Raw genomic sequence first — 110,226 nt, 5'->3', positions numbered from 1 at the left:
TGCGCACTTGCTCGAGAGCCACCCCCAGAGAGCAGGGAAGCAATGTGGAGCTGGGACAGTGTGTCATCAAGATAGCTACTGATAGCAGAGCAGACAGAGCTATTTCCAGAATGATTAATACTATTAGCACATGCTGAAGCTTTAGGCTAAACATAAGCTTTAGAGGAATGGATTTTGATGTAAAAAGTGAATAAATGAGACAACTGTCAGAACAATGAGTGGTGAACCAAGTAAAGATTCTTAGTGTAGGAGATGCAAAGCACTGCCTGCTGGCCTGTTTTCACTGAACCTGCTGGTAAAATTCCCCCTGCACTTCAGGCTGGAGAAATAGCTCAGCAATAGCATGTGGCACAGAGGTAACCCAACCAGCAGGCACCAAGGCTGCTCCCACAACTAATTAGCTGCATGGCATTTGAGCAGAGGCACGGCAATGGTTACACCCCAGGATCCAAGGCACCGATCCTCCCCCAGCCCAAACCATGCTCCACTGCTCCTGGAGCCTCTTTGAAGATCTTTGTGCTGCCCTTTACTGTACATACCTTGAGTGCTTGCAAGAGTACCAGTGTGAGGGCTCATCTGTCACTGAATAAAAAGCACGTCTCAAAAGGGCCATCTGACTTATGCTGTCTTCTCATAATCCCCATTCCAGAGGTCTCAAATGCCATAATCGAAAACCTGCTGTTCATCCCCTGCAAGTCAGGTTTAACTTATTGTAAGCAGCTCCCAAAAGGACAGTATTTTGCATAATCAGTTACAGGGGATATGTGTAGCATTTTTCTGGTTTTCTTCTCCTGACACTTTCCTCACAGGAGAGCAAGCAAATAAAATGTAGGCTGGGCAATGTCCTCCTCCCCACTTCCTTTTATTTACCCCAATCATCAAGTCTACTTGTTTTCTTATGGCTATAGCATTGTATGTACAGTTCTTAGTTTCATTTTTGAAAATTTATTCTTATTTTTCTTACATAAGACATCTTGAGAATAGATGTCTTGAATGGATTCACCAAAATCAGGTGAATTTGTTACTTTAGATCCGTGTCCGCAAAGAAGTCACATGCTCAGGGTGCTTCTCTGGAGTAGCTAATTCAGCTTGGGCCCAGCCACATGATCCCCCTTTCGAGTCTTGCCTTATGGCCTCTGAGGAATGTTGCATTGGCTGCGAGGGAATTACTAGGTCTTGGCAAGACATGTTAATATCTTCGCAAAGACTTGTTAGGGACCAAGACTTCAGCCTCCAACTATTTCCTCTGATAAAGCAGAGTATTCACAGCAGTTCATTAGTCTTGAATTGCCAGATTGACTTTGAGAGAAATGAAAGTTCCTCAGAAACCAGAGGGTCTCTGTAAGTAAAGCTGGCTGGTGTTAGCTGGCTGGTGTTGGCTGCCTGCTAGCAGGCTTCAAAACAGAAGCATAGTGTTGGATCCAGTTAGACAAATCAGTGGCTCAGGACACTTTAGTCAAGGGTTGGAAAAATGAGCACCCAGGTAGAAGAAAGGTTATGAATTATGGCCATACCTGCTGTAATGGGATTTGAAAGACCATGTCAGGACATGGAAAATTTTGACATGGGCATGCAAAATTGATGTTTTCTTCTGAAGATCTGCCCATGTTCATACACCAAATTTGTAACAGCAACGGAATTACAGTCTTGTTTTATTACAGCAATTGTTTTGGGTTTTTTTTTTAACACTCAGTGTATCTTTCCATTAACATCCAACATTACACTGATAATCCTTGAAAGCACCAGAGCGTGAGTATCATATCTGCAGCTGGATCTCTCTGCTAGGAAGCTCGTTACACAGCGTGGAAAGAATTTTTGCTATCTCATTTTGAATCATTGATAACAATATCACAAGCGAAGGGAATGTATTGTTCATCCATGAGATGGGAAGGAATCATTCCCACAGTCCCAGCACATTGCTGTCCCAAGCAGCTGCTTGCAAGGCAGAGAGGCAACATCTGAGTTACACATTCTGCAAACCAAGAGCAGTTTTACCTAAGCGTGGGGGGCACAACACAGGTGCAAGGGACAGAAGGTGTATCACAAAACAGGTCCTCCAGTGATACAAAGCACTTGTATCATTGAGCTGAGCTCCAGAGCACAGCACAGAGAACATTAAAGGAACCTGAGAGCTGGCCCCTAGCAGCAGCAGCCAGCTCCAGCAGCTGGAGTGCTCCATCCAGGGAAGGGTATCTATCAGTCAGATGCTCAGAAATCCCAGCTGACTCACAGCCCCATTTCTTGGCTGTGTGCTGGCCTCTTTACACCTCTGGTGTTGGAAAAGGAAGTGGAACAGCCGGTTCTCATGTATACATTCAACAGCTTTGAAAAGCCCCCCCGTTGTAGAAAAACGCAGCAGAGCTGCGAGGTCTGGAGCTGGTTTCCTATCTGAAAGCCAGGCAGGATGCCTGATCTGTAGCTGCAGTTCAGCTTGACAGAGGGCCAACTCCAACACCGCTGTTCTCATCTGCTTCAGTGTCAGCTGAACACTTGTGTGCCATTTTCCCATCCAGCATCATACAAGCCTAAACCAAAGACTAAAGTAGCCCCAGCTTTCTATAGAGTGGTGGCATGAATTACTGTCTTGTTCAATGCCATTTTCTGTCACCCAACAGACACTGGGATCCAAATCAGGGCCCCAGTTCTGCAGCTACTCAGTGACTTGTCCCATTCCAGCCTCCCTTGCTCTAGTTAGACATATGTTTAAAGAACTCACTACAGCCATGCTTAAGCCCTGAGAAAAAATGCATCCCAGCAGAAGGGCAGAGAACCAGCTCAATTAACCACTCACAGTGAGATGTGTTCAAGCCAACTAATGGGTAATCCTGTGTTTATGTACCACAAATACACAAGATAACTCACTGTCCTGCTTGGCAGAAGAGTGTTGTTGCCTCTTGGGGAACAAGCCTTCCTGGTCAAAGATTATCCTTGCAGAATAAATAATCAAACCAAACTAATGCATGTGTATGTGTGTGTGTATATATATATATAGTTCACATGGATTCATATATGTTGCATGCTTGTGTCAGCCCATCTTATGGGGTAGAAACCAAAGGGGAAGTTGTAACTACATGGAAAGAATGGGAATTTTCTGGTGAGCCTCAGCATGGCAGAGACTGTTCTCAGAGGTTGTAAAAGACTTCTGCAGCCTGCTAATTATACACTAGCCAAATCTTATTACAAACAAGTAATAAGTATAGGCACGTTTGTTGGTTTTGCTAATGACATTAATGTCCTTTTTGATGATTTGCAGAGCTCCAGGAGGCCAGAGACTCAATTTGTACTGATGTATCTCATACTCTGGTGAAGTCTAGGAAACTCTGGATGTTTGATAAGTTTTTCACCATCTATCTTTAGACAATCCAAGATCTGTTTTCTGCACAGTAGTTTGAGCTGCTTCATCTGCTGTATAACGCACACATTCAGAACTCTAATTAGATAGTGGATCTGTGTATTATTTTCTGGTTTGTAAGTGATGGTATGTAGAATTACACATTCTTCTTAAAGGGAATTTGTGCTTTTACTTCTCCACAGTTTCCTTATCTCCCTCAGCTGTGACACTGAAGTCTGCTCTGTAGATTCATTTATCTTTCCCCTGTGGAGTCCCAGAGAGTTCAGATATCCCAGTTAAAACCACAGGCTTTGCAATTTAGGGTAAATCATCACAGGGTAAGAGACAGACTTGGAACTGGTTAGTACACATTCTGAAGAATTACCAGGATTTGCTAGGCAAAGAGAAGCAAAGGGTTTTTTTTTTTCTTTTCTCTCTATCCACATACTTCTGTGACTGATTTGTTTTGAGTTTCCAGTGTCTGTTTGCACAGACCTGATCATCGGTCCCACTGCCCTTCTCCACTTCCTGTCTGAGAACAAATGGAGACAGTCAGCAGCAGCAATCTCACATCCTTTTGAATGAAAACCACTGAACACAATTTATCCCACCAGGGAAATCCATGCTTTAAGTATGTGAGTAATCCACTGACTTCATAGGAGTATCTCGGGATGGTTTTTTTCAGCCTGCTCCAATGGCTGCAGTGACAGAAGGACACTGCCCTGAGCACACTCTGGCGTGCTGCAGGCGGGTGCCAGGAGCTCTCTGTAGGCACTGCTGGCCCGGTGCTGCAATTTGGGGAACCCTGCTGTGCTGGGACAGCAAGCCCCAACTTTTGATCCAGCCATTCCTAGCATTACACATCCCTGGGAATACACTCAGAAACTACAGATGAAGTCATTCCCAAGAGTCTGCTTAGGTATTTGGGGCCCTTTACACTGAGAGGAGCTAAAATCTTACACTCTATGAATGGTTTTTAAAGGGAAAGTGGAACTCTTTTTATAGTACATTAGCTGTTTCTTAATCTTGATTTGGTAAATTATTAACTTCTCTACAATTTGTTTATTCTTATTGTTAGATACTGCACTAATACACATTCTTCTATTTTACTTGCCTCCTAAAGAGCTTTGGGAGTGACAGTTACTTATCAAAATCCAAAATAAAACATTATTCATGAATTAATATTGTTTATGCATATTAACAAATCTGAGGCTGATTTCATTGCCATGCTGTCCTTTCAAGCGATCCATCAAATATGAAAAGCAACAGTTGGCCCAAACAGCTCTGAATTTGACTTGATATCTAAACTCCAAAACATTTGTCCAGGAAATTACACCGCACGGCCCTCTGTGGGTCCTGAGATAGCACAAAAAGCACAGCCTGCAAAGATACCTCACCACTGAGGATAGGGGATGACTCTATCTTTGTCCTATGTTCAATTTGTCTTGGGGTAATGAAGAAGAAAGCAGAACTCCAGAGTAGTTCCACAGAACCTTTTTCAGACTCACTGAGTCAACATGCACATCCACCAGCCCATGACCTTAATGCTCCCACACTTCCACGCTCCTCTTCCCCAGGGAAGCCCCCTGGGCTTCCCAGCTGGTGTGTGTCTGGTGACAGCACACCCATGTCAGAGAAGGCACTTGAGGTTCAAGTCACCGTTAATGGGCTGACAAAGAATCCCTACCTTGTTGTTCAACCAACACAAACCTGAGTGTAGATGGTGCTGAGCCAATAAATGTGGGTTTCTTGATGCAAAGGGATATGCTGTGCTCCAAATGCATCATCAGAATCACAGATTAGCAATGTTTTTTTTTAAATGTGCTCTGAACATGAGTTTTTCCTTCCAAAAATAACTTTTATTTTGTTCATATTAGAAGAGCAGGATGTTCTTTCCTGTCCTGAAGGGATAAGGAGGAAATGAGAACTATGGGGGGGGGGGCGGTTCTTATATGGTATGAGCTACTGTTCTTCTGGACTAGTGCTGTGAATCTTGATTTTTTTTCTCCCCAGGCTTAGCATTTTATTCCCCATGGACCTCATTTTGCATTCATTCATGCTGATGTTACTCCAGTGAAGCTCTCTTTGATATCAAAGGCATTCCTCCATGTTTACAACCTCTCTCATCCTAAGGCCACAGACATTAGGAGGGAGGCAACCTACTGAAGACAGTGCATGCTAAATGTCTCAATTCCCTTTTCAAATGAGATAAAGTCAGTTGAGAGACATGAGTGGGGGCAGAAAGGATCCTTTCCTGTACTCTGTGTTCAAGGAAAGAGACAGCAGTTTGGAGGAAATGTGAACGTAATGGACTGTACATTTGTATCCCATTGTACCGAGGTCTGACAGGAAACACTTGGGGTTTGATTCAGGAAAAAGTAAATCGTATCCCTTTATAACACTCTCATAACCCCGGTTATCCTGCAGTATTTGACTACATCCCTGTCTTTAATGTATATATTCTCACAGCTCTCTCCAGAAGACCAGAAGGAAATCTGGTCACTGGGGAGCAGGGGAGGCATGGGAAGAGATTTTGCAATATTTTCCATCCAATGGCCCTCCTGAGTGACAGCAAAAGGCCAGCAGCTCTTCACTTTTAAACCAAAGGGACCCCTGAGCAGCTGCCATTATTGACTGTCACTATAAGCAGTTCTTTACATGAGGAAAGCTGCAAATACCAAACCTTGGGTAATTTCTGAGCAGCCTCTGCCAAGCCCGTGAGAGTTTTTTGTTGCCATTGGCTTTCACTGTAATGTGTAGATGATTGCAGTGAGTTCCCACCACATGTGCAGGGCCAGAGACTCCTCAGCAGGCACTGCAGAATCCCTTGGTTAGAGGTTCACCCTGCAGCAACATGGAAAAGGTTCCAGCTCTCAGCATTTAGCAGCTTTGTTCCTCAGGCAGCCTGCTGGGCTCTGTGGGATCTGTGCTGGTCCCAAGGGAGCCTCCCTCCCGGAGTGACCAGGGTCAGGGAGCTGTTACAGCCCTTTGTCTGTGGGGAACATGCAGTACCACCAGTGTTTGGCATTTTGCTGTACAGCTCACGAAGCTGCAAAGATTGAAAAAGAAACCAACCCCCCACACGTGACCCAGAAGAGATGGATTGAGGACATAATGCCCTTGATTGAAAAGGGAGGCACCCCGGAAACCTTGTGGTATATTTATATTTTTTTTTAACTAGAGCTAAAGTAATTTGGCATGTGTGTCCCCTGAGCTGCTTCCTAAACCACAGCTGCATGAGGAATTATCTAGCTCTTAGCTGAAGTAACTTCTCAAAAAAAACCCAAACATGTAGGTCATGAAAGTGCTAATAAAAAAAAAAAAAGTTGATGAATCTCTGAGCAGTGCTCTGATTATCTCTCTGTGGGGAATGAAGAACTCATTAACATGAGCTCCGTGCCACTCCCTCGTCCTTTCTCTGAGTTTGGCATAAAGCAAGGAAACAAATGTTTGTGGTTTGGCCAAGTTTCTAATGAGTAGCTCAGCTAGGTCCACTGATTAGACACGTGGCTTCATGGAGGGTGAAAAGGCTGCCCTACCATGTAAAGTGGCAAAGAGTGGCAAAGCATTTCTGCCACACTGGGTTCCCAAAAAAGAAACACTTTACTTCTTGTGTGGATTTTTAAAAACGTATTTAGCAAGAAATGTACACGGAGAGGGTTTCCTTGATGTGGCCGACAGAGAGAAACAGTGTGAGGTCCAGAGAGAGTAACAAAGGCGGGTGTGTGTCTGAGGGGTCACTCTCCAAAAATTGTTGTTGCAGCTTGCTGTGTGTTTGGTTTCACTTGTTAAGGGGGGTTTTAATGCTAAGATACAGTCCAACCCCAAGAGAACAGTCCTGCCTATCATGTGTTCTCCCTGCTCTAGATGTTACCTGTCCCACTCCACAGAAGGATGTCTGCACAGCAGCCCCCAGGCGCCACAGGAGCCCACAGGCAGAGGTCTCCATTTGCTGCATCACCTGCAAGAGCTGCAGCACAGAGATCTGCCTAACTAAGAATGGCCCACGCCACTGACTCTCCAAAAGCACCTGGCAGCTGTTTTGAGGGAGGGAACAAAAGCTCCAGAACTAATAGGAGAAGTCTCTTCCATGCAGAAAAGTTTCTCCTTGATCATGCTTGTAATCCATTTATAGCCTGAATCATCAGTACTTGTCAGCTTCATAATCCTTCCAAGACTAAAGTAGAACTCATCTACATGCCCAGGAGAAGAAAACTCACCCTACAATAAACCTGAAAGGCATCTGCTGGGATAAGCAACTGCTGCCTCTGAAATTCAAATATCAGGGTGTGTGATCAATGTCATGCAGCACCTTAGCACTCCTGAGACATCAAGTCTGTCCCCTGCTGCTGCAGACAATGCATTGTATAATTACTTTAATAAACTACAACTCAAAAGCAGTGAGATTTTCCATTCCAAATACCCCCCTTGGAAAAGGCAGTATTTGATTGCTCTAATGGTTAACAAGTCTCTTCTGGTTTCCAGCTTTTTGTGTGTGGCCAGTTCCTATTCAACCACTCATGTGCCAGCACCCTCTCTAGTAAGCAGTTGTCTGGGCCAGAGCTCAGAATTCAAGGCAAATCCCGATCCACCAATTTCATTCCAGTATCACCCTCACTTTCAAAACCACACCTAAAGTTTGTAATTTCTTGGCCTCTTCAGGCTCAAGGTTTATTAAAACATGATACAGCTGTAAATTTTTTTCCAAAAGGAAATAAAAATGAGGGGATGAACATAAATGGAGCAGCCCTATTAATTCCATGAGTGTTAAACTGAATTAATAGGCAAATTGGAGAAAGCCAATTGCTCCAACCTTCACAGCACACTCTGCATGTAGTTATATATTCTTCCTGTGCCCAAGGTAAGTTTTAATTTCCAACAGCCACCAGATAGTTAAAAGTCCTGTATTAAATAACAGATGCTGTGCCACCTCATCCCCTTATTAGTGGCCGGTACCTGCAGGTTCCCGTGGCGCTGGTGTGGTCAGGTGGAGCCTGAGCTGGGAACACATTTGCAAAGTTAAAACGTGTTCTGCACCCTCTCCGTATTCAAATCAGACACCCCATGGCTGGACAGTTTGGTGCCTTGAGCACTTTTTTCGCCAAGGACCTCTCTAGCTCCCAAAGGCCCTTGCTCACTTTTCGGTGATGGTCCTGGAGCTCCTACACTGATGTGGTGGCAGCAGCCGGCCGGGCTGGAGCCTCTCTGGTGACTCCATCAGAAGAGGGTCCTGGCACACAGGGTCTTCATCCTACCCTGCTCCAGCCCTGCTGCTTTCCCCATGACCACAGTCCTCGAGGGGCTCTTTAGAAGCGAGCAGTACCCAGAATTAAAATGTAGCCCCGAACCTACATGGAGTTAATGTGTAATTTTACACCTGTAAGCAGCAGTGCTGATTCAAAGGGACCTCCTAAGACTTTCAAGCATATTTTACAAAGTTTCTACTTGATCCTGCTTGTAATTCACTCCTTGCCTGGATCATGAGGACTTGTTGAACTTGAGGACCTCTGTGTCTTAGAAATGATAAAAAACATAATTAAAATACAGGAGGGGTCTTTTGTTTGTTTGTTTGTTCTGTTTTGTTTTTTTGTTTTGTTTTGGGGTTTTTTTTGCATAAAAAGGAGAACTATCACCCAGTGCTTCTGTGGCTACAAACGTTTGGTCAGAGCCGCTCAGATGTAACAAAACCAGCCCTGAAACCGAGAAACCAAGTAACTTTGGGTGGGGAACCAAGAACAGGGATGATTTCAGCCGCAAAGCGGAACAACTACAGAAAGCCAAGAAAACAAAAAACAGGGAGAAAAAAAAAAAAGAGAGAAAGAAAGGACAGTGTTTGCCAAAATGACTTTAGAATTTTGTGCAGCTTTTTTTAGTCAGGGCTGCTCCCGGCAAAAGAGCTTTCTCCTGAGCAGCACGAGCCATCTGGAGAAGCCGTCTGCCGCCTTTCAGCCCCAACAACTGTTAAAATTTCTCAGAATTTCTCTTCCAACCCAGGGTTTTGTTGTTGTTGTTGTTTGTTTTGGGGGCGTGGGTTCTTTTTTCATTTTTCCCGCATACACCTCCCTGTATCCCCTCGCCGCCCCAGCCGTGCGCTGGCCACCGCGAAGTCCCTCTCCAGCGTCACGGCCCCTCGGGGATCGATGCTCCAGCCCCGCACTGCAGGTACAGCAGGGGCGCGGGGCGGGGGACAACAATGGAGGGCAGCCGGGGCGGAGGACACTGGCGGTGCCGCCGCCCCTCGGCCAAGTTGGAAGCCGTGGAAGGGCGAGGGAAGGCGGCCGTAATTCCAGCTCGGCCGAGGGGCGGCCGGGGAAGGGCAGCGGGCGAGCCCCCGCGCGCTGCCAGATAGTGATCCACGGCGCGCGGGCAGGCGCGGGAGGAGGAGCCCAGGTGTCCCTTCCTGCCACATAGTGCGCCGCCCCTTTCCCCGCCCGCTCCCGCGGTGGTGCTGGCGCTCCCGCCGCCGGGCGCGGGGATGGACTGCAGCACAAAGGCGCGGGCCCGCTGAGGTAACGCTGCCCGGGCTGCGGGCACCGGCAGGGGGACGGCGGGGGAGCGGGGATCTCCCTTCCCGCCGAACGCGGGGCCGTGGCCGCCCCGGAGCCGCGGTCGGGGAAGGGGGGGCGGCGCCGGCCCGAGGCCCCGAGCGCTCCGCGCGTTGCCGCGGCCGCCCCGGGGCTGCGGGGGGAGCGCGGGGCCGCGGCCGGCGGCGGGATGGGGCCGTGCGGGGGCACCGCGGGGCCGAGGGGGAACTTGCCCGCGGGTCTACGCCAGCTCTCCGCCGGGGGAGATGCTGCAGTGCTGTCGTTCTGCCTCGCCGCTGGGCTGAGGAGGAGGACGGGGCTTTAAATAATGCGCCTTCGCTCCGAAACTCCGCTAATCAAATAAAACCTTGGGAGTGCTTGCTGTAACTACGGACTGTCCTTGCTCCGCCGCAAGGCTCCGGACTCCCTACGCGTCTCGGAAAACTTCTTAAAATCTGCATTATTTGGGGGTTTTATAGTGGCGCGCAGCTCCACCTTCGCCGTGGATCGCGGTGCGGAGAGCCCGGGATTGCGCTTCCCGGTGCAGGCTCAGGCATTCCGGTCACGGCAGCGCGGACCCACCGGCGTGACCAGCATCAGCCCAGCGCCGCTGCTGCTGCTGCGGGCTCGCTGTGGCACCCAGCCCCCTGCTCTGTTCGCAGTTTGGAATTATCTCCATTCTGTGCTTGTCTTAGGGAGGAGGAAGTTCAAGATTGCTGCCCTGAACTTTGGGCTCCAGAAATTAGGATTTACGATGGGCCTTTTGGGAGTTTGTTCCTCGGTGTTGGTCAGTTTTCATCTCGCATTAAAAAGCTTATTTAGGAATTCAGAGCGGAGTTATCAGTCAGTGTTCACTGCAGACTTCAGGGCAGGCAGTGTCTGCATGGCTGAACGATGGGATTTTGGCAGGGAAGCCTTGGAGTGGCTCTGTAAGGAGGGTAGAGCATGCCTCAAAAGCAACAACGCGGTCGTGGAGGTGGGTTACCTCTCTTTCTGTCTCAGCATCATGTTACCGGCAGGTTGAGCCTGAATCTGCTGCTTTTCATTCACATGTCCTGGACTCGTGTCTGGAGGGTAGTGATGTGATACCTAGTGGAGAGAAAATGTGTAGGCATGTGCCTCATCTGCGTAGTTCCACTATGTGGAGGAGTTAAGTTTAAAAAAACAAATAGATAAAATCAATGGCAATGAATATCTGGGCCAAAAAATGAATGGCCAAGGGTTATAAAAGCATGAATGTATGGAATTGCTGAATTGTGTGGGAGAAGTTGCTGCTTAAATGAGCTTTGGTACCAAAGGAATGAAGCTGACAAATGTAACCTCAGCCTTTCAAAGAGCGCTTTGGTGTGCCTGGGGCAGCTTCAGGCTGTCTCGCTTACCTTCTGGTCCGGTTGCTGATGGCTGGAGTGAAGCACAGGTGTGGCAGAAGTATGGCTGTGTGTGATCTGCTGGGAAGGGATGGTGGTGGCTTTTGGGGGGAGTGGTGCAAGACAGGGCAGGTTCTGCACGTGTCTGATTTGACAGCAGTTCTGCTGTGAAAGTCTCCCTTTTGCCTCCCTGCCAGGGTTTGCCTTGCACCAGGGAGCTCTGAGGACTGCACACCCGGTCACTGCTGGCTGGAAACCGTGTGTGAACAAATTGTATGAACCTCCTTGGTGGCATCCAGTACTTGCAGGGAAAGAAAGCGTCCACCCAGGGAACAGCATGAGCTCTTTGGCTGTTATTAGACAAGCTCCTCAATGCTGATTTGAGTAAGAAGTGCATATATTTCTCAATGAAACAAAATGATAATTGTGTAACTAATAGAGTATGCTAGTTTTAACTTTAGATGTTGTCATGTTACTGACAACTGTGTTTACTGTTAGTTGTATTATTTCTCAGAAGATATTATTACTTGAGTTTAATTTTTGCTGGAAGAATGTGAAGTCCCAGGCAGGAAGGAGTGGGCTGCTTAGGCGTTGAGTGTTTAATGATAGAGGTTAGTGCACGATGATGATGATGATTAAGCACATCCTTAATTCCTGACCAATAGATGGAGTGCTGCTATTCTTTAGGATATCTGGGGATTTAATGGTCTCTTGGTTAAATCAGTCATTATCCTTGACTCTTGCCTGAGGATTGAGGCAGCTGACATTATATAAGGGAAAGGTGATTTTAGGGTGGTGCTTTCAAGCTGTCATGTACCCCACAATCATCTAACCCAAAGAGAAGGTCCAGGTGATGCCTCTGACACCCCAGGCTTTGCAGTGCTTGCAAGGTGGTTGGACTGGAGTGATCTGGGGGAACGGGGCAGTTTCACTGCCTTGGCCAGCAAGGTGTTCTGCAGCCCTTGTGGTGACCCTTTGCTGGTTATGAAATGAGCTGTTGGACAGGGCTGGCTGAGCCCAGCTGGGCTCAGTGTAGCTGTGCTGGAACGGTCCCTGTTGCATGTGATGTTAGAGGTGACATTGCACGCAGGGGTTGCCTGCTTTTGTTCAGCTCCACTTGTTAGAGGCCAAATGACCTGGCATAACACTCTATTTGCTGTGAAAATCATGAGAAATTAGCATGTAAGAGTGAAAATCGTGAGAAATTAACACATAAGAGATGAGAAATGAAAACTGTTTTAAGAAAGGCCGGCATTAGTTTGTTTCCTTTTGTAAGGGAATGTTTCACGGATCAAGAACTGAACTGAAAGAAAGCAAAAGGCTGCTGGTTCTTCCCTTGTTAAAATCATCGTTGCCACTTAAAACTGCAGCGCTCTCCTTGCTCCGCTGTGGATGGTGCTGGAATGATAATGCTTAAAAAAAAAATAATTTTAACTTAGGAGAATAACTTGCTTCACTTTGAGATGGTGCATAAAATTGCCTTTCTGCTAGCGCTTTTTAAACTGGATATGAATTTTAGTTTCTTAAAAAAATGTCCTGTAACTTTAGCAGCCATAGTAACCTCTGGCTATTATTTCCCCTGTAAATCATTTTTGCATTTTCATACTGCTGCTGCTTCAAAAACCAAGTTGGTCATCATTGTTTTGGTATTGACTTAGAAGAATGCAATCTATATTTTTTAATAGCATTGCTTCCCCTTACATCACAGGCTTTTCTTCAAGCAATGTTTTGAAATGCCTGTTGCCATATGAGAGATGGTGGTGTGGCTTCTGGTAGGATTCTTGGGGGTTAGTTGTCTTTTGTGTAGTGTTTTTCTGGCAGATGAAGATGAATAAAAACTACTTGACCCTTAGGGAACAAGCAGTAACTTACTCATTGTGTGTTAATATTAGTTCTATTTGCCCACAGAGTCTACTCTGCTTCTATACTAACTCTGAGTCACTTGACACGTGGGAAAACACTTTTGTTTCTTTTCTGTATTCAAGATAACACATGTCATTGTACATCATCACAAATGGGATTTTGAGGGATTTCATTTAAAGATATCCTAGCAAGTACATGGCTTTTGTGCAGATAATTTGTGATCCAGATTATTAGTTAAGAGAAACAAATTTTAATTGGTTAGATAAGAAAGTATGTTCAGGTATGGCATGCTCGTAATCTGGGCTGGTGGAAGAGGGATGGCAGTTCAAAACTGTAGAGTAAACTGGAAAATGCTGACTACTGAAAACTTGAAATTTTCTACAGATTCATTGAGAAGCTGGATAGTGGGAGAAGGCTTGAGAGCATCAGACCTCAGTGGGAGGGTGATGGCTCCCGGTGTTTTATTGCCCCTGGATCTTTGCAGTCTGTGAATGTGATGTAGGTATCTGTTTATTTAGGACTCTGGGAGCATATTAAACATAGTTTGTGTCTTATGGTAGTAATGTCAATTCCTACCATAAGACACAAAGGATGCAATCAGCTGTTACAAAGTGCTAATTGGGGAAATATTCTAATAGCCTCATTCATTGTTCTCATCTCTTAAACTGTTGTGGTCTTGGCTAGGAAGAAACTCTTTTCTTGCCTTGTATTGTGTAACGTGTTAAAATCCAAGTGACATCAAAGCAGGAGGCAGTTTTCATGTGAGTCAGCAGCTGAGGTGAAGACCCGTAAATCACAGGCTGGTGTGAGAGCTGGGGCTTGCTTTTGTAGCATTTCACCTTGTGTTTTCTTGACCCACAGCAGCTAACAGCTGGTAAATCCCTTCTCCCTTGTGGCTGGAATCTCCTGAAGTTACTTCTCCAGCTGAAGTACGTGGCAGTTCTGAGCAGCACGGAGTTGACAGCAGTTTACTGCTGTTCCCATTGTTGCTGCGCTGCCCTGAACGAGTACCTGGTGTTACTGGCAGCATTTCAGCCAAGAGCTGAACTCTGCTGTGTTGGCCAAAGAGAATTCATTGAACTGCTTTGAAAGTCTCTGCTTGTTGTCTTCATCTATACCTGTAATAACTGATCTCAAGCTTTTTTTTTTTTTTTTTTTTTAATATTAATGCATATGTACAAGTGTTAAATTATATGGCAATTTCTTTGTTTTGTTTTGTTTGACTTTTTTTTTTTCTTGTAGAAAACAAGTATCCCTCTGCATATCATCCATTGCTATTACACTAAACGCAGCCTAGGTTAGAGGCCAGGTGGACCTGCATATTCTGTTTGCAAATGCACAGTAAATGTCAACCCTGGAAGGACACCTGCATGTGTTCTGATGGTAAATAGAGTGCAAAATAGGAAAGCTTACTTAATGGGTAAAGCTTGCTTAACTATTCAATACTGTCAAAACAAGGAAGGAGAAATATAATTGTAAATATATATTATATTACCCCTCTTCCCTCCTACAAATGTAGACCAGCTTTTCTTTTGGGTTTTTTTTTTTGTTTTTTTTTTTTTGGACAGCTCTAGAAGTCTTGGCAGAATACTGTGGGAGCAGTTTGGTACTGAAGTTGTCTGTGTGATTCAAATAAATAGTTTCTAGAGCTATGTAAATTATAAATCAGCTGGGTTCAGAGAGATTGCTGGTATTAATGTAAGTCATTTCATATAATCCAGTATCCCAGTACTGTCTTAACAATCCATATGATGTTTTAGTCTTTATGGATGTATATACAAAAAAACCTCTGTATTTATAAAGAGCATCACTAAGGCCACAAAGTCAAGTGTTTGAAAGCTGGATAGTGCTTTCCAAAGAAAATATCCTAAATTTAAAAATTAAATTACGGCATTGGAAAGTACACTTAGGAGCCCTGTTGTCAGTAAGAGAGAAGTGTTTTGGCTCAGATGCTTCAGATCTAGCAGACACTTAGCGGAGGCAACCTTCAGCCTAACATGAAAAATTAGGTGAAACTGAAAATAGAATTTTGGGACGTAAACAGTGAACAATACTAGGCAGTGCATCCAGCTCTGTCTAGAACTGAATACAATAACTCAAAAGTACTGACCTCATAAGTACCTTTGTTTTTTCCTGACTCAGATACACAACCATTTTTAGGAGTGTTAATGAATTGTGTAACAATTTCTCCAGGCTCCTGGTCAATGCTAAAACAGGAGTAAAACACAATTTAAGCAAGCTGCCTTTCAATATTTTTTAAATTATTGCTACACACCAGGCAACATACCTTATTTGCTGTGTATTGTAAACCACCAAAACCTAACCTAAAATTTGTTTTTGGAACATACAAACTGTATTTGAAGGTATACCCTGTGGCAAGTCAGATCAAGTGTTCTCGAATGATTGTTTTCAGCTGTATTCACTACAGTTCTTTGAAGGTGCTGAGATTTAGAGTATAAGAACTTGTATATGAAAATAATACCTGGCATTCCTATGCCACATTAGCCCATGTAGCTCTCCTGATACACTATTACTGCAAAAATAAATGAATACCTAGTTCAATATATATTTTTGTTACTGTGTTTAAATTGTGATAGTACCCACAACAAGCCCATCATCCTGTTTCAGATCTTGATTGCAGATGAAGCTTTGCACTAAACACCTGGTTAAGGGATAATTGTCTTCATAGTGTTCACAGTTAATCTGTACAATTTCAATTGCAAATGTCTTTAAGTGCCGAAATATGTCTAAACATATAGGCAAAGGCAAAATGCTTCTGGTAACTCAGATGTTTTTGGAGCCAGCCATCAGGGCAGAAGGCAAAGATGTTCATGGTCTTTAATTCACCCACTAAATAGAAGCTGTTCCCCCCTAGGGCAAACTGTGTATTTTCAGGCCAAAGTCTGTATAACTTTCTTATTCCTAAAGTTACTGAGGTTGTAAAAGCATTTGCGGGTATGTGTTATTTTTTTTTCCCATTCCCATCAGTGGGCATAATGCTGAATACAAATGAGATTTCTTACTGATGTGCTGATTGGAATGGGTTGGCTGTGCAGAGCTGTTTGTCTTTGACACGTAGCTGACTTGGCATTCAAAGGACACGTGCATGTTCTGTGTTAAATGGCTTAAGGACTGGAGTGACACAGTTGGAGAGCTTGGCAGATACCTCTGTGTGTGCATGATTTGGAACAAAAATCTCCATCTTCTAAGACAAACTGTCCAAAGTAGATCGCTCAGTCAAAATTTCATAAATATTTTTATTGCAAAGATTTAATCCTGAGCATCTCAAGAAGAAAAAAGGACTTTTGATGCATGTTTTAATAATGGCTAGTAGAATGTTGTGTAAAACCAAGTATGTCTGTAACCAGCAAAGCCCTCTTTAGGTGTTTGTTTTGTTCCTTATCAACTTGATCAAAATTATGGGTATGGTATGGAGCAGGAAAAAAAATGCAGAAGAATTTGGAAATACATTGAATGTATGGTGTTTCAAAATAAATAAATGAATCCAACACAAAAGCAGAAACCAAACCAAGTGGTCTGGCAGTCAGGTTCCCCCCTCCATTTTTTTACTCTGTTTCAAACTTTGTTTAAATACTTCTGCAGCATGCAGAGAGATTGAATACATCTGTGTAGTGCTAGCATGAGAGAGTCTGTGCTCAAAAACAGGTTAGTTAAAAAAAAAAAATCTTGAAATGAATCCAGGTAGCTTCCTAGTTAAAACATATCAAATAACATAAAGTATGTGAACTCAAGACAACTCAGTTTAACTATATAAAATATTCAAGCTGTAAAGCATCAGGAGGTTTTTTTTATAGGTGCCTGGATAATTTGCCCTGAGGTGGCAGGGGGGCAGATTGGGTTGGTTCCCTTATTACATCAGATGTTTTCCTGTGAGCCAAGAACTCGGGGAGAAACTGAAATACTGCTTCCTCTTTAAAGGGCTGTTGCATATACATTATGCTCTTTGTGTGTGTTTGCTTAAACTTAGATGTTTTTAAAGATCCGTGCCCCTCGTTTTAACATGTCCTAAGACAGCTCCTGGTTAAGGGCTGGATTTCAAAGACTGCTTAGTTCTTCTCAAGCACCACATCATTCAAAATGGAAACTTTTGCTGTCTGGTCAGCAGAAAGTGGTCTTTTTCCTCACCATTCCTAACATGAGTGTTTTATCGCATGTCAGTGCTTCTAATCAAATCAAGTGGCACTTAATGTATTGCCTGGTGGGATCCTGTGTCCTTCAAAGTATCTTAAGCCTGAAAGTCTCCAATTGCCTGAATCAAGGCGCTGTCTCTCAGGCGATGGACCCAAAGTGGCCGATGGAGGCTGTTAAGTGTGGTTATTTCTTCTGTACCAGAGAGGTGTCATCCAGCATGGCTGGTCAACATTTCCATCCAGTCCTTTGGGGAATTCCCCATTCCTATGTGGAATCTTTGCTTAGATGTGGAGATTTCTGTCTGAGGAGAGATTTGGCAAACACACAGAACAGGAGAGAGGAGGCAGGAGCGCTCTGCTCCGCAGGCAGGGCCCCAGGAGCCCAGGCTCGTCCAGTGCTTCCAGTGCCAGCAGCTTCATCTGCCTGGTCCTTTCCTAGAGCTGGAGGAACAGGCAGCCTAGGCCATGTGTATCAGCAGAGCAATGTGTGCATGGGCAACGCTTTCCAAGGACCTCGAGTGCTGTGTGGCACTTGTCACTGAGGTTGGGTCTGTGAACTGTTTCACAGGAACTCACAAGACAGATCATGTATATTGGTCTTATTGCCCCAATACTTGTCTTAGGAGATCCTGTCTCTCCACTGGAAAAATGATCAGTTTCCTTGTTGAAAAGGGTTGAAATTCTCCCCTTTATAGGAAAAATATTTAAAAATTAAAACAAAAAACTCCCACATACATCACTTCCTCTCATATTAATATTAGTTAGTATATTGCCTAAAACTAATGCATGTGCAATGTTGATTAAAAAGAATTGGCTAATGGTGAGAGTAAGAATAAAAGTTTATTTATAGCCTAGGCTAGCCTTTAACAAGAGAAAATAGCTTGAGGTATACCATGTAATACGAGTGTCTGGCTACTATCAAACATGCTGCAAATATATAGTAACAGATATTGTGTGCAGTAAATTTATCTTTGTAGTAGAAACCTGATGTTGTTGCTATTCCCAGGGGCTAAGTTGAATTACATTATTACTGAGGCTGAGCTAACAGAGCTTTGCTTATAGTATACATACAGACAAGGGGTTCTTCACAGAGAGGTGACCTCTGCTGTATTTTGGTTTCAGATTTCACAGGGACCCATTTCAAAGTTTTTAACTTCAGTCCACACCCTGCTGGTAGCTAGCTATAAAACTCTCTTTGAAGTAAGTAAAAAAAAAAAAAAAAAAGTCTGTCCTTTATTACTTTAATAAAATCAGATAAAGGTCATTTGTTTACTCCTTTTGTGATATACACTGCTGCCACTGTTCCTTGTCAACGTAAGTGATACTTGAAAGATGGAACTAAAGCTACAAAATTACTGGTTGCAGTGTGCAAATGCATAGTGTAAGTAATTATCTTTTTAATGGGTCTCTTGTTTATTAGTTAACTTGGAGAATGTGCACAAGCATATATTTGTGCTAGGGAAGCTATTATGGTTGATATGGCATAATGTAGTCTACTGCCTCCAAGGTTATTCCACCCTCTCTCTAAACTTTTTTTGTGTTTCTCTCTCTCTCTCTCCAAAACCAATTTAAAGAACCAAATTAAAGCCCTGTAATCCTATTTAAGAGCCCTGTCGAATAAGAAGTCTGCATGTCACCCCGTTCCAATAAATATAATCACCTCTTAAGTGCAGTTGCTCCTCTCTAGGACAGATTTCCATCTGATTGAAATATGTGGGTTGTACATTACAACCAAGCTAAAGGGGATATCCTGCTCTTCCCTCCTGGTCCTGCCTCATCCTCTCTTCTGTAAGCCCTGCTGAACTTGTGCAATTTGCTGTAAATTGCAGCAGAAAAGCTCCTCTCCCCCTTTGACTGCATTAACTCTCTTTAAGAAGTTGAATTAACTCAAGAGAGGATTGAGTGAACACTAGGCTGTGTACAAGGTGTCAAACACAATGGAGAGAAAGAGGGAAAACGGGGGTAGGAAGATGGGGCACTGTCAGTGCCAGGCTGCAGGTAGACTCCAGCCCCTTAATCCTGGTGTGGTGATGCTCTGCACTGCCTGCAGCACTGGGAGGCAATGAAAACTGGATGTGGAAGGTGTCAGTGAGCCGAATTTTCTGCAAGGGGACTGACTGGTAGGAGAGCAAGAGTGATCAAACCATTGCTCTAGGCTTTGAGATACAATGCAGCAGCCCCCAGATTGTGAGGTTCCCCCTTACTCTCTCAGCGCTCTCAGAATCTGAGGGGGAGCAGTCATGTTTAAAGGCAGATTCTGGGATAAACGCAATATTTTGGCAAAGTGACATAATTTCAAAACTATTTTAATTAAAATAATCTCAGCATGCTTGGCTGTGTGGCTCCCATGTCCCAGCTCTGTGTGGCTGCCAGTGGGTGACAATCCTGTGTGGTGTGCTGGTCTTGGGCACTTGGTGTTGCTTTCCACAGCAGTCTTCCCTTGCCTCCAGAGCCTGCAGTATCCATGCATAGCACAAGATGCACAACTGAATTTTCTATAGTAAAATTCAAAGGTTTGCACTACTGAGTAGTATATACCATTGCTTCTCTTACTTTTTCTTTATTTCATAAGTTATATGTAAGAAGTGGAGGCTAAATACTGCCATAGGAGAACTTTATTACATCAAGTAGGCCACAGTATCTATATGTATAGAACAAATTCTTTCTTTGGTGAGAGGGAAGGGTGGGGCTGCTCTTGGTTCTAGTAATGAACTTCTGCATATGTTTAAAAGATAACTTTATATATAAAGAATTCAGAATTCCATTGAAGAAAATGTATACAAATAAGTTGCTTAGCATATCTCAGCGAGCCACCCAAAATACTAATGCTAGCTTGCAGCCTCTTATGTGCTTTTGACAATGGCATTGCCTCTCTTCTCCTTCCATCCAGGTTCTCATCAGTTAAACAATGTGTAAGAAAACCTAGCATTGCTTTAAACAAACTTGGCAGAAGAATTGTTTTAGAAGTGTAATGCTGAGTTCCTAACAGCAGAAAGCTCTTTGCTGTTGGAGTTGACTGAAATTGTTCCAGTGCATCTCTGTGCAGGTGGTGAGTGATAGAAGCTCTCAGTGTGAATAGCTGTCCTGCAGATAGCACTTTATTGTCTGCAGTGCCAGGTCCTCCCAGCTTTCTCCTGCACCTCTCTTCTCCTTTTTTCTCTTCTTCTAGCTGCAGAGAAGGATTGTCTTCCAAGGTTTGCATTTTCTCTGTTTCATATGATATGCAGGCTTCAGTGTAGAGACTTAAGGAGTCTTATCAAAGTAATACTGGCTCAGTCAGAGTTAAGATGCTTTAGTTAAATAGACTATGGCTGTGTTTAAAAATAACAGCTCTAGCTGTGTCAGCGTGTTGGACGACCTGATACTGACTTCAACAGATAGAGCTTCTGAAAATTACTTTGCCTGTTGCAGTATTGCTCCAGTGTGAACTTGGTTTCTGTTGGTAGCACTTCAGTGTTAGATAAACCAAAACAGAGCCCCCAGATTTTAAAAGTGAGTAGCCAAATGGCTTAAGAGGGAGCTTGTTGTAGTGGGCACCTTTTGAATGCACAGAAGTAGCAGCAGTTTTGCTCTTGTTCACGTTGTCAAAACAGCAGTGCCGGGGTTTGGGTGCAAACACCACCCTCATTTAAGCTCAGTTAGTTTTGTGTTTTCAGCTGTTTGGTAGTAAAAAGGTGGTGTGGGTATCTTCCAGCCCAAGGTCTGTGTGTGACTGCCATGCTTGCACATGTAGCCTGTTGCTTTCTTGTAATAGTATAGTGTGTGGAGGGATTTGTAGTAATTCCTGTGCAATTGTCTCATTTTGCCTCAGCCCTGGTGTCTCTGACTTCTGCTGCCTTTCTGAGGACTCATTTAAAGCATTGATGTTCTTAAATAGTCTGGTTAATAAGAACTTTTTGAAAATACTTTGTGTATCTGATGTTTATTCTGTGTTTTACAGTTCTTGTCATGTGTGGGTTTTCTGTCCTTTTTTTGTTTCTTGGCAAGGAAGACACTATTGCATTCTCGTACCAAGAGGAAGACTATTAAGCCTACTCATAAAAAGAAGATTTATTATCAAATGTAGTTTTTCATTTTGTCCATTGGAATTTTTTTTTTTTTTCAACTCTAACCATACCCAGATTACTGGCTTCATTCATACAGTCGTATCAAGTTTGGATGCTGTCTTTGTTAAATTATGGCTCCTGAGGGTTTTCTTGTTAGAGAGGTTTCTTCAGTCAGGGGAAATGAGCATATAATAAAGAGGATTCAAGGACCGGACACAATGATTCCATATAACTGAAACAAACAATGCCAGATTTGGCTGATGTTGGATTTTCCATCAAACTTTTTTATTGGCATTCATTTTACTTTAAGCAGAGTTTAAAATTGAGGCAGTTTGAGTGCCTGAAGGAACTGAGAGACCAATAGCAGATGATTTGGGCAATACTTTTAATCACTATATCCTATCTTTGTGCATTTATTTTGGATTCTGGCTTACTCAGGAAGTTGCCTTGATTCAAATGCCATTAGAGCAGTAAATCCAACAGGAGACACTGAAAGGACTATCACTAAAGCCAGTGTAACAGACCTGCCTGTGCCTGGGGTTTCTGAAATGCTGATTCCAAGCATTGAGCTCATGCTTAGTGAAAAGCAGTGCTGTTCTCTGGCAGAGCAAGTGCCTGACCTTCATTTCTGTAGCCTCTCACTTGCTGCAACTCCCTTAGCTGTTATTGGTATATTTTGTGTTTTACCACACTTATAAAATGTTATTAACTGTAATGTGCTAAAATAGGGATAAAATAATCACAATGAACTTCAGGTTACAAGCAAAATTGCTGTGAGATTCTATAAATAAATGACTGTCAGCCAGAAATACAGTGTGAAGCAAGAGCGCAGGGTATGCTGGTAGCTTTCTCCCTTTCTCATGCTGAGCACTGCCAGAAGGGGAATGATGCTGAATCTGTTTTTCACTGCCTCTGCTATGCCAGAACATTGGTCTTTCGGGGTAGAGAGTGTGCACTGCTGCAGTTTTCTGCAGATACTTCTCAGTATCTCCTCAAGGAGAGAGGAGGAGAAAAAACCATAATATTAGTTTTGACATTTACAAATTAAGAGAGACTACAGTAAAGCTGAAGTCAAAATTGTAGCTGTTGTTTAAATGTCCTTTTAATTATTTTAGAATGCTTTGGGGTATTTTCCCCCACCCTCATTCTCAAAAAGCTCTGTATCTTTGCGCATTGGATGCAGTAGTTGAATCATACCCAGTACACAAAACTCTTTCCTCTTCCCATCTTTTTCTGCATGTGCTCTTCCATATACCTTATCCAATTCTTTATTCACAGAAATCTAGGAGAAGCTTTCCTAATGCTCTTTCTCTTATTAGGGTTCAATGGCATAACTAAGTTCTGTTCCTGCATCTTTTCTACCTTTAGTGGCTTAGAAGTAAAAATGGTAAAAATGAAAGCCCTTACAGTGGCCTAACATGTAGCACTTCGGAGGATGAAAATTAGATTTGTCATGGAGCAAAAAAATGTGATTTGAGATTAGTATTTGCAGTGCATCAGCCCTGTGCATTATGGTCACATTTATTTGACACAGTGTTTTTAGTCTTTTTATGCAATATGTGGTAAAGGAGGATTCTGCTTGATGAAAGAAAGCAAGCTGACAGAAGGAGTAAAACTACATGTCGCCCCAAGGATAAAATTTTGAAAATATTTCTCTGGATTCCAGCAGTGGGCATTACATAAGAAAGAAAAAAAAGTTTGCCCTGAAGTGCCTAAGTTATTGAAGCATTTGAAAAGTGGGATTTGTCTATCCAGAAATTTATTGAAATGTCTACTTGTGACCAGAGGTGACACGAGTATGGATGCTTTGTAAAGGAACAGGATCTACAAAAACCTTTGGGTTTTGAGGGTTGCAAGGTTGTGTAACTCGGTGTGAAGAACATAAAAGGTTGCAGCAGATATCTTCAAATTATTTATTTACCTTGCAGTTGTGTGAAATTAAGTTTCCTGAGAGGTCTGAGTAACGTTATTTACTGTAAGAGGATCTGATCTTGTAGTTGTTTGTTCTTTGTGGTAAACTGAACTAGTACAAATGATCAAAAGTGTGCAATTGTGCAGCTTTCTAACGAGAGTGCTCTCTTTGGTGTACTTGATAGATCAGCGTTGAGGGGTGGTGGTTGTAAGAGCAGAAAGAACTGTCACCACAGTGAGATGCAGTGCCTTCCTTGATAGCATCTTATGGGGAGGAGTTTGCACTGGACTTGGACCCACAGCTGCTGAGGCACAGCTCTTTCTTTGGCTCAGCCCTTAAGGGAGCAGAAAGGCAGGAGGTATTCACGGCACTGTTTGTGGCCAGCCGAGGCTTTCCCCTTAATCACATTCCTGCTTTGAATTGCTATTTGGAGAGCACTCTAAGGATGCTGGAAGCCTCAAAACAAGGCAAACTCAAGTCTGGCTAATTAAGGTGGCCCAGCAGAGCAGTGAATAGCACACTTAGGTTATTATGCCTGCATACAGATTCTTGGTACAAGGGGCCTGGATCTGTGGGTCTTCTCAGCTCTATGCAGATAACAACTCTCTGTTAATTCTCAGCTCATTATTCAGATTGCTGTTATATTTAAATATTCTGTCTGTATTTTGGCTTAATCTCTGAGAAGACTTGGGCTGTGAGTTTTTTTTTTTCAAACTTCTTAACACAAGCTGTGTAAGTGCTGCAGTATGTTATTTTTCTCCTTTTAAGATATTTTATCCCATACTGATGTGACAGCTGTTCATGTTCACCCATCTTGGCAACAGTTAAACCCTTCATGTTAAGTAGTTGGCAGCTAGTAGATGAATGAAGGTTTTGCCATTGATTCATTAATGTGTCCAGAAACCATCTGTAAGGTTTTGGGTTCTCAAGCAATTCCATTTATTTGTCTTCCCTCTGAAGAAAATAAACAAATACACATACATCCTCATTTGTTTCTCCTACCTCCATCCATAGGTAGGCTTCTCAAACTGGGGTTTCTTTTATGTTTAAAGAAAATGCTTTGCTAGCAAGGCTTCTGTTATAAATAATAGGTAAGTGCACCTACACATCAGGGCTCTCTTTTTAAGTGAGGCTGTAGCAGTTGAAGTTGGGAGGTAATTTTTAAATATGGTGCAGATAGACTGCATGTGGGCACAGCCTCTCACCTGCATCACACCCACCAGCCAAAGGAGCTGGAGACACTTGGGTGAGAGCACAGCTGAGCTTCAGAGCTTGGACACTTCAGCAGCCTCTCTCACTGAAGAATCTTTTCCTCGTGGAGCAGGAACAGGTGCTTTGCTCTCCTCTGGGCTCAGAGCTTTGTTTATCCAGCCTCGCCAGAGCTTCCTCTCTGAACAAGGTGTAACCACACTTTAAATCAATTCCCCCACTAAAGACAGTGTTTATACAGCCATGCATATATATTTAATCCTGTTGAAAATGATTCTCAAAACAGATGTTTAAAACTCTTGTTAAAGGTCGCTTGGGACATTTTAAATAGTTGTGTAAAATTCCAGTTGTCCCATCTTCCTGCCTCCAGAAGCAAGTAGCAATGTACTTGTTGATTAGAAATTGGCTGGTCGTGAGAGGATTTTAACATTTCAGCTCCATTCACATCTTCTGACACAGAATTTCTTAGGTGAAAGTAGGACTTTCCTCTGTTTTGATTTTTATTTTTTAACTTTTTCATCATTTCATATGATCTTTTTAATACCTTGCTTGGAAAAGATAATCTAGATTAATCAAATATATGAGCTTTACCAATAAATGTAGGTGCTCCTAAGTGGTGCAGTCCTCTGGAAGAATTACTTAGTTTTATTTTTTAAAGGTCTGATCAAAAGATAATTTGGGGAAAGGGGTTGCTTTCTTTTCAACTGTTGGTTCTCAGTGATGTCACTGGTAGTTAACTAACCCAGCTTTTCAAGTATTTTCGTTCCTTCAATAAATACATTGCTAAGGGAATAGTCTCAGTAACCACTGAACATTTGGGGGGTTTACTAGTTTGACTTCATATGATCATGGATGTAGAGTGAGAGTAATGATTATATAGAGAGACAATTTTTCTTAAGCATTGGATCCTCTATTCATATGTATATGAACTTGTCTGATCTAATTCAGGAGTGTGTTTGTTAAGAGGACTATTCTTAATTAATTCAATACTTGGATATCAAATATGGTGAAAATCTCTTGGGTTCAAATGTGGAATGATGCAGTCAGTCTTTCTGTACTGTTTCTTTTCTGTTTTGAAAAGAGTTTAAGCTTTATTCTAATTTTCTTGAGGCTCTAGATAGGATTTTATAGATCAACAAGCATGAAACAATGGAGTTCTTATTCAGACTTTACTGATTTTGAATTTAAAACTTTTCTGTTGTTTCTGTTCTTTTTTTGGTTGCTCAGGGTTTTATCAGAATTAAACAACCCTTTATATCCTAAGCAATCCTTTAGTACACCAATTAAATCAATTGCCTTACTGAGAGCTCTCTAGATTTTTAAGAGATTTTAAGGATGATATTATTAATAAAAAACTTTGTTATGTTTCAGTTGACTTTTAATTTCTTTACTTAAAACACTACAAATAATTGCTTAGAGTGTCTACAGTTTCCGCAGTTCTGCAAGCAGAGTTGTAGTATCTACTTTTACACTTTGAAAATCAAATTCCAAGTCAGGCGCAGTGCTAGCTAAGTATTGTTTGTAGCAAGGAAGCTCAGTCTAGACTTAGTTGTAACCTGCATCTTTGCCTTCTCACAGCTGGTATAGCAGTGAGCTGCTACAAAGCAGGGTTTCCTCAGTAGCATGCTCAGGTTTTTTTTATAAGAGTGCTTGAATTTTTTTTTTTTTTTTTTTGTGGATTTGTGAAAGGGGAGGGCATGCAACTTTTTCAGTTCTAGGAAACATTTTCTTTGTGAGTTAGGAGACTTAGAGAAAATATAGAAAATGGGTGAAATTCACATAGAATTTTTCCTTAAATACTGGGTTCAGGATGTAGGCCACATCTGTAATCATGTTTTTGGAAATGAGTCCATATTAAATGGATTCTCTGCCAACAACATCTGGTTGCACTTTATGTACGTGTTTTCTTTCATAGAGAAAGCAAACCATATGACATAACCCCAGTCAGATAAAATGATTGTTTATAATACTTTGTTTATTTATATAGCACCACAAGATGAAATACATCTTCATCTGAAAAACCTTGCAGCAGATTACCAAGGTGAGCAGATGACATCTGTATTTCCAGATGGCTGGTGTGGGGCACTGTGTTGTGTGGTTTATAAGCCCTGCTTAAAGGCATATAAAATTAGTAGCTGAATTCGCTAATTGAATGGGGGCTAATAATTCCAGGTGCCTTCATGGGGAGTGTCCCACATTCTGTAGTGGGACTGTGATGCTGGAAGTGCTCCTGATGCATTGCATGGGGTCAGAAAGAGCATTACTGTGCAGTGACAAACCTTCACAGACACAATGGCTTTTAGGACTGGGAGTAGCCCTCTGGTAGTGGCCACTGCTCTGAGTAAAATTTGAGAGTAGTGATCTGCTTTTATTAAAATGGCCAGCTCTGCAGTTGCTGTGCTGAACATGAATTGTTCAGACTAATTTCAGCAGGCTGATCTTAACTGTGCTCTTAGAAGTGGCTTCTTTGCTTACAAAACAAGCTGTCTGTGGGGCTTGTAGTGGTCCAGCCTGGACTCATCTCTTGGGTTCTGCTTGGAAACAAGACAAAAGATAAGACTTGGAAATACCTTGCAAACATCAGAGGTGTGATATGGAAAAGAGTGTTGGGCTGTGATGCCCTGGGAGCAGGGGGAGCTACACAGTGGGGTTTCAGCTGTTGTAACCCCAAACAGCAGATCTCCTCAGCACATGCCTGCCAAGGTGTTGAAGGGTGTCAGCTGTGTCTTTGTCACATGAAAGTTGAGCCACCTGCGGCTGTAGAAGAAGCTGTAGATGAAGTCGTGTTTAACTGAGCATGGATGGTACTGTACTCCTGAATCTGGGATATTTGAAAGGAGCACTTTCCACGTAGGCCAGCAATTATTTCAGAAATAGCTTCATGTATCAAAAGCTCAATGGGAGCTTTTCTACCCTGCCAGACTTGGTGTGTCAGTGAGGGACGTACTGGGGAGGGAGGCAAATGTCATCTGCTGCAGGGTTTATTTCTTCCCTACAGGCTCCTATCGAATGTGCACAAGGAAAGAGCATTTTGACAATTTGTACCCAGATAAAGTATCTTTGTGCGTTTGATGATCTCGACTGAGGTCCAGGGTGTCTTTCATTTTGCATTTCTTAACTGATTATTCATACACTAAAGCTGCTTAGAATATGCAGTACTCGACAAGTAATAATTTGACTCTTCATTGCACTGATTAACTTTTCTGTTGACAGCATAACTTCTTTTTTTGAGTCAGTCAAAAAAAATGACAGTGGTTTAGAATAGATCTTTTCTTGCATTACCCAAACAAACCAGAAATTTAAATATTGTGGCTATTAGACCTTTTAAAATTAGGCACCCTAATTAACAGAGCTAAACATGACTTAATTACTTAATGTAATTAACAGAATATCTATTACCTTTTTAGTTGCTAAGCTAAAAGGTTTTTACTCAAGTACAAGCTTTTGCTGTGCATGATGACCCTTTAAAGGCTTTTGGGACTCTGTCCAGCTGGCAGCTTGGCATTGCTGAGCAGATGTGGCTGGTCTCTGGAGAGCTGATCTCTGCTGCTTAGCTTTATTAATTCCTGACATTCATATTGATCTGTGGGTCCAAACAAAAGTAAAGAGTCTCAGGTGGAAGTGGCATAATGTGTAGCTTCCTGTTGGCCTTTTCCTGCTATTTTCAGGATATATTTTGGTATTATTAGTCTTAGCAGCTCTTATTTTGTTGAATATGCATGTGCATGTTTTAATGTTTCTTGGCTTCATGTTCTGTTCTTGGTGATTCATAGAGCATCAAAATGCACAGAAATCATGTTCTCAGCACTTTGGAAGACCTCCCCAAATAATTCTGCACACTGGTTGTTCACAGGAAGCAAGTGGGCGTGCTGGAAGAGCATTCAAGTTTCCCAGAAGTGCTCATGATCACTCAGGAACTGCTGTGCAGCTCCCTTCTGAGAAGCATTCTTCACTTCTTCCAATTATTTAATATTTAAAATATTGAGGTTGGGAGGAAGTCCATTTTCCTGTAATAAGGACAGGTGGTGTTGAAAAAGCAGTTGAAAATGTGTGCTGATGGACTGAAGTTTGGCTTTTCCTGAGATGTACTTTATATCCCTAAAAAGCAAACGGTAGTAAGTTTGACAATAAACTAAAATAGCAAGTGACAGATTTTTCTTAGTGTGGGGAGTGTTGTAGTCAGATGTTCTGTGCATGGGAAGTCTTTGTGGGCCAATCAATGTATTGTTATCACAGTAGTAAAATGAAGATTTTTTTTTTTTATGTTTATCAATTTCAAGAGGAAACATGAGGAGTTTATGAATAAGAAGAGTATGACCAGACGCTGGGATGTTGGAGGCACTGATCACAGGCGGTTGCAGACGGGGTTCTCAGGGTCACCGTGGAGCATGCCAGCGGGCTGTGGATTTCCCCCTTCAACCACACTCTGTCACAAATAAACATGGTGATTACTGCAGCAAAGGCTCTGCACTAACACACACTGCTGACCTCATCCCAAGAAGCACACAGCACCAGCCAATTTCTGATATAGCTCGGGAAAAACATTTATTTAAATACTTACTGAAAACAGATGTTTGGGAGTTTTGTTGGGGTATATTAAAGTCTTCTAAAAAAAACGTTATATCCTGAACTGTAATTATAGTAGCTGATAGTTTATACCTTTCCAATCCTTGGTCTCTGGGGCCATGCTTTGATAATTTCTCCAAGGGAGGCACTTGCTGGTCAGAAAGTGCGTTCAGATTGAGACCACCCAATAGTCACTGAGTAGAAGTCAAGGCAATATGTATGTTTTCATTTAGTATAAACATTTTTAATTTAATGACTTCCTGTTTCTAAGGATGAGAATAATCTTACTTAAAAAAGGAGGAGGAGGAATATTAAAACAGGAAACTTGCATGCATGACTGCTGTTTGCTAGCAAGCCTATAGGTGATGCAAACTTAGGGGAAAGCTCATGAGATGTTTTGATAATTGCAACTTGCAATTCCTAAGGTATTTGTCAAGTAGTTATAGTTGTTTTCCTACAAACACACAAACTTGTGCATTTTGCCAACAGAAATGGACCAAGTAACAAGAGTTTGTTGAATGGAACAGCAAATGAGGGGTGAGTTCATGTCAGGAAGACAGAGAGGGGAGAGTACAGACAGTGTTTTAAGTAGTGTCTTAATAAAAGTTACACTGGAAAGGATTTCTGTTTAAGTAGGTAACAAGTCCCTGTTTACATTTTGAAACCTAATCTGGATAGGCAGATTATGCTAAAAGAGCAAAAAGAAAAGCTTAGCGAAAACCTCACAATTAGACTTGAATCATTAAAACATTCAACAAATTCAAACTGAAGGTGTCTCTTCTAGTTTTGTTCACTTTCCTAACTGAATTTGATGTGCAAGTTCTCAGTGTGACTGCCTTGTAGAAGTAGCACATGAAAGTGGCTGGTTTTTTTCCTTGAGTTTAGCAGTTTCAGCAGTGTAAAAAAGTGAGTTGCAGAGATAGGTAAGGGCTTGTGTAAGTTGGCTGAGGTGCACATACTCAGGAAATCTTACAATTCTGTAGTACTGTTTTATTTTACACCTGGACGTGGATTAATTCTGCTGGCCTTCAATGTGTATCTCATGCAATCTTGCATCACCATTTAATGGAGTGTTCTGTTTGATCAGCACAAACTCCCTTCCTTTCTTTAAAGTAACTTTTGTTGAAGGGATCCAGGTGTGTGCAATAAATGCCTTTAGCCTAAGGTGAGGATCTTGTTAGCAATGCAGCTACTGAGAGGTGACTTTAAAAAGTCATGCATTTATTTTCCTGTATTGTTACTTTCATAGATTTTCTTCATACCTTAAAACTAATAAAACTGCAGCATGAAATTTAGAATCTTGTGTTTTATCTGTAAGTGGCAAAAGGTGTTAGAAAGCAAAGCTTGGGTGGGAAGTGAAGACTGCTGCACCATACAGCAGACAGACTTTCCTGTTGCACTTAGACCTTTCAGTCACTGTTAGCCATAGTTGCCACTGAAATTCCTAATTTGAATTTCCAGCCTCAATTTCTTAAGCTGTGAAACTGTCTCATTAAAAGCCTAACCTCCCCTTAATAACATTGTCATGAAATAAGGTTTTACACTTGCTGAAATTTGTCTTAATAGCATGGGCAGTGGTACAAGGAATTTTATAGTACCAGGCAAAGAGGACAGCAGTGGTTTCCACTGCCTCCCTGGCATGTCTAACCTGGGCATTCTCGTCTATTCAGTTTTAGCCCTTCCTTTGGTAGGTCACTTGATTTCTGCATGGTTTTCTTGCTGTGTTAGGAAGAAGTAGGCTGAAATGAAGAAAATCCTACCTCCTAAACATGCCTGGAGTGTGTGCTAGGACTCATTTCCACAGTAGGCATTAGGAGGTTAGTTCCTTGCTCTGGGTATGGCTTTCTTCCACTCTCTTAAGCTGGTTGTGCTCCTCAGCACAGGAGCTTCTGAGTACAGCCACACTTTGTGGATATTTTGGATACAAAACCAATCACACTTTGCTTGAGTGAAAGTAAAGCATTGAACAAGTTTTGTTTTTTTTTTTCTTTTAGTGTTTCTAGCAGAGCAGTAAGAGGCAGTCTCCTTCTGTTTGGAGAAATACAATTCATCTGTCTTTGAATAACTGACAGAGTATGTTTTGTAAGGAAAGGCTTTGAGATTCAGCAGGGAAAAATGTTTCATTATATGTTTTATATATATATATATATATATATATATATATATATATATATATATGAATCCCACTGAATACAGAAGGTAATCTTCAGAAAGCGTGTTCTTGCCAAAGACCAAAGTTACTTGATGTTTCCACGTTGTGTTTACAGCTAAAACCATTGTTCTGATTTGCATTCAGAATGATGCATGTGACAGGCCATTATCTGGATTATTCAGTGTGTGTAATTAGGCATTTTGTTTCTTTTCCTTTCAGAGTATCTGTGCAGATTTTAAAAATTTGAAGTAAAAATTATCTGTGCACTTTGATACATTTGCATAATTAATTTGAGAGGTTGGTCAGAAGGATTTATTTTGAAGCTTTTGTGCCTAAAATAGGTGCCATTGATTTATGGACAGAGATGAGTATTGATGTGTGTTCTGCAGTGGAATAGCATAGTGGAAATAATACCCCAGCCTGTGGTAATGTATTTGGGATTTCAGGGCTGGGCTGTCACCTCTGGCTGTCAGGCAAACAGTTTTACTCCCACTTAACACTGAGGTTTTGAGGTGCATCGATGTTTTCCTTCTGAAAAGGAATGCTGTACAAAAAGAATTCACTGCCCAAACCGACTGCAGCAAACCAAGAGAGTTCCCTTTCAAGTTGAAATTAGCCTTACTCAAACACCTGTATTGAAACTGCTTTAGAAACATTTTATTTTCAATTCACGATCTAGTTTTCACTGAATGTAGAGGGGATCTGGATTTATATTGAAATGTGAATTTAAAGTAATTTAAAAAAGCAAACAACAAACCCTGTGTATACTCAGAGAGAAATTGTGTTGCTGTGTTTTGAGAATGATGGATAACAAGAGTTGTTTTTCCTCTTGCAGACAGGTACACGTGTGCAACCTCTGTTGCTAAGCAGTGAGTTATGTGGCTGGTTGATAGGAGGAATGTTTCATTTCAGAGTGCACCACGTACCTCAGAAGTTTTAAATTCTCCAAGGAATTCTGATTATTTTGGCCTGGAGGATCTCATCAGCTGGAGTTCCCTGGTGTAGCTGCCCTTCTTGCCTGTCTGCATCCTGAGTGCAAACCCTGCACGTAGGGTGCAGCACCAGCCGGGGAGAGCATCCAGAACAGCCCCATGCCACCAGGCTGGAGGGATGCTCTCCAAAGTCCAGTGCTCACCACAGTGGGGAAACCTGCTTGGCATTCATGGTGTAGAAACTTCTCTTGAAAATCAGCACCTTTTATCTGACCCACTTTGAGTTCTTGGACAGAAAAGTTTTCTGCCATACTAGTTAAAGATTTGTTTTTCCTCTGAAAGAGGAACCATGAGATGCAGGCAGTCAGATTTTCTAAAAGTCACAGCAGAGCCTCTGCATGCCTGAAGGAGCAGACTATATTAAGTGCCAGCTGTATTATTTTTAGTGTCTCTTCCTGCACTGCAGTTGAGAGGAGTAGGCTGGCAGTGGCTGTGAGCTGGTGTGCATCCTGCTTACACCTCTGTGCTCTCCTTCAAACAGATGAGTTCCTCACCAGTGAGGCTGCCAGTTAAATTGCTAATTCAGGATGCCAAAGAGCCAATCCCTTAATCGGTTTGGAGTTTTGCTTCATGTGCCTTCTTCAGCTGATGCTGTGTTTGCTACAGAAGCAGCACAAACACAGAAATTTTGTCCCTTGGATTCTGCCCTGTTTCCTTAGAAACTAATTTCATACCATAGCTGCAGACTGAGCATCAAGTCACTTCTTGTTCTCTCTGTTAGAAACAGGTAAAACCAAATTGAGGCAGGCTAAGTGCAAATATATTAGTCCTCACTTCTTGGCAGATTCTTCTCTTCTTTGCAGTGAATATTCTCCTACTGATAATTTTTCAACTTGGATGCTCTAGAGAACAGGATCCATTAGGCTGTGATTGCTATTCCTTTGATTAAAGTTGTGAGGAGTTATCACTGCTGAAAGTAAAACTTGTTTTTAGTAGTTTGCATAAAACGTTCAGCTTGTGTCTCAATAAAAGGAAGTTGAGGGTTGCCTGAATGTTTATTGTCCATGTCTTCAAAAGGAAAAAATATTGCAAAATTTAGGGGAAATTTGAACAGCTTGAAATGGAGGGAGGGAAGTTCTTTTTAGTACAGGTATTGCTCAACTGATAACAGATCTCCTGGGGTTTTGTTTCTGATAAGTAATTTAGCTGTGCTTCCCTAAAGCAGAGATGTTGCATCTTCACAACACTTCAGCTACTTTTAATGACAAACTGCGTTTATTCGCTCTGCTAGTCTTTTGAGTTTTGGAGATAAGGAGGAAAAAATTGGGAAGGGGCAATGTTGAATCATTCTAGAAACTGGCATCCTTAAAAGAAAGCAAACAGAATGTGGTAGTGTTTGGGTGAGTTATTTCAGTAGTTATTTTTTCACGTGGGCATATTCATTACATTTTTAATTCGTTGTTACCTCTCTGTGGTATGCAGAGTACCACACATCTGTAATTGAACTTCTAGTTCTTGGTATTCCAGAAGAGCTGCTGAAGAGACAAGAAGATACTTGATATGATCATTAAAAGTCATTATGCCTCTGAAGGGTCACTTTGTTGAATTAAATTCAGAGGTTCAGCTTGAAAATAAACAACGGTAGGTAGTTCTCTTAAAGCAAACACCCCTCTAGAAAGGTATTTTTCTTCCTATTAAGTGTTTTCTAATTAATGTTACATTGGCATTTTCCCCTTATACAGGCATTACATTAGCTTATTAAACTGAATTAATATTTGAAATTAGTCAGATGTTTGGGTCAGGCATCACGAAGCATTGGGGCTTTTCAATTCCTAGTTAAAAAGCTGAATGTCAAGCATTGCTCATTGCTTTCATTAATTTTCCATGTAACTAAGACACCAATCTGGCTTTCATTTAAAATTGATGCAAATTTCTGGTGCATGTCAAGTGGAGCAGAGTAAATCTGCAAAATAGCTTTTAATGATAAGCTATAGTTATAGACTATCTTTGATCGAAAGAGATAGTGTGGCCTGAAAAATAGGGTTATAAAATACTAAAAGGCAGCCTTCTACTGCAGCGCAGATAAAATAAAAAATAGGTGGGGTTTAAGGACATGTGGTTGAAAGTAAAACCAGTTTGAAGTAGTTTCTTGTGTTCTGCAGTTTGTGCTTTTTCAGCAAGTTTCCTTAGCACACTGGATCAGCAGTGTTGGGGAGGGGTCGCAGCACAGATAGTTTGATGAAAACGCAGTTTAGAAAAAATCGCGTGCTCCTCTGTCCTGGAGGAGCCAAGATGCAGCAGTCATTGCCAGGGGGAGGAATGCCATTAAAATGGATACAAGTTCAAAAGTAAATGTTTGTCTATGTTCCTTTTAAAATTTGTCTCTGATCTTAGTTTGGCAATAGTTCATTTTATTTGCAAAGCTGTCACTTTTACTGTCTAAATAAACACTTTGGTACAATTACTTCTATCCTAATCCATCATTCATGAACTTTCATGCTGTTTGTAAGGGTTTTTGTGAAGATAGGGTGAAAACTGAGGGGAAAAATAGTAATTTCTATTTTAAATTTTTTTTTTAAAGGCAGCACTAGGAAATTATAACCAAAGAAGTTGTATGACATCAGTAGAGCTCATGAGGGAGATTGAGTGGGGTCCCCAGAGAGAACAGTAATTTTTTTTGAAAAAGTAAGAACTTAAAAGATAACTATGGAGACAAGACAGAAAGATAGTAAGGAGATTTTTTTCGTTCATGAGCAAGTTTGACTTTCTTCTTAGTAATGTAAATACAGTCCAGATGGCTGGAAAGTACAAGATGCTCCCAGGGGTTAGGGTGGAGGTTGGCTGAATTAAGCTTTGCAGAAGTCAAAAGTGAACAATTGAGATACAGAGTTTAAAATAATAAAACTATAGTTGATTTTGATCCTTTCTCAGGTTTGGGGGCTGAATTGACTGTTTCATGAACATAATTAAATAAAAGAATATAAAGAGGCAATGTTTCTGGTTCATAATGTCATTATAAAGTAGGACAAATACTGATGAAAACTTATTTTTCTTTCACCAGTAGAGTTGGTCAGTTTGTAAACAAATCATAACCTCAACTTCCAAATACAGCTTGTTCTAATAAATAAGGGGCTTGGTATTTCAGAGAGGAGGAAAAGTGCTTCAAGATCTTTATGAACATTATTAGCTTTGCAGCAATAATTTGATGTCATGGATACAGCTACGGCTTTGTCCATAAGTTAATACTGGAAGAAAATAATATCATACATTTGAAGTTTATGTTGTGAAACATCTTCTGATCATCTGTTGTCAGGCAAAGATTCCTTGTGGTAGTTTTGTCCTACCTTGATGCAACTGGGCTAATTGCCCCACTAATAATCACCATTGGGAGTGCGGGGGAAATCCTCTCCAGCCCCCTCAAACTTCAGCTGCAGGTCTTCACTTTCATTTCCACTGTTCTCTTCCTGTTTCCAGGCACAGTATGAGGGGAGTTTTATCAGTCTCAGAAACAGCTGCAGAATGCCAGTAACCTTGCTGGGGATACTGAGAAGTAATGCTGCAGTAGAATGACATAACACTTCAGCTTCAGAACTGAAAGACAAAAATGTATGTGAGTGGAGGTTAAGAGGTGCTGTGGATTTGATGGCTTGCAAAATAAAACCAAAATAGCATTAAAGGAAAAAGTGAGAATAGAAAGGAATCAGTGTCTGCTCAGGTGACTGAAGCATTAATTTAGCAAGAATTCCTTCTTAGTAAAAACGTCCTGAGTTGACATTTTTAGGACAGATGTGACAAAGGCAGCTTGCAAAAAGAATTGCTGAGAAATTAAACAGAGTAATTGCTAGGTCTTGCTTTTACTTTATAGGAGAAAACATATGTAAAGAGTCCATATGAATCTTGCCTTGCTTTGTATCCTTAGGCAGACCACTACTGTTATACCAGTGTAATAACTGTGAATATTTAAGTGTATTTTTTACATGTTAATCTAGTGCAATTGCAAATACCTGAGCGAGTTGAAAAGTTGGTCTTGTTTCCTTGTGTGGGAAATGGAACTCCAGGGAGCAGAAGTCTTGCTCCATGAAGTGCTCATTCATTTCTTGAAGCATTGAGGCTGTGTAGGGTCTCTTGGGCAGAGTAGGAGGTGGGTGGTCTGTGTACAGCACCAAGACGTTGCTTCCAATTGTGCATTTGAGGTGGTTGGCCAGCACGATGTGTCTGGGCAGTTCTCATGCCAGGAGTTCACATGGCAGTGGAAGAGGCTGAATGAGCTGGTGGTGCTGAAAACAGAATGCAGAAGTAGCATGACAGAATGGACTTGCAATGGGTGGAGGATTTCTTACAACCATTAGTAGTCTTTGTGTTTTGTCAGGAGTGTTTATTGCTAGCAGTGGGATCCTGCAAACCACAAGGAAGGAGTGATTGGAGCAGATGGTTTCTGGTGAGAAACCAAGAGTAGCTTTGAAAATGCTAAATTATACATTAGTAGGTGGGGTCAGAGGACAGTAATGAGACTGCAGTAAAAGCCAATGGGTTGAAGTTGACACTGAGAGATTGGCAGAAAATGTGAGATTTTGTCTCAGGGAGAAGAAAGCAGGAAACCTGTGTTAACAAAAGGTGAGAAAGGAGTCATTCTGGGCCTTCACGTTTCCTTTTGTTTTTAAAAAGGAATGTAAGATATTTTTTCTTTCAGGAGAGATTTAAAATCTGAGAAGTCTGAATACAAGAATATATGTGAAGTGAGACAAAAAAAAAAAAAAAAAAAAAAAAAAAGAACAAACAGGGAAAAAACAGGTCCAGGGGCATTAAATAGCAGCTGAAAAATGCTAGGTGTCTTTTTCTTCATAATTGCCCAAACCTTGGACATAGCTTGAAAATTATTTTGCTTAAATGGATTTGGTGTAGCTTTAACCTATGTTTTTTCATTTTTCATAAGGAAGGCTAAAGGAGCACTGTCTGCCTCCTCTTGACAGGCTTTTTGGAGCTGCAGTTAGCATTTGTGTTTTGTCTGGTTTGACAAACCCATTACCGGAAGAGATGCAGTATATTACAGTATATTAACACACACCTTCCCTCGTGCCAGTCTCAGCAGGGACCTCACCTCATTTGAAGGGAGCAAGGGGAGCAGAAGTATATAATGCAGTATAAACTACTTCCCTAAGGCCAGTTAGAAGGTCTGTTGCAAAACCGTACCCAGCAGTCAGATAAGGGCATTCAGATGGTTTCTGACAGTGTCATTTCCTGTTGCTTAGACTGTATTTATGTGAAAATTTAGTAATTGAGTACTTAAAATACCCCACCTGAAACTAGTTTTATTCTTGCTAAGAAACAGTCATTAGGATAGATACCAGACAGCAACTCCATTCTTTACAACACCAAACTGTTGAGCACAGGGCCTTTGTAAGTGAGGTTTATCAGGAGACAAAGGTAAAATGAAATAGCCAGTATTACTATAAACAATAACCCATAAGGTAAGTGTGAATTAACACCTTTGTTTTCATATGTATTTATTTCAGTCAGAAATCATAATTAAAGGTTTTCTGTTGCTCTTCAATAGCTTTGATTTGTAATATTTTTCTAATATCAGTCTCTGCTTCCTTATCAGCACCAAAGCTTCTAGTGATTGTAGTGCTAATTCAACTTGAGTATGGATGTTACATAAATTTTGCCTAGTAGTTTCTTGCCATTCTGAATATATATCTTGGTGCAGTGACTGTAGGAAAAATTAAAAATGATCCGTGCATTTTAATGAAAACCAGCAAACAATTTCTTGCATCACTTGGTATTACTATGTTCTAATTACGGTGATCGTGGTGTGCTGTTACTACTGCCTTGCTTTACAGTCTGCAGAGTTATGGTAGTGCTCTAGCAACACCAGGGAGATTAAATTGAAAAGTTTTTTGTGCATATTTTTTCCTTAGGATGTTGACAGCAATAAAAATAAAAGATAGTTTTTGAGTTCTGTTCTAAATCTCAGCACACTTTCATGTATCAGCTAAAGGGTTTTGTTATCTAGTTAAGATAAAAACTGAAAAAATAAGTTTTGCTGTACTATTATAATTAAACCAAGCTGTTTCTTTGTATAATTTTTGTTTAGAGCTTCAGAATCAACTAAACAGGAGGGGAGGTTTCACATGTTTGTAACTTCAGAAAAGTTGAATTCTTGAAGACCAGCAGTGTGCTGTGACGAAAGGTCAGCTTTTGAGAATTCAGTGGGCATCCCTTTGAAATAAAAGATCAAGAGATACAGTAATTTAAACAAAGCCCAGCTTGAAAAGTTTAGCTACTGGTTTACTAACGCCTGGTAAATGGTTTTGTATGTGAAAATATTATGGGATGTAATGGCTGTTTTCTCATTGATGATCTCAGACTATGAAAGTGCAGTATTGACATGTTTCATTAATGATGGTGACCTATTCCTCTGAGGAGCCATTGGAACCTGTTTGTTGTCAAAGTCTTGTGGCTCTGTTTGGGACACTAGAGCCATATTCATTCTTCTTTTAGAAAAGCATGGAGTATTTTCCTATGTTCCCTCTTCAACGGGGAATTCCAAAATTTGAAATCCTGTAAGAGTGGTTTCCTTGACTACAAGAGTAATAATCTCTCTGCCATGGATTGTAAACACTTCCACACTAGCAAAGTCTTTTTAAGTCTCTATCTGAAGTTAAGACATTTGTCTGTCTTTTCTACCATCCAAAATTCTTTACTTGTTTGGCAAACTAACTCCATAAAGCTTTGTCTTTCATTGGCTTTGTTTGTTTTGGTTTTTCCTTTTGAAAACAATTTGGTCTCTTTGTAACGCGTTCCAGTTTTGTTCTCCTTTCATGACTTGTTCCTCTTGCTCTCCTTCAGCTTGAATTGAACGAATTAAGTGCAGTTGTAGCTCTGATTAAAATCTTGCCTTAATTGAGTTGCAAATTTGCAATGACATATATTGGTCAGGGTGCTGATGTAGCACCTTTCCCATTCCGAGTGCCTTCCTGAATTCTGACAATACTGTTTTTTCAGTTGCCTATGTTCATTTATCCTATATTTCTCTCTTCACAGCATGAAGTTCAGCACAGAGTGTAAATTGCTTTCTCCATGATAGTGACTTGTTAATTATCTGTCAGGAAAATTAAGTCCCTTTGTAAGTCCTGTCTTGACTTTCCCTTGAGGTGTCTCTGCTACTTGGTCTCCTTGTGCAGTTTCTGGTAGAATGTCAGTTCTGAGAACCATTGCTGTACAGATACACAAACATTTCCAGCTTCCTTTGGAAGGATTCATGGTATCAGTTGACATTGCTCAAATAATGCTAAATGAAGAAGGTGGTGAGGAAATCTATCCATAAGATTTACATGGGATGTCTTCTAAGGTACAAAGGGTATCATTGCTTTTCCTTTCACGAACTCAGCTGAGTACCAGCCCATGTTTTTGTGCCTCACCTGCCTTAATGTCAGGGAATGTGTCTTGTTACTGATATGCTGAGTTATGGTTGGGGATAGGGGTCTGTTTCAGGTTGACAGGGATGCTAACAGTATTTAGGGAAAATTCAATAAATAAGTAGATCGCAGTTTTGTTAATCAAAGGTGCTAAATAATTAGACAGAAATTCTCTCTGTAACCCCTAGGAAATATGTTTTTGTTAAGCTTCTCAGGTGTTGATTTATAGTAAAGATGTCTTCTGGTATGACAGTTCTGTATTCTATTATATCGTCTGTTTTGTATGCTGAGTGCTGAGAATGGAAAAGATGGAAGCATGGTTAGATTGTCAGTTGTTTCCAATGAAGAAATCTCTGTTTGGTGGAACTGTTTGCATTCCTGTGGTCAGCAGTATAAGGAAATACCATGTTATGAAAAATACCCAATTGTTTCCTTAAGGACTCTTAGAGTTGCACAATCTTTTGATGGTTTTGTTTGTTAAAAAAAAAAAAAAAAGAACTTAGTTGCCAGCTCTTCAGTTTGGAACTCAAAATTCTCTTAAATATTTACTAGAGCTTTGCTTTTATAGTCAAGGTTTGGATTCAAACCAGAAGTGTATTTTCCTAACGCACACTGATCAGCCATTATAATATGAGTAGCTGAGGAAGATTATAATTTCATTCCAGGGCATGTTTCTTTGGGATATCCCAACAGTTTCTGGACTATCCATCACTGTGATTACTCATAGTTTCTGAATGCAGCTCTAAAACATTACTTCTCTAAGAGAGGCAGAGGTAGCTCTCAAGTAACCAAGTGGCTTTTGTACTTTAATTCTCAAGATAAATGGTATTTCTGACACACAAATTCTTTTGTCCTACAGGCTGAAGCCCACATTTAGCACTTAATTTGTACTTGCATTTTCAATATCCTGTTAGGATTTGTGTAGTGTGTCTGATTTCTGACATATGCGGTTATTCAGATGTATTGAAAATTTTTTCGAAGCTGTTCTTGTTCAATATCTGTCTAATTGCTGTCATCTCTTGAGTTAAAATCCACCTCTCTTCCTAATTTATTCATCCAAGAATGTATATTGTTGTTGTTTTCCCTGATCTGAGAACTGACTCTGAGTTTGTTCTTTAATGTCTGACTGTTACTCTTTCCCAGATTTTCTTTTTCCCATTCTTGATATGATCTGCATCCTTTGTTATTGATTATATAATTTTATTTTGGGTATGGAGGCATTTAACTGATGAACAAGAGCTGAGAATGGGACCTAAACAATGCAAAGTGCAATGAAGACATTTCTTGATGAGTGCCTGTGTCAAAATTTCTTGCTCATACTCCAGGGGTAGGTAGAATGGGATGAAAGACCCTGGTGGATTAAGCAGAGGGAATTAAGTCATAGCACTAAATGTCAGAGTAGTTTGATAATTGTCACATATTTTTGTTGTTTTAATCATGAGAATTTTGAAGGGAGGGATGAATAGCTATGAAAGTGCATTGAGTGGTAATAGGGAGAAGGGATGTGAAGTAGAAGAGATTGTAACAAAGAGCTTGTGACAAAGGACAGGGAAAAAAATTGCTCAATAGCATATTATGTTTGCAATGTCACAGTTTCTGGCTTTCTCCCACAGTACCTCCTTCTACTGAGAGCCGTAGGATCTCCAGCCTCTGCAGTGCCCAGGGGTGGGGACAGAGCTGAGCAAGCCAATTGCTGTCCTGGCCCTGCTGGGAGGGAGCAGTGCTGTGCCACTCTAGGGAAACTGAAGTGGTGTCAGACATCTCAGATATGGGCACCTCTGTGTTCTGCACACCTGTGCTACTAGACCTGAAGCTGGAAAATTGGAGAGACCATGAAATTTTCCTATCTGAGAGCAGTGCCCTCTGGAAACAGTAGCTGCTAGCCTGGAAGAGAGTCTCTTCTTGCCTGTGAGGGCTATGCTTAAAATAACATATCAGGAGCTTGCGTAAAAATAGTATTCCCTTATCTCTAACAGTGTGAAGTAGATGAAAAATAAACTGTACTCATGCCAAGAATAAACAGTCACGTTAGAGTGTTTAAATTCCTGATGCTGTGGAGTACTCACGCTCTAGCATGGCATTTTGGTGCCAATGAATTTGTTCTTCTTTCCCCAGTCACTGCCATTGTTTGTGTGCTCCGCCAGGGAGCAGTTGGCAGGAGAGCAAAATGAGTAAATATGCCTAAACCCCACAAAGAGCACCTAGGTAGAGAATTTAGGGGAATTTAGTCCCCTAAATCTGTATTCCTGTTAGTCTTGTGGCTGTTTACCTGTATTACACCTATAATACTCTGTATAAGTGCATTGTTCATTCCTAAATATTTGCAAACCTGCTGAGCAAGTCATTGACTTTATATAAATAAATAATTCAGGGAAAATAAGGCAATTTGAGCAAAAACAAGATGCAATAACATCTTATTTTTACTTCTCTTGGAATTTTGTTTTTTGCTTTTGAGTATCTTGTAATGATGGTGTCTTCCAGTAATTTTGTATAATTCTACTTGAATTATTTTTGTGCACATTGGTTTTTTTGGAAGTCAGTTCTTTACTCCTGAAATTCTTAGAGCATGTTGAATAATCCAGCTTTTAGTGCTGATGGGAAATGGGATAACCAGGCTGCTGAAGTGTTGAAGCTGGTGAAGTATTTGTAGTGTGATATGCTGAGAAAACCTAAGCAGTAATGCTTGAGGATACTACAGTGAAGTAATGAAAGAATAAAAAGGAAAAGCTGAGAATGGTTGAAAGAGTCTGTTACAGCCTGATGAATTCAAATGGGGTAACAAGTTGGTGAGAAGTACCAGCCTTGCCTCATGGTAGGCTGAGCTCAGTGTTTTCACAATGCATAAAATGTCTAATTTCATAATGCACAAAATGTCTAATAGATCTATAGATCTTAGAAATTGTAGTATATGTTTTGTATGCATGTATGAAAGGAAGGAGTCTGGCCCCTGTCCCCCAGGAAATAACTGTTTTTTCTTGGTGGAGTGGCTGAGGGAAAAAGGAAGGTGATGGAAATAATTTGTCATGTTAGACTGAAGATAACTTGTGGTCAAAGCCTGTGAAGACAAATGATGATAGCAGTAGACAATTGCTATTTTATTTACTCATTTTACTTTCATGTTAGAAGATGAATGCAGGAGGAAAACCCATTCCTGCTCAGTGGTGGGAAAGGGTCAGAGCAGGGCGGTTGTTTCCATAGAACTCTGGGCACTGGCTGCTGTCAGTGTTCAAAGGGAGGTGTTGTGTTCCTGTGCTGTGCTCCTGTCCCAGCTCAGCAGCTGCTCTGGAGTTCAGCTTCCTCAGGGGCTACAGGAGGAGTTGTGGATTGTGGCTGTTATACTCTACTTTAAAAATGCAGCAGATCGTCTGGATTTTCTGAGTTGTAACCTGAGATTTCCAGCTAGGCACTCTTAAATGAGACTTCCCTTTGAGATTTTGTTATATGAAAAATGCATTATATGACAACAAAATAAAATGTAATTCAATGAAAAATTCTGAAAAGGGGTTCAAGAAGCTAGATGTCATATTGATGCTTTCAGTATACAGTATATTCCAGTAATGTTGAGAAGCCTACCAGGAGTCAGTCATGTCTTTTTTCTGTTTTACAGGTCAACTGTATTACTAGAGAGGAGGAGAGCTGTGGAAAAACTCAAGGTACCTAAAACATTTTACTGCCTGAATTCTTGCTGTGTCCTAGTGTAACAATATTAAGGGGGAAGAGGGAACTGAATCAGTGAACTGCCACTTTTAAAGTGGTTTTATTAAAAACCACAGACAAACAACCCCATCACAATAATCTCATTAATGTTGTGCAAAATACTTCTGTGGGATGAAGTTTTCCCTTAGCTTTGGTGTGTGTACAAGAAGCTGCATAGTACTTGCTGTAAATATAAAATAGAACTGCACAGACATAAGGGTATTGAGGTGTCCTGCAAGTTCCAGCCCCGGTGAGGTGGATTTTCCCTCTTTGTACAGTGGGGTACAGGCAGCAGCTGATGATAAATATCATCAAAGACGAGAGAGTGTGGTGATTGCAGCTTTGACTTTCTTCAGGGCAGTTAACAGCAGCTAACTGCTGCTCCGTGTACAGTTCCTAAAGATGCAAAAGGAGTGGTATGAAGATGGCAGAACCTGACAGCAGCCTGGATTCTACAAGCTGGAACTGGGGATTCTTTTATACATTTTTCAGACATGTCTGTTAATGTCTTACAAGTGTATGTGTGGTATAAATAACATGTGTTGTGGTCTTTATCTTAATAGGAGCAAACACTCTTACAGTGAAATATTTTGGGGATTTGAGTGCCTAATCTCTTATCTGAAGTATTTTTTGTCTAGCACTCTTTTCTGCAGCTCCCCAGGTCTTTATTAAAATAAGACAGTGTTATAACTTGCATTTTCATGTCTGTTATGTAACTAAAAAGACTGTATTAAAATAATCTTGTTACTGGCACTTGGATAGGGTTCTTTTGAAAGATTTTTCTTAGTTGGAGAAAGTTTTTCTCCTTTCTTTGCTGTGAAGTATTATCTGTGAGATGCTACATGTACCTCGCAAATGGAACACTATGAGGCAGAAGCAAGGAAGAAGTCAAAATATTATCACTTCATCAAAATGGAAAGACAATGGCTTTTAGTAATAAAAGCTGATTTTATACTTCTCTGCACTTCAAATTGAGAGGAGCTGAGCTACCTTCTTCCACTAAGAGTGCATCAACTTGTTACTTGTGAGTAGTGATGTAGTGAACTCTGGTCCTTTCTGTCCTGTTGATGCTAAGTTTGCATTGCTTGTAGCTGTGTAGGTTGTTTGTGCCACATATGCAAAAGCAGTTTGCTACAGATGAGAGTAGAGTTTATATGGAATTAATTTCTCAAATTTCTACTATAAATACAGCTTTTAGAAACAAGTTACATTAAGTCTTTGTGATTGATTGAAGAAATAATGGATGTTTTCTTTTTGTTTGAAGAGTGTGAGAATTTAAAAGAAAGGGCAGCACAACTTACGGTCCTGGCAAAAACAAAATATGTTCAGTTCTTGACCTGCTGGTGGTAGTTATGCTTACATTGCAGGTGATACAAAACTACTCATGTCCGTTATTTGGACAGAATTGAAAATACATGAGAGCAAAACTGTCTGCTGTCTGAGAGCAAAACCAACAGTGTTGTTGTCACTGGTGTGTTCATCAATAGTGCCTTTTATTTCAAGAAACTGGGAAATTTCTTGGTCCTTTCACTTTTGCTTTAAGATCAATCAGATCATTGGTTCCACCTTGAAACTGAGGTCTTCTATGATGCTTGGGGTATTTAAAATACAAGATGTTTTCCTGGGATCTTGGGAGACTGCTAGACATGGAGCCCTGGTGTGGCTGCATTCCCTGCAGTGTTGGACTGGCTTCTCCTGCAGGCTCCTGCAGGCTCCTGCAGGTAAGATGAGAAGCTGGCAAAAAAGCATAAAAAGGAATTAATGTGTAGCTGGAAAAAAGATACAAAAGACTCTTAGGCATTTTATCTGGCGTCTCCAGTGCTGAAGGAGAGGTTTCTATCTCTTTGCTCATTTTAGACAAGGGATTTTACTCTTGACTTTTTTTGCCCCTCACTGTGCAGAACCTGTCAAATCCTTTTCCTGACACTTTCTCCCCCGTCAGTCCCTCAAAAAGACTTCAAAAGAGATTTTTCCCAACTGCAAAAGGAACCAGGCATGGCCTTTCTAACTCACCCTACATTTGAAGCATTGATAAGTAACATGTGGCTGGCTCCAAACTGCTAACTTTCCCAGCCATTTAAAAAAACACAGAGTATGATTTTAAAAGAAACTACAGGATTGTTCTCTCTTCTTTGCAGTTGCCTTCGTGTAATATGTCCCAAGAGGTTTGATTCTTTTCTGTCTGAAGCAGTGAGAATTCACTACTGTCTTTCTGATTAACACATATTGAAAAGAAATGTCAATTTTTAAAAACTTTTCCATATGGGAAGGGTTTCTTTATTCATAATCTGTGTCACGCTCTTTAAGTTGTAACTTTCTTTTTCTTTAATGCCTTTGGATCATCACTATTTGGAGGTGCCCTAGCAGAAAGAAAAATATTATTTTTAGAACTTGAGACTGAGTAAGAGGAGCCTGGAATCAAAATCTACTGTCTTGCATAATTGTTTAAACCTGCCACGGAGTTTGGCAAAGGTACAGACTGACAGGTCTTTTCCATGAAATGTGGTTGGGGCTTCATCTTTAAAGACAGGGTATGCCTGAGGACAGCCCTGGTCCTTTTATAAGAGTTAAGCTCACATGAAAGGCAAGGCTGAGGATGAAGAAGAATGTAACCTGGGGAGTTTTGAGTTTATTCAATAACTCCAATCTGATGAATCTCATTATAATGATGGGAGAACATGGTAAAACAGTGGCCTTTTAAAATCCTGCTCTAAGGAACAATCTGAAATTAAACTGTACAAAAATACAGTAAGATGCAAGACTAACATAAATCTGTTTTCCAATCTATCACCTGAATTGATTTTTCTTTTAAAAATAGCGATAAAAGCCCAAGCTCTCCCTGAAATACGGATAGTTTAGCTGTATTACCCATTTAACTTGGTCAAATAAAATTCAACATTGTCTCTTAGCTGTTGGGAAAGCTGCACTCTCTTCATGTTGTCCCACACGGTTTGTGTGAGGAGAGCTCAGATCTTGAACTATTGAAACATTCAAAGGGTTTGTTGGAGCTGTTTTTGAAAACATTTCACAGAACTCTAAGATTCAGCAAGTTGGTAAAGTTGATATTTCTTTTTCAATGTCTCTCTCTCTCTGATATGAAGCATATTTCTAAGCTGCAGGTAGCATTACTCATTTAGACTTTTAAAATCCCCTTAGACATAGTACTGAGGAAGAGGTCAAAGTAGGGCAGAGCAGGACAGTTGCCAAAATATTTTTGCATGTTACCAGTGTAGAGTTGACTAAACCTTTTGTCTGTGCCCTACTGAAGTGTCAGCCTTTAGTGTCCCATTCCTGCCACCCACACACACCCTGTTTTCCAGGATGACTGCAGCAGCTCTGCTGAAGGCCATGTTCCTAACTAGGCTGCTGTAGTGTTAATGGTTTTGAGCCCTGGGCTTTCTAATCCTTGAGAGAGGCTAGATGTGTTTGTGGGACTATTTTAAGCATGCTCTTGAGTGCTTTCCTCCCACCCTGCTCAGTGCATCTTTCAACATTCCCTCTCCATTCTCCAAACAGCCCTCACCCTTCCAGCCCATCAAGGAGGAATTGGGATGAACATTGGCTCAAAATCCCTTTAGGCATGATGTTTCCTAGGGTCAAGCAAGGGAAAGTGTTTAATAAGTGTTTACTCCTGAATGTACAGTATTTCATGCAAACATGGCAAGATTGTGTTCTCTATCTTTTGTCATCTATCAGCCCTGATGGAACCATGTTTAATCATCCTAGAAGCCTGGGGTCCTCTGGTTAAATGTAAATTTATTGTCCCCTCTGAGCCCCATTGTCAGTGAACTTCCTGGTTTTGGTCAGTTTTTTAATTGGTGCTGTTTAAGTTGCCCAGATGTGGCTCTTCAAATGTCAGTGACTGTAGATAGTCCTGTCTGCTTGAATGATGAAACAGAATATGTGACACAAGTGTATTTCTGCCTTAAATGCCTGTTTTCAGTAAAAAGAAGTTGTCTTGCAGTCTGATAACAAAGACAAAATTAAGCACGGATTTGGGCTTATGCACATTTCATACAATTATGTAATCTGATGCTTTTTTCTCTAGAGAATCAATTTAAAGCTTTTTTATTCCTCGTATGAGAAGTTTCAATGCAAAGTCTGAGTCTTTGATTTTATCTCACTAAATATTTGTAGTTGCAGACAGTAATATTTGTTCATGCTGTATCTGCAATCTGTGTTTTTCTTGTTCGGATTGAAAGGTAACCACATTAATTGTGAAGATGATTTGCATTTAATGTCCTGCATTGGTTGGACTTTTCTTTCCTGTTGAGATGAAGAAACTCTCTGGAATTCAGTTCCTGTTTACTTGGCTGTCTCAGCCTTGTCCTGTGTGGATGTGACAATGGTGCTGTATTTCTTCCACTTCTCCAGCTTTCCCTGCTGGTGGTAGTGCTCGTGCTGAACTGAGCTGTTCACTGTGACCAGTTCACCAAAGCACTGGAGCTCTGCCCAGATACTCATAACAAATGAAATAAAATGTGGGATATACACTGTGCAAGTTAAAGTAATCAAAGAGAATTAAAAAAAAAAAATAAATAAAAGGAGATCCTGTTCAACATTTCTATAGTTCTTGCCTTTCTCCTGAAATACTTCCAGAATTGCTGCTATCCATAGCAGTAAGGAAGGCTTATCCAAATTCCTGCAACCTTTTAAATGCGAATAGGGTGCTTGAAGCAAAGATCCCGATTCCTCCTCAGGCATGCTGCTAATCCCTGAGTTTGTACAGAATTCTGTAGCTGTTACTTCTGCTGAGGATTTAGGAAAAAAGCATTCAGGCTTTCCAAGGCAGCACAGCTTCCGAAGGCTTTATTTCACTTATGTTAAAATACTGAATTTTTGGTGCTGCTTTTTTTTTTTTTTTTTCCTTTTGTCTTTTGCTTTTTTTCCTCCATGAGTACCTGGAACATGTTGAAGAGTGTTGGATTGCTTTTTGCTGTTTTCCCTTTCCGAGGTCCCTTTCATGGAAACAGTTTGCTGGCAGCAGATAAGTTTCTGTATCTCATTCCCTGTCAAATTCCTCAGTCCATGTGATAAAAAGTTTCATGGGAGGCAGGAGGAGGAAGAGGATTCATGTGAAGTCTCTGATTGCAGCAGGGAGCAGAGGAGCTTGGTGGGCACCTCCAGAAGGAATTGTAGGGAGTTGCTGGGCATGGGAGAGAAGCAATGGATCTTTGGCATTCACCACACAAAAACCTTTTCCAGTTGACAAAAGGAGATTGTTAAAAGTTAGCAATACAGATTGTTTTATCACATCCTGTTAATTTTAAATTAATGAAGAACAGCTCTGCAAAAAGGAGCGGATGTAGTTCTTCAGTTCCTTGTGACATGGCGATCAGATTTTCAGCTCTTTCTGTATGATGATGGAATTAAAGCTGGAAATGCTATTCAAAATTGCACACTGGTATATTTTAAATGATCAGGCTTATAACTGGAAGAGAACAGATCTACCTTAAAATTAAATATTTTTTTCCAAAAGATAAACTCATTCTATTTTGCTAGCATTATAGCTACTAAAGAAATGGCTTTAAATGTGTCTCTCTACATCTACCACATTGTACCTAATTTTTTTGTAATTGCTCATTGGCTTAGGAATAAATCTGTGCCTGGTGACTTAAAGCTCCTGAATATTTGTAAAGCATAAAAAACCCAATGTATTAGCTCACAGTTGTGTGTTTACTGTGGAGATTGTTGGATTTTATCAGGTTTGGCTTTATTAATCAGCTGAGTAGAGTGAATGAGAAATGTGTTTTTAAACTGGATTTTTTTTCTAAAGTAGTTATAAATCTTGAAACTCCCACTCAATACCAATTTAACTTCAGCAACAGCCTATGGGTTTGTGATTTACCCCCGCTTCACTTATTGAGTTATACTCAGAAATTATAACATCCTTAGCAAATGTCTATATTTAGAAAGTCGGGTTTTTTATTTCCCCTCTGCTGAAGCTGGATTTGTATAACTTCTTGACAGTTCAGTTGTAGTAACATGAAGGCTTTCTCTGTCTGCTAATGACCAATGACTTTTCATGGAAAAGAGTCTGTTAAATGTGGAAGTAAGTTAAAGGCTTGGTTTTGTTGTGTGTCAGGTTAAAACAAATGCAGTCAAGTTCTTTGCAGCTGATGCTCCCTTAATTCTGCTCCTCCTGCTAACTGAGACTTGCCAACACTCAAGTCTCTGCTGGTTATCAGCATAGAGTGCTAGGAACTGTGATTTGTGTTGTGTCATCTTAGGCTGAGGGGAGTCTTGGTTGAAGCGGAATGGGATAAAAACAATCACTAACAAAACATGAAAGTCTGATTTCTTTATGCTCCACATTCAGGAGCAGTTTTACAGTGGTTGACAGTTGCTGCTATTGCCCATATACCAGTAATTGGAGTATTTATCTTCATTTTAAATTCATTTTAATCACATTTTTTTGGACTAACAGTAGAGCAGCTACACAAATTAGTGAGTGAATTGCTGAATGAAATGTGTTTATTCTCCATGGAAATGGACCACTTATACTTCACATAGGCTCTTACTTTAGATTGAGTTAATTCTTCTAATAAACTAAAGCAGTCAATCCCTCAAGTATTGCAATTAAACACATATAAAACAAACCCATCTGCATTCTGTTTGCAGTGTTTAAGTATGTATTCCTTTTAAAAAAAAAAAGTTTTGAAGCATTGTAACACACAATACCAATAGTGGTTATACTACATTGAATGTATTCCTTGATGTTTGGGGCATCAACTTGCTACCATGAAGGTATGGAAGGAAGCAGTTTTGTGTTTCCAAAGCCTGAAAGCCTGTGCATACAAGTCTCAAACTTGCTGAAGGCAGTGACTTCAGAAAGCATCAGCGTTGCTCTCAGTACGTTTGTGTCTGGGATAGCAAAGCCGTTCTTCCCTGGCTCCCAGGAATGTGTTTGTATGATTCAAGTTCAGTGGTGTGAGCTGGGGGACTGAGCAGTACAATTTCCCTGCCAGCCTTCTGCCTTTGCTAGTCATAAAAATGAAAATGCTTGTTATAAGGAAGGTAAAGCCTGCAGGTAGTAAAGTGACTTTTTAAAGAATTAATTAGAAGTTGGATAAAATATATACCCATCTACTGAAGACTTCAAACTTTCTGTTGTTGCTACTTTTTATTTTTAAGAGGCAAGGAGGGGTTTATAGCAGGGTTTAGGAATCTCTTAGCAACAAGGAACCATCTTTCAAAAGCTGAAGTTTTTGCTGAAGAAAATAGAAGGGGAAAAAAAAAACCCTCACAAATTAAATTTTAAAGTATAATAAGTCTGGCCAAAAGATATTCTGAGAAACAATTTACTAAAGATACCAGAGCCAACAATAAATCCTTTAAATTGAATCATTTCAAGTACATCAGGAATGAACATCCTGCCAGACAGACTGGAGAGCTGATAGATGACTGAACTATAGAAGAAATACATGGTGAAGATAGGGCACAGAAAAAAAGTTAAATTATTTTTATCTAAGTTGACTTTCCTGAGAGATTTTAGGGTGGAAACTTCACTTTGTAGGTCATCTTTTGAGACTTGGTCTCAAATTGAAATGTTGGTAAAAAGGATTTTTTAGAACATAGGAAAAAAAAGTAGCAAATTGCCAGGAGTAGATACTATTTACCCAAGAGAGCTTACAGTAACCACTAGTGACAACATTGACCTGGTAACTGTGATCTGTTGCTTAAAATGGCTGCGAGATCAGAGCAGGAAGATAGACAAACACAATTTCAATGTATTAAAAGCATTCCAGGAATAGCCAGGGTACCACAGACCTGCAGGTCTGTACAGGCAAGTTGGTGTGTTTCATTAGGAACAAAGACCACAAAATTGGTAAACACGTGGGCAAATACGTGGGCAAAAACTTATCTCAGGATTTGAGAGAAGTACTCATGTGCATTTCAGATAGATGGCCTTTAACCTTGGGGTGGGACATGCAGTTATTTAGGTCTCATTTTCCTTCTCTTCAGCTTGCAGAGTTGAACTTGCTGTTGGTGTGAAATGCAAAAAAACCTCAATCATTTGCTCTGAAATCATACAACTCTTTGAAAAATGTGCTTAATTAACAGCCAGAAACAGAATACTATACCACATTGTAACTTTGTGATAAATTAGATGGACCTCAATAAATAACTGGATTATAGGAAACAGTGAACTGAAATGAACTGTGTTGCCTCAAGAACACTAAATGACACATATATAATAAAAATCTGTGACTGCTGATGTACATTAATTTAGGTGTGAATGTTTGTTTAATTTTGGTCAGGTTCTGACCACAAGACGTAGGTGAAGTTTACTTTGTGGTACCTGTGGCATTGTGAGTAGATAGACTCCTATGGAATCTGCCAAATCTGAATTTTCTCCTGTCTCTGTATGCGACTGGCACACATCACACTGAACGTTTGTGACTCTTTCTTGCATTACTGATAACATACACTTCTTGGTAAGAAGATACAAAATAAATAAGGTAAAGTGTCATATTGGCATCATACCAGGCTTTAGGAAGAAAATATTGTTTGGACTAAAAGTGGCTTCAAGCTTTTTCACAGCTAGAGCCTCTTTAAGGTACTTAATGATGGTGAAATAGCTTTAAAATGAAACAGATTTTCTAGACCAGCCGAAAGGCCCTCTCCAGCATCTGTCAGCTTTACACCAATTTTGTACCAAAGAATTACAAAGTGACCAAAGTTTACCAGAAAGGTGAGGTTGCTTCCATGGAAATATTTTCTTCCACCAAATCTCTCCCTTAGGCTTTGGGAGTATACACTGTGGATAAAATGATGCTATTCTCTTTCAAGCATAAAACATGAAGTTTGCACCATTGCTATTTTGCACATTGTGTCATATGGAAGAAAACATATGTTTGTAGGTGGGTACTGATAAGCTTGTATGATTTAGAAAAGTATTCAAAAAGCCTCTCATCTTCACCACAGCTTAGTGTTGCGTGTTTGTCATGCATCATGGCAATTCAACCCTGGCTCATCTAACTGTCATATAAGGAGGAGAGCTTAAATCAGCTTTTACAGAATATATTTCAGTGCAGTACATTCAATACTGCAATAAACTCTTTATTGCCATGAATACAGCAAGGTGCTTGTAGTGGGCTGATGGATGCGAGGGGTTTGTTGTTGCCTTTGTTCCACTTTCAGCATGAGCCATTAAAGGATTTCTACTGTAAAGGAATGCTTTGTTTATTTACATGTCATGCTAACACTGAGATGTAGAGACTCTACTACCACATTGATATCAAGAAGTGTGAGTTGTCCAGTGCATTTGATAACTTCTTGGCTCATTTTTCTTTCTTGACAGCAACAGTAAAATACGGAAGACAGTCTTTGAGATGTACATTAGCTTCAAGCACTTACTGAGAATGGGAGAGAAAGCCTTGTCATTACTTTAAAAATAATTTATGGAACTCATTAAACACTATTTCCTATTAAGTTTGTTTGCTTTATAGTAGTCTCCATGGATGAACATTTTTGTAATCAAATAAATTTATATTTTGATTGCAAACCAAATAAAACATATCTGCTACCTTTTCGCTGTTCCTCCTTCCTTCACTTTTCCTCCTGTTCTATTCCCTACATGTTGAGATTTTTTTTTTTTTTTTTTTTTGAGGAATTGGTCATATATTTTTAATTAATGATTGTTATGTTGGCAGCTCTTGCACTTGGTATTCTGAAACCTTGTGACAGTTTCTCACAGCATATTTCAGTCTACACTCACACTGTTGCCAGATCTTGGGATGTGCTTGGCGCTGTGAGGTTCTTGTTTTATACTGTGTTGTATCTCACTGCTGAGAATTAGTCTGTAATATGTGTTGTTGACTTGGGCAATGTAAAAAAACACCCCTGGTTGTGAGATGCATAGAAAAGTGTATTACCTTTTGTGCAGGTGAATTGCAAGAATTTAATGAATTGTTTTTATATCTGTCACTTGGATTTTTCCCCTGGGCTAATAAAATAGTTAAGTGGTCTCTTCTTACATGTTCATTCTGTCTTGCCTGTAGCTTGTTGGTGTTTCAGAGCAGCACGTGCCTTGCATAACTTGAGATCTCTGCAATTTCAGTGCCTGCTTGTAGATTGTGTGCCTCTGTTGGAACAACTCTTAGTTTATGGCACAGTCAATGAAGTCTAGATAATTACTCACTTCATGCCAGAGAGAGCTTAGTTAGACAGTGAATTCAAGTGGTATGTAATTATCTGAAGTTAGGCAGAAAGAATTGCACTCTAGGACCTAATGGTTTCACAAACACAAATGCTGAACATGAAGATGTTAAATGTCAGTATTTAGTAGATAATATAGATGATAAATGAAAACTGTTACTTTAGGACTTAGGAATTTTTCTTTCAAATTGGGAATTTTTAGGCATTGAGCAACTTTGTTCCTGATTCATATCTTGGAGAGAGAAGAACTTAAGTCATCCCAAGTGATTCACAAATTATTTAACTGTGAAGTATAAGCTTCTCTTGCAAGTTCAGATGGTGCTATTTATCCTTAATGTCTTGTAAGCATTTCTAGGCACAATCAAACAACTTCCATATTTCAGAAATTATTCCAGCAAATGTGATATGTGTTCATATTCAGCATGAGTAAAACAATTTGCATGTATTGCAGCTGGATGTGAAAATTAGGGACTTTCTAAACCCCTTTACATTCTCGTTTGGTGTGAAGTTCTTTTCAGTGTATCAAATCTGAGAGGTGTGCACAGCTAAACCTCACTATTCCTCACCTATAAGTCTGGTTTGGGACATAAGTGGTGTGTAGGCTTGGAACCCTCTCTGCATCTGAATTTTAGCCTTAGTGACTAAAATTTATCTCCAGCTTGAAGCATCATGCCTAAATTTAAGTGGTAAATCATTAAGAGCCGAAGAATTGTGGTTTATTTCTGGGATAGATCTTGCATGTGTTTAAGGAATACATAGATCTTGAATAGGTTTGCTTCACAAGAAAGAATTTTGCTCTGGAGAAGTACCAAACAGAAGAGACTAGTCAGTGAAGAGTTGTGTTTAGTTAGCCAGTTGGCATATGTGCACTTGCAAGACTCACTTGAATGATTTCTATTTGTAGTGCTCAGCCGAGTTCTACTGATGCAGTGAGACTTACTGTTACCACTTTTAACATCTATCAGTATTTTTCACGGCCTTCTATCAAAATATTGCTGAAAACTGAGCCTGAGAAACAAATTTGAAATCAATAATTAACACCCATTCTAGTTAGTGTGGCTGGGGGAAGAGGAATTTTCAAGCTACATAATTTTTTAAGGCATCTGCAGCTCTATCACCATTCCCTTCTTTACTGAGATATCTTCCATTTTGAGGTAAGTCTAAAAAAGCCTTAATCCTTCTGGGATTTTTAAAAGATTTCTCCATGTTCTGCTGTTTAAAAATACTTTTGTCTTGTGTTGTCCAATATTTAGAATAAGTAGTATATTAAGAAATAAAGTTATTTGCATTGCTGAACTTTATGTGAAAAGAACTAATGGTCTTGGGAAGGTGGCCTATGTACCTTGGGGGTCTTGGCATTGCTCAGTGTGATGTGATTGACTGTTCACCTCCAGAAACTTTCTGTGAGTGTTTCTAATATGTGAGAAAGACAGGTTTTGCTGTGGCAGACAATAAGCAACATAGGAAATCATCCCCCAGTGGATTTTCCCAATGCTGAGAAGCTAAAAATGAAATTGTGGGAAGAATGATGAGTGCTGTTCTTGCTTTCCAGCAGCAGTGGAACTGTTCATGCAGCAATATAGTGAGATTACATGTAGTCTAAATTGTGCTATGCTTCTGATTTAAAAATGTGCTGCTTCTGTTTACCCTTTATTGAGTCATTGGTTCCAAGAGAGAAAAAAGGGAGGGATGGTATTTTAATCCGTTTGTACAAATTCATATCTTCCAGTCAAACATAGGATTTGGATTTGCTTTTCTTGGGAAGCTGTAAATTACTGAAAGTCCTCTGCTTTTCTATTTTCCAAAGTTTAACACTGCATGCTTGTATCATGGTTTTGGAGATTATACCAACCTTCCAGAAGCATAGCTCTAAACTTTAGAGATCCTTCTTTGAAAAGGTAATATTTAAATATTTTGTCAATCTTGTTTGCTTGAAGGATATTTTTCTACCATTGGTTTTATTACTGTATGGACATATCACAGTTTGATTTCTGCAGAATGTTTTGCTTTCCATGCATTGGGGCACAAGCGTGTAGTTTTAGCAGACTCCGTTTATTCAGCAGAATACACAAGCTGGTACTTAACTGCTTTTTTGTGAAGGGAATAGCCCTGTGATAGTTACTTCTTACCATAGGCACTGGTCTTGAAAATGGTCAAGTGAAAATACTTTTTTATTAGTATTTCATTAGTGTCATTCTTTTGAATACCTGTGCAATTTTGAGAGGATTGATTGCTTCATCCAATGAAAAGGTGACTTTTCATTTGCTGCTACCAAAAATCAAAGGAGCTATTTTTTACTAGTGGTGTTGGAGCTGAAGAAAAAAATGCCAGTAATATATATTAGAAGTGTTTTGCTGTGTGTAGCTTTACCCAGCAAAAAGGAATCAATTTGGAATTTTTATATGGGGACCATCTTAGATTAAGAGAGGAAAAAATATATGTTGTTTTGAGTTTTTAAATGTATTAGAGGAAAAAATTAGCTGTTCATGTAAACTAGTGAGTTTGAGTGGGAAGAAATTTCCAGGGCTCTAACAGGATGAGGTTTGTCGATGGTATGAATAGTATCCCCCTTTTATATACTCTATGCCTCTCCTGAAATCCCAAGGGTGGCATGAGGGGATTTCATTCATAGGAAAGACTCTAAAGGACTGAATTCTGCCTTAAGTTCTGGGGCTTCAGGGCTGCAAGCTTTGGTGAGATTACTTACCAATAAGTAGTAATTTCTCACCAATAAGTCTTACTCTAGAATGGATGGAGCCAAGTCTCTGTAGCGACTTTGCTGGGAAAGCGCGATCCCAAGTGTAAGTAACAGCTTTTGTAAAGTGCCCCCAGATCTACCTATCTGACATCAGCCAACATAAAAACCTCTTGGCAGAGCTGACACAGACATGCAGGTTTCTGAGCTCATCCCACCTTGTCTCTGCCAGTGATGGTTGTGTCCTCCATGCTGAGCCTGGCTTTGCTGGCAGCTCCCCGTCCCCCCTCAGCCTCCCTCTCCCCCAGATAGCTTTATCCTCATAGCACAGATACTCAGTCTGGATTTCATTTCTTCCCTCCAGCTCCGTGTGATCTCGCGCGCATTCCTGACGCGTTACCAGCAGCCCACATCTCTGAAAGTGCCATATCAGCTTTCAGTGGCCAAAGCTCAGAGGGGAAACAGCCCAGTTCCTCCATGCACAAACAGCTGGGCAATTGTGGATGGAATTAATTGCTGATATGCACTGGGCTGTGTTTTTTTTTTCTCTTGTCATTTCCTTTGCAGCTGTGAAAGGCAAGGTTTTAAGGCTTTGAAAACAATGTAGACCTTCTCAGTGGGAGTAATGTAAGAGTACTGAAATGTATGTGTAGATTAGGATTTGCATGTGAAGTAAAACCCCTCCTAAGATGTAACAACCAGCACTGTTGACGTCGATATTCAAATTCCCGGTGCACCTTGCAAAATTAATTTCTGACTTCGGATTTCCAGCTTGAGAAAAAATTCTGGTTGAGGAGATTTCGATTTCTGAAAGCAGTAATCATTGTTTTCTGAACATAGGAGTCTGAAGTTGAACATTGAAAGCAATCTGTTATGAAAATGGTTGTATTCCATGTATACTCTTGGAGCTAATTTATAAAATGGACTGATGCTGCTTTAGCCAAATGTGAAACCATCAAGTTGCTGAAAGTCATGTTCCAGTCCAGCAGTTATGGGAAATTTATCACGGGGTTGGAAAATACATATGTTATCAACAGGGCTGCATGTCTGCCTCGAGGCTTCACCCAGCCCATAACAATCCAAAAACAAACCACCCATCACAAATGAAAAAAATGCTGTCAAAAGTAGATTCTAAGCCCTAATACTGTCAGAAGGGCTTAGATGTAAAATCAGTGGAAAAATGTGTAGTACCTGTTGTTGAAGATAATATTTTGTGAGCTTCCAGTATGAAAGTATAACAGATACTTTTCCCCTTGTTTATTAAACTGTTTTAAATGTACTTTTGTTTTATGGAATTGTTACACCTCCCCTACTAGTAGGCTTCTGCTGCCATGCAGTTTACTCAGGGGAAGATCTCTAAGCTCTTTTGCCAAAATAATTACAACTCTCGTAGGTATTTTACTAATACACAGTATTTGCATACCGTGTATTTATAAATAGTCTCATACCTGGAATGGATTGTTTAAGTAAATGCTTGAAAAAGGTTTTGTTGTTTTAAGATCTGGTCTTAATAACTAAATAAATGAAGTTGTACAAATATGCTGAAAGTGTCCCTACCAGCTTGGATTGTGTTACTCCTTGTACTGTAAGATGAGTATTTCAAAGGTCCCACTGAAAGCAGGGCCATTATTTATGGTAAATACTGTGCAGAGTGAGGAAGGGTTGACAGACCAAGATCTTTAATAAATAAATAAATAGAAATTGCACAACTCTTGAAAGGAGCCAAACTTTCAGTCTCAGCACCCACATCAGCCAGACTCTTGCAGGGACAGCTGCAGAGAGCTGTGGGATTGTACTTCCAGCAAATACAAAGCAGTGCATCCTTACATCCTAGTTTTTTAGCCTTCCATGCAAGGGACTTCCACTGCAACCTTGTCTGTCGCGGCTAACAGCACGCAAGGGGACACTAACCCAAGTCTGCCTCACATGGTATGCAGGAAGTTCAGCTGTAGTAATTTGATTGTAAATCTGAGCCAGAGAGTCAGTAACTTAAATCATAGCTGTTACTTCAAAGAACGAAGGTTGCCTCCTTGAAGGGCTTTTAGTTTTTATAGCTATACAAAAGTTAACTATTACATAAGTTGTATGTTATACATATCCATATAGATGTTCATATCTTATTATAAATATACATGTATCATAGGCACCCTGTTCCATATTTGTCATACTAAGTACTTTTTTGGCAGGTAGCAGAAGTTATGGAAACAATTAAAATTCCTGTGCAATACTGGATTACTTATTTGTTTGGAAGAGTGGGTGGTGTTGTAGGGAGGGGGGAAAGGCAGATCTCTGCTTCAAAACCAAAGAGTAAAAGCATTCTGGAGTGGTTTTGCCAGAAGGTCTCTTTGTCAATTTGTGTTTGGACAGAAAGGTCTGAGTATCAAGAAGAGAGTTCTGGGGTTTGCAGTCTGGTGTATGTTGTTAGTAAATATTTAAGGAATTATAGAACTGCAGTTGTTTTTATGGCCAGTAACCAACTGGTGATCCTTTCAAGGCAATAAACAGTGTATGAGAACAGTGTTCTTAATTGCCCTGGCGTGTAAGAAGTTGTTAAAGGTTAGAGACTGGTTGTTCTCTGCTCTGCCTTCACTTTCATCTAGTGCCTGTCTGACTGCGAGATTAAAAGTGGTAAAAAAATCCATCCAGTTTTAAGGAACTCATATAGCAGCTGGGCAATTTAATTTCATCCAGCAGTGAGTATCTTGATCCAGACTGTCTGCACTGTGTTTTCCTGTGGCTTACATGACAGGTTGGTGGCATGATTTGCTTTGCAAACCTGTAAATGGGTTCATGTTTGTGAATCTTTTAGCTGTGGTTTCTTTCTCCACCCTTTTCTCATGAGTAAACTTGAAAAATATTTAGGACAAGATTTCTCTGGACTTGCTACGTCTGATGGTATCTTTTTCAACTGTGATCTTTGTATATATGTACTTCTGAAACAATTGGGAGGTGTGGTGCAATGTGCTTCCTTGGAGGGAGGCACTGTTAGTAAAGATTACTGATCTGTGAGAAGAGTCAACTACAGAAAATGTTGAAACTAACACTGCCTGGGAGGAGTCTGTGGCTTTGGTTTTTAACTCCGTTTGGGTTTTGTCAGTGACTTGGAGCAGGGAGTTGTTTGGTCAGCTGTGGTGTAACACTGAAAAGATTCTTGTCTTCCTGACAACTACATTTATCAATATAGTAATAAGTTCAGTGTCTTTAAACAACCACCTGACCTGCTACATGAAGAAATTGTATGCAGTTAATAAATACTTTAGATTGTTCTGTATGTGACTGACAAGCCATAGCTGACTAATGAAATACAGGATTTGGCAGTACTAAAGCTCGAGACATCGTTGAGTGAACATTGTGTAAGAGTGGGTTCATTCAATAAAAAATAAAAGGAGCATTTAAAGAGCCTTTTATTTCTGTCATAAAGATGCTTTGTGCTATTGCAGTTGTGTGTTTGACAGAATGGTTGGGGATGGATGCTGCAGATAGTTGTCTCGTAATTTGAGTGTCTTCTATTTGACACCAGCATGATTTTTATCTTCAGTGTTGTGACATGACTGGTGAGTTACAGTTTCTCTGTTTGAGTGGAGTTTCCCACTGCAGTGAGTATCATGTATCCATAAATCACTCTGTTAGCATTCTGCATATTATGGGATGGGTTGGGGTTTGTTGGTTTTTCTATTTTGGTTTTTTTTTTTAGGAAATGAGATATGATTTTGCTTCTGCTTAATCCAAGGAGAGCACCAGACTCAGTAGGACTGGGCTCAGAGTTTTGAGTGTTTGTTGGCAGCTAAAGTGAGCACAGCCACATGGGGCACAGGGCTGATTCCGCTGTGCTGCAGTACCATGGGTCCCTGTACCTTTGAGGTTTTAAGTCTGTGAAATAAAATGAATCAAATATATTTTGGTTTGTGGTTGAATTTGGTTTGGGGTTGTTTTTTTAATTGTTGTTGGTTTTGGGGTTTTTTATGGGTAGGTAATCTTGATATGTTTAAACATATCAAGCTCTAAAACAGCTCATTACTGGTCACACAGTTACAACAATTATTGCACTGTAGTTCCTCATCTCTCTTTACTGTACCAAAGTAGTTCAACTTCTGTGAGTATGTGTGCTAATGGGTTTTTATCATGTGTGTGAGTAGTAGCAGACTAGATATTCTCCCATGTTAGTCATTGAAGTGTGATAGATAATAGAGAAGTCTATTCTCATTATAGCTATAGCAGAATGCATGAGGCAGCCATCATTAATGTATACTGCAATTGTATTGAATTTCTTTGATTACACCAGATTCTTCAATTACCTCAGAATCAGAGACATTCTTACAGTAAAGGCATGACCAACTAGTTTTAAATTTTCTATTAAATTCAATTTCTCAGTATCCAAAAGCATACATGCACCCTGATCAAGGACAAAAAAAAAAAAAAGAGCTAAGTACCCAAGTGTTTTAAAATATATGAACTGACCAATAAGAGGTGAACAAAAATCTTTTAACTTTCAGTAGATTAATCATGCTTTCAACATCTGGAATGAAGGTTTTCCTTAAGCACAGTTTTGAGATACGCAGTATTAATCCCAAAGCTTTGTGAGGGCAAGCAGAGCTTAGCCTAGGGGGCAGATACTAAGTTCTGGCATTAGTTTTTTTTTGCATTGTTTCCACATTCTGGCACTCCACTCCATTTCCTCGCCTCACTGAGCACTGAAAGGGACATAAATTGACATAACTAGATTTTTGTGACTAGGGCAAGGGAAGCAGCCTGAAAGATAAACTTTAACCTGTCATCCTGTCAACAAATTTGCATTGTTAGAAAAGTAAGAATTTATATACCGTGGAGTCAAGAATAGTGTGTAGGGACAATGCATTAAGAAAGTGCATATCTGAAGTTAATTGTTTTTCAGCCTAAAAATAGAATCTTCAGATTCAGAAAATAGAAAAAATTTACGTTTCCATTTTTCTGTCATAGAAAAAACTGAGTACTCTCACTGCCTAAAGCAAGGAAGTCTGAACTATGACAAAAGTTAATGGGAAAGTAATGGAAGAATTTGGCCTGTCCCTGTAGTTTTGAGACTGCTAACTTCTCTTAGCAGTCTGTACTGTGTCTTGAGCATGCTGCAATTCAGTTATGCAACCTTGGGAAGTTTCTCTCTCACTGAATGCACTGTTCCTTTATTAAGACTAATGGGAGTCATGTGTTTGTGTCAGTGGGAAAGCAGACCCTTAAAAATCTTTCTGGTAGATTTGGTGGAAACAGAGCTCACGTTCGTTATTGCTGTTCTGGGCAGTTGGATGTCTCATTAGTGGAATGTTAATGATGTTCAGCGAACTTCATTACTGGACGAGAGGATGTGGTGAAAATAAAAAACTAGTGACTTTTCAATCTTATAATTTCCTGTATTGTTGGATTAATTTCTGCCTGTTGTGTCCTTTCTCCCATCCCCAGTTACTTACACGTTGTATGCCTGGAGTCTGGTGGTTGTGATGCTGGGGGTGCTTCACCCTGCTGTCGGGGCTCTCTGCCCTGAGGTTGTGGCTCCCCTCTCCTGCGAAATTTACAGTAGCAACCATTCAATTTTCAATCCTTCTGCAACCTCAGGCAGGGAGCAGATTATAAATATCCAGCAGGTAGGAGCCAGATTTTAGCCGTGGGACTGTCACTGCAGTATCTTTACTGAGTGCAGAGGGAGCGAACACGGCTTTGCACAGCCCCGCGGGGAAGGTGATGGTGAGACCCACACCATCCCTTCACCGAGCAGATGTTCCTGCACACCCCCACTAACAAAAACAAACCCACCACATCCCGCCGAGCCGCAGGATGGGCTGGCCCCATGTGAGGCCGAGCCCTTGGCTGGCAGTGGGAATTCGCTTACCCTCGGAAAACGCGGCCTTTCGTTTTATCTCGCTGAGGCGACCGCAGGGGAACAATGGGTTATTAGAGCATTGGAACAACACGGGCTTTGAGTGACCCCCGCGTTACTGTGTTCTGCAGGCGAGGCTAAAAGGAGACATTGGCTGCCCTCAGAGTTAATTTGGCAGCTGCTGCCTGGGGGCCTGGGCTGGCAGTGGGTGTGAGGTGAGGGTGGCCATGAGGGAGGACTTCCCCTCAGGGCCGTCTCTGGGAAAGGGAAAGAAGTAAACACAAAAACAGAGATTTGGCAAAGTTGAAAGTGTTCAGTTTGTTTTCTCTTTCTAGTACAAAATCTGTTTTCCTTCATTCTTCAGCTTTTAAGACAAAACCGTTACATTGGTGGTTTTTGCCACCGACAGTAGAAGTGGCTGGAAGTGGCTGAATGGCAGGTGAAGTGTCCCGTCACAAGCAGAAAGGTGCTGACCTCCCCAGTTCTACATGGGATGGCACAGTCAGGCTTTCACATCCCATGCAGGCTCCAAAGACTTTGATCTTAAATGTAGCCTATGGAGATGTCGTCCTCCCTGAGGGTCATCCCTCCTGAAGCTGTGCACATCGATGAGCAATTAGGTAGATTATGCCACTGATATCTCAGAAATTAGAGTCCCAGAATCACAGAACAGATTGAGTTGGAAGGGATACACAAAAATCAAGTCAAGTTTCTTGCAAAGAAACATCCCCCAGAATCACACCATGTGCCTGAGAGCGTTGTCCAAGCACTTCTTGAACTCTGTCAGACTTGGTGCTGTGACCACTGCCCTGGGGAGCTATTCCAGTGCCCAACCACCCTCTTTCTGAAGAAGCTTTTCCTAATGTCTAACTTGCTGTACCAAAAATTTGTTTTTTTCAGGGGAATAAGGATGTAGGGCAATGTTTTAGCCGACAGACAAGGTATGTTCCAGGTATGTACACTGATGGTCTTAAAAAGTGCACTTTTATTGGAAGCGCTCATATTTCAATGCTGGTAAAATACGTAGAGCTCAAGAGTGGACATGAATTTTGAGAAAATCCAGAAGGGGCACAACATTCAGATGTTTGCCAGTAGCAATACTCCTCTTTTGTAAAGCAGAAACCAGTTTTTTAGTTCCTCAGCTTTCACTTACACACCTACCCCTAACAACAAAAAGAAGAAACCACCCCTCTTGATCACACTTCACTGTCTTGGGTAGAATTTTCCTGCCTCCAGGGTTGAAAGAGGAGCCCATCCAGTGAGTTATTTGTAGGTCAGTTAGTCTTTTCATTATGAGAAATAACAAGGTGATGAAACTAGTTTTATTTTCTGGACTGGTGTACCTATTGCATGCTGAAATTTTATGTGTATTTTTTAATGTGTTTCTCTCAAAGCACATAATAATAAAGAATTGTGGCATCCCCTTCCTGGGTAGCTATCTACTCAATATGCAAATGTATTCCCAATGCCCTGAGTAGAAGCCTGCTGGAAGCTTCCCAGTCAGTCCTCACTGAACAGTTCCTGCATTGCATCTGAGAGTCCAGAACCAAAGACTTTGCTGTCAATTTGAAGAAGGCAAAATGGGCTCTCCATGAGGGAGGAAATATTTAATAGTTATGATGTGCACATATTTCTTTTTTTTTTCCCCTTTCTTATCAGTTGGGGAAAAACAAGTGGTGGCAGCAGCTGTACCATGTGAGCAAGTGTGTCATGAGCCTGCTGGGCAAGGCATAGTGAAGGGCATTATTCCACTGGGAGGTTGGCACTGGCCATGGCCCTCCAGAGTTGCCACAAAGGATTTTCTGTTCGACATCTAACGCAACAAGCACATTCATATGTTTGCAGAGGGTTTCCATGGAAACCGTGTAAACTGTGATGCTGGCAGACAGAGGCAAAGGTTATAGTATTGTAGAGGCCCTTTTGTATTCTTTTTAAATGTTCCAGAGCAGCTATATTTCTTAACTGATAGTCTGAGCCTGTGCAGCAATTTGTTCAGATTTTTGGTTTGGTCTTTTGTTTTTCCTCCTTCCCCCACACCACCCTTGTCTTTTTTGTGGTTGTACTGAGGAGATCAGATGAGATGCAAGAATAACAATGAAAATGTGGTGGTGGTTTTTTTGGGTTTTTTTTTGTTTGTTTTTTTTTTTTGTTGTTGTTGTTGTTGTTGTTGTTGTTGTTTTTTCTTTTACGTGGGATCACTTGAGTGTCATTATTTGAATTGACTTACCTTTCTGTTAGTGGTAATGATGCAATTGGAAATGGAAGAAGAGGGCACAAAAAAAATTCAAGCCCTACTAGTACATTTCTCATTTTTGTTGAATGCTTTTATTGCTCAGGTAGAACTAACTCGGGTCATTGCTCATTGGCACTTGGAGAATTTTGAATGCTGGTCTCCTCTCAGAACAATGAACTTATGCTATTTATAGATACTAGTTTCAACACTGGCTAGCCTTTAGTATGCTATGAGGGTTCATGCTGTTTTTAAATTTAACCTAAGAATTTAAATTTCCAAACATACCTATTGTTTTGTTCATGTTTCAGAAGTATTCCCACCATGGGCACAAACACTACTTATTAAGAAGAAAGAAAATTATTGACTCTTCTATATACAAGTTCCCCTTTGATAGTCCATGTTTGCAAAATTATGCTTCTTCATAACTTCAGCTTAATTATCATGGAAGGTTATTTTAAATGACTGAATCTGTGTCTGGGCTTAGCTGCAGGTCAGAGAGAGGTCCAGGTACTGCTTGTTCACCTGCTGCTCTATGAAAATGAGATCTTACCTGATCACACCATGCATGTATTCATTCCTGACACTTAACCTTTGAACCTATTGCTTACTTTAAGCTAAACTTGGTACAAAGGTAAAAACATCATTTGCTTTTGCTTTACAGAAACTGATATCTGATTAAAGGTGTTGATGCTGAGTAGCATCCTCAGTACTTGAAGTACAAGTTGCTCAGTCCATCTGATTATAGAGCACTGACTAAAAGTCCAGGTTAAGTGTAGATAATTAACTGAACTTGATCCCAAGTTAATCTTGCAGAATAAAGGATTATTTAAATTCTCAGTTTTAAAGACTAAAACATACTTTCCTGCAAAAGGGGCAGAAACCTTTTAGGTGTATAAAATATTACAATCTTAAATAGACAAGTATCATTAAGGCATTGTGTTTCTGAACTTGTGAAAGTGCTGTCATAATTACATAAGGCAGCACTTACTTTTTGTGGATACAAGAATGGAACAGCCAACTTGGAGAACTTACTGTTGTGGGAGACAGTTTCTAACAGAGAATGAATAGGTGGAATGTGCTGTTAGCTCAGGATGGCTGCTGATTTACTTTTGGACAGCCAAGTATGCCCACAACCTGCTGCACCATGCCAGGAGTGGCCAGGAAGGGATAGCTTTGTTTGTTTACTTATTTCTCATGTTTTGCTATTTATATATCAGCTATATAATTATTAAAGGCTTCATATCCAGTGCCTCGTGAATGTGACAGTTAGAAATAACTTAAAAAAATAAACTATCCATTTTAGTCTTCTAGAAACCACTGGTCTCCCAGACCAGTATCACACAATTACAAACATGTTGAATATGACATGAAAATGAACACAGGATAGATGTAATGAAAACCTCTCTTCAAGTTTCATCCAGCATAATTGTATAATTGCACTCTCTGAGGGATGGGGGTTGTGTGCCAGGTAGGAGTGTTTCTCATTATGAATTCCACTTTCTTGAGTTTGAAGCCAGAAGTCTCAAGAAAAAGTCTGTTCATATAACACAAAACTTTGCATGCTTTCATCACATCATACTGACTGCTTTGCAGTACAAACTTTGATTAGCTTTGATAATTTATCACAGAGAGAGAACATGTACTGATGAGGCAGGCCAAAATCAAAATTCCTTAGCAATTGCCAGAGAATTAAAAAGAACAAAATTATAAACCTACATCAACCCCCAAATGGTATGTTACATTCTTGTTTCAATGCACGCTGGAAGCATCATTCAGGAATTAAAATAAAAGTAGAAATCCAGCTATCTCCCTGCCCAAAATAATGCAATAAATTAGCAAGTTAGAGGAACACATCTTACAGGAAAAAAAAAATTTAAATACTGCCCAACTCTAAAAGCAGCACCCACTCCTATTCTTCCAGAAACCTTTGAGATCAAACTCCTGAGACCAGATCAGTCCTGCAGATTCCTTTTTTCCTCTTTGGATTAAGAAATGAGCTCCAAAAAAAGGATGTGGTTCCTCCTCATCCCCACTGTGGTTAAGGCAGAGCTCTGGTTGCCCTGCCCTGGGTCAGTGCTGTCCTCCACAGCATTCCAGCACGTCTGTGAGAGCTGTCATGAAGGAGCCCTTGGCAAGCATCTAATCACCTATTATTCAGCACTGTATTAATCAAGTTTTGTGGTATTTTCTGGGCATGTTCTTGCATGGAGATCTTTAATTCTTTGAACAGTGTTCGGTTTTTACAGATGGTTATAAAAAAACCCTCAAAGCACCCAGCACAAAAGTGGGGAAAAAAAAAAAGCTGAAAGACCTAGAAAAGATGTTACTTACCTTTATTCTTCAAGCAAATGTAATCTCTGTAGCCTCAGACATTTTTTTGTATCATTAATAATTTTCTTATGGTATAAGGTGAAATGCTGTTTACCTAGGATCATTTCCATCAGTTATTCAAATACTGAGGAAAGAAAAAGCATCACCAATGCTCAGAACATAATGTCATTTTTCTAAAAATCACTAAATGACTTTTAAATTTGTTGCTTTTAATTCTTATTGTTAGAGTTGAGAGAAGAATTTGCCTCTACATTTTAGGGTCTGAACTTCAGCCTCTGGGAAACATGTCAGATACTTCCACTCAGTATAAACATACACAGGTTTATTTGCAAACAAGCCAATAGCATTTTCAAGCCAGGCTTACTAATGAGCTTTGGAAATTCAAATAAAATTACTCTTAAGCATTCAGTTTTAACTAGAAGACAGATCCATCTAATATATTTGTTGGCTTCAGAATATTCTTGAAATTACAAACAAAAAAAAAAACAGTAGAAGGCAAAATTGAAAGAATTGTTTGGAGAAAGATTTGAGGGAGAGTCTTTAGTGCTGCATGTGACTGATCAAAGGCTGCACGTGCCTTCAAAATTATAACAGAGTCTTTGCAACTGGAATTCTGAGTTAGTGGTGCTGCAGCTCCTTCAAGTCCCTGGTTAGAGGAGAAACCAGGAAGCTTTTCTTCATTCTTCACTTGCATGACAATGCTGTAGTATAAAGTGAATGTCTTCTGAAGCAGTCTGGGGTGAGTAGTTGCTTGTACCACCTTGGCTGCTGGGAAGTTCTGTTCTCAGTACATTGGATCATCTCCTCTTTAGATATGAAATATTCATGCTTCATGCAACTGAGATCAAAAGAGAGGATGGTTTGAATCTCTAGGACAAATGTTCAATGTCAGCTGGTGTTCCATTCTAAGAACAATCACAGATGTGTGCAAGTCCCTATGATTTTGTGTAGCATGCCAGGATACATCCATGCTCTGTAATACCAGAGTAGTTTGCCATGGAGTGTCTTTTATTTTATCCAAGTTTCCAGGGCTTACAAGTGATGATGGAGGAGGAGAATTATGGGATAACAGTACATAATTGCTTGCTTGCACTGGAAAATAATAGTAGCCTAATTATGAAATATTTATGTATTCTGCCTTTGACTTTTAAAATACTGCTCTTACTACTGGGCTTGATGCTGACTCACCCTACCCCTCACTGTTTGTCTTACCAAAGCTTTTGTTAGTAAATCTTCAGCACTTGTTCAGATATGTGCTGGCTGCTGCTCTGGGCACATCTGCTTCTCTGTTCAATGCTGTGGTTAAGTCCAAAGTGACCCTCTGCCATCAGCTGGGCTTGCTTGAAATTCACTGGAATAGTTTTCCATTCCTGAAGGTGTAAATGACCTTTGGCTCTCTAAATTCAATTTCCTTTCCTAATACCATGAGTAAAAGGTGGCAGAGACAAGAAGGAGGTCAAATTCAGGCTAAGTCAATTGAGATTGATGTGCATATTTGTATAGGTTAAACTTTGAATGCATGTGAAACTTTCTGCATATGCTAGTTGGGTAGTTTGTTGGGCGGGTTAATTATTTTCAAGCAAGCTGAAGACAATATTAACCATGTGACTACACACAGAAAAAGTGTTTCTCACTACTGTAAATCCTAGGGATTTCCCTGGGAAGGGATAATTAAAGCAACATGCTGTGAACACAGCTAATAAAGTAGTTGCCTTTTGAACTTTTGAGTAGGTCAGCCAGGTCTTTGTGGCCCTACTCTGCTCTGCTCCACACTTTCCCCTGCTCTCCTCCCCCAGATTATTTTTAACCCTGATGCCTTTGTGTAACCACTGTAGACTCAAGCTTCATGGAGAGATGTGCTTAGCACAATTAGGGAATGGTATTTTCAGAGGTGGGGGAATGAAATACGTGCACTGGGAGGGGCAGGATTGCCTCAAGGCAGCCAGGAAAACATGAAAAATTGTAGCATAAGGTATGTGTAACTTAAATCCTCTGAAGATGATAATTTTGTAAGTATTAGGGATGCAACTATAACCTCCATCAAATTCTGCGTGTTTGTTAACTTCTCCCTTGTTATGTTTTGACAGTCACAAACATTTGTTTGTAAATGGACCAAGGAGGGGGGAAAATGTCTCATATGCTAAAGCAAGACTAATTTTGGTAATGGAGAAAAAAGAAAGTCTTGGAGCCTTGAATGGGGTGAGAAAAGACACTCTCAGCATTATCTGTGAATAGTGATTTACAGTTTTTTTCTCCCTTGTGCCATCTCATGGCTGATATAAGCTGTTAGTCCTATTAACAGAGCTTTCCCTCTACACCTCAATTTGAGCTTGTCTTTTTTAGGTATTTGCTAGAGTAAAGGGATAGCTCTTTTCTCACAATGCCTAAGGTTTTTTCCCTTGTTCATGGCCGGTCAGTGGCAATGTGCCTGCTCTACAGTCAGGCCTGCACTTGGCTGGCATAATTTGTCTCACACTTTCATCAATCCCTAAAATTACTATTTGTAGTAATTATAGTTAAAAACCTTAAGACAACCATAACATTTCCACTAAGCCTCTTCTTCATATGTGAAATCAATATATGTAGTTGTCTTGTTTTATCTAAAATATTTTGAGTTTTAACTGTACCTATCATAAATCAGCTTTTTGAAATGGTCTTGTTTTCTGTTTAATGTGAGAATGATGTATAAGTCAGAAAAAAGGTTAAAATTACTTTTTTGAGAGGCTAGCCAGTTTATTTTGACATGGTCAAGCTGATATTATTGTATTCATGTGACTTATGTTATTGTACTTCATATAAAATTTATGGCAGAGTGATTCAGAGATCCCAAGATCAACTGGGGAGAGTTGTGCAGGGTGTGGTGCATAATATTAATAAAGATACAATTTGTCCTGCAGACTGTATGATCGAAGACCTGGCACAATTTCATCTTTTCCTCAAGTTTCCAGTTACAGTTGTCCTACTGAGATTAGCTGTTGGCCAGGTTTCCCAGTGCTCACTTGTGAGTTATGGAGCGCATTGAGCTGCAATCCCATATGGTCAGTGCATGGTGGTGGTCTTCAATGGGGTCTACTCTGAGCTGTCAGTGGTGCTAAAGGTCAGGATTTGATGTGAAGAGAGAGGAACTCCAGGGGTTTGGGTTATAAAAAGGTTTGGCTTTGTGCTACCATACACAAGATCAGTTGTTGGTGTAAATATTTGTAAAATCCAGCAGTTGCCTCTGTCGATCATCCAGATTGCCCACTGTTGCAGCCTCTGACCCTCCAGCAAACCCAGGAGGCAGCTGCTTTGGCCATGGTGTTTCTCAGCATAATCAAACTGCCATAAATCACCAAGGCTTTTCATGTGCCCTGGGATTGATAAGAGGTTTCCCTGCTCTCCGATGTCACACATTGTAACAGTGACCTAGGAGAGCTCCTGCAGGTTGCTTGGAGTAGTCCTTGTTACTCCAAATGGCTATATCCAGGTTGATGTGAATCAATGGATTTCAAAAAAAGTATTTACATAATAGATTTATTTCTTCTACTCCATAACCTTATGTAGATCTGTATGTAAAGTAGAATTGTTTTCCCCTGCATCTGTGCAGGTCAGGGACAGCCAATAAAAAAGCCACCAGAGGAAGCTGGAGAGTTTGCAAGAGAGGGAGAGGCAGTGTAGCAAAATATGGAAGGCTGTGACTGCAATCAGCTTTTCCAGTTAAGTTTTCTTTTCACAGAGAAGTTCTTATTTTATACTGTGGAGGAACCCAGGTTTCATGTTTTTCAGGTGACACAGGGACATTGTTCAGGCATTGTCTCTGTGTGTGGGCTATGTGTGTGTGCCTACTTTCACAGCTTAATACGGATAAGTGCTACCAGAATGTAATCTTTTAATTTAGCTCTCTGTTGTCTACTAACTCATGAAATATTTTTAGGTGACTTAAGTACAAGTGATTATGTAGATAAGCAGGGGTGAGTCTTTAAAAATAAAGTGCTTTTCATTGTCAACCTTGAATTGTTTCACCAACAAACTCTATATCCCCCCTCTGCTACTTTTCTGTAACTAGTTTGGTTGTGTGGCTGGATTTGTTCTGATTTGCATGTTTTGTGTACAGAACATCATAATCTCAAGATGTTCATATTGTCTGCACAATCTTAACAGTTTTCATGTAAAACAAGAAAACATTTCATGGAGCAGAGCAAGGAAACCATTACACTGCTGGCTGCTCAGGTGTCACACGATGCAGCAATGGCAACGTCCCGGTTATGTACTGCCTTTCCTTGGCACAAGACGTTCCACAGTGGGCAGGGTGGACCTTGGATCTGAACTGCCAGGGTTTTGCTCTTGAGACTGGTTTTGTCTTTTATCATACTGACTCTCAAAAAAGGGTGACTGGATAACTTGCTTATCAAGGGTTCCCTCCCTTTTTTTTACATGAAAAGCTCATGCAGCAGTGAAGGAAATAGTTTGGGTCTACAGGGTTAAGCATGCAAGTTCATTTATGAGACTCCACACATGCAAATAGCATTTATGGCCATGTGGTAGAGCATATTGGATACATCAAACCAGCATTCTGGGCTCCGGAAGTTTTTTCCCCACTTGTGCTGAAAAATGTTGGCAGGCTGGGCTGCAAATGTGGAGGTGCAGACTGCACCTGCTACAGGCTGAGTGCATTATAAGGAACATAACAGAGAAAAAACATCACCCCTGCAGTTAAAGGTAAAGCTACAGGCCTCAAATTCTCATGTTCTGTGTCAGCAACCCACTTAGTTCCCACTTCTTGACAATAAAGTGTGTTTGGCTCAGTTCCAGTTTACACTGAGTAAAGTGTGAGTTGCACAGCTTGACTATTTGTGTTGACTTTAACATTGCACAATGTAACTGGGAAAAAAATGCTTTAGATTTAACACGGCAACACAAAACAAGGTTTAAATGCACTCAAGTTCTTATTTCTTAGGAAAAAATATATCTTGCTGCCATACAGTCTCTTTGATGTGGTGTCTGAAAAGAGATGATAATTTTATTAGCTTGTTCTGTTTAAAAGCAGAGGGACTTAAATATGCAGTGCTGGATCAGACTATTTGATTAGTAACCATTTTGGGCTGTAGTAGGACAAATTGTTTATGGCTGCATTGGTACTGGAAGAAATGGTGTTTGACACTCCTGTATCATCATTATCTTTATTTCAGAACAAACATTTATGCAGATGTGCAGTTAACTGGCAGGGTAACTGATACAGCTGAAAATTAATCCATTAAAAAAAAAAAAAAAAAAAAAAACAAACCAACTTAAAAAACCCTTACAAGCATTTGCTGGTATGAATCTGAAGATGTGATAGAAGGAAAAAAGATAGAATGGCTGGGCAGGCTTGGAGGAGATATGACTATTTTTAAATGCAAATTAATTAGCATCAGTTTAAGGGTGTAGTTTGGCTTGCATACTAGTGTAAGGAATTTCTGTAAATTAGTAAAATCAGTTCATAAAATTTTGAACAAATGCTATCTATTTAGTTATTTCCAGTTCCACAAATTGAGTTTAGGAAATACTAGCATCTGAGCACATATCTTACTCACCTGAACAGAGTGTAAAGTAAGAAAATCCCAAATCCATTATAATATTAAAAAAAAAGAAAAGAAAAAAAGAAAATCTTTCAACTCAGATATTTATGGTATTTGATGTCCGCATCAGATGAATTTCAGAATTAATTTAATTTTGAGGTGCTTTCCCAATTTTTTTTTTTTTCCCTTGAAAGAGTTGCAATTATTCATTTCTGTGTCATTACTGAAATATGTAGGAGGGAGGATGAACAGTTAACTTTCTACTGCCGGAAAATAACATTGGTGACCCTCTTCTCAGTCCATATTCTCCTACATATTTCCCCTTCCCTCTCCACCATTCCCCCATATTCCTGAAGTGTGTGTGCTGCTGCCAGCTGATGTACGTAGCTGACGGTGTTTGCTAAAGCCAAGTCTTTGATTCAGACTGGAACCTGTTTCATAGGGAGGCTGGAACTGAGATCAAGAGACGCCCAGTTTGCTTCCAACAAGTCTCCTGGCAGACAAGATATTGGAGGGGGGTGGGGGGAGAGAGAGCAGGCTGTTCCTTAAAAACAAGCAGGCGAGAAATCGCAGGAGCAGAACAGCTCAACGTGCTCCTGAGAGGAACCGCTCCGATGCGGGGTAGCCCAGCCCGAGTGCTCAGACCCCAAATCAGTCTCAGCAGTTAATGATGCTGTGCACACACTGCTGGCTTGCAGTGCTGGGAACTCTCAGTAAGATGGATTGCACTGCATAGAGAAAATGGAGATGTCTGAAACCAGCCAGAAAAGATCAGCATAAAAGGTAGGTTAATGTTCTGTTGCTAGGTGATCTAATAATTTGGTCCCTTTTCTGTTATTCTGTCTGATGGTATTTATTTTTATATATATTCAGTGCATTATGAAAGATATAAATATATCAAGTCAGTGCTTTCTGGGGGGTTCTTTCTCAATATAAATTTTCCTCGCATTTGGTTTCCTGCACTTTTTTTTACTTTAGTACTTCTTGTTTCTCTTACCTCATTTTTGAGCTGTTTTTGTGATTTGACATTGAAAATAGTTATTGCAACAAAAGCAACGCAGGAGATTACTTAGATTTTAGAAAGTGTCAGATGGGGATGCTCAGGATGTAATGTTGCAACACAAAATCAACAGTTCCAAGTTCATGGAAAAAAATTGAAGCTTTCATTAAATAAGACTTACTCCTAAGCAGAGAGATAAACAGCTTCCTGACAGAGGGGGTATGTTCTACTTTCTCTCAGTAGCCCAGTTAGGGGTATAAAATTCAGAACAGGATATGGAAGCCAAACCCATGAGCTATATAAGGCATCAAAGCACCGGAGGACACGACCTGTTTTCTTTTGTATCAGAATTCAGTTCAGCGTGAACCAGGAGGGCAGAGCTAGGCCGGGAAATGGTGTTAGATTAACAAGTTACTTGTAGCAAGATCTTGTGAGCCTTTTTGTATTACAGGTCCTTAAAAGTATTTTCAGCAGAGATGAGGATTCTGTGTAACAAAATTTTATCCATTCTGAATTTCAGTTCTTAGTTAGGCCGCTCATTGGAGCAGCTGAACCAAGTGTGGGAAAACTGCTCTTCTTTAATTTGGAATCTCTTTTTAGCGTGTCAGCATGTGCATGTTAGATCAAAATGTGTGCATCAGCAGACCAAGAGTGATGGCTTTCACCAGGATATAATCAAATCTGAATTTATTTTTGATTTCTCTGTGTATGTTTCTCTGTTCTGACCAGTCTAGATGCAGTGTCTTGTTGCTATTAGGGTCTCTCATTTAAACCTGTGCCTCAGTCTCTGCTACCACTCTGGAGCATGCATAAAAAATGTTGGCTAGTACTGTTCAGGAAGGTGGTACCTCACTTTCTTTAATTCATAAACAGCATTGGAGGGGGTGGAAGCCAAAAAGTGGGGGAGAGGATCCTCTATCACAATATCACAATTAATAGATGTTAATATCTGGATTTCCTGTAAATACTTTTGTCTTATTGCTGGTTCTATGCTGAGAAAGAGATGCTAATTTTTTGGTCCCCTAAAGCTGACAGCATTTTAAACAAATATCCTCTTTCTTAAAAAAAAAAAAAAAATCTGTTGAAGATGCAAATAAATAATAAAAGAATGGTTGATTTGTTTGAAAATTTTCCAGGAAACAGTAGGGGTTATATGAGAGTCAGCCTGGAACCAACAGAGTGGGCATTGAACCAGACCTAATAAGAACAACTAGACCCAACACCCATATTATGTTCAGTAATGGAGGGGTTTTGTACTACAAGGACTTCAGTGTTGTAATCTTAATGGCTAGAGGTAACAAACCAGGCTGAAAGGAAAGAGGAAAAACTGAAGTCCAAGGCAATTAGAAAAATCTCTTTCGTGGATTTTGGGTATTACCAGTCACATTTGTGCCATTTTTACAGATGAATGGGCTTTTCTGTCACTGTAAGAATGAATTGTAAAGTAATGGACTTGAACTAATTATGTCCTATAAGCCTATAATAATAATAACAATAGATGTGTTTTGAAGTTCAGACATGCATGTAGTTGATCCAGCCAACTGAGTCGATCAGCAGCTGAGCAAGTCTCCTACTTGGGGTTAACAGTTCAGGTTTTAGGGAAATAAATGGTCAGATAAGACAACTCCAGGAAAGGAGGAAAAGAGCAAGAGTCACAGCTGGTCACCAGTTCAAGCAAGGCTCTTGCTATCTGCATTTCTAGACTGCTTTTAGTTACCTGCAGGTGATGGAAGGTGTCTGTTCTGGCTCAGATGGAGGTTCTTATCCCAACACAGATGGAGAGCAGTGAAGGCTGACAGGTCTGGTCTTGAGCTTTTCATGGCATGTAGCCACTGATCTCACAGTCTTATGTTTTCTCCTGGTGTTTTTTTTTCTTTTTCTTCTTAAACCTCACCATTTTGGGCAGGGGGAATGGCAAGGTACACATAGGGCGGTGGAGCACAGACATAATACACAGTTACATTTTTAAGGGTATTTTTCCTAAGCTGAGTGGTGGTCAGATCCCTAGACACCACCCCAAGAGTTAATTCTTTAGAAAAACTTAAGCTCCTTTCATACTTCTACCAGATTTTTCCCAAACTCTCACTTCCTTGAAGCAAACCCCGTTTTCTCCCCAGCATCCCCAAACTGATCACACATCCCAGGCTTTCCAGAGGTCAGTCAGCAAATGCTGAATGAACTCCTACTGCACCTGAGCAGCACATGCAAAACTCACCAATGTGTTTCCCCAGCCTCTGGAATGAAGCCATCAGAGTTCATGGAGCTTGTCTCCAGGATGTGAATTATACATCCCAGAACATGGTATGTTCATCCAGCATGCCAGGTACCTCCTGGGAGCTCTGTGTGTGCAGCTGGATAATGTTGCATCCCAGATGAGGTTTTCTTTTTCTCTGTCTTTGTGGGAGAAAAAATGGCAGGAGGAACAAAACCAATTAAACCTGTAGGAACTGTTGTGTTTTATCTCAATCCCAAATTTTATCATAATATGTAATATACAAGAAAGTCATAGACATAGTTGGCTCTTACCTGCTAATGCTTTCCCAGCTCTGTCAGTGGTTTCTGTCTGGAGTTTCATACTTGGTTACAGGGCTGCAGTGCCCCAGGATTTCATCCTTGTGCTGTCCCTTGCACTGTCACCAAAGCCGTTTGGGAATCAGTGTGAGAAACTGGCTGAAAACCAGTTTGCATCCTCCTGCCAGCCTGGGTCATGGTGTGGCTGAGCAGCAGAGGGTGTTAAAAGGACTGAAAGGATTTGCTGCAGGCAGGAGGAGGAGGGCTTGGGCTGCTGAAGCTGGTTTTGACAGGGCTTCCCAGTGTTTCACCTGGGAAATATGTGAGATTACAGTGGAGGCAGTTTGGATGCTCCCGTTGGCTCACTGTTCACAGAATACCCCAAAAGGTAAATGAAGTGACACAAACCAGGGATGTGTGAACTGTGCCACAGAGTAAGGACACTTTGATCCACTGATACCAGAATGTCAAACCATGCTGTTGAACACTGCTTGACTTGGGCTTTTTTCCTCTGAAGATGGGAATTTACATACCAAATATTTTTTCATGCAAATATTTTTATATTAAATGTATTATTGACTTTAGATATTTGCATGTTAAAACGTATTTTCATAATACACTTATCTTGTCCTTCAAATCCTGCTTCTCTTTGTTCCTCAAACCTGAGAAAGTGTCCCTCTTCAGTAACTTTTGAAGAATGGTGTTCCTGAGTGTGCTTTTGAGCCTGATTCTTTGTATGAAAATTCAGGTGTCTGCTTATTTCCTTTTGATCCAGTTCTGTTTGTGTTTACAAATGCTTATCAGTATTTTTAATGAGATTTTTAAGCTTTCTACCAAGACATGAAAGTATTTTTGTTGTTTGTTTGGTTGGTTTTTTTTGTTTTGTTTTTTTTTTTCCCTAATGTAAAAGGAGCCTCAGTGAGAATCTTTGCATAATATTGCACACAAAAGGAGAAAAGCTAAAGCTCAGCTGTTTGCCATGGCTGTGGCCTCAATGCTGTGTAAGCCAACATACAACCTCTGCAGTTCCCTCAATGTCTCCAAGTGTTTCGTGAAAGATCACGCACCAGCTGGAGCTCAGTGGAAATTCCCTGGTGGTCTTTAAGTGTCCTGAAGTCTTGTCTTTAAGCTGCAGTTATGAGATGCTTTGAAAATGCTGTAATTGAGGAATTTCTTCATTCAAGTTGGGAGATGAGCTCTGAGCAGATATTAAGCAGGCCTTCTCTTCTGGGTGTTTGCTTGAACAGCTCAGGAAGGAGAGCTGTATAAAAACCTTGGGAAGGTGGTAAGTGTAGTGTAAAATTACAGAGGAAAGTTTGTCATAAAATGTACAATGGTCATTTCAAATGTCACTCCTAATTGTGTGCTTTTTGTTTTTTATTTTACCTCAAATAAAGATAATTGTGCACTGTCAGAGAACTTACTAATGGTTTTTAACCATTTTTCTAGAATCTTTCCTAAATTTTCTGTTTGTGATAGTTACTCACTTGTTCTCCTTTCATTTTAGATGATCTGCAGAGATGCAAAGGGACATTAGTTGTGTCCAGACTTGGAAGTTCCGTGCACTGCCCTCCTTTGAACGAACATTTTTCCCTGTTTTCCTTTTGTTTCAGGGGAAGCCTTCCCTGCACAGTGTTGAAGCATGAGTGCTGATGGCAGCCAGGTGGTGATCACTACTCCTCCCCCCGCCACGATGCCTCACAAAGAGCGGTACTTCGATCGCATCAATGAGAATGACCCGGAGTACATCCGGGAGAGAAACATGTCCCCTGACCTCAGACAGGACTTCAATATGATGGAGCAGAGGAAAAGGGTCACCCAGATACTGCAGAGCCCTGTGAGTGCCACTAATGGGGAATAAAAAGGAAAGAGTGTTATAAAAAAAAAAATCTGTGTCATAGCTAGAATATCTCTGGACCATCTTCTAAGAAAAGCCACTAAACAGATTATCCAGCATTTTGTTGGTGTGGTGTTTTGTCTGTGGACATGCAGCCTTTTATTGTGTTGTTTTTTCTCCTCATACTTCTATATTCTTATGGTTCATTGCATTGTTACAGAAAGATGTGGCTGGCTGCAGGGTTCCTAATTAAAACTTAGGGAGGAGGAAGAGAGTGAAGGAGTCACTGGTCAAATAGGAACAAATTAGGGCATTACGTGGTGTTCTGCTTTCTGGGTTTGAATATTAATCTATCATTTGCATCAAGAATGCTTTAATTAACATTTATAATTGGGTTAAGTTTATTTAAAAGCTCGACTTTGTTCATTTTATGTCCTTGAGGGTGATCATACCCCTACTTAGCCATATGAGTGCTCATCTACTGGTTGTGTAAATTCAGTACTTGTGTAGACTACATATAAAACTATTCAATCTATTGAACCACGTTTGTAGTAGTTTTAATTTATATTTTAATACCTATATTCTTTGAGTTTAACCTGATGAATACATTGGAAAGTAATGCTGTTGCCTTGAGTATTTGGAAGCCATAGGGAGTGACTAAGGCCTGTGGAATGATCCTTTAGGGGTATCCATGTGTAATGTGACTATTGAGGATAATGGGACTGGGAAGGGGCTAAGCAGCTTTACAGATCTTTCTGTCTTCAGTTCCTTTGTAAATTGGGGTGCTTCTGTAATTTTTTTTGAAGCTTTTCCATATGTAAAGAGATTGCAAACAGCTGTTAGTAATCACCCTATTATAGTCATCCATGAATAACAGGATTGTTTGCTAAAGTGTTGTCGTGCAGTGTCTCTTGGGTCTGTGTGTTGCTTTGAGTATAACATGAACCTGTTGACTAAGGAATTTATTATTTTTCAAGTCAATTTGTGCAAGCTGGGGTTTGCAACCAGGCTCTTTTATAAGGAAAATACTCTAAAGAGGTACTGCATAATGTTTTAATCATGATAATTTTATGTTAAATACCGAATTGTAAAATATGATCAGTCTACTCATTCCTGTTAAAATACTCACATTATGAGTAGCCAGGACTCACAGAACGACTAAATCTTTAGTCTAACAGAAAAAAATAAGTTGGAGAGATCATTTGGTTTTGTATGTGGGGGTGGTTTTTTTGTCCTTTTGATGGCAGTTTTGACCCTGATGAGTGTAACTATTTCATTAACGTTTTGGGGCATTTTTTGCCAAGTCTGCCAGATGTAATTAATGTCCCTTTGGTGCAGCCTCTGTGGTGGTTTTTTTAGTAGATGCAATGTCAGCATGCAGATTTTAGGAAGGAGTGTGAAGAGGGGCATGAACCCCTGAGTTTAGGCTGCTGTTTTAACAGAAGGTTGTGGGACAGAGAGTTGCTGGGCTGCTGTCAGTGTCCTGCTGCAAGAGAAGCTGAGCCAGCACTTTTTGGAAAGTTTTTGACTGTTCAGAGCTGCCAATAAGTTGCAAGTTTTTGTTGTGTAAGGGAACAGTTGTCCAAATAAGCCAGGGGCCTGCTGCCTGCTTGGCTTAGAGAGAAATGGGAACATGGGAGCTGAGTGTGGGATCAGGCATGAAGAGGAGTTGTTTGAGCTCCCACTTCCCCTCAAGTATCTCCTTTTATCCTCCCTTTTCCTGATACAGAAAACTTAGAGGAACTCTGCTGTGATTTCTCACGCAAGGAAGTGAAAGTATTTTTGTACAGTATCTGTGAGCAAATGTCCATCGAGCGAATTTCATCATTTATTTAGGGTGGAAGATATAGTGCTTTCTCCAGGCTCCAGCTGCTGAGTGCCATACTGTTCTGGGACTCAGGACTGAAAACATTTACCTTGTTCTCTTGAATTTAGAATTCATCACACAATGGCCAGAAAGTATTGTTCTTGTTACCAGTCTGTGTAACACAGGTTCAGGATTGAACTGATGAGCATTGCCCATAGTGGTTTTGTTCTATAGCTGCAGAATTACATTGTGTTAAATATTTTCATGGAACTTCATTGCTCTTGTGGATTATTCCACTTGACAGAGAGAATATAGTTGTAAGGTGTTTAGAAGAAGAGAAATTATGAGACACAGTTTAAGGGAGAGCTTGCTTTGCTGGTAAATCTTCACCCAGTCTCACATATATAAATGCATTCAGATCAAAGAAATAGTCAGTGACTTCTCTTCTAGCAAGTATTAGTAAATGTGAAGTGTATCTAGCGAAGATAGTAACTGTCTTAAAAGTACACAGGCATGTTATGGTGGTGATGAGGTGACCTTTGAACATGCACTTTCTGTGAGCAGAGGTGCAAAACTAAAGGGTTAATCAGTGTCACATAGTAGGATGCTTAGGCACTAATTTAATCTGGTTTTATTAACAAGCTTTTTCTTATTTCTTTCAAGTAGGAAAATCTAAATTCTTTAGCAAGAAAATTAATTAGAGACTATATTTCAGGAACCACAGTATATTTTACTCAGTGCATGTTGTCATAAGGGATACAGGCCTGACCAGACATCTTCAGACATCAAGCTGCTGCATCTCTCTGATGTACTGTTTGGTGCCCATACTAGTGTGCAGTCTGACTACTCCTCTCTGATGTGCAATTTCCCTTTCCTAAATTAAATAATTTAAAAGCTACTGAAAAGCTATTTCCATTACCTCTGATGTTTGCTAATGTCTTGGACTCTGTTCATATTATGAACATATTATGTTCATATTATGAAACATTAGCATGTTTGCTAATGTCTTGGACTCTGTTCATATTAAACCTTAAACAAATCATAGTTGTTTTCTGACCATTGCTCAGGGAGAATGTCCTGACATTATCAGTGAGTTCTCAGATGTGTTTGCCTAATACTGCATGTAGCCCCTGAGCATCTGATATCTGGAGAATCTGATAAGCTGAACATGTTTGCTCTTCTGCGTCTGTTAGAAAGGTGGAAAGAAATTAAAATCAGCTGGGCCTGAGCAGCCTGATAGCATCCAGAAGTACTGCTGGCCAATCTCAACATAAATCCATTTAGGTTTATAGTAGTAATGTCTTCGGTTTCAGAGGATTCAGGTAGTATGTTGTTATTTTGAAAGAAAGGCACTACATTTATGCAATGGACTAGTTTTATTGCTTATTGGGCCCAAGATACTTTCCCTGTAATATATTCAAAATTTGAAAAGATGGATTGGTTGTTTGGGGTTTTTTTTATATTTTCCAACTTAACTCTGCAATTAAAAACACTTTTGTCTGTATGCTAAACAGTCATATGTTGCTTGTTACACAGAGTAACTGTGTTTTTCACAGAGCAAAAATATATTTGCTATACCATCAAACTCCTTATTTCAGGTATACTCCTTATTTATGGTATACAAGTCCTTCTGGCCTTTATTTCTTTCTAGCATTTCTCTGATTCTGTCACCACAGCAACCAGAAACTCTTAAAACACTTTAAAAAAAATGGTGGTTGTGCACAAGTGGTTGTGCAGTTATGGTGTTAATGAAAACTGAACAGCCAGTTCAGCACTGAGGAGCTGAGTGAACATACAGATGAGGAGAAGATCCCCACAGCCATCATGAAGCAGGGGAGGTACTGGATATTTCTGCAGGCAGGCAGCAGTGTCACACTGCTTCCAGTGCAGTGAGACCATGTGAAACTCTTATCCACCCAGCAGAAAAGCTAACTACAGGCTTCAGCTAGCAGGACAGTGTGTGTAACCTAACAGGAAATTAGGATCAGGGCTTAGGCTGCACTGAGGAGTGCCTTCCATCCCTTTATATTGGTGTATTGGAAGGAAAGCTACAGGTGAGGGTGGAAATGGGAGAGGATGCATTCCTGTACAAAAGATGTGCTTCATTATTTTTACTAATGTAAGAAGAAGTTGTGCCTGAAGCAATGAGTGGAACAGCTGTTTTATGTAAACATAAAAATGCCCGGTTATTGGAATTTAAATGTGCAGTTTATGTTTTTAATTTACCAGTGAAGTTTTGTGTGGCTTCTTGAGACCCATTGGATGTGCACTGGCTATTTTTACATATAAAACACAGCTATTTGGAGCGCGGGTTTTTTTTTTTTTTTTTTTTCTTGAGTTGAGCTCTGTGTTGGCAGGATCCCATCAGGCTTTACTTTAATTTAATGCTGGATCTAGAGAGTGTCCACCAACCCACCAGGGTATTCAGGGCCACTCTGGCTTGGTACTGCCATTGCAGGAAGGCTCAGGTGAAACTATCCAGACTGCAAAATTTTGGGGGGTTATACTGAGGTTAAAAATGTACAGTAGTGCCTCCCTTCCTGCCTTGCTATGCACACACCCCCCTGCCTCCCACACTAGCAGTCTTACCCAAAAAAAAGTGGGGAGATAACTATACAGCTTAGCAACTCTTCTATTCAGAGGTCTGCCTTAGCATGCAGTATGCAGGCAGATTTTTCTCCTCAAAAACAAGCAATCCCACCCACACTTGAATTTTTTTCTTGGATATGTTATTTTCAAACCATCAGGACAGAGATGAAGGATGATTTAATTTATTTTTTTCCCCAGCTTTTGTAGTTGTTTAGCTTACTTTATTTTGTATTGAGTGAACATCCAGTATTTTTGCAATACCACTCCCTTTTGGGGCAGTTTATTTTCTTTAAAATATCAAAGTCCTTTCAGTTCCTCATATGTTTTGGCTTTTACTGCTCTTTTTCTCAGAAGTTCAAAAGCCTTTCACATCCTTCAGAAGCCTCACCCTTTGACCACAAAGGACTCACAACCTTTTGCATCACCTGAGGACCTCCTCACTGGGCAGTCCTCTCACCTTGCAGCTCCCTGCTCTGGCTTTTGTCTTCTCTGACATCTTCCCAATATCCTGCTGGGAAGTGATGACTCTCTTCCTACTGCAAGAGCTTATTTAGTTGCATGCTTTCATCATACAACCTGTGCAGCATTTCGTTCACCCAAAGGCAAGAGCTCAACTTGACACATCATTGAAGACATACTATAAAATGTCCCTTAAAGATCCCCTGTGCACTGTGACAACATTTTAAGTGAGAGGGAGTTTGTGGTCAGGGTAACATTGTCTCAAATCAAGGCCATCCACTAGGTCTCTGTGAGGACCCAAGAAATCCCACTGCCTAGCTATCATTCATTTCTGTAGCTGTGATGGAGCACTGGAAATTCACACCAACACCCTGCACCACAAATGCACATCATGAGAATTTCCCTTCTTTCTTACTATAAAACTGGGGTCCCTTCACTCCACCCTATTTCCATATTGCCCCTTTCCACTTAGTTTGAACTGTGTTTTTTTCTCATTAGATATAAATGCAAACAGATACATGTTGAACAATACCTGGGAAACCTTGGAAATCCATGACTGGTGACTTTTCTCCTTGGCTGCAGGAGCATGTGCATCCAGAACACCCTGCAAGAGCTCTGCCATCCCTCCTCGTGCATCCTCACCATATGTGCTCCCACCCTTCCAAGTCCTGCACTTATTGAAAAACCCAGTTAATTATGCTCAGAAATGCATGAGACCCCTGACAAGCTGAAATTTGATTTTGTCTAGCATTTTACATTTCATTGTACATTCCATTTCCATTCATTACATTTCATTTGCATTCCATTTAGCAAGATGTATGGTATGGCTTTACTCCACGAGAGAACACGAGGGAAGGACCCAGACCCCCATGCAGAGCAGCAGTTGTGTGAGTGGCTAGCTCTGGGTTGCTGGGGATGGGCTTGGCAAAGGAGTTCAGTGCTTCAGGTTTGGCTGTAATCATGGGGTATCTCCAGGCTGCTTATCATAGGAGTGAACACTCTGCTGCAGCTCATGGAGGAAAGCCAGTGTGCACCAGGTTAGAGGAGCTGGAAAAACTGGCACAGGCTGAGCTCTGTGTGGGGAGCGCCTTGCTGTCAGCCCAGTCACTAAATCCAGCCCAGGTACCCTCATCCTTCAGTGCAAGTGAAGAGATTATTGTAACTCTAGCTAATTCCCCATACTTATTGCCAAGCCTACTTTTTGTCTTAACACAGAAGCCCCATCCCCCTTGTTCTCTTTCACAGCATTGACAAACACTTTTTGTGGCTCTTATCTTCTCCCCGCCAGCTTCGCTCCCTGGCGGTTTTTTTGTGGCCAGCTCCACCCTTTTCCACTGAGGGCACTGGCTGTTTGTATCTAAACTTCAGTCTTGAAAGAGCCTGTTAGGAGCTGTGTTGGCTGTTTCAGTGAAGGTCTTCCTCTCACGGGCAGCTGTGTTTACAGCACAGGAACCAAAATTAACGTCTCTTCACTCTCGAGGACAAAATACCAGTTAAGTTTTGAAACTTTTCTTCACTGGTGGAGATTTGGCTTAGAGACTCTGTGTGGGTAGGTTAAGATGCCCTTTTTAAAAATGGATTTAAGATATTAGAAACTCTGATCAAAACGGGCAAAAGTTTGAAAAAGGTTGAATGGGTTTTTGTCGCTTTTAGTCTGACAGCAATGCTGCTGTGAAAGGTATGGACCTCACATACCTTTTTTAGCTACTTTCCTGTAGAATGATGTGAAACTGATTAGTCATTACTGTTATTAGTCCTAATATGAGCATGTGCTTTCCCCTCTTAAAGGTTTGCAGTGGTGTGGAGTATTTGTAGATTACCTGTACACCATTATTATTTGCTTGTTATTTTATTTCTACTTTTGATTGGATACATGTAGAAATCAGTGGTCAACAAAAAAGAAACAGCATAGATAATCAAAATACTTATAAGCCTGTGTACTTCTTAACATCCTTAGAGAGCTGCCTAGCCAAGATGAAGAGACTAATACCAAGTTTTTTAGTAACATCATTATTCTGCACTATGTATGTGTGTATCCATGTAAAATAGGTTATTCTAGCAAGTTGATTATTCTAGTTCTTCCTGCATATATTGACTGAAAAATACTAGTTGTCAACTGGTACATGCAAATGTTGCTTTGATTCTTAAAAACCCAAATTTACACTGTCAGCTCACAGTTAGACTGTACTTCTGAAAGAAAATGGAAGTAAATGAGTCAGAATTGAGCTTGTTAACTTCACTCTTGACTTTCAGAGAACTTTTACAGATCTAAGTTGAAAGATTTTTCCATCTAAACTGCCTGAGTCTATGATGTGTATTTGGAAGATGATTGCAAATAGTTCTGGATAATTTTAGGATACTAGAAAGACCTTGACCTAACCATCCTACTAATGACTCCATCAAGAAAAGCTCTGTCTGTTCTGCAGGCTGTGCAGTACCATGTAAGGCTGTCTAGGCTGGTGTAAAAAAAAGCTGACTGCAGTTTTGGAAAGAGTGGAATTCTGGAAACAGTTTTAGGAACAGGCTGAGGCTGCCCTGTTCATTTTTACTGGTGAGTGGTGGGGAAATTCATGTTTCAGAGCAAGGTGGTGGAGTGGCACTCAGAAGGTGGATGGGGTAGAAGCAGAGCAGCAGCCTGCATTCTACCAAGGTCAGGCTACTCAATTGGGTGTCTAAAGTAAAAGCCCTACTCAGTATCTTCCTGGTTGTGCACCTTGTCTGAAATGTCACTGTACCTCCTTCCCAGTAACTGTCATGGGCCCAGTTCTCATACCATGGGATATTTCCTATCAGACCTTCAGTCTGATGCTTGAAGTGCTGTTTCAGCACAAACAAGGGGGACACAGGTGCTGGGCTGGACAGGTGAGGTCCCTGAAGACAGAAGGATACTTGTGCAAACAGGAAATGATTCCCAGCTGTGGAGGGATGGGTTAGCCAGGCCACATCCTTGCTGTGTGCAGGCACAGGCAGGTGTCCGAGTCCAGCTGTGTGGGCAGGATCATGGGCAGCCAAGAAGTGCTGTGCTGCTCACTTTGGGATTTGTACCCTACTGTAAAAAGTCACTGCTCTTAGTGTCTCATGTCTAAAGTTGTCATGGTTTCAAACAAACAAACAAAACAATGCACATGTACCAAAGAGCCCACTAAATCCCTGAAACTTTCTCTTGATTGAGCAATGCTGAGCATACAGCTGAATAACATCATTTTTCATTCATCTGACAGTACAGTTTTTCCTTTGTCAGCATTTTCTTGTCAAATACTACATCTGAAATTACCTTTCTGCTTGAGAAATATCTGCTTTGTGCCAGAGCAGCACGTTTGTCGTCTCTTTGAAAGCAACTCTCTCCAGTATGACTTACTTGTATGACTTTTGCTTGATCACTTGTGGGCAGTGTAATGCCACACATATATAAATATATTACAATCTCATGAATTAAAACAAAACCAAACCACTTGGTCTCCAAGCTCTAGTTAGGTTTTAGAAGCAGGCTCCTGTTGTTCTAGTCAGATCCCAGAATCAGACCCCTGCAAGCTAGTGGTTTTACAGAACTCAGTCTTGTACAGTGAAATAAATATCAAATAAATATAATTCATTTAATGGCTCTTATTAAAGGTAAATTGTTGACCACAAGAAGGTGGTGCCCTTCATAGGAGCCCGCTGGGATTACCAGAAATGGAAGAAGGTTGTGTTAGCACATGTGGGGTGGTTACCTAAGGATATACAGTTCCAAGTTTCAGAGGTCTGTAGCAGTGAATGAAATGTAGTGAAATATTCATAGATATCCATGTGGCAGGCTGAAGGCTGCTAGAAAACATCATTATGCACTGGCATGTGGATAAATTGCATACCTGATTTTATGCACTTCATCCATATTCTCACCTGCTTTACAGCTCATTCCAAACCCCCACATTTTCTACTTTTCTGGCTCTTACCTATCTTCTCTTATTTCTAAAACTGTTTTTAAGGGAAGCTGCTTGTTTGGTTTAACAAAGCTGTTGATAGAACACTAAATCCTCATTTCTAGTAGTCTCAGCAAACGTGTAACATACTACTGCTAGCATTAAGGTGCAAAATTAAGCTCAGAAGAATGAAAATAACATGACCAAAAAGCAGGAGAATTAAAAATACAATATGCAATAAACTAAAAAATCTTTCTGTCAGAAATTTCCCAAAATATATTACATTACCTTTTTTCCTGCTATGTACTTATACAGGTTTAAAAAACCTCCAGAAGTCTGACTATGACTAATAAGAGGTTACTATTAATGTTTTCACAGATCTTTTTTATACTCCTTGTTGAATTGAAGGAGGAGTAATCTAATATGATGCAGAGAGCTGGGCAGCCTGGTCCAGTACTCTGCTACACTTGATCTAAAGTTCTTCCTCATGTTGAGCTGGAACTTTGCACTTTTCATTTTATGGCCATTGCTCCCTGTCCTCCACTTCTTTTCTCCCAGTTAGGTTTCTTTCCTCTCTCGATTCTGTGTTTTTTCTTTCCTTTTCCTCCTCTGCTCCTTTCTCATGCTGCATAGACCTTACCAACAGAAGCCACAAAAGAGAAAAATCTGACTTTGCCTCTGCATCTTCAGGTTGGTGAGAGGTTCTTCAGCTGTTTGGGGCATACCATGTGAATATTCTGGTCTACACTGAGAGATCTGTGCAACAGATCCACTCAGAGTCAGTGGGAATTTTTAGAGGACTTACAGAAATCTGGCTAGTCTCGGGTACGGACATGATCCTGACAAAATTATTCTAAGGAGAGCACAGATATCTGAAAATTCAGTAATTAGTAGTCATGGAGACTCAACTGTCCAGCCAGGAGGCTGTATCAAGTAGAGTCTTGAGGATGTCTTTTTGGGGTTCAGTAGCACTCTCTCTTACTAATCAAAACCTGTTGGTGAACAGACCCAAGGGATTGGTGGATTTTGCCCAACAGAGTGGGTGTTTTGAAGGACTGAATTAAAATTCAGTGAAGAAATTACATTTGTCATACAGAACTGTTTTCTTTCTTTAACTGAGAGCAAGTGCTCTGCCAAGGAAGGTAAATTGAAAGGAGCAATTACTTACAGGGAATAGTCTGGAGTTATAATAGGAGCCAGCTGCGTGGTAAAGACACCAAATGTCTTTTTGGAAGGAACCAGGAGGACTGTTCACAATGCACCTCAGCTTGTGTTGTGTGCAGCTGTGGGTACTGCAAGTTTGAGGAAAAGCTGCAAGATGCTGCCAAGAAGTAATGAGAGGGCTAGGAAATGTGACCTGTAAGTTTGAAGGAACAGAATTTATTTAGTCTAGGAATGTCAGGACTGCAGTGGTCCTAGGACAGGGGTTTGTTGTAGATAGGGAATAATCTGTTTATCATCTCAAAGGAAAAGGCTTTATCCACAGTGCATAGTATATCAAATTTGATACTATGAAAACTTTTTCATTATCTATTCTGCAAGAGTTTATCTCTTGGGCTTGCAGTCACTTTATTCAGAAAAAGAAGGAAGGGTTTTTTCCTTTGGGGAAGGAAAAATAGAGAAGAGATAGCATTTCCTTCTAGTTTTTGCATGTCTGTGATATTACTTGAGCATGGATGAGCTCCAGTTTTCCAGTTGTTTATAACTTTATCAAATTTGAATGGGTTTTCAGAGGGATTACATTATAAAAAATATCCAGCACAGAAAGCAAGACATTCTGATCAAATATCAAGTATCTCTTCCAAAATATGGTCAACATCTTAATTACTGACAAAAATGGGTTTAATATTTTTTTTAAAAATACATTTTACCTTGTTGTGTACTGGGAAATAGTAAATCTTCTGTGACCAAACTGCTCCTTTCTGCCCCCCCAGATTGCCAGTACCTACCATACAAAGTTTGGGTTGGATGATTAAGTCTGGCAAAGTTAAAACAGCTAAAAACAAAGTCTGTGGGGAAGTTTCATGTAACATTAATAAGAGGCAAAACTACCAGCCCCACCTATAATAGAAATAAGATTATCAAGGCTAGGTTTCCTTGATGATTTTCAAATGTTTCTACAGGCTTTTAGAGAAGATCTGGAATGCCTTATTCAAGAACAGATGAAGAAGGGCAATAACCCCACTGGACTGCTTGCATTACAGCAGATTGCTGAATACATTACAGCGAGCACTTTTACAGGTTTTTCCTCATCTTCACTCAGTAAGTGAATTATACATAACCTGCTTTTTTTTTTCTTCCAATTGTTACCAAGGCTTAAGAATGCTGGAATCTCCTCTTTCCTTGAATAAAAATTCTGTCAGAGCTTGCTTCAGCTGTGAAATAGTGCAGATGGTGGCCTCAGCTTGCCTTTTTAGGCTTCATTCTCTCAAATTCTTTGACTTGTATAATGATATCCAAAATGGTTGGGATTCTCAAACTCAATTATTCTCTAATTTGTTAATAAAAGTTGAACTGACATAGGGAACAAAATGTTGTGTTCTGTTACTATTAGGGATTTAACATGAATATGAACTGAGATGTGAAATACATTACCATTTAGTTTCTTTATTTTTCTACTCTTGCATATAAATTGTTACTAAAAAAAAAAAAAACAACTCTGAGGTGGGGAGAATCCCCTGGCAAACTGAATTATCAGATAAACATCTCCCACAGTTAAGAACAGCTTCTAGTCTGCACTCTACTTGTAAAGATGTCACTGGGATCTCACAGTTAACACCCAAGTTCTTTCCAAGTCATGAAGCACTGAGACATTCAAGTCAATTTAAGTTCTGTGGGTGGACTTCATATGGGAGCTTGCAAGCCTGAAGTACAGTGGCAGCTGTCAGCATTCATCATCTCTGGAGATTTGGTCCCAAAATGGTACTTCAGGGTTTATTTAACAAAACAAGTGGAAGAGAACAGACAGCCCAAATAACCTCGTGTTCACGTCTCTGGTTGGTTACTGAGACTCTGCGTCCCACTGTTGTCTCTGCTGTGTTTGCCAGGGACAATGGGACAGATCTCAAAGTGCACACTCCTTTTGTTGAAAACCAAGATGACTTTTACCTCTTTTGGTCTTAACTTTCCCTCTAAACAAAGGTTGTGGGCTGTCAAAAGGCTGTCATGCGTTCATAAAGGGGAGAGGGGTATGTTTGTGTGGTCACAAGTCAAAGACAGAAATTGATCTTTCTGATTTCTCTGTTAAGAGGTGATACCTTCTGTCTAAGGGTTTGAGAACTCTTGCACTAATCCTAATTTCTTCATTGAAGAACTGAAGTGCTAAGACTGAGACATCTCTTCAAATTAGTTTTGCTGGTGTCAGAAGTCTACAAGGAATATCTTCTCCTGTAACAAAAAAAAAACCCTCAAAGTAACATATAAAAATACTTCATTAGTGACAAATGTCTTCAAGCACAGTTCCAGTCCTATGTAGGATATTGATTCAGGAGACAGTTCAGGAAAACCTCTATTTGGTCTCATAAATGCTAGTACTGATTTGCTAACCATTTAAATACGCTGCATCTGGAAGATCATGGCATAGCTGGAAATATATTTAATTGTCTAACTGGCCATCATCTATTTTTGTCTGTTTTTCAGGTCATGGAATGATTACACCCATCAATGACCTACCTGGGGTAGATACCTCCTCATTTGTTAAGGGAGAAAAACTTACTCGTTGCAAGTTAGCCAGTTTATACAGATTGGCTGACTTGTTTGGGTGGGCACATTTGCCAAATACCTATATCACAGTAAGTATTTTAGAGTAAAACAAATTACTTAGAATCTCACCTATTCATTCAAATTATTTTTCCCCCTGATTAATATAAATTAGATCAGTAATCCATTTCCTGTCTCCTTTGCAGGTAAGAGTAAGCAAAGAACATGACCACATTCTAATTATTCCAAGAGGGCTGTCCTTTTCTGAAGCTTCAGCTTCTAATTTGGTATGTGGTTCACCTGCTGTAATAACCAGCAAGGCTCATCCTGTTTCTAAAATACTTTTGTGGCTGCTTAAATGGACTCCTGTAATTATGTTGTTTGGTTTTTTTTAATATTTACCCACCAGATGAAAAGCTGATTAACTGCTTAGAAGGTACCAGCCTTTGTTGCCAGTATTTCTTCTTGGGTTTAGTTTTACTTTCTGTTTCTTTGTCTCCAGCTTCCATGTGGAGCAGCAAAGTTCTGTGTTCTTGTTTGATGAAGCTCACCAGTAACCTCAGTGTAGCCTTTTATAACCTGAGAGTGTGGCAATGCATGTGAAATGACTCTGTAGGAGTAGTGTTATCAGAATCACCTCTTACCTTTAGAAGTGAGGAGATAAAGTCAAATAATCTTCCCCAGGCTCAGCAAATGAGCTGGGTGAAGTTCCAGGCTGGTATTTAGGCAGTGGTAACTGCTAAATCACACATCTTTTGGTGTAGAACCTGCCATATGCTCTTCACGTCAGTGCATATCTGTAAAGAAATTGCCTCAAGGTGAAAGGGGTACCAAAATGAGATTGATACTATTACACAGCAAACACAGAACAAAACACCATGACACATGACCCTGCTGTAGTTTTTTGTTGATCCAGGAATTACTATTTTAGTGTTCCAATGAATCTGAAAATTCCTTGTGCATTTCCCAGGCTCTGAATTATCTTTGTATTTAAAATGTAGGAAATGTTAATGGGATGCATTTTTCAAAGTCAGAAACAAGGAAAGTTCAGCTAGACTGAAGTAGAATATATGTTGTATCAGGGTCTTATCCTTACTTCTTCCATGGCTGAACTTCCAACAGCTGTCAAAGGCTGGTACAGCAGGGTGGTTTATTGACACACACATTCATGACTTCTCTCCTACTATTTTGTGCTCTGAGCTTTGAATTTGTGTGGGGAAATTTGGTGCTAAATAAGAAAGGAAGGCTATTTTCTAGATAACTGAAGTTGTCACAACCTCTCTGAGTATCATTTGTCTGTTTGCCTTTTTCAGGTTAAGGTGAACATCCTAGGAGATGTGGTGGACCAGGGAAGCACAGCTCTCAGTATTGACAGTGTGGGCTTCAGTCCACACGTGGCCATCTACTCCACCCGGCCCGACGTCAGATGTGTCATACACATCCACACCCCTGCCACAGCTGCTGTAAGGCTTCCTTTGGCACAGACTGAAAGAAAACAGCTTTGCCTTGTAAACTTTGGGCATATTTCTCCTCACAGCAGTTTCGTTTTTGTTTTAATGTCGACTCTGCACTGGTAAATAAAAGTGTGAGAGAGGGCTGGGCCACCACAGTGGATTGGCATCAGAATAAACTGATGCTCAGAGATTATTATACTGAGGTTGAGGAGGTTGTAAAGCAAATAGTTTACACAGGCTTCATTTATAGCATCCTAGATAATATAATATGCTGTATAAATCATCTTCATTTGCATGATGCAGCTCCATTTTTAAGTGGTTTGATTAGTTGTTACACTTAGTTTGGATTTACCTCAGTATTTAAATGTTACAGTTAATATAAACTTTAAATGGTCTGTATAATAGTGATAAAAATGTAAGGAGGCCTGAAAGAATTGGTTTAAAAAATTAAATTCTTATTATTTTATCTAGAAATGCATATATATATATACATTCCTTGCCTACAGACAAAATATAAAGGAATTAATAATTTCTTTTATGCTAGCTTTTTGAAGCAATAAATGTGGGAAAGAAGGATAAACCATTAAGTAAGCTGAGAATTGAACATGAATAAATTTCACACAAATTTCCTCCAATAAATATGTCCCTAGACTGGGTAGCAGCACATCTCTCACTGTATTGCAAATTAGGCTGGTGGGGGGGGGGGTTGTTTCTAAGCTCTCCCTGTGGAGTTTGTCTCTCTTCTAACCAAGTACACCCTGCTAAGGCTTGGGTGGTTGACATGTGAGTGTTAAGAGTTCCATTTTTCCCTAGTTACCAGCATTTCATTTTCATGAAACAGGTTTCTTCTATGAAGTGTGGCATCCTTCCCATATCACAAGAGGCTCTGATTCTGGGAGATGTTGCTTATTACAACTACCAGGGATCTCTTGATGAACAGGAAGAGAGAATTCAGCTTCAAAAAGTTCTTGGACCCAGTTGCAAGGTATTTAACCTCATTTATGTTCTTCATAAACAATTTTCATGTCCTGCTCCAGTTTCTACCATTTAACATTAGTGTCTTCATTTACTAGGTATTAGTTTTGAGAAACCATGGTGTGGTAACACTAGGAGAGACACTGGAAGAAGCATTCCACTATATTTTCAATGTGCAACTGGCCTGTGAAACGCAGGTGAGAGAGAATTTATCTGTGTTTCATTTCAAACAGTTATGCTGCAGAGTTACATATTGTACCCCATATGGAAAGACCTGTTACATTGCACAGTTTTGGAGTTGTGGAATCCAGGAATCCTGTATACCTGGTCAAAGAGAGACTGGAGTGATCAGGGAATCACCAAGGGAGTGGCACAAATACTCAGTCTAGGAACACTGACACAGTCTCCGTGGTGTTACACTCTGAAGGGTACAGAAGGTTTTGTTCCATGCTGTGCAGAGTGAGCCTCATGCAGGGACTCTGTCAGATAATAGCTTTGCTGGTACTCACTGCATGGGGAAGTGTGACTTAAGATCTCTCTTGAGAGCCAGCTCCTTTACTGATGCTGAATATTGTGACAAGAAAAGAAGCCTCTCTCTTTTTCTCATAGATTTGTAAAACCAAATTAAAAGAAGGTTTTCAGAGCAATGGTAGTGGGTGGCATATTTAAAAATAACTTGAATCACAAATTCAGTTGTTTCCATTCTGTCTACTTCAGCTACCTGGTTAGGTATCCAGATGTTACCAGATGTGAAGACAGACTACTGAAAGTGTTCTCACCTTTCATGAGTTTTAAGCCCATCCCCAGAAACACCATCACTTTGTTCTTGTTCCCCAGTGATCCTGTCCTCCCAAAGAGGTATTCAGACGTGCAAATGGCAGGCTCCCATTCCTTTCCTTCCTTGCCCTACCATTCATTTTGAGTTCAGACACTCTTTCATTTTGAAACAGCAAGAAAAATGAAAGATTTTTTAATCTTGTGATGCAGAAAGATGTTTTTAAGGTACTCTGAAAGCAAGTGTTTGAATCTACTCCTTTTGAAATGCAATTAATAGCAGATGATATAATGCTTTCTGTAGCAGTCACTTGCTATGTATTTTAATACATTTTTTGGATAGTAGAAAACTAGCCTGAGAAGTAACCACAGCATGTATTTAAGTAACCTCCTGCTGCAAATTCAGAAAAGCAGAGAATACAAAAGCTTTTTCACAAATGAAATACGCTCCTTGATGTCTCCAGGTTCATGCATTAGCTGGAGCAGGTGGGATAGACAATCTCCTACTACTGGATCTGCAGAAGTTCAAGCCTTCCACACACGCCGTGGCAGCAATGGGAGGAGGTGGAGTTAATATGGCTTCACAACAAAAATGGAAAGTTGGGGAGCAAGAATTTGAAGCGCTCATGAGGATGCTGGACAACCTGGTGAGAGCTTGCTGCTGGTGGTATCTATGTAGTCCTGTAAGGTTTTGAGTGTAGGATTAGGTTCTGTAAAGCAAATTAATTTTTAGTCATACTATTTCTGACAGCAGTATTCTGTCTTAATAAGAATCTATAATGCTTTGAGCTTCAATTCTGTCCCACCATCTTACAAACGTACAGCAACTTAATAGTAAAAAAACTTAATTTTCATTTTTTTAAACATTCTTTTCTTCCTTTCCGTCTTCACAGGGATACAGAACTGGCTATGCCTATAGGCAACCATTAGTCAGGGAAAAACCCAGACATAAGAGTGATGTTGAGATCCCAGCCACTGTGACTGCCTTTTCCTTTGAAGATGATACAGTCCCACTTTCCCCCCTGAAATTCCTTGCACAGAGGCAACAGAGAGAGAAGACAAGATGGCTGAACTCTCCAAACACATACTTGAAAGTTAATGTGCCTGAGGAGTCCTGGAATGGGGAAGCCAGTCCCAGGACTAAGATCACGGTAGGTTGATATGTTGGACAGTCACTTTGGTTTTGCCCTACTTGAAAGTAAGTTATGCACAGTTTATATGTGGAAATCCCATTTTATATGAGGAAATCTTGAATAAGATTAGCAAATAAGTTTATTGAGTAAATTAAAATAGGCTTTTCAGAGCCTTAATGACATTGGTACTAAGAGTCTCTTCTCTTTGAGGAGAGAGGGGTTGACTGTAAGAGTAACACTTTATGATAAAATTTAACAATTATTTTACAGTTCTAACCATCTTTTCTTATTTCTGAAATAGAAAACAGTTTTTCTATCACTTCTTCTTGTGCTCTTAGTTATCCACCAAATATAGTAAGGCTTTAAGTCAACCGTGGGTTGTTCTTTTTTCACATGAGGGAGACAGGAGCTCTAATTCATCTCTTGCTGTCCCCTTTCTATTTGTGAGCCTACTGAAAACAGCTTTCGAAAGGTCTGTTCGTGCTACAGGCTTTTAATGATGATAAAGATTTTCCCCCTCCTGCAGCTCAGCAAGATGCTTACACTTAGTTTCCTGCCTTCAGAGAGGTGGCCCTCGTGGGACTACAGAGCGTGTTATTGCTCTTCAGCTACTCCCAGTACAACTGTAAAAGCATCAGCTCCTCCTGCTGGCAGGCTGGCAGATTTCTAAACCTGAGTTTGGGAAAAGCACCCTCAGAACCCTGCTTGAGAAGGGAAAAAAACTGTAGTCAGTGTGTGATCAGCAGAGGTGGAAGCTGGTTGCATGAACAAGTGCTCTAGATCTACATGCCAGTTATAGAAAGTGTGATGCTTTCTAAAAACAGCATCATTAGTACACAGCATTTTTTAGGAATGTATGTCAGTATTTACAAAAAGTAGTCATGTTCAAGGCAACTTAAATCCTCTTGGGCAACCACACAAACCTGTAAAAGAGTTTGGATTATTTTTTTAGGTGTCATGTGGAATTGAAAATAAAGTCAGAAAGTCCTTTCATGATGTCTCTTCTTTAACAGTAAGACAACACAGAGAATTGTTCCTTTCCATCATACTGGGTATTTTAGCTTCCATCTTTTTTATTCCCCTCTTTAAGTGGATGAAAGCTGATGACTCCTCCAAGACTAGTGGAGGAACGCCAATCAAAATTGAAGATCCAAACCAATTTGTTCCTCTAAACACAAACCCAAGTGAAGTGTTGGAAAAGAGAAATAAGGTAAAATGAACTGAAAATCGTAACATTTCCAAATAAAATTATGTGTTCAAGTAATGATTCAGCAGAGCAGTAAAATAACATTTTCAAATGTTTTATTAAGAAGGGTCTTACACTATATGTGATTTTTGGCACCAAAACCATGTATTTAAATGTGTGATATACATAAAATCTGTAGATATGTATGCAATATTTATATATTTAAATTGTGAGTGCAATAGTCTGATGAAGGATGAGTGTTAACTCTGGAAATGATAGATTGGGAATGGTAGTCCCTGTTATTTAGCATTTTATTTAGTAGATAATTAGGTGTCAACACCAACAGAATTGCTGAGCCTCATCTGCAGCATGATTCAATCTCAGACTCTAATCTTGTTGTGTTCTGTTTTAATTTGTCTAGTGATTGTTAAGCTAGAATTCCTAATGGCAGCAAAAAAAAAGAAAATGAGAGATTATTGTTGGATCTCTCTGTAAACAGAAATATCTCTCTGCTTTTCCCTTCCAGCATGAAAGACACTGATTATCAGACTGACCAAATACTCCACCCTCAGCATAACTATATTAACAGATATTCAGGACACTTTTCATTGGGTTGCATATTTTTTCTTTCTTGGAAAGCACTATATCAATGTCCTTGGGGACTGAAGTGGAGTTAGCAGGAGCAACTCCCTTCCTCAGAATTGGAAAGGCACCCTCTAATCACCCAGAGATGAATAATACATGTCCCAGGCAATGATTTTTAAATTCATGCATGTCACTGGCTCACAGAGAGTTTGTTCCTAATTCTCTGCTGTAGGATTTTCTTTATATGATCTGTGTTGGTATCTATATCTGATCTGTCAATATCTTGAGCTCTGACAATTAGAAGCTAAGGCTCTTAGTTTAGGGAAAACAATAAACTATTCACAGAAGGAAAAACTTTACCAACCTTTGTGATCACAGAGTTTCCTCCAATAGCTGAACATGCATCTTTTATGAGGTGGAGAGGACAGGTTCAGATGCTGTTCCTGGGAGCTTATTTCTAAATGTTGGCTTACATGAAGTGCAAGAACTGGGATTGGGGTAAATATTTGTGAGTACTGAAAGAGCCAAACAACATATGCTGTGTATTTGGAGGTGGAAGAAGAGTCCTTAATCTTTAGGTGCAGCAGCACACAGCTTGAGTTTCCAGCCATTCACTGCTGCCTGTGTTAGTGGCTTTGCAAAGCTGATGGGCATAGGGTTTGTTAAAGAAAAGTACCTGTTTCTAACCTGGTTTATTTTCACTCTATAGATAAGGGAGCAAAACCGATATGACCTAAAGACAGCAGGACCTCAGTCTCAGCTGCTTGCAGGGATTGTTGTGGATAAAAAGCCAAGTTCAGTGAGTACAACATAATTAACTAATTTACAGTGGTTCAGGTTATTTGGCTGCCTGTCTTTCAAATGTCAGCTTGGGCCATTTTCATTCTAAACGTTTTGTTAGAACTGATTATTTTCATGCCAGTTTTAGAGGTGTGGTACATCTTATTCATGTTTAATTTTAAAGGTTTAAGAAGTTACTTTCAAATTGACATGTGCATGTTAAGTTTGCCACTATTAATGTTAATGAAGTATGATCCTTGTCTAGGATCATATAAGTGAGAGAGGAAGAACTTTGGAATGCATGGGGCCAAAAATAGCCTTCATTAGTCTGTGGAAGTGATGCTAAAGATAACAACTGAATCCAAGAAGTAGCTCAGTTTAAAAGGGGGGATGTGACCATGTGGAAGACAGCTTTCATTAGAAACAGGCTTCTTATTGGGAGAGAGGGTTTCCAGTTTCTTTCCTGCCCATATTAATCTTTTCTTGAATACAATATACTTCCAAACACTATAGATATCCCTAATAAGGTCATTCAACATACTGTGTTGAATTGGAATTCTAAGACTTTCCAGCTATCCAACAGTTAGTACATCTGTGTTTAAATTCTGTATTCCCTGCCAAAACTTTGTCATCAAACTTTGGCCAAAAAAAAAAAAACCACCCCGAACATTTTGCTTGTTACTTCTTATTTTTTAACTGTTAAATTCTGTGTCTTTCTCTTTCCCAGCCAGTGCAGTTTGATGATGAGCACGCGCCGCCAGCACCACCCAACCCGTTCAGCCACCTCACCGAAAAGGAACTGGAAGAGTACAAAAAAACCATTGAGCGCAAGCAGCAGGGGTTGGAAGGTCAGCAGTGTGGTTTGAATTGCTGGGGTTTACATTTTAATAATAAGCTTGAAAATATCTACTGTAAAAAATGTGTGCATGTTAATTATTGGCATATACTGCCGGCAACTAGCTTAGAACTAATTATTCCTTGAGGTGGTAGAATTCTTTTGTTAAATGTGGTTCGTTCTTTTACTTTAGTTAGTGCTGAAATTAAAGCAATGAAAGGTTTGCAGAGAAATGGGGTTGACAAAAACACAATTAACCGTAATGAATTTTTGTGTCAGAATCATAGAATAACTTAAGGTGGAAGAATCCACAAAGGTCATCTTAAGCCAACTCCTCCTCAAAGCTGATACTAAAGTTCAATCAAGTATCTCGAGTCTGTGCCCAGCTGAGCAAAAGTTTACGGGGATGTTTGGCCCTGGCTTCTCTAATTTTACTTCTGTTCTCTCAGTGTGCAAGTCTCACCTACTTTCACTTTTCATACCTTCTTCCAATACTACTATTCCATAGAGAATTACTAATTCAGGGTTGATTTTATTTTTTAACAGTAACACTTACTGTGAATTCTTCTTCACTAATTCTGTGTAATAAAACAACTTTGCTATATGTCACACTCAGGACATAGTGTAATAGCTTACTGTACCAGCAGACTGTGACAAGATAAAACCATGGGGCACGCTACTTGGAATGAAACCCTGCCACCTTTTTAATGCTTTCTAATAAAGAACTAATATATACCAATTTTTAGCAGATAAACAAATCCATAATTCTTTAGAGTTTCAACTGTGTATTGTATTAGTGCTGTTGTCAGCATGAGCAACACAAAGCTGTAGCAGACCTGTAAATCTTGTAGCATCATCACTGACACTCTTGCTTGATTTTCACTTTTGCTTGGCTACTAACTCACATCTTGTCCTGCAGATGCTGAACAGGAATTATTCTCAGATGACGGTTCATCTGTGTCACAAATTCAGTCACAAACTCAATCCCCGCAAAATGTCCCAGAAAGATTAGAAGGTATTCCATGCAATTTCTGTTTGATGCCAAAGGCTCCAATAACCCAAGTCCTTGACTCTGCTGATGAACTTTTACACATGCATGAAGTCAACTGAGTCAAAAGGAGCCCTCTTTTGCAAAGTTTGGGTGGTACTCTGTCCAGAAAGCTATTTTTTCCATTTTTTTAAATACAACATTCTCACAAACAGAAAACAACTCAGGGCATGCTGAAACTTAGATATTAACCAGGTGGAGCAAATAGATATTATATTTCATTTTACTGAAAATGTTAAGAATAATTCTTTTGCCTAAGACTTTTCCAGAAGTCTAAGTAGGCATTTTAAAAGGAAGGTTCTCCAATGCCTTCTGTATGGAATGGCTGTGTTTTCATAAATCAGTCTCTTGCAGTAAAATGTAATTCTGACTGTGCTTGAGGCTGTGTGTGCTGTGTAGACTATATTTGTACATACTCTATACAGCTTGAGCTGTGCATGCACCTTGCAAAGATAAGGTTAAATTTTTCAGCCCATTTTCCCTTAATGACATTTTGACTGTGTTGTCAGCTTACAGCAACTAAGACTGTGGATAAAAGGGAAAAAAACACATCTAAGCACTTTGGGTTTCATTCTTTGAATCACAGTCCAGACTCGCAGGCTTTGTCTCAATACTGGGTTTTTTTTCATGAAAGTGTACATAAATAATTGCAAAATCATGTGCTTTTTCAGAAAACCATGAGGATTTCTACACCCAGAATGCCAACCTAATATCCGTGGAGATGCCAGTTGTGGTGGTGAACGGGAAGGAAGATGCGCACGACGTGGAAGAAGATCTCACCAGGAGGGTCAGTCAGTTGAGTACTGTGGAGAGCGTAGAGATTACCATTAAAGGCTCTGAAAAGATAGAAGAGGCTCTGTCCCCTGAAGGGTCACCTTCCAAATCCCCTTCAAAGAAAAAGAAGAAATTCCGCACCCCATCCTTCCTGAAAAAGAGTAAAAAGAAGGAGAAGGTAGAAGCGTAAGTGCAGTTCTGTTGTGAGGAGACATTGCACATTTTAAACCTTTAAGTTGACCATTAACAGCGTAGTGTTAGGGGTGTGCAGTAACTGGACTTTTAACCTAAACAAATAGAAACTGGAAGAGGTTTTGCTTTAAAGAAACCAAACAAAGAGACAAACAAACAAAAAAAAAAAAAAAACTTTCATGTTAATTGCAAATTAATTCATCTCTCACTTAGCTGTGTCCAAAATTGCTATGAGGGTTGGAAACATTGATTAGTTTCATGTAGAACTACACTGGCAGGTGCTCAATTACCATCATAGCAAGGTCAAATACCATCACAGTATGCAGCAGCAAGTTCTGCTTGGAGTATTTTGCAGACCTGAAAATTTTCAGTACAGTTAAAGTCTTTAATAACAAGTTACTGTTGAGACCATATGACTTTTTAAAACTGCTGTCTCATTTGGGAACCAGATCATACATTTTTGTATTGTGGTTTTAGACCATATATTTTATGTTTCTGTACCCCTATTTGAGTGGGTACATATTAACAGCACACCTTTGCATCTTTTTTAAGATTAGCTCATATACAAATAATATACACTGGCACATAATACTAGGGGAAAAACTGTGTAAGAGAAAGTTTATTTGGAATTATACAAAATGTCTAAAGAATTCCATTATTCAATAACTTTTTTGCCAAATATTTCATTTTAGTGAAATATAATTTTTGAAGACTTCTTTTTTATTCTATCAGTTGGGGTGGGGGGAAACCCTTATTTTTCAAGAAGGGGGATTTTATACACTTAACATTGATAATTTAGTTTAACTGACAAAACAAAAAGAAGATTTTATATGTTCAAATGTTTGTATACCATTCAGTATAAAGGTATTATAAGCATGTGAACCAAGCATTTAATAGTTAGATTGTATTTAAGAATGCTTGGTTTAGAGTATACTTAAATATAATTCAGGAATCCAGGCACTTCAAAATCAAAGGATAAAAGCATATAAAATTGAACTGGATTCATGTTTAAAAATTATTTGTGGGTTGTTCTTTTTCTCTCTCATGGTATTGCTAATGAATGAAGAAAAATAATCTCTTAACATAACCAAATGAAGGAAACAAAAATGTTAAAAGGGAAAGTGAAATAGTAGGGAAATAGGAGGAGACAAAGAAAGTAAAAGTTCGGTGATTATTTTTTTTAAATATATGATATGGATTGCGGGATATTTTTATTAAATCAGCAGAGTGACATTTCCATATTAGATGTTTTAAATAATTTGTATGGATTCATGCAGAGTGCAACACTTCGGATTTTTTCTTCAGTTTCATTTACATTGTAAAAGGGTCTCGTGAATCTGTGTTGTCCTTTGGATGAACCCAGAGCAAATCAGAGCCTAGTGCCATGGGTAAGGGTGGTACTGCCACTTACTCATTTTTACTTGTGTGTCATTTTAGTACTTTTACTGTATTGTAAATACAAACTAAACATAGAAATTAACATAGGGGTTTCTTCGCTGTGTCAAATGTCTGTAAATCAGTCATCGCAATAGGAAGTACATCTTTTAAGATCCATGTGATTCCCAAATTACCGGTTGAAATATTATACAATATATAATTGTTAAATATGGCTGGAGAGTGGTTTGGCATGCAAAAATGTTGATTATAGCATGTTTGGAGGCTGGTTAGCTTTGACCGTGTAAGTGTGATAATGCGATGTTGGAATGGATCCTGGAAACAATTTTCTAGCTGTCACTAAATACTGGAATCAGTGTTTTTATCATAGTGGAAACTTTCAGTTGCTTACTTTGTTTTTTATGTTCTACATTATTTGTGTTGTATTACAACATATGTAGAAACAGTAACCTGTGAACTACGCTTTTCATAACTTTTTTAAAAATATATCTAAATGAATGCAATGTGCATAAATATTTTTTAAAATGCAACCGTGAACTATTTGCACCTTTTGCTAATGCCTCTATTTACTTGCTTTGGCATAAAGAATGAGCCAGCCAACTCTTGTGTCCTGTGGAAAATATATAAATGTTATCTGAAATTGCTCATAGATGTAATGCTAATTAATGTTAAATCACAAATAAACAGTATTTTAAATAGATGGATTTCATATAGCAGCCTTTTGTTTATGCACTTACATTTCTTGCTTGTAGAGAAGATGCTTTGATTTTGCATGTTGCTTATCAAGAATTTATTCTGGAGAGGACTTCTTGCTTGTGCTTATCCTGAGAGCTCTGCAAGAAAATAACCTGATCTGGCTGTTGAGGAGCTTTTGTGTCTGTCACAGGTGCTGGAGGGGAAAGAGGACAGGCCCATGGTAAAAGGCAGGACACTGCCAGGCAGTTGTTCTGAGCCCAGGGGGTCTGTGCTTGCCCAGCCTGGGCTGCCTCCTGCTCTGCAGCACCAGGGCATCAGAGGTGGCATGAGGGACTGGGATGGTTTTAGTGCTGAGTAAGTACAGAGCAAGGAAACAGATCAAAGAAATTACCTCTTTTTGAAATTATTATTAATAAAACAAAGGTTTTCTTACAGAAAAACCTTAATGTAAAGTTTTTTGAAGATATCTGTGTCATGCCCTGCCAACGTATGCTGTATGTCAGAGCCTGTGAAGCTGCAGAAGTTGCAGTGTAGCTGTATCAACTCTGTGAAATGTCTTTAAGGACTCCACAAAGCCTTTTGTTTCTGTTTACAAGAAAGTCAAAATTCAGCCCGCTGAGTCTGGTGACAGTTTGATGAACTTGGTTCCCATGTGGTAGGATAATTTTGGTTTAGCATTTTAAATAAATCTTGACCAAGATTTTAGTATTTTTCAGACTATCATTTGTCTGCAGAAGCCTCTACAGTCTTTTTAGTGCTGCACTAATGTGAAAGTAGACACTGTATCAACACAGAGGAGTGTCCACTGTAAGGCTAAGGGCATATATGATTTACTTCTTTAGGTTCTTTTTATTCCCAAGTGTCTACAAACCACAGCAGACCCTTCATTTTCACTTAAATCTTACTCTTTCACAGTGTTACCCAAAGGATCTGAGATTCTGCAAGCCAAAGCATGGGATTAAAGTAGATGTTTGTAACAGGCATAATAGCATTAAAACTTAAGTTTTGTGAAGTAGGAGCCCTTGGAAAGATGAGCTTCAAAATGAATCATTAATATGATAGGAAATAATTATTGTCATTAGGCTGCTTAAACCAAGAGAGAGCAATACAGAGAAGCAGTGTTTACTGTGAGGAATTGCATGCAAGCTACCACCCAAGAACATTAAAAAGGAAAAGGATTTATAAAGCTGTAATCCAGGTGATTGCCTGTTGTTGTCTTTTACAGACTTCCAGCTGTTCTGGAGTTAAGTGTTACATAGCAAAGCAGATTTTGCAGAACCTGCAGGATGAGGTGTATCAGGCTTTAGAAGCCACAAGGAGACAGAATAATGTCATGGTTAGGGGTTTAATAGGCCATTTTGACTCATATTTTCCTGCCTTGCCAGTTGAGTCCATTACACACTGTTGAGCACGTGGCATGAATTGCTGTCATCTCTGGGGCAAGTAGTTGAGGATTTTCTATTTTCTACATATCCAGTTTGCAAAAGTGTTGAGTTTTCACTATTTGAGCCGATGGAAACTTCTCAAACAGGATGCCCTGCAGTGTATCCAAGGACAGGGAGAAAGGGCCACGGTGTCCCATGCTGTGCACGTGGGTCTGGTGGAAACTTCTGATGTGAGCGCCAATGTTCTCTCTTCCTTTCTGCAGACTGGCAGGGAAACACATCCCCTCACCCATGGGGTTGCTGTGGGGGTTGGTGTTTGTCCTTTCAAAGACCCAGGGGGTTACAAGAGGTGCAGGGCTCTGAAAGGCACTGACCAGGAGCTGCCTGGCCGTGTGTGTGTGGGCAGCTGGAGCGGGGCCAGCCTGGCCGTGGGCGTTGCCGCGGGCACGGCAGCGTGCTGGGAACACCAGGACAGCATTCAGTGATGGTGGGCACTTCTGGCATGCTGGCTGTCACACAGCCTGCAGGAACTTGCAGCTTGGCCAAACTTGCAGACTCTTGGGGAAATAGTAGAAAGCACATGCTCAATATAAACACCGCTCAGCCCTTCACCACATTTTCTAATCTCAATTTCAAAGCCAGCAGTAATTTAGGTTTCTGAGTGAAAAGATTGACAGAATACAGTATGAAAAAACTTACATTTTTCTACAGCCTTGTCCTTTGGAAATGTTGGGCTACAATAGCTGTACTTTTTACACGTGCCAGCAGTACACGGAAACACACCCAGATGGTTTTTGTGTGGAGCAGCACACAGCATGGACAGCTTCGGTCAAGTTTGATCAACTTAAAGGCAAACAAAACAAAGCCTGATGATGGGAACTGCAGGGCGAACAAGAGTTCACACTTTCAAATTGTGGTTGGGAGTCCCAAAGTCAAACAGAGCCTCTGGGAGGTGAGAATTCAAGCGGCCTTTAGGTGGCATCAGACCCTCGCGCTTGCTGCCTTTGTTCCCCACAGTCGCAAAGCCAGCAACAAAGCGCTTTCAAAGAAGGTATTTTTGGTGGAGATTTTGTGGGCTTTATTCCAGTTCCAGTGCAGAGAGATGAAAGCAGACATCTGGCTGCCGGACTCATTTTCTATATTGATTAATTTCAAAATCCAGCAATGGAGGAGGCTTTGTCAGGGAGGCAAGACTCCTCCTCTCCCTTCCATCCTTTTGCAACAAGCTAAGAATGTTGATGATTTTTTTTTTGAACTTTTAAACTCACTCCACTGAGCAGAATAATATCCATTTGTTCAATATTTTCTCCCTATCAACCTTACCCACAGGCCAGGGACTTCTCAGTGGTTCTGAATGGTGGGGCAGAAACCACAGGAGACCCCAGTGGAAAACCCCTGGTGCCAAAAGTTCCCACACCCTTCTGTCTCACCTACTCCCATGTCATAAATTCCAGGCGCATTTCCTTTCACATTTGCAGCGGTAGCTTGATACAACTGTGTGTCTCTGGACACTGCTGGAGCTTTTGCAAATTTTCAATTTGCAAATGTTATTTGTAAAAACAAAACCTGTGCCCTGGGTTATTAGGGTAGTGAGTAGTTGAACTGTATAAGGAGAAACTGAAATTCTCTGGGGTGGTGACGTGGTCCCGGGCATGGTCCTGACCGCTCCCAGCCCTGGCTGCCATTGCCAGCTGGTGCTGGATTTGACCTTCAGCCTGTCAGCTGCTGGCTGCTCTCTGACCTCCCAGGCACAGCACTCATCCCTCTCCTCCCAAAGGTACAGAAAGTTCAAACATGGACTGAAGTGAGGTGCTTAACTTAATGGCCTGGCTTTTCTTGAAAGGCTGAGCATTTAGCCATGCCAGGGAGAGCTGCAGAAGAGCAAGTTGTTTAGCCCTCAGCTTGATACAGTGAGAGTCAAATAATCCCTGGACTGCAGGGAACACGTAGCCTCCCAAATCAGCATTTTGATGAGCTGTGGTTGAGGACTTTGCAGGGACTGAATTTCTCAGTGAACATCTTGTCAACCCAGGCCCTTCCCTCTCCTCCACTGGGATGGAAAATGAAAGCTTGCTGCAGATGGCTGAATTTCCGTGTCCAGGGTGTTGAGAGCAACTGATTGACCCCTAATAAATATGCCATGTTAAAACATGTTAATGGCAGTGTGAAGACCTGCCTGAGCTTGTCTCTTAAGCTGATGTTTGGCACAGTGGCACTAAAGCTTGGGGACACTTCAGGTCCCTGCACCAATGGCCATGTGGGGCAGATGTGTACCCAGACAGGTGCTGAGCTGGGGCCTCAGAGGTTTTCCAGAGGACCAAAGCCACCTCATCTCCTAAGTTGTACCTTTGCTGAGTGCCAAAAAGGACCTACAGAAAACTCTGAACACACTGCAGCAGCTGCAGTTTATACACAGTGCTTTGCCCTTGGATGTTGGACACTTTCAGCCCCAATCCTTCTTTAAGTGGATGGACAAGACAGAAGCTGGCTATTAAATCCACTCAGCAGAATGGGAATGTGGGACAGTAACTCCCTTTCCCAAACAGGAACTACCAATTTCTTATTCCAGTGAGTATAAGCATCCTCCCCTTTCTAGAAGAGAGGTACAGTGTTTTCAATACTTACTCCTTCCATCTGGCTAGACAGCTCTCTCAAACACCAATACCTATAATTACATATATTATGTATATTTGTATATACATATTACACATGCTAATTATATCTACAGAGGCATTAAAATGTTTACCCTGCTTGACTTCAGTTTTTTTTAAAGCTGGCAGCATCCAACCAACATTAGGAATATGCTGTATAAATAAGTAGAGTTTATTTAGATTTATTCAACAGTGTTTACAACTAATAAGTAACCACATCCATTAAAGTCCTGATCTCCTGGCTGGCATGTCACCTACATGTGATCATTCACCTTCAGCTGGAGCAGCTGGTTCTTCCTGGATTTATTTAATGGGGCTAACTTCACAAATGACCTGGAAGAGGCACATTGGGCAGAATTTGATCTGCTGCTGTCTGTCTAATGGGAGAATATTTGGGCATTGGAGTAGTTTTCTTATAAACAGATATTTTGGGCTGTCTTACTCCACTTGGCTTGGTTTCTGCCTTTCCAGTTGCTTTATGGTACTAGAGATGCCCTAATGTCTCTCAGGGTGAGGGTGAAGGTGCTGTGTCAGTGTCACCTGTTCCATCCTGCCAGCACCAGGATGTCTGGGGTACCAGCTGCTCTCTGGGGTTACTGGGCCTCTTATGGATGTTTCAAGAAGTAACAGTTTCCTGTCCCTTCATTGAAAATGAGCTTTGTGCAAATGAGGGGTGGCAAGGGAGCTGGGCTCGATGATCCTTGTGGGTCTCTTCCAACTCAGGCTATTCTGTAACTCTGATGATTTCCTTACATTGGGCATGTTAAGTTTGAAAGCAAAGTGTACTTTCAGTCTCTTCCTCCAGTTTAACAGCCCTCATGAGTGCTGGTGTGAACACAGCGACAATGCTGCACAGGGAGCAATTCGACTGGAGAAACTTCTCCCTCTGTGAAAATGATCTCATCTGAGAGGTTATTTTCAGTCTGTGAAGGATTCATGTGAGTTGGTCAAAGGCTGTCCTGGGGGCTTCCCAACAGCACCTCCAGCCTCCCTGAACCCCACTTCAGCATGGCACAGCTGACTGATACTCATTGTGAGCAGCCAGTGCCTTTTCAGGTGGGTTTTGTGAAGCCACACACATTTCATCAACCTGTAAGATCAGGATTCTGCCTTTGCTCCCAGTGCATACCCAGTGCTGCCCCTAAAGCAGAGGAGGGCTGCTGCCCCCACTTAGTCCTGCTCTCATTTAGGTCTTATCAAGGCTGTGAATACCACTGATTTACTGGGCACTCAGAAAAAGCACATTTACTTGGAGAAATCAGTATGATGAGAAAACTAAAGTGGTGTCTGGGTGAGTGGAACACGGTGCCAGGCTCCATCAGCATCTGTACGTGTGCCTTCTGCTCCACACACCACACAGCACCTGCCTCTCCAGAGCCCTGGACATCCCACAGAGGGCACAAAAGCAGTGCAGGATCCCTGTGCAGTGCCAACGGTGCCAAGCCCACAGCAGACATGGGTTTACAGAGTGTCATCTCTGTGGGTCAGTGCATTCAGTGGCTCTTTGCACCAGCAAAGTCACAAAATGCCGTGAACAACAAGAAGTTGTGATCCAGAGCATCTTTACTGCTTTGATTTGTTCCTTATGAAAGGAGCAGGTTCTGTGAGAGGTAGCTCCAAGCACTTCTCCTACTTGGGCAGGATGCTTCTCACTGAAAGCTCTCTGTGCCTAAACAGGGCTTGAAGGCAAAGTGCAAATTAGCCCTGTGGGACAATCCCAGCTCTGGCAGTTTTTGAGAGAGGAAAAGTGGGTTTTACCACAAACAAATAACTTTGAACAGAAGTCTGAGGTCTGCAATAGAGCTGTCAAGGATGGCAGAGACCCATCCACCCTGCAATTCCTGCCTGGGCACCATCCACACTGATCCTCTAGCCTGTGTGGTGCAGCCCTGGACACCCCCAGCTGCAATGGGATGGCTGGAGAAGGGTCAGAGCAGCTGCTCAGCCCACCTCCCATTACTGTTGCCTCTTGGCTGATACAGACTCCAAAGCCAAAGTTAAGCTGCTGCAGGAGCAGTGCTGGGCACACTGCCCTCCTTTCTGAGCTGCTCTGGGGCACGGGCAGGCAGAAGAAGCCAGAACCAACCTGGTTTTAAGCAGGCTCTAAAAGGACAAAATGTTCAGGTCCCTGGGTCAGCAACAAGTTTTTCCCCTGCCTGATGAACCACAAAGGCAGCTCTGCTTGCCCTAATGCCTAAGACTTTGTAGCCCACAAATGTTTTACTATTTGGAAAATTCCGATTAAAAGGGGCATATTCCCACAAGAAGAGAAGGTCTGGCAAGCAGGAAGCATTCTCCAGTGTCAGCCCGTGCCCAGCATATGGATTAAATAGCTTTTCCTGCACGAAGCCAAACGGGCTCTTTGGGCAACACAAAAGCACGTGTGCAAGTGCCATTTTTGGCAGCTGCCTTTAATTTGATAGATGTAGGTACGAATTGATTTTAGAATTTTGGGATTTAGACAGTGCAATTCTTCCAGTCATAAAGGAATGACAGCACCTCTTAGCTCCTGTGTTAACCAAAATGCTGTGGCCAGGGGCTGGGATGGCTATTTCCATGGTCCAGCTCCAGTGGTGGGAAGGATGCTCCTCCCTGACAGCCAGTGGCTCTTGGATGCCCTGTGCTGCACTTTGGGCAGCAGGGATAATGTCAAGTTACTGATGGCTGCCTTCATCCTATTACTCCCCTGTTGGTGCAGTGTCTGTGTCCTATCTCTGTGAGTTACCTTGCCAGTCTCATTAATGCTGTGTGCCACTCCAGTTCATCCAGCTGTGGTTGTCAGAGAGAGCATTTAACATGGCAAGGGAGAATGGGAGTGTAACTGAGCTTGTCTTAACATCACTTAGGCAGAGAGGTGAAAGGCCCCTTGGGTGGTAACATACTGAACAGGAGCTGCTCCAACAGCACTGCCAAACCTCTGCCTGTTCCTGCCTCCAGCCCAGCACTTGGGAAACAACACCAGGGTGTGATTTGCCACCAGCCATGGCTCACCTCTACTGTCCCAGCAGACAAGACAAAAGTCACTAGAAGTGAGGATGTGCAGTAAGTTACCAGCAGCTCCTGGAGAGCCAATGAGCAGCAGTGAGGTTTGCTGTTGCATCACCTGCTCCCAAACATGCTCGGGAGCACTGCTGCACAGGAACCTACCCCCAAACCTACCCACTGATGGGTGCTCCCAACCACCCCAGGGAGAAACATGCACTGTGGGTGCTGTACAGCCCTTTGCCATTGCCCACACAGAGACTTTGGTGTGGTGGAGCTTTGGAGGAAGCCAGGAAACATCCCATGCCTGCCTGCCAAGGACGCAGCTCCGCAAAGGCAGTGGAGCCACATTCTGGAGACCCCCTGACCCCCAGGCTGAGAGCTTGGCCAGGGCTCTCCAGCCAGCCCATCCTGCTGTGCCGGGGGCTGACAGACACAGACTCCTCTACCATCTCTTGGTGGGATAAAAACCACCCACCCTATTGTTCACAGCCATCCTCTCAAAGTTTATAAATAAACCCCATTTCCCTGCTGTCTTTGTGCTTTCCCATTTTGACGCACCCTTGATTTCCTCCTGTTCCAGAGGCCTTCAAACAAACAGCTCCTTTTTTTGTTGTTGGTTTGCTTCCTCCCAGCCCGTGTCGGAGCAGGCGCCGGTGGCAGTGCCTGTGCCTGGGCACGTCGGGTGCCAGGTGCCAGGATGCCAAGCGCCGGGACAGGATTATCTGAGAGTTTCCCATAAATTACCCCATGTCGTAGGTGTGGGTGTTAATATGCAACTTGGTGACAAAGCAGCTGGTTTTATTGCATGTACAGCGTGTTAGCAGTGGGAGAAGGATGCTCAGAAGTCTGGGGATGGGATGTGGGAGCCTGGTGCTGTCCCAGAAAAGTCTTCCCTCTACAGGGTGAGGCAGAGCAGTCAGACTCCTTCAAATCCAAGCATGAAGCGGGTGATCCACAGGATTCACCGCTGCCCAGACAGCATCAACCTCTACTCTCCTAAAAATACTGGAGTGATTAATACAAGGTGATTCCCCAATTAATCTTAATGGTGATACTTCATTTCTAAGCATTTTAAAACTCACTTCTTGCTGGCAATTTGCAGCCCTTTAACAGTGATTCTGGTTACCAGCATCTTTTGGGTAAATATTTAAGGAACACTAAAATCCACCCATGGTCTATATAACTGCCCTTCTCTCTGTATCAATATTGGGGATTGCTCATGTAATACATGGCTGTATTAGATGTGGTCATAAATGCAGGTCTGTGCCCTGGGTCAGCACAAGGAAGGGCGTGTTTTGCTTTTTCAGCACTTGCATTGCAAGGGCAGGCTAATTTTTAACTCTCTCTTAATATTCACAGCATCTGAGCGAAATCTCAGTCCTGACTGGAGCCCGGGGTACAAGCAGAGCTGAGGAGGGCAGGGATGCTCTGAGCATCATGATGCTGCAGGGCGAGATGTGGGTATGAATGAAGCTTTCCCTTTTTGTTCCTTTTTTACTACTTCTGCTGAAACCAATCTCCTGAGAAACACTGAGGGCTAGCATAGGTGTTATAACAGCCCTTCTGCCTCCTAAGTTAAAAAAAAAAAAAAAAAAAAAACAAAAA

At 40.6% G+C, this 110,226-nt stretch overlaps 1 protein-coding gene across 4 annotated transcripts; it reads left to right on the top strand.

Moving 5' to 3' along the window:
* The first annotated feature begins 9,752 nt into the window (after positions 1–9,752).
* Positions 9,753–101,604, top strand: ADD3 (adducin 3). 4 transcript variants are annotated; one of them, XM_053983481.1, is made up of 16 exons: positions 9,753–9,840; positions 43,079–43,124; positions 77,097–77,320; positions 88,198–88,336; positions 89,714–89,865; positions 89,980–90,060; positions 91,087–91,236; positions 92,069–92,212; positions 92,301–92,399; positions 93,441–93,623; positions 93,870–94,127; positions 95,200–95,319; positions 96,590–96,679; positions 97,388–97,508; positions 98,415–98,510; positions 99,215–101,604. In XM_053983481.1, exons 3-16 carry the CDS (start codon positions 77,126–77,128, stop codon positions 99,505–99,507), a joined length of 2,121 nt encoding a protein of 706 aa, XP_053839456.1. In that variant the 5' UTR covers positions 9,753–9,840; positions 43,079–43,124; positions 77,097–77,125; the 3' UTR covers positions 99,508–101,604. The 4 variants fall into 4 exon arrangements, with proteins under 4 accessions (XP_053839456.1, XP_053839459.1, XP_053839457.1 ...); XM_053983484.1 differs by lacking the exon at positions 98,415–98,510 and having other exon boundaries at positions 9,754–9,840; XM_053983482.1 differs by lacking the exon at positions 9,753–9,840 and having other exon boundaries at positions 42,747–43,124.
* Positions 101,605–110,226: the final 8,622 nt, after the last annotated feature.

Source organism: Vidua macroura, chromosome 8, assembly GCF_024509145.1.
Source record: "Vidua macroura isolate BioBank_ID:100142 chromosome 8, ASM2450914v1, whole genome shotgun sequence".
In the NCBI taxonomy this organism is placed as follows: Eukaryota; Metazoa; Chordata; class Aves; order Passeriformes; family Viduidae; genus Vidua; species Vidua macroura.
The sequence above is the reverse complement of the archived record's forward strand: the minus strand, read 5'-3'. Positions and strand labels throughout refer to the sequence as shown.

Bases quoted from the DNA above. Each gene is read 5' to 3' on its own strand.
- ADD3 (XM_053983481.1), top strand. From the start codon at position 77,126: ATGAGTGCTGATGGCAGCCAGGTGGTGATCACTACTCCTCCCCCCGCC. The intron at 93,624-93,869 runs GTGAGAGCTTGC...CCGTCTTCACAG, and splicing joins TGAGGATGCTGGACAACCTG to GGATACAGAACTGGCTATGC. The intron at 97,509-98,414 runs GTCAGCAGTGTG...CTTGTCCTGCAG, and splicing joins CAAGCAGCAGGGGTTGGAAG to ATGCTGAACAGGAATTATTC.